This window comes from Amyelois transitella, chromosome 25 (genome assembly GCF_032362555.1).
Source record: "Amyelois transitella isolate CPQ chromosome 25, ilAmyTran1.1, whole genome shotgun sequence".
NCBI lineage: Eukaryota > Metazoa > Arthropoda > Insecta > Lepidoptera > Pyralidae > Amyelois > Amyelois transitella.
This window is the reverse complement of record NC_083528.1, coordinates 5,898,250-6,011,255: the sequence shown is the minus strand read 5'-3', so window position 1 is coordinate 6,011,255 and position 113,006 is coordinate 5,898,250. Positions and strand designations below refer to the sequence as shown.

The window sequence follows — 113,006 nt, the reverse complement described above, 5'->3', positions numbered from 1 at the left end:
GGTCATCATCTACCTACTTGTTATTTGTTGCAGGGAAGAATAAGTGGAAAAGGTCAAACAGATTCCTACTAACATAATTTCTATTTCTTAGCAAGACGCTCCTTGACAATTGTATTAGTATGGATACGCACAATTACCCGTTTTTACATGCCCGTAGGAATTACAGAAAAGCCTATTGCTCCTAATATAGGAAACAATCTTAGGGTGAGGGAAAACATCGTAAGGAAACCTGCACATTCTGGCAAATGGATGTGTAAACATGATCGATCCCACATGGGTCAGGCAGGTTTACCTGCAAAGGTTGCGGAGATTAGATAGGAGTAACTTCGTGTAAAAGCCTGATTCACTCAATCCAGGCTCCATGGTCAAAGGCATAACCCGGGCTTCTCTCCAGAGTGATAAGAATGCAACCAAGACTAAAGCCAGGAGGAACGAGGATGTAGGTACCTACTGTAGGAAAACGTCACTGTAAAAATACCTAGACACCCACTGGTGAGGTCGCTAAAAATGTATCATTCCTACTGATAAATGTTTAGTAAACACCTTAATCGGTGATGTCATTCCACCTACGACATCCTGTCATGCCGATTACTTTCAATGTTGCGTGGGTTACGTCAGAGCCAGTAAATCATATGTAGGAGGTCCAACCAGTTATACGACATGCAGGTGACCTCAAGTTTTGTCATACCAGCTGTTGTTTTTTCTGATATAATCAAGGCGATAAGAGTGATCTAGTAGATATTAATACCTACAAGTATTTACCTTTATCTGCTAATAATGTGAGGGAAAATTCGGAATTAAACATTGAATAATAATCGTTGGAATATGTTTCTCTTATAAGTTGTTGGGCAAACGGGGAGTCGCTTTGCGTAAATGGCAGGTAATGGTAGGTACGACTCCCTTTCTTATACGTTAGCATATGATGCCACTATCAAATGAATAGGTACCATTTAAAACACAAGCGTGTTAATTTTTTCCAGTCACCTGCCTGTGACCGACCCATGCAATAGCAGTTAGAGCTCTTTTTTCCTTTAGTTGCATTCTACGACTATCTAAGACAATAGTGGTTAAGACATTATATCAATATGTGACACCGTGGGTGACACTAGTCACACATACTTAGATACGTACTAAAGCGATCTTTCGAGTTTCGAAATTTACAAGTGTGGTCCTGGGATAGCACGAACAGTTGAGTACCTAGTACTCTTGAAGGTACCTTCTTGTGGCATTGGGAACACATATACTCACCTATCTATCTTTGGTGGCATGTTACGGTCCGTAAGGGCAATAACAGTTGGTTCACATAATAGCGACCAAACGCAACCCGTTCAATGATAAAATGACCTTTCGTTGAACAGCTTGTCCCGGAACAACTGCATGCACGTGTTTCCTTGACTTCTAAGATTTGAGCGAGGAAGCGTGTTGGCGCGTGCTATTTCCAGGACGGGTCGTTGACCTGCCGGCTATTTGGCCGTCATGTCACGGGTGAGCCGTCTGCGCTCAATAATTTTATAGGCACAGTTACCCCGCGATAAGTTTTACCTATTAAAATTGGTTTACTTTTACGCAAAAGGTAGTTACGATCTAGTTAAAGGACAAAGGTTTTTGGGTTTAGCTTATGAGCCTTTCAAAAGCCGAGTGGCAGTGGTTTCTGGCAGAGTACGATCACTTACCTAATCACTTTTTACGTTGTACAAACAAGGTGACTAAAGGATAAAGGCATTAACAATTAAGTGTGAGTGTAGAGTAATTGAAAATCTTTTTGTCTTTACTACACTTACTACTAGACTTTATTTGGATCGTAAAAAATGCGGTACAATGCAGGGATATATTATAGTCTTCCTTCTGGCGTTAGTTCCGGTTACATCCTCACCTCTCTGAAGAGCGCCCTTTGACTAATCATTAAGATTTTACGTAGCATTGCTATATAGCCTTGCCCTCAGAAACCCGGTTGTCAAGATAATTGGGGAATGTACAACAAAAACAACATCAATTTCAATATAATACAGTTTATTCATTCATTTAACAACTCAATTTAAAATATACTTTATACACACAAGGGTGACCAAACAAAGTCAAGCAGACTAAATATAGCGACATACTGTTTCCTTTTTTGGACCAGACGACTCACGCGCACCCACACCATATTTTTCTGAGTTTATTAGTGACAAATAATATTAATTTTAGGTTCATAACTACTATAAACCAATTTTAAGCCGCAAGATTTTAGAACAATTGGACTCACAAAAATATTATGTAGGTGCTTATGTGCTACATTTTTTGTTCAGACATACTTAGTATCTAAACTTATACTTAAAATTTCAAAAATCACACAAAATTAACAGTGTCTAAGATTTTATTTTCAAAAGACAAAATATTACAACGTAAATAAAACTCTCGTATGTGATTAATGGAAGCTTATTATAAATATTACTGTTAAAACAAACACGATCTTAGTTGCGATCATTGCTATAAAAAACTGTGATAAAATTTAAATCGTTCATATACCTCAATAATTTTCAGCTTCCTCTATACCTTTGTAACGAGCCAACTAAAAAATACTTGAGTACCTACTTACTCACCTACTTCTACCGGCTTCATTCCCATTTTGTCTGTATTCTAATTAGAAATAGTAGTCCTTCGACGTCTTTGGATTCCTGTATCCTAACTTTCCATCCTACCCTAAATCATAAACTAGCAATACTGTTCATAATATTATCTATATGTAAGTATAAAGTATTCTAGCCATACCCTACATTATATTGTCACACGATCCTTCGCACCTAAGATCGTGTTTCTTTGAAACCTAATAATAAAGCTACATAATGGCTATGCTAACAAACATTGCATAATTTAATAATGTGATTCGTAGTATTAGGAATAACTCGTTCAACTGTCACCGTATAATTATATATAACAATTCTGTGAAATATTGGAGGAAAACCATATGACACTTTGGTGTATAATAAATTATAATGACGTAAATGACCTAATGAATAAAAGCTTTTAAAAATTTGGATTCTTTGTTCTCTTATGAATAATCCATACTAATTTAGTGTTTGTTTGTCCGTATTACGAGTTAAATCGACTGAACTGATCTCCATGAAATTTTGCATACATACAGTTTGGAGTCTGGAGAAAGACATATGGTATACATATCACCCGGGCGGCGCAGCGGGCGAAAGCTAGTTCAAGTATAAATCAAGGGAGCATACAACCGATTCCAGAGATGTATAGCACTTACATTTCTATTCAAATTAATACGGCGGCAGAAGCGACGAGTCAATATTGCTTAAAATTAGCTTAAATACAGCATGGTAACAAAAGTACAGCTATTTCTTACAAACGCTACAGCGGACACGCAACAGAACGGGCCGGGAACACCCTGTACCACGTACCACACGCAATGATGACGCATTAGTGTTTTACACATACATACATATAATCACTTTAAAATCCCTTGCGGGGTAGACAAAGGCCGCTGTCTTGAAAAGACTCATAGGCCACGTTCAGCTGTTTGGCTTAATGATAGAATTGAGATTCAACTAGTGATAAATTGCTAGCCCATCGCCTAAAAAAAGAATCCTAAGTTTATAAGCCTATCAATAACGAATATGGAGTGAACCTATTTTTTTTATTTGGCGCTGGGACCACACGGCACATGACTAGTGCACGGCACGGCATAGGTGTTTTACATGGAGAATATTAGTGAAGCAATTACTGTAGGATAGAATTTTAACCAATACAGCATGACATGTCTGCTTTTAGGTTATGGGCTAGCTGTCACTATTTGAATATTAAGCCGCACAGCTGAACGTGGCCTTTTCAGTCTTTGCGAGACTGGATAAAGATGTTATTATATATGCTTATACATAAGCATAAGTTATATTACTTGTGGCGATTAACTATATATATATATGTATGTTGTACGAATGTATGTATATCAATTTTTTTAATATCTATCTATGGCTATTTTCTATCTAAATTACCTACACTATAATGATTTAGATAAATGAATTAGCATAGATGAATGAATTTCAACAACAGTCTTGAAAAGACCGATCGGCCACGTTAAGCTATGTGGCTTAATGATAGAATTGAGAATTTGTCCCGTAGGTATATATTTATTTAATTATAGATTAAATGTAAATCCTTCCCGTCTTGTAAATAATAAAAGTTAAAGTGTATGTAGGCCCAGGGATGCTAGCGATGTGTCTAAACCTTATTCACTAACGGATTTAACATTAATTAATCATTTAACAAGTAAATTAATGAGTACATTCTGACTTCAGCGGGAATACGCCATGATGAGAGAGTGAGATGGGATATCCTACTCCGTCTTATGAGTGAAGTATACGTTAATTCCATATTTGGCATCCAACTTATATCATTATTATATCCAAGTTATTGTATATGCATGGAGAGAGTTTTGAATGTGGATGAAGCGAAAGAAGTATGCACGGATCGTGGCAAGTGGATATCCTCTTTGAGAGGCGTGATGTATGTATGTATGTAAGTTATTAGAATTATTTTATCTGAGTTCACATCCAAGCTTTTAACTTATTACAAGATTATTGTAAGTAATTTACGTATTATTTCAATAAAGATGACAACTTCATTATAATTACCTAACAATGTTAAAACGAAGAGAGATAAATATTTATGTACCTTGGGATCTGATGACTGAAATGTCCAACTCATTGACGCGTTTAATGTGTGACAACTTTAGTTATTCAAACTAATTCAAGTCTAGTATTTTAATAGGCTGGTAAAAGTAACCTGATAAAAAAAATGCAATACGGACAAAAAATAGGATTATTTATTTATGTATTGAATTGAAATTGTACAAAATACAAATATGTATATACATTTGCATGCATGCATAATAGCAAAATTAGCGGACTTAACGCTAGAAGCATTATTTACCAGTCAACCATTGGGTCTGACAGGGAACTTTAGGTGGGGTCAAACTAAATAAATACATTTATACGTACTTATATCTTCTAAGCATTTAGTGTAGTAGCGAAAAAGTCGCCATTGACAATGTTTTGGTTTCCTGATGCTGCTTCCAAGAAGTAGGGGGAGCGAAGATCGACTGTCACAAAGGGAAGATCTACCTAGGTGTTATGCCCGGGGAACCGCACGACAGACGTAGTCGAGAGGATGTATTATATGCTCCGATCCGTGGAAACTTCGATAGCGCGATTTAGCATACTCGCTGTAATTGGCTGATATAACTTGTAGCGTAGAGACGTCGCAACAATTCTATTCCAATTTATATATATATCAAATATTTTTTATCAGCCTATAAAAAAACTAACTTACTAGTGATGTGAATTCATTATAATTGTTGCCATGTAGAAGTAGGTACTAAATCGATATGATTTGATGCATAACATTTATTTGTCATAATTCCGTTAACATCAATCTACATTATGTGTTTCAACAAATCACTAAAATTATATACATGTAATATATTCTATTTACAAATAAAATAATCTTAAATTAAAACAATTACGACGTCAGGGAATGATTTGTAATTTATTTTCATGGGGTCCCTTTCAGTAATACACATATAAGGCTTTTGATCGACGAAGGTAACGGGTTCGATTCCCAGTTTGGACTTGAAGTTTGATCATATTCAAGGTCTTCATTTTTTAGGTCTGTCTCAATCTGTGTAAATTATGTCTATATAATAAACATCGTATTATTGCAAAGTCCCCACTTCCCATTTTATCTTCAAATCATTTGCTATTGATTGGCTTAAAAATACCCGCTGTAGATGCTCCTGGAAATAATAAAAAGCTTCAGTAAAAGTTGGTTAAACAGGTTTTTTTTATTTAAATACAAGATTTAGAACTATCAGCGGAACTAAGTACGGATAATACGAATATATAGAGTAGTATACGGCCCCTTTCCACCATGTTCCTATCTCGGGTCTGCTGGAAGAGATTTCTTTTGAAATAAGCAAAACCTATGCAATTTTGTTTCTTGTGATTATCAGTCTAGATGTTTTCTTTGTACATAAATTAGAAAATAAATATATTATTTTAAATTTTAGATTTTATTTTTATAGCGGCCATATAAATACATAATTTAGACATTTATCTTTACATATTCCTGTCGCGGGCCTACTGGAAGAAATTTCTCTAGAAATAATTAATGCCGTTGTACTGAATTTCTCTTTAGTTTAAGTGCTTTTTTTGTATGTATATAAGTATGTAAATAAATAATACATACATACATAAAATCACGCCTCTTTTCCGGAGGGGAAGGCAGAGACTTCATTTTTCCACTTGCCACGATCTCTTCATCCACATTCCCATTCACATGCTTCCTTCGCGTCATCCCCATTCATAACTCTCTTCATGCAATAGCTCGGCGACCCTTTCCCAGCACGTCCTTAATTTGATCAAGATACGTTCGTCAAGGCGTTCCTACTCCGACCTTTCCCTCCACACTCTCCTGATATATCTGTTTAGTCAACCTGCTTTTAATAAATATTTCATAAAATTATCAGCTTTCCAGTCAACACTGTTCACGTGACACAGCCAATCAGCGGAGGCATTGACCTCTAAATAAAGTGCGGCGTACCTGCGCTAGAGCGGCGCGGCGGGCGGCGCGGCGGGCGGCGCGGCGAGCAGCGCGGCGTACTGCAGCAGCGCGGCCCGCAGCGCGCCGCCCGCGCCCGCCGCGCGCGCGCCCGCCGCCAGCGCCGCCAGCGACGGGTACACTCCTGCGCAGACAGATACACGCGGTTTTCATTAAGACCAAAAAAACATTTGTATGTTCATATGTTTGTTGACAATTGAATAAAAATAAATTTAAAAAGCGATTTAAATAAAATTGCCGCGCTGTTCCCGGCATTAATTGAAAAAATAATAGGACTACTCCATCTCTTTTCTGTGGGTAAAATACCCACGGGGGGCTTTTAATAAAGATAAAACATTTGTATGTTCCTATATATTTCTTAAAAATGAAATAAAAAAACAACTGAAGTAGTCTAAAGCCTTCCTCTATAAATGGTCTATTCATCGCAAAAATTTTTCAAATCGGACCAGTAGTTCCTGAGATTAGCGCGTTCAAACAAACAAACAAACTCTTCAGCTTTATAATATAAGTATAGATATTTAACAGTATCACGTTACCTATAAGTTTCTGCCACGCCGCTGGATCCACTTTTCCGGGGGGCGCCTTCTTCATAGACTCTGTCAGGGTCGCCAGTGCCTTGAGCACGAACGAGATCTCTGACAACTGGTGCCTATGAAAAATAACATATTTAAACATACATCAACATATTTAAACATACATACATACATATGGTCACGTTTATGTCCCTTGCGGGGTAGACAGAGCCAACAGTCTTGAAAAGACTGAAAGAAAAGCCACGTTCAGCTTTATAGCTTAATGATAGAATTGAGATTCAAATAGTGACAGGTTGCTAGCGCCATCGCCTAAAAAAAGAATCCCAAGTTTGTAAGCCTATCCCTTAGTCGCCTTTTACGACATTCATGTGAAAGAGATGGAGTGGTCCCATTTTTTTTTGTATTGGTGCCGCGAACCACACGGCACCTATTTAAAACTAAATGAAAAGATGACAGTGACAAAGACGCCCTTTGTATATTTTATATTGTTAAGTTTATGTTCTTATTTAAATTATTATTATTTCTTGTTCTTGTTTACGTATCTTGATCAAATTAAGGACGTCCTGGTAAGGGTCAGGTCAAAAGTACCCGAAACCACCGAGCTTGTATAAAGAGAGTTATGAATGTGGATGAAGCGAAGGAAGTATGCAGAGATCGTGGCAAGTGGAAAGAGGTAGTCTCTGCCTACCCCTCCGGGAAAGAGGCGTGATTTTATATATAAAATGTAATGTGATATGAAAGTCCACTTAAAAATTAAAAATTATTGTATGTTTTATTAAAGTTCTTCCATATTTATTTCCATAAACGCAATAGTTAAGGTGGCTGCCAAACGAACAAGGTTCATGATGCGAACACAAATTACTCCATTGCGACATCATGCCTAAGTAGCGTTTGTAAAAGACGTTTTGGTTTCGTCCAAATAATGTGTTATTTATATTGTTAGGCACATATGTGTGTATACACATAAATTCACGGCTATCACCCGCGGGGTAGACAGAGCTAACAGTCTTAAAGACTGAAAGGCCACGTTCACCCTTGCTTGAAATGTTTGTGGCTTGTTGATAGAATTGAGATAGTAATAGTGACGTATACGTGTGACGTATTGTATGTATATAATTTTGTGTACATAAATAAATAAATAAGGATCAGGTACCTGGGCAGAGGTTCGGCGTTGTCCTCATCCGTGGTGTACTTGGAGATGACCTCCTGGAACCGGTCCAGCAGGGCCACTATAGCCAGGGGGTCAGTGTCATCTGCAATAAGGTAAAAATATTATAATACATACATACATACATATAATCGTGCCGTGTGGTTCCCGGCACCAATAGAAAAAGAATAGGACCACTCTATCTCTCTCCCATGATGTATATATATAATCACGTCTATATCCCTTGCGGAGCAGACAGAGCCAACAGTCTGAAAAGACTGACAGGCCACGTTCAGCTATTTGGCTTGAAGATAGAATTGAGATTCAAATAGTGACAGGTTGCTAGCCCGTATCCCAAGTAAGTATATAAGCTTATCCCTTAGTCGCCTTTTAAGACATCCATTGGAAAGAGATGGAGTGGTCCTATTCCATTTTCTATTGGTATTTTATATATACATAACACTCGATATCATAAAAGTTTATCTGTAACGCTTTGACAGCTAAACCGTTTTACACGGTCAAAACATTGTGCGGAATATGTTTCAGAGGTCATCGGTCATCAAAAAAAAAACCTGGATTTACGCCTGTTTGGAAATAAGCAACCGCTTTATGTTTGCAACTAAAATTATTATGTAATCAGCGGAGGCTATATTAAAATAAAAAAGTAAAAATAAAAAAGAGAAAGCAGAATAACTTACTGTCGACGTCTCCTAACGAATCCACATCTTCCAGCATTGAGAACTGGAGAAGGGTCTCGAAGCATGTCCGAGCGAACTCTTCATTTTCACGAAGCTCTTGTTCGTTTTCTGTCAATGACAATACATATATAAATATAATTACGTCTATATCCCTTGCGGGATAGACAGAGCGAGCAGTCTTGAATAGACTGATTAGCCACGTTCAGCTGTTTGGCTTAATGATAGAATTGTGATTCAAATAGTGGCAGATTGCTAGCCCATTGCCTAAAAAGACTCTGAAGTTTATTAGCATTTCCTTCGATTCACTTATGATTGACGGCCTCTGTGGCGTAGCGGTAGTACGCGTGTCTGTGACACCGGAGGTCTCGGGTACGAGTCCCGGCTAAGGCAAATTCAAATCCCACCTCGGCCGTGTACCAATGACAATTTTAAAGTCATGTCAATTCGGGTTACCTGCAAAGGTTGCGGATTCCAGACGGGAGTCGCTTCGTGTAAAACCTGACTCACCAATTCAGGATCCATGGTCAAAGGCATACCCTGTGCTCCTCTCCAAAGAGGCGTAGATGCAACCGAGACTAAAGCCAGGGGGGAAGAAGTCAAGAAAGGGTGCGTTGTCAAAGAAAGTAACTGCTTTAGCAACCCAGTCCCCCATCACCAGAAGGTTGGTGGTTGGTATATCCATCAACAGTGCACAAGACTCACGCGCAGCATGCCTCTGCGCGTGCAGCGCGCCCGCGCGCACCAGCGCCAGCAGCGCGCGCACGCGGCGCGGCGGGGCGCGGGGCGCGCCGCGCAGCGCCTGCTGCCGCACCACCACCACCAGCTCCCTGGCGCTGCTGCTGCCGCCCACGCTGCGCACAAGCATTGTTTCAAAATACATGGACACTCAATCTTTTTTAAATATATATAAATAGGTTACAACTGGCCACCTATAAAAAATATTATAGCATAGTCACTCAACCTTTTTTAAATAAATAAATAGGTTAGAACTGGCCATCTATAAAAAATATTTATAGAAAAAAAAAGAGAATTACGCATAGGAACGTTTGCTTTACTTTTTCGCTTAGAATATTATACATACATACATAAAATCACGCCTCTTTCCCGGAGGGGTAGGCAGAGACAACCTCTTTCCACTTGCCACGATCTCTGCATACTTCCTTCGCTTCATCCACATTCATAACTCTCTTCATGCAAGCTCGGCGGTTTCGGGTACTTTTGACCTGACCCTTTACCAGGACGTCCTTAATTTGATCAAAAAATTATTATAGAATAGAAATTAGAATATTATAATACCCTTAAATCATCCGTGTTCTGTACTTTAATGTATATTCATTTCAGTGAATCCTTATAATACAAGTTCAGTGATTTATCAACCTTATGTGCAGTTTGACTTCATAATATTCTCCAAGTTCCAACCAAGTAAGGATGTGCATCAATTAAAACATAACAGTTATTAACTGTTAAAATACCTGTTTATACATACACTATCTGTCCCGGCAAACGTTGTTTTGCCATATAAATATTTCTTTTAGTAATTTCTAGTTTAAAAAAAATTCTAAGGATAGACAACCCTTATCACTAAGGGGTATGAAAAATAGATGTTGGCCGATTCTCAGACCTACTCAATATGCTCACAAAATTAATCGGTCAAGCAGAGGAGTACTTACAGGAATGAACATTGTGACACGAGAATTTTATATATCTATACTAATATTATAAAGCTGAAGAGTTTGTTTGTTTGTTTGAACGCGCTAATCTCAGGAACTACTGGTTCGAATTGAAAAATTCTTTTTGCGTTAAAGACCATTTATCGAGGAGGGCTTTATGCTATATAACATTACGCTGCAACATAACTGGAAAATGTAAAAAAAAAACGAGGATAATTATTCATCCTTGGGGGCTTCAATGATGCTCAATATAACTATTCCACGCGGACGAAGTCGCGGTCACAGCTAGTATGATATATATATACTGCAGGCGATCCTGACAAGTATTGGATCATATGTTTACACATCCAGTTGCCTGAGGGTGCAGGTTTCCTCACGATGTTTTCCCTCACCGTAAGACCATCGGTTAGTATTCAAACTATTTCGCAGTTATGTACATTGCATAATTTCGAGAGTTTTCATTGATACAATGGCAGGGGTGGGATTCGAACCTGTGCCTTTTTGCACCACACGCATTTTAACCGGGCAACATACCGACTCGACCACCGAAGCTCTCATACATACATATGATCACGTCTTTATCCCTTACGGGGTAGACAGAGCACACAGTCTTGAAAAGACTGATAGGCCACGTTCAGCTGTTTTGCTTAATGATAGAATTGAGATTCAAATAGTGACGGGTTGCTAGCCCATCGCCTAAAAGAAGAATCCCAAGTTTATAAGCATATCCCTTAGTCGCCTTTTACGACATCCATGGGAACGAGATGGAGTGGTCCTATTCTTTTTTGTAATGGTGCCGGGAACCACACGGCACTGTAATGGTGGCGGGAACCACACAATAGAATAGAATACATTAATTTTCAAAATTGGCTACTAAGTTACACTTATTGACGTCACATCACTTAAATCTAATTATAACTACTACCGCTTCCAAAGCACAGGTGTAGAAGAGGCGGCGGAACAAACCACACTGCAGCATTTTTTCACCGGACGTCAATTAACAAATTTATATCTCTTTAAAATGTAAATCGTGGACGAATGCACATTGTCTACATTAAAAAAAAAACATGAATGAATGTTAAACTAATGATTTCTTTCTATACGGGAATACTCACGGGGGTTGAAACATGAATGTTTCCAACACTGATGGAAGCGCCTCCCAAAAATCATTGTACTCCTCCGGTTGTTCCCGCGCTAAAGGCAGACCCGTGCTTAGCACCTGGTGAAAACGAGAGGGTGTTATAATACTTTTTTTACAAGTCTCTCCGTGTCAGTGTCGCCGGCTATCCACCAACACGAGATTTTAATAAATAAAAATATATAATAATGTATAATGTCCCTGTCATTGAATATAGTATATGTAAACACTGTTGGTGTACCAATTATATTAATAAATAAATAAAAATAAATTAGGTATTATCATCTTATCTCGTTTGACATAATGACAAATTAAACTTTTTACCTGACTAACATGATTATTTCAATTTCAAGACCATATAAAACAATCCAATAAAACATCCCCCCCTCCCCTCCTAACAGTAAATCAAATTATCAATTCTCAAAAAATACTAATTAAATTAACAGCTGAATTAACTTATTAACTTATTTAAATTATTAACAGCACCTTTATTATACCTTTATATGGCACCTTTATATTACACAAAACAACGTTACCTGCACGATTTAAAAATCCATATAATACAAACAGCGCCATCTATGATCAATATATAAACCTAAACAAACAGCGCCATCTGTTATCAATACATTACCTAAACAAACAGCGCCATCTGTTATCAATACATTACCTATACAAACAGCGCCATCTGTTATCAATATATTACCTAAACAAACAGCGCCATCTGTTATCAATATATATACATCACCTGCAGTAACAGAGCCGCTATCTGCGCCGCGTCATTGTTGCGAGGCTCGCTGTTGCGCCGTCTCGCCTGTTGAACACTGCACTGTTGGACCGCCCTGTGTAATGCCTGTTCAACAAAATCATACATACATACATATGGTCACGTCTATATCCCTTGCGGGGTAGACAGAGCCAACAGTCTTTTCAAGACTGAATGGCCACGTTCAGCTATTTGGCTCGATGATAGAATTGAGATTCAAATAGTGACAGGTTGCTAGCCCATCGCCTAAAAGAGGAATCCCAAGTTTATAAGCCTATCCCTTAGTCGCCTTTTACGACATCCATGGGAAAGGGATGGAGTGGTCCTTTCCTTTTTTGGAATGGTGCCGGGAACCTCGCGGCACTCAACAAAATCACACCCAACAATTTGGTAATCATTTTTTAAAGGTACTGTTGTAAGAGAAAAAGTACCAATTTATATTTAGGTATATTGTTATTATTACGCCGTATGGTTCCCGGCACCAATAGAAAAAAGAATAGGACCACTCCATCTCTTTCCCATGGATGTCGTAAAAGGCGACTAAGTGATAGGCTTATACACTTGGCATTCTTATTTTAGGCCGTCGCCTAAAATAAGAATCAGGGCTAGCAACCTGTCACGATATACGAATCTCAATTCTACCAGTAAGCCAAACAGCTGAACGTGGCCTATCAGTATTGTTCAAGACTGCTGGCTCTACCACTCAAAGGACCATATGTATGTATTGTAATTTCCTTTAGGTTTATCGCCCACCCGCACAACCACGTCAGTTCCCAACAAGTCACCTGTATGAGGCCCACCAGCGCGGCGCGGCTCGGCGCCGGCGCAGCGCGGTAGAGCGCGGCGGCGGCCGACAGTGACGTCACGCCGCCGCCCGCCTCCCACAGCGCCGCCAGCGCCGAGAACATGGCCGGCAGCAGCTCGTGCCGCACCAGCGCCTCCTGTCGACGGATACGGATATTGTATAACATTCATTATTTCATTTTTTTTTTGACGGCCTCGGTGGCTCAGCGGTAGTGTAGCTTGTCTGCGTCAACCGGAGGTCCCGGGTTCAGATCCCGACCAGGACATGATGAGAAACGAACTTTCTCTGATTGCTCTGGGTCTTGGATGTTTATCTATATAAGTATTTATTATAAAATATTGTATCGTTGAGTTAGTATCTCGTAGTCAGATTTTTCACGAAGCGACTCCCTTCTGACCTCCGCATCCTTTGCAGGGGAACCAAACCCGTATTAGATTATGATCACACATCCAGTTGCCTGAATGCGAAGGTTTCCTCACGATATTTTCTCTCACCGCAAGAGGATCAGTTTGTATACAAACTTATGTGCATAACTTTGAAAGAAGTCATCAAGTCAGTCAAAAGAACCTGTGTCTACCATTCAGACGAGACGATGCCCGGTCCACACAGAGAGGATAGACAGCGAACAGCTGCTGCCTGTCCCGCGGAAACATGACACACTCGGTTCTCTATCTATTAGCATAAAATTTTGTGTCATAATTTTACATGGCATACCTTTGTTTAGCCTTATAATTGTTACGCATAATATTATCTTTTTAGGCATATTTCTTTAAGCATACCTACTATTATCATAACCTAACCTAACCTAACCCAAGAAGTACTCGCCCTATAGCGCATTACACTACATCTGCTCCGCGCAAAAAATAAATTAGTCTAAACTATATTTATGCCTATTGAAATAGTATGCCAAAACCAATTATGCCAAAAAACTATTATGACAAAAAACTATTATGACAAAAAACTATTATGACAAAAAACTATTATGAAAAAAAGAACGATTATGCCAAAAAACTATTATGACAAAAAATAGTAAAATAGTATGCGTAACTCGTTATGCCAAACTAAAATAGGACAAAAAAAATTAGTCGAATGAATGAAAGGGATCCAGACACACTCACCTTGTGCACGGTGTCCAGGCAGTGCAGCGCGGGCAGGCTGACGGGCGCCGCCCCCAGCGAGTCCAGAGACGTCGCGGCGGGTTCTATGCGGCATATTAAGGATAGGCAGCGACCTAGCTCTTCCACGTCTTCTGGGGTGAACCTGGATTTGAAGAGACGGTTTGGTAAATATAAATTGAGTCCCTCTTATCTTTGTATGCAACATTGTTATCTAACAGAATTAACTCCCTTTTTTTCTGGCGGCAACTTTGTCCTGTTTGTAAAGACGAAAATATGGCGACACTGACACGTCTAAGGCATTCAAATCTAAAGTTTTGATTATTAAAAAGTGAGTGAGTTGGTATGTTCAAGGAGGGTAATTTCCAAGATACTGAGCCGCTTCCAAAAACATCTTTCACCATTTTTCAAATTTCTTTTACGTAAACCGTTGAATGTTGACAACGCGACAGTAGCGAGCGCACGGTGCCCAAACATTCTGAGACTTTGTGCACTATTGATGGTATTTTTATCTTTACCAATGTTGTGTAACAAAAAGATTTGACTATTATTAAGAAAAAGATAAAGAATAATTTTTTTTTTTAAATCTTTTAAACCAGTAATTATTTAGTTGTTTTTATATTTTATAATGTCAAGCGTGTTCATGATTTACTATGTCCTTTAAAAGGTACAAGACTTATCAAAAACCTGTATTTAGAAAGATAAATGAAGAATATACTCACGTCGGCCGTATGTGTTGGAATATAAGCGGGAATATTTGCACGAGCGTCGTGAGGAAATTCAAAGATGGCGCGTAAATTTCAGCCGGTTTGCCTTCTTCCGCAACTAAAAACAAAACGGTGTAAGATTTAGCATTTTAGGAAAAAAAAATATAAGTGTCTCCCGTGGCGTTGGGCCAGCTATGTCGCTCCAAGCGGCACAGGCGCCTTCTACTGGAGAACAGAACAAAGGAGAGGTTCAAGTTTCTAGAGTCCCACCGCTGCCACCAAATTTTTCAAAAGACTTTATTGCTGCCTCTGTAAAGCTGGGTTTGAGGTTCTAGTACCGGTTTGGGTACTGTCTTACCAGGTGGTGGGCCGCGGTGTGTTTGGCTCCCGGCTATTTTGGTCCAGGCGGCCCAGGCGCTGGCCCACACCTTCCTCTGGAGAACACCGTCGGCGTTGTCGCCGCGTCCCGCCGCCGTCACCACTTCTTGGAAAGACTTTAGGGCTGCCACAGATACCTGTGGAGTGATTGAGGTCTTAGTGATATATATGAAAGGAGTGCCTTTAAGAACTTAGTTAAAAAAATGGAAAATAAAAATTACTGGATAAGGGCTAAACAGGGTTTAATTTTTATAGTTTCTTTTTGTAATTTTTAATTGTTAGACATGCCACAGCTATCACATCCTTTTTTGTTGCCTATATGAGCTTCAATGAATTTGAATATACATACATATATAAATATAGTCACGTCTTTATCCTTCGCGGGGTAAACAGAGCCGAAAATCTTGAAAAGACTGATTTGTTGTTTAAAAATTATGGTAGGTAATTAAGAAACTATAAGGTGCCGTCGGCGTCTCGGACAAGTTTCCGGTAGACATTTAAAGTTGTCTATGGCGTACAAAGAACTGTTCACGAATGGAACTACTGGAAGAGATTTCAGTTGAAATAAGTAGCACATTTATACTAAAATTTCCATGTTAAATAGTCATATATATAATTTCGTGTACATAAATAAATATACTGACCTCATGACTCCGTCTCAGCGCGAAGTCGGTGATGAAGTCTAACAGCGCGGCCCACGAGCGGTTGAAGTCAGCTACCGTGGTCAGAAGCTGGTAACGCGAGTGGAACACCCTGGACACTCCTGATAAGGTCAGCACCTGGTCAAGTGTAAAAATGTATCAATTAGAATAGAATATTATAGATTTATTTTCAAAACTGGATACAAGGTATCACTTGTTGACGTCACATCACTAAAATCTAATTATAACTACCACCGCTTCCAAAACGCATGTATAGAAGAAGCGGCGGAACAAACTACACTGCAGCATTTTCATCGGACGTCAAGCTTCGTTCAGCTGTTTGCTTTAATGATAGAATTGAGATTCAAATAGTGATAGGTTGCTAGTGCATCGCATAAAAGAAGAATCACAAGTTTATTAACCTATCCCTTAGTCGCCTTTTACGACATCCATAGGAAAGAAATGGAGTGGTTCTAATATAAAGTGCCGGAAATAACACGGCACTAACATTTAATTATAAGTTTAATTTAACGTCATTATGTGGTATAAACAAAAATTCAAATTTTTATTCATTACTAGCTGTCCCGGCAAACGTTGTTTTGCCATATAAATAATTTTAAAGTAATACTTAGTTAAAAAAAATTGTTAAGGTTGGACAACCCTTATCACTAAGGGGTATGAAAAATATATGTTGGCCGATTCTCAGACCTACTCAATATGCTCACAAAATTTCATGAGAATCGGTCAAGCCGTTTCGGTGGAGTACGGGACGAACATTATGACACGAGAGTTTCATATAGAAGATTATGGGACACCTCAGTATCACTTAATAACTGTCATATCTTTTGGTTTCACAACATTGATTGACGTCAAACGAATAACTTAAAACTAAGCTGCCGCTTCCAAAGCGTCAGTGCAGGCGAAGCGGTAACAAATGGCACTGCAGCATTTCGCTTCACTACCAACTGACCTGTGTCTCCGCCCACTGCTTCTGGGCCGTGTTTCTCGTGTGGTGAATGAGGATGTGCTCCCCGGTGTCCACCTTCTCCGAGCTCGCGATGTTGGACTGCTTCTGTACCTGGACACAAAAAAAAGAATATCATCAATATCTCCTCTCATGGAACAATATAAACACCATTCCTACAGACGAATCGCAAGAAGAAAATTAAATTTTTGAATCTTAATTATATCTAATAAAAATTACAATTTCTACATAGACTACTGATTAAGATTGTTTCAATTAAAGATAATAACACAACATAACATATAATCACGCAGATTGTTGAGCAGGGTCCCGTGCGCGCCGATACAGCTGAGCAGGGTCTGCTGATGGTTACCTGGTCCAGCATAGACAGTAACACAGAGAGCAGAGCTCGCCAGGCGGGCTTGCTGAGCAGGGTCCCGTGCGCGCCGATACAGCTGAGCAGGGTCTGCTGATGGTTACCTGGTCCAGCATAGACAGTAACACAGAGAGCAGAGCTCGCCAGGCGGGCTTGCTGAGCAGGGTCCCGTGCGCGCCGATACAGCTGAGCAGGGTCTGCTGATGGTTACCTGGTCCAGCATAGACAGTAACACAGAGAGCAGAGCTCGCCAGGCGGGCTTGCTGAGCAGGGTCCCGTGCGCGCCGATACAGCTGAGCAGGGTCTGCTGATGGTTACCTGGTCCAGCATAGACAGTAACACAGAGAGCAGAGCTCGCCAGGCGGGCTTGCTGAGCAGGGTCCCGTGCGCGCCGATACAGCTGAGCAGGGTCTGCTGATGGTTACCTGGTCCAGCATAGACAGTAACACAGAGAGCAGAGCTCGCCAGGCGGGCTTGCTGAGCAGGGTCCCGTGCGCGCCGATACAGCTGAGCAGGGTCTGCTGATGGTTACCTGGTCCAGCATAGACAGTAACACAGAGAGCAGAGCTCGCCAGGCGGGCTTGCTGAGCAGGGTCCCGTGCGCGCCGATACAGCTGAGCAGGGTCTGCTGATGGTTACCTGGTCCAGCATAGACAGTAACACAGAGAGCAGAGCTCGCCAGGCGGGCTTGCTGAGCAGGGTCCCGTGCGCGCCGATACAGCTGAACAGGGTCTGCTGATGGTTACCTGGTCCAGCATAGACAGTAACACAGAGAGCAGAGCTCGCCAGGCGGGCTTGCTGAGCAGGGTCCCGTGCGCGCCGATACAGCTGAGCAGGGTCTGCTGATGGTTACCTGGTCCAGCATAGACAGTAACACAGAGAGCAGAGCTCGCCAGGCGGGCTTGCTGAGCAGGGTCCCGTGCGCGCCGATACAGCTGAGCAGGGTCTGCTGATGGTTACCTGGTCCAGCATAGACAGTAACACAGAGAGCAGAGCTCGCCAGGCGGGCTTGCTGAGCAGGGTCCCGTGCGCGCCGATACAGCTGAGCAGGGTCTGCTGATGGTTACCTGGTCCAGCATAGACAGTAACACAGAGAGCAGAGCTCGCCAGGCGGGCTTGCTGAGCAGGGTCCCGTGCGCGCCGATACAGCTGAGCAGGGTCTGCTGATGGTTACCTGGTCCAGCATAGACAGTAACACAGAGAGCAGAGCTCGCCAGGCGGGCTTGCTGAGCAGGGTCCCGTGCGCGCCGATACAGCTGAGCAGGGTCTGCTGATGGTTACCTGGTCCAGCATAGACAGTAACACAGAGAGCAGAGCTCGCCAGGCGGGCTTGCTGAGCAGGGTCTGCTGATGGTTACCTGGTCCAGCATAGACAGTAACACAGAGAGCAGAGCTCGCCAGGCGGGCTTGCTGAGCAGGGTCCCGTGCGCGCCGATACAGCTGAGCAGGGTCTGCTGATGGTTACCTGGTCCAGCATAGACAGTAACACAGAGAGCAGAGCTCGCCAGGCGGGCTTGCTGAGCAGGGTCCCGTGCGCGCCGATACAGCTGAGCAGGGTCTGCTGATGGTTACCTGGTCCAGCATAGACAGTAACACAGAGAGCAGAGCTCGCCAGGCGGGCTTGCTGAGCAGGGTCCCGTGCGCGCCGATACAGCTGAGCAGGGTCTGCTGATGGTTACCTGGTCCAGCATAGACAGTAACACAGAGAGCAGAGCTCGCCAGGCGGGCTTGCTGAGCAGGGTCCCGTGCGCGCCGATACAGCTGAGCAGGGTCTGCTGATGGTTACCTGGTCCAGCATAGACAGTAACACAGAGAGCAGAGCTCGCCAGGCGGGCTTGCTGAGCAGGGTCCCGTGCGCGCCGATACAGCTGAGCAGGGTCTGCTGATGGTTACCTGGTCCAGCATAGACAGTAACACAGAGAGCAGAGCTCGCCAGGCGGGCTTGCTGAGCAGGGTCCCGTGCGCGCCGATACAGCTGAGCAGGGTCTGCTGATGGTTACCTGGTCCAGCATAGACAGTAACACAGAGAGCAGAGCTCGCCAGGCGGGCTTGCTGAGCAGGGTCCCGTGCGCGCCGATACAGCTGAGCAGGGTCTGCTGATGGTTACCTGGTCCAGCATAGACAGTAACACAGAGAGCAGAGCTCGCCAGGCGGGCTTGCTGAGCAGGGTCCCGTGCGCGCCGATACAGCTGAACAGGGTCTGCTGATGGTTACCTGGTCCAGCATAGACAGTAACACAGAGAGCAGAGCTCGCCAGGCGGGCTTGCTGAGCAGGGTCCCGTGCGCGCCGATACAGCTGAGCAGGGTCTGCTGATGGTTACCTGGTCCAGCATAGACAGTAACACAGAGAGCAGAGCTCGCCAGGCGGGCTTGCTGAGCAGGGTCCCGTGCGCGCCGATACAGCTGAGCAGGGTCTGCTGATGGTTACCTGGTCCAGCATAGACAGTAACACAGAGAGCAGAGCTCGCCAGGCGGGCTTGCTGAGCAGGGTCCCGTGCGCGCCGATACAGCTGAGCAGGGTCTGCTGATGGTTACCTGGTCCAGCATAGACAGTAACACAGAGAGCAGAGCTCGCCAGGCGGGCTTGCTGAGCAGGGTCCCGTGCGCGCCGATACAGCTGAGCAGGGTCTGCTGATGGTTACCTGGTCCAGCATAGACAGTAACACAGAGAGCAGAGCTCGCCAGGCGGGCTTGCTGAGCAGGGTCCCGTGCGCGCCGATACAGCTGAGCAGGGTCTGCTGATGGTTACCTGGTCCAGCATAGACAGTAACACAGAGAGCAGAGCTCGCCAGGCGGGCTTGCTGAGCAGGGTCCCGTGCGCGCCGATACAGCTGAGCAGGGTCTGCTGATGGTTACCTGGTCCAGCATAGACAGTAACACAGAGAGCAGAGCTCGCCAGGCGGGCTTGCTGAGCAGGGTCCCGTGCGCGCCGATACAGCTGAGCAGGGTCTGCTGATGGTTACCTGGTCCAGCATAGACAGTAACACAGAGAGCAGAGCTCGCCAGGCGGGCTTGCTGAGCAGGGTCCCGTGCGCGCCGATACAGCTGAACAGGGTCTGCTGATGGTTACCTGGTCCAGCATAGACAGTAACACAGAGAGCAGAGCTCGCCAGGCGGGCTTGCTGAGCAGGGTCCCGTGCGCGCCGATACAGCTGAACAGGGTCTGGCTGGCGGCTCTGCGGACTGGGGCCCGGGGCTCGGTGCATAACTCGCCTGGGAACGAGATTTTCGAGTTAAAAAAAAATGTTGCAATCATTAAAAGTTTTCCACGATGAATGTCTTGAAATTTGCGTATATATAATTAAGAGTCTGGTGAAGGACATAAGGTTCTTTTCATGCCGGTAAACACAAAAGTTCTCGTGGGGTTAACGAAAAACCTGTATTCTTTTGTAGGTGACGCAAAATTGTGCGCGGGCGCAGCTGCCGATAAAAGCTAGTAGACTGTAAGACATCTTACTGAGCCGGATGTAGAGGCACATCCACAGCCTGTGGAGGGGGGCGAGGTCGGCGTGGTGGGGCAGCTCGGGGAACACGGCCGCGTCGCTCGCCAGCGCCGCCGACAACTTGTCGCGGTTGTGGTACAAGTAGTCCGAGATGTTCCACTGTAAAAAAAATAATAATACTGAAATTATAAAGAAACTATATTTGACTCGCATCATTAGCGCGAATTAAGCGCCACCTACAGAAGAATACGGATTTTGCGCAAAGTTTTTACCACGATGAAAAGTACCCTGTCTTTCTCCTGCCTCTTAATAAGTGAAGTAAATAAAGCATAAAGAGACAACAAACTTACTTTATAATATTAGTTGAATAATGAAAATTTATATTGTGATTCTTCTTTTAGACTTTGAATCTCATACATACATGTAGTCACGTTTATATCCCTTGCGGGCTAGACTGAACGTGAACGTAGAATTTCTGTCTTTTCGAGAGGCATTGAGGATAAAGACGTGATTACAGCAACGCATATATATTTAACCCATGTGAGTAAAAAAGTAATAAATTGCCTCAATAGGTAGATCTTAAAAGTAACAATGCTTCTCAATAGATGGCGCTTTTAGTTGTCAAAAAGGGAAGAAGAAATTTCAAAGAGAGTGGAGTATAATCTAAAGGCTAATTGACTGACCGAAAACGCTTTTAGCATTATGTTCGTCTGTTGTAAGTTTAAAAATCAATAGAATTCCAAATTAATGCAATAAATGTTATTCATTCAAAGTGATTTCATAGTCTTCCTCACCATAAGACCGACGGCTGTCAAGCTGATATTTAATTCCTTGGTCTGCTGAGCGAAGGCGGCGGCGGTAGTCAGTACTTTCCGAAGGCACCTCGGCCCCGCACACCCAAGTAGGTCACCGGCCACCACTTGCGCGCACTGGAACGCTGATCTTATCAGTTGTTCGCTGGAAAACATAAGAATTAGGTAAGAGGTTAAAATACGTGCCGTGTGGTTCCCGGCACCAATAGAAAATAGAAAAGACCACTCCATCCTTTTCCCATGGATGTCGTAAAAGGCGACTAAGGGTTAGGCTTATAAACTTTGGACTCTTTTAGCGATAGGCTAGCAACCTGTCTCTATTTGAGTATCAATTCTTTCATTAAGCCAAATAGCTGACCGTGGCCTATTAGTGAATTCCCCCAGGGAATAAAGAAGCCAAGCAGCGCAGTCCAGCAAGCTATGAGCGACCGATGACAGAAGACCACAAAACTTCAGGGAAATAATGTCTGGGACCAAAATACCCGTGCTGTGATGATATAGCAGAGATGATCTCCATCATGAGCGGCCAGGCTCCCAGCTGTTCTCCCAGAGAAAGTAGACTTCACTGCAGCTGAGCTATTGGTACGAAGTGACAAAAGACCAATTAAATGTAGGAAAATAGAATCTGTGACCAAGATACCTGTGCTGTGAGGATATAGCGGAGATGATCTTCATCATGAGCGGCCAGGCGGCTCCCAGCTGTTCTCCCAGGAATTTAGCAGCCAACTAGCGCAGTCCAGCAAACTATCAGCGACAGATGACAGAAGACCACAAAACTTCAGGGAAATAATGTCTGGGACCAAAATACCCGTGCTGTGAGGATATAGCGGAGATGATCTCCATCATGAGCGGCCAAGCGGCACCCAGCTGTTCCCCCAGAGAACGTAGACGTCACTGCAGCTGAACTATTGGCAAGAAGTGACAAAATACCAATTAAATGTAGGAAAATAGAGTCAGTGGCCAAGATACCTGTGCTGTGATGATATAGCGGAAATAATCTCCATCATGAGCGGCCAGGCAGCTCCCAGCTGTTCCCCCAGGGAATGTAGAAGCCGAGCAGCACAGTCCAGCTGTCGAGCTCTGACATCGGGATGTCGGACTGCGCATAGTTCTGACAGAGGCTCAAGTAGAAGGCGCTGGCGTGCCTGGTAGAAGAAAAACTATGTTAATCGATTCAGCAAAAATAGAATAGGTTTCTTAGCGTGGTAGTATCTGAAATCTTATTACAAAAATAAGGGTATGGCTTGCCAATTCCAGTTCAGACTATTTTGCGTGCTAGGATGTCTGAACACGAAATAATCGTAAATAAAATCCGCAGATTAAACCCATAATGTGTTAAGTGACATGGGAACTTTAAACTATGATAGGAAAACATACATACATACATATGGTCACGTCTATATCCCTTGCGGGGTAGACAGAGCCAACAGTCTTGAAAATATTGATAAGCCACGTTCAGCTATTTGGCTCAATGATAGAATTGAGATTCAAATAGTGACAGTTTGCTAACCCATTTCCTAAAAAAAGAATCCCAAGTTTGTAAGCCTATCCCTTAGTCGCCTTTAAGACATCCATGGGAAAGAGATGGAGTGGTCCTATTATTTTTTGTATTGGTGCCGGGAACCACACGGCACATACGGTTTCTAAAACTAAAATATATTTGTTTTATTATAATTTTAGTTACACAATTTACCTCGGTGACCAGGCTGGGGTGGTTGTGGTGGTACTGGAAGGCCGTCTGAACCAAATACGTTATGGCTTCGACGCCCCATTCCCTCATACGGATGTGTGGATGTTGGCACACCTAAAATATTACAATTAGAAGCGGTTTTTATAAGGAATTGTTCTTTTTTTTTAATTTATTGATGTTATTAAATGTCAATTTTATTAAAAGAATTCAAATTCAAGATCAAAATTTTAATTCATTATTATAGGATACTTCATATTGCTTAATTGTCAAATCTTTTAGTTTCACAACATTGGTTCACGTCAAATAAATTACTTAAAACTAAGTTTACTGCCGCTTCCAAGGCGTCAGCGCAGAAAATGCGGTAACAAACTGCACTGCAGCATTTTCTTCAACAACGTCAACTTCACAAATATCCAAACTTAGATAATAAAGAATATTGTTTTCTTTCTTATACCCAAAACAAAAAATTCTAATTTAACGTGACTGTAAAATTTAAGTCTATAGTTTGTTAAACACTGAATTGAGCAATTTCAAATAAGTTTTTATTTTTTTAAAGTATTCACACTGACCTCTAAGAGATGGTTCGTGATAGGTCTCCACATGACTTCTATCCTGTGCAAGTTAGCTAACCCAGTTTCCAGTAATTTCGCCACGGCGAAAAGAGATGGTTCCTGCAATCAAAAAAAAATTATAAAAATATTGGCAGACGCCTTTTTCTCATGTCTGTGTCAGTTTTGAAATAAACAAGAGTACCTTTTTCGAACCGCTAGAACGGACTTAATTAAATAAAGAGTTTCTATTATTATTGTCAATTATGTGCCGTGTGGTTCCCGGCACCAATACAAAAAAGAATAGGACCACTCCATCTCTTTCCCATGGATGTCGTAAAAGGCGACTAAGGGATAGGCTTACAAACTTGGGTTTTTTTTTGTAGGCGATGGGCTAGCAACCTGTCACTATTTGAACCTCAATTCTATCATTAAGCCAAATAGCTGAACGTGGCCATTCAGTCTTTTCAAGACGGTTGGCTCTGTCTACCCCGCAAGGGATATAGACGTGACCATGTGTAATATAATGTATGTTGTCAATTATAGTACGACTGGCAGATAATGCCTTTGGGCAAGTTAAGTCCAGCTGTTCATTTATTTACTAATTTATGTACACAGAAAACATCGACACTGATAAACACAAGAAACAAAATTACAAAGGTTCTTCTAATTTCAAAAGAAATCCCTTCCAGCAGACTCGAGATAAGAGACATTTTACGTGAATAAAGTTTAAATAAATAAATTAAAGGTTTAAATTAAGTAGTGTATAACTTACAAAGACCTCAAGATATAACCCTATAAGATGTCGTCACGATATGAACTCACCCTATTGGAGTAAGCCAGTTCCATTGCCTCATTGGACAGCTTGCACAGAGCATCAATCAGATGATGTAGCGCCACGTCATCCAGGTTCCTGGACGACTCGAAGACGCGGGACAGCATCGCCGAAAGAGCTGCAAAAATGAAATTAAAAATTCCATTGAGACAAACAAATTTTGCAAATATTTTTATCACTACATAGTATAAAACAAAGTCGCTATTTTAGTCTGTTTGTCTGTATTCTTAAATCTTTAAAATTACGCAACGGATTTTAATGCGGTTTCTTGTAACACGTAGTGATTCAAGAGGAAGGTTTTCATGAATAATAACATTTATAATTTTGCACCCGTGCGAAGCCGGGGCGGGTCGCTAGTGATAATTACGCCGGTAACGGTACGGCGCAGTTGTCGGATACTGGTCAGGGACCCAAAAGGGCCCGGGTTCGATCCCCGGTCAGGTGATGAGGGAAAAAATAACTTTTTCCGCTTGGTCTGGGTTTTCAATGTCTAAGTATTTATTTTAAATTTACTATCGTTGAGAAAGTAACACATAAATCACAAAAAATGAGCTAGCACTAAAGTTCGAGGCTTTTGTTCTAGCATACTAACCTTTTTTTATTATTGTAACTATTGACGTAATTTTTATCGTATTTGTAATTTATTTTAATAGACATTATTGACTTCAACATTTGCATGCCAACTATTGGTGCAACACGCTTGCTCTGTTAAACCTAGACATACTTTTGTCCTACTATGTATTTTTTACCGTGTTTGCCTGCAAATAAATTTATTCATTATTCATTAACTCAACGTGACAATGATTGTTTCTAATACAGTCTGTTATCATAATAAACCAATGAATTACATAAGTATAAAGACTGTGAGAGATTAGTGTCTCAATTAAACAGTGATTTTGCCTCAAACAATTACTAATTAAAATAACTGAAATTAATACGATAGTTGTCCTCAAATTTAATCCTTTTTAACAGATTTCAATATTTTACACTAAAGAGTTTCCTAATGTCAATCAACAATTTTTCTCAAGTAAATTCCTTTTTTTTACTTTACAAACGGACTAAAATAAACGAAAACAATACCCAGAACCTTTGTCAAAAATCGGTTGAAATAATTCTGTGACAAATTCTTCAGAGAAAAAAATTTAAAAAAAAATCAAATTTTTTTTATTCATTATTATAGGATACTATAGTACATATCACTTAATAATTGTCGAAACGTTTGGTTTCACAACATTGGTTGACGTCAAATAAATTACTTAAAACTATGTTTACTGCCGCTTCCAAAGCGTCAGTGCAGAAGAAGCGGTAACAAACTCGCGTCATTCCGCCAATGACTGTATTTCTTTTTATCTGTGGTCCAACGCCATTGGTTCAAATACATAGCAAAAACATCTAAACTCATTGACATATCCCAAGCGAAGTGCACAAGTAAAACCGTGTTATGAAAATAACACACGCGTGTACCACATGTGATATGTATGTACAGTGCAATTAAATATAAACTCTGAAATGTCGTATTTCGCTGCTAAATGTACAGTGGGCTACACAGAAAAGTATACCAGGTGCATGGTAGAAAATGCGGATATGTTAATTATCACAATAATATAATATTGTGATTTACTAACGGTGTTAAAAAAATGCGTGATAATTTATACGTCGCGATTTAGTCTTTAGTCTATTCCATCATTAAGTCATCCAGCTAGCGATACGGTGAACTGTGAAACGCCGAGTTACACTTTTAAATTCTTCCCATATATATACATCTACATATATCACATCTTTATACTACACGGGGTAGACGGTGCAAACAGTCTTGCAAAGACTGATAAGCCACGTTCAGTTATTTGGCATTAAGATAGAATTGAGATTTAAATAGTGACAGGTTTCTCGCCCATCGCCCAAAAAAAGAACCACATGTTTGTAAGCCTATGCCTTAGTCGCCTTTTACGACATCCATTAGAAACAGATGGGAGTGGTCCTATCTTGGTCCTATAGCGGTCTTTTTTTTGTATTAGTGCCGGGAACCACCTTTGAATTTGAATATATTTGGAAAATGTGGTATACTGTTCTTTGTATCATACATACATAAATAAAATCACGCCTCTTTCCCGGAGGGGTAGGCAGAGACTACCTCTTTCCACTTGCCACGATACATAACCTACGAGCTAAAACACAAAATGCGTGAACGGACGGCCAGCAAGCTCCAATACCAATGCTCTGTGGACGGACACAAGCGGAACGTGTGTCCAAATGTTTAAGTTCGTATCACTATTAAGTTGCCCGACTGCACTATAAAGTAGGTTATGTTTGAGTTGTGTACATACATATTATCACGTCTATAACCCTTGCTGGGTAGACAGAGCCAACAGTCTTGAAAAGACTGATAGGCCACGTTCAGCTATTTGGCTTAATGATAGAATTGAGATTCAAATAGTGACAGGTTGCTAACCCTTAGTCGCCTTTTACGACATCCTTAGGAAAGAGGTGGGGGGAGTGGTCCTATTCTTTTTTTTTTGTATTGGCGCCGGGATCCCTTGAAGGAACCAACCACACTAGAATTTGAATATATTTGGAAAATGTGGTAAGTATACTGTTCTTTGTAACCCAAGAGCTATATATAACACAAAATGCGTGGACAGACGGCCAGCAAGCTCCAATACCAATGCTCTGTGGACGGACATAAGCGGAACGTGTGTCCAAATGTTTCAGTTCGTATCACTATTAAGTTGCCCGACTGCACTATAAAGTAGGTTATGTTTGAGTTGTGTACGTATATACATATAAAACGTCTACATCCCTTGCGGGGTAGACAGAGCCAACATTCTTGAGAGACTGATAGGCCACGTTCAGTGTAAAAACTTACATGCCGTGAACATACTTAGCAAATGTATGAATGAGACACTAACATGACTTTGGAATTTTTAGTGTACCATTTATAACTTCATACTTTGCCCGTCTCCTACGACATCTTCCATCATCTATTTTAGTGAAAGAGATGCTTGGTAAGTATGTGAAAATTCACCCCTCACATGCATTGTCCTCCAATTTTTCCTAGAAATTGGGAATATAATATCCGTAATGGGAAACAAGATAGCAGATATACAAGGAGAGTGTGGAGGGAAAGGTCGGAGTGGGAAGACCTAGACGAACGTATCTTGATCAAATTAAGGACGTCCTGGTAAAGGGTCAGGTCAAAAGTACCCGAAACCGCCGAGCTTGTATGAAGAGAGTTATGAATGTGGACGAAGCGAAAGAAGTATGCAGAGATCGTGGCAAGTGGAAAGAGGTAGTCTCTGCCTACCCCTCCGGGAAAGAGGCGTGATTTTATGTATGTATGTATGTATGTATGTAATGGGAAACATGTTCGTGTGATATTTAATTTTTTTTTTGGCAGTCAGGTCAAACAGACAGATGGACACACGCATACTATAAAGTGCTACGTTATACCACTCATAACTCCGAGAGATTCCGCCACAGGAACTTGCTGACCTGTGGACATAGGGATGCTGTAGTCGAGGCAGCCTTGGCAATAGAATAGAATAGAATAGGAATAGAATATGAATATGAATAGAATAGAATAGAATAGAATAGAATAGAATAGAATAGAATAGAATAGAATAGAATAGAATAGAATAGAATAGAATAGAATAGAATAGAATAGAATAGAATAGAATAGAATAGAATTATATTCAAAATTGGATACAAGGTATCACTTATTGACGTCACATCACTTAAATCAAATTATAACTACGTCCTGGCAAAGGGTCCGGTCAAGAGTACCCGAAACCGCCGAGCTTGCATGAAGAGAGTTATGAATGTGGATGAAGCGAAGGTAGTATGAAGAGATCACTACCTCTGCAAGTGCCCGATCGGGGGACTTATTCCCGAACGTTGAAAGGCAATGTATTATCTACCTATATTGGGAAGTATTGTTTGTACATTTATTTTATGATATTAGAGAGCAGCCGCTTCTTCACCCGCGTGAAACGGTAAAAAATCATTTATCTACCATTCCCGTGAGAATTTTGGGAAATTCTATCTTAGACCACATAAGGAACCTACAATCTACATGTCAAATTAAAAATTTCTGGTCCCAGCGTTTTGGGCTGTGCGTTGTCCTGTGAGTCAATCACTAAGTGAAGAAAGAGTTTTATATACATAGAAAAATGATTTTAAAAAGATCCCGCTCTCTGAATCAAAATAAAAATAAATATTTATTTCATAAAAAAACATAAATAATGCTTTTAGCATTAAGTCCCGTCTATTGTACTTTACAAATTGTAAATGTTAAAAAAAAAAGAAATTTTTACATTTTTGATTTGTAGCATTCACAATTTGTAAACTACAATAGGCGGACATAATGCTAGAATTATTATCTTATAGCCCACTTTATTAGGTTAATTAAGCAGAGAACATTTGAAGTGAATTAAGACAATAAAGTTACATTTTGGACAACAAAAAAATCTTACCAGGTAAATCGGCCATGACAGCCGATGTGCTCATAACGGCGTTGGCATCAGCACTAGCACGACTCGCCTTCATACAACCGCCAGTAGACGGCTTCAAACCCAGGATCCACACCTGTAGAACAAACGGGAACACATTCCACGTCTTAATTCTTTAAGGACATATCACGACTTTATCCCTTACGTAGGTTGTGCCGTGTGGTTCCCGGCACCAATAGAAAAAAGAATAGAATAACTCCATTTTATTCCCGTGGATATCGTAAAAGGCGACTAAAGGATAGGCTTATAAACTTAGTATTCTTCTTTTAGTCGATGGGCTAGCAATCTGTCACTAAGTATATGAATTTCAAATATATCCTTAAGCCAAACTGCTGAACGTGGTCTATCAGTATTTTCAAGACAGTTGGCTCTGTCTTCCCCGCAAGGGATATAGACGTGATTGGTATGTATGTAGGTTGTGACTTCGTGTCGCTGCGGTCATTTATCTGGTTCGTTTATCTGGATGACCTAATGGTGATATCATTCCAATACGGTGACCCTTATCTTCATCTTTCCTATTTCCTGGCTGCTCATGCTAGAGAGAGATTCCGCAAGGTCATGTGGTGATATGACAGTGAAGCGTGAGCTATGTTGGACCAATGGGTAGTTCCTCATTGACTAACAACGCACAGCCCAAAGCACTGGGTAAATCGATCGTCATGTCCACGTGCGTGATGGTAGTCACAGAGATACCATGGTCAAGAGGTGCGCCAAGAGAGGATACATACATACATAAAATCACGCCTCTTTCCCGGAGGGGTAGGCGGAGACTACCACTTTCCATTTGCCACGATCTCTGCATACTTCCTTCGCTTCATCCACATTCATAACTCATGCAAGCTCTGCGTTTTCGGGTACTTTAAAGAGAGGATACCTAGAAAATTCCCACGCAACAAATCAACGAGCTTTTTCTCTTTACTGAGGAACATTCGCAGGTTTATTCTGATCACGAGATAGTTACGAGATGCTGCAGAGTGGTGAGCACGGGCAGCCACGCTTGCTGTATGGTGTCGCCGTCGCGCTGCGCCGCGCAGAGGAGAGCCTTCATCGCAGTCACGTGCCGGGAGGTCACCATCACGAACGACTGCTGCTGGCCTGGTGGGCGAGGAGATGAGGTCGTTTTAGTCCAAGCAAGAGAAAGGTTTTATGGGACAAGAAGATATCTAAGAAAGGACCCGTTTAAAAGACAAGCTAAAACTTCAAGTCCAGAATAATATGTACCTATGCAAGTGAACGCTGTGTTAAACTTTGTATTAGCTGGGTGTAGTGATGAAAGTAGCAGGTCATGGGTCAGGGGGCCCAGGTGACCTGACGTTTATAATAAGAGAGTTGAAATTTAAAAACAAATAAGAATTTAAGCTTTGTCTTACCTGGGGGCGTTGAGGAAGGCAGTCGATAACTTGGTGGTGGATCATGAAACTGTACTCCTTTAAAGCTGGAGTTGCAAAATGTACAATTTCGCAGAATGGTCTCACCGGGCGGCAGCGAGGAGGGCAGCGGCGTGCCCACCCACACGACCTGGCGTCCTATATAGAAGTAGTGAAGCTCTGTCTCACCGGGCGGCAGCGAGGAGGGCAGCGGCGTGCCCACCCACCCTATATAGAAGTAGTGGAGCTCTGTCTCACCGGGCGGCAGCGAGGAGGGCAGCGGCGTGCCCCCCACCCTATATAGAAGTAGTGGAGCTCTGTCTCACCGGGCGGCAGCGAGGAGGGCAGCGGCGTGCCCCCCACCCTATATAGAAGTAGTGGAGCTCTGTCTCACCGGGCGGCAGCGAGGAGGGCAGCGGCGTGCCCCCCACCCTATATAGAAGTAGTGGAGCTCTGTCTCACCGGGCGGCAGCGAGGAGGGCAGCGGCGTGCCCCCCACCCTATATAGAAGTAGTGGAGCTCTGTCTCACCGGGCGGCAGCGAGGAGGGCAGCGGCGTGCCCACCCAGACCACCTGGTGGCGGTAGTCGGGGTCGGGCGCGGCGGGCTCGCGGCGCCACGGGCACGGCAGCGCGCCCAGCGCGGGCACGCAGTACTGCGCGGGCAGCGCCGCGCGGCACAGCGCGCTGATGCCCGCGTCCCGCCCCACCGTGTGCCCGGTCTGACAATGTCAATAGCGTTTTTGTCAAGTACTTTTACTTGACTGTTGTATTTTATTTGTGCTGTGTGGTTTCCGCCACATAAAAATGAGTAGGACCACTCTTTCTCTTTCCCGTGGATGTCATAAAAGGCGACTCAGGGATGGGCTGATAAACTTGGGATTCTTCTTTCAGGCGATGGGCTAGCAACCTGTAACTATTACTATCTCAATTCTATCAACAAGCCAAAAACATTTTTAATACTGTTAGCTCTGTCTACCCCGCGGGGGATATAGCCGTGAATTTATGTGTATACACACATATGTGCCTAACAATATAAATAACACATTATTTGGACGAAACTAAAACGTCTTTTACAAACGCTACTTAGGCATGATGTCGCAATGGAGTAATTTGTTCGCATCATGAACCTTGTTCATTTGGCAGCCACCTTAACTATTGCGATTATGGAAATAAATATGGAAGAACTTTATAAAGATATACAATAATTTTGAATTTTTAAAGTGGACTTTCATATCACATTAGGAATGAATACAAAATAAAATTATGATGTTAAAATTTTTAAGTAAAAATCCACGTAATGTGTTTAATTATGCATACATAAATACACGCCTTTTACCCTGAGGGATAGGTAGAGACTACATCTTTCCAATAGCCACGATCTCTGCATACTTCTTTCGCTTCATCCACATTCATAACTCTCTTCACAAGCTCGGCGGTTTCGAGTACTCTGACCTTTTGCCAGAACGTCTTTAATTTGATCAAGATACGTTCGTCTAGGCCTTCCCTCTCCTTTCCCTCCACACTCTCCTTGTTATTATTCTTGTTATCTCATTTAATTATGTTTATTCTACTATTTCATTAACTAATTAATATTGTTTTAAGACCTTTTCATAATCCCTATTATAAGAAACTCATGAGGTCACGTTTCTTTGCGAAAGAGAGACCAGGACGAAATTTGTATTTTCTAATCTCACCTTCCCGCTAACCCTGGCCAAGGTCTGTATAGCTCTGAGGATGTTCTCCAGCTCTCCGATACTGGCCTCGGCCAACACTGACAGGCCCCACACCAGGCCGCACCACGAAGATTTCAACAACTAAAATAAAATAAAAGAAAACATTTTTCATATCCATACAATTATTTATTTATTCATTTGGTCTACCAGTGTACGAGTATGCTACATTGATACATGATATATACCTCCATATGTTAATTTATTTGCTCAATGTCAGAAGGTTCTACTACCTTATAAAATTTTGCAAATATCACATTTTGATAGATTCTTTACCTATACTAATATTATAAAGCTGAAGAGTTTGTTTATTTGTTTGAACGCGCTAATCTGAGGAACTACTGGTTCGAATTGAAAAATTATTTTTGCATCGAATAGACTATTTATCGAGGAAGGCTTTAGGCTTTATAACCACGCTGCAACTATAAGGAAAACAAAGAAATAATGGAAAATGTAAAAAAAAAACTGGAAGAATTATTCATCCTTGAGGGCTTCAGTGATGCCCATTATAACTATTATACGCGGACGAAGTCGCGGGCGCAGATAGTTAATAATATTCGTTATAGAAATAGCCGTGTGGTTCCCGCGGCACCATTACAAAAGAATAGGACCACTCCATCTCTTTCCCACGGATGTCGTAAGAGCCGACTAAGGGATAGACTTGGGATTCCTCTTTAATGTAAATCCCTGCCAATCTAAGGTCTGCCGCGCCGATGGATGCATGGCTAGGGGCGAGCCTAGTCTCGAGCGTGCCACTTCCGCCATGGGGTTGGGCGACCCCCAGGTAATGGCTAGCCTTACCCTGGCATGCGGGGCTCTGCTGGGGCGGACAAAATTTTTCCCTAGCGTCTCGTGGGAATCGCATTATGAACCTTAAAAAGCATATAAATGGCGGCGATGGTGTCCGCACCCCATCACGTCTCGTTCCCGGCGGGAGCGGTATGCGGTCTGCTGAAAGCCGCTTTGCGACGATGAATGTAAGAGGAGGAATGAAGGATAAGATTGAGGAAGTATGCCAGATGATGGATGAAAGACGTTTGGATGTGTTGTGCGTGAATGAAACGAAGCGGAAAGGATGCGACGCGACGCAGCACGGCCCTTACACGGCGTATTGGTCTGGAATTTCCAGTACCAGCCGAGGCTGTCAAGGGGTCGGTCTAATTCTTTCTGCACGAATGGCTGAGTGCGTGAATGAGTATGAGTGTGTCAGCCCTCGTCTTCTATGGATTAGGCTGAAAGTTGGAATCACTCGGATCTTCGTTCTAGGTGTTTATGCACCTTGGGATGTGGGTTCGAGGGGTACAACATCAGCAAAAAGCGAAAACGAGGAGTTCTGGAATAGTGTAAGAGAAGTATTGAAAGTTACCAAGCCAAATGAGAAGATTATTATGTTAGGTGATTTTAATGGATGGGTGGGTGTAAAGCGTGATGGATATGAAAAGGTGCTTGGTGCGTTTGGTGACGAAAAGGTGAATGATAATGGAAGAAGTGTATTAGAAATTTGTCTAGAGTGGGATCTTTTTGTGTCGAACTCAATGTTTCAACATAAAGAGATCCACACCTACACAAGAGTGGAAGGTATTTTAAAAAGTATGATAGACTTTGTGATTGTAGATGAAAGATTGAAGAACAAAGTGCTGGATACCCGTGCATATCGCGGTGCTGGCATTGACTCGGACCATTTACTGGTGATATCCCGGATAAGGGGTATCTTCAATCGCTGGCGGCACAGGGTAAGGGAGCAAACCAGCGCTTTGGAAAGAGTAAAAGTAGAAAATTTGCAAGATATGGATGTAGGTAAGAAGTATATTAATAGACTGAAGGATGAATTTGAAGATTTAGATGAAATGAGCGATATTGAAGATGGATGGAAGGAATTTAAAGAAAGAATTGTGAAAGTAGCTGTTGAAGTGTGTGGTGTAAGTAGAAGAAGGAAAGGAAAAAATCACAAAAATGCGTGGATGAGTAAAGATGTGCAAGAACTTGTGCGATTAAAGAAGAAAGCATGGCTGGATTTGTTAGCAGCAAAAGCTAACTTAAGAATGCAAGAGGTTATAGATGAAGATGTGAATGAAGCACGTAAGGAATATAAGAAAATGAAAGATTTGGTTAAGAAAGCTGTGATTAGAAAGAAAGAAGAGTATAAAGAGGATTTTGATAAAAGGCTATCAGAAGACTTTCAGTCAAATCTGAAAGTATTCTGGAAATCCGTAAGGTCAGCCCGAGGAAATACTATAACCAGAGAGCTGACTAGGATCAGATGCCAGGATGGTAGCGTTGTGAAAGGAGAAGAATGTGTACTAAAGATATGGAAGGACTATTTTGAAAGTTTATTTGAAAAAAAGGAAGGAAATAAGAAAGATTTCTGCTATAGCGAAGAAAAAGAGAATGAGATGGAAGGCGAAATTGAAATGTTCGAAATTGTGGAAGCACTTAAGAGTATGAAAGCGGGAAAGGCTGCTGGGTGTGATAGAGTGTCGGTCGAGATGCTTAAAGCAGGAAAAGGCGTAGTAGCTAGTCAGTTGTACTGCCTTTTCAATTTGTGTTGGAGAAGCGGCCGAGTACCAAAAGATTGGTGTAAGGCTGTTATCGTGCCACTTTACAAAGGAAAAGGGTCACAGCTGGACTGCAAAAATTATCGTGGTATAAGCCTGCTTAGCGTCGTCGGCAAATTGTATGCTAAGGTATTGATTAATAGAGTCAGGAATGAAACTGATGACAAAATATGGGATGCTCAAGCGGGATTTCGAAAGGGAATGGGATGTACTGATCAGGTCTTTTCCTTGCGGTGCATAGCCGAAAAGTTTTTGGCCAAGAGTCAAAAAGTCTATTGCACATTCGTAGATCTGGAAAAGGCCTATGACAGAGTTGAGAGGAATGAATTGTGGTCAGCACTTTCTATGCATGGGGTGAGCAGTCTCTTAATACGAGCACTGAAATCCTTATATGAGGATTCGAGTGCTTGTGTCAGGATAAACGGAGCGCACACTGAGTGGTTTAAGATTGAGAAAGGCGTTAGGCAAGGATGTGTTGCGTCACCGTGGCTGTTCAACCTATTTATGGATAGCTGTTTGACAGATTTGAAAGAGTCTAAAAGTGGATTAAGGATGAATGAGTTACTCGTCAAATGTCTGCTCTATGCCGACGATCAGGTTATACTGGCGTCATCAGCGGAGGAGTTACAGGAGATGGTAAACTGTATGCATGAAGCTTTAAAAGAGAAAGGAATGAAAGTGAACGTAAGTAAAACTAAAACACTGGTTTTTGAAATGGAGAAAGAAATGACAGCATGTAATATTTTGATTGGAGGAGAAAAAGTGGAGCAAGTGAAAGAGTTTGTATATCTAGGATCAAAGTTTACATCAGATGGCAAGTATGATAGTGATATTGAAAGGAGAGTGAACGCGGGGAACATGGTGAATGGAGCTTTGCATGCCTTTATGAGCAGTCAGAAACTATCCAAAAAGGCTCGACTGGCTGTGCACAGGGGCGTGTTGGTCCCGACATTAATGTATGGGAGTGAAAGTTGGGTATGGCAAAAGAAGCATGAAAGCAGAATAAATGCAGTGGAAATGAGAGCGTTAAGGAGTATGATGGGTGTGAAATTGAGTGACAGGATAAGGAACAGCGTGATAAGGGAATGTTGTGATGTGAAAGAAGATGTAGTTACAGGAATAGAAAAGGGTATGTTAAGATGGTTCGGTCATGTGGAGAGGATGAATGAAAGCAGGTTGACTAAGCAGATATACAAGGAGAGTGTGGAGGGAAAGGTCGGAGTGGGAAGACCTAGACGAACGTATCTTGATCAAATTAAGGACGTCCTGGTAAAGGGTCAGGTCAAAAGTACCCGAAACCGCCGAGCTTGTATGAAGAGAGTTATGAATGTGGACGAAGCGAAAGAAGTATGCAGAGATCGTGGCAAGTGGAAAGAGGTAGTCTCTGCCTACCCCTCCGGGAAAGAGGCGTGATTTTATGTATGTTATGTATGTATGTAGAAATAGCATCGTTATTCGCCGTCCTTGTCTCACTTACCTGCAAAGCTAGCTGCATCTCTTTCTCGTCGCCCAGTTTGCCCACAAGATTGGAATTCTGATCGGATTCACCATTATGTCCGTTGTTCGTTATTTCTTTACTCTCTCTTCTGGACTCAGAATCTGTTGGTAAAATTATTACTTAGAAACTGTTTGATAATAATTAAGTATCTATACAAAAAAAAATTATAACTGATACATAATTTCAATGAAAATTTTTGAATTACTTCAGCTGTGGGATATAAGAAAAGTTAGTTACTTTTATTTAATTAGGTATTAATATATTAACATGAATTGTGACAGTTGTTTTATTTCATTTGTATTACCTTTTTGATTATTAACATTTTTGTTCGAGTTAATTTCCTTATCTTCCTCGTTTTGTCCGTCTTCGTACATCTCTTGTAACCTACAACACATTTCAACATTATTCATTATGAAAGTTGAATTTTGAAGAAAGCTATTTTTTTTTATTCAGTATTGGATAAGGCGTTTGTCTTCCATCTCACCTGATGGTAAGTGACGATTATTTGATTCCAAATAACTTGGTAAAAAGAAGAAAACTGAGTACTTTTATCAAGATAAGGTCTGGGCGCAAATAACTTTTATAAAATTGCCGCGAACTTAAACCTTGCGAACACATTTATTTTTTTACAAATGGCGGAGGAATCTAACATACGTTTTAGGTTTCAATAAAATTAGACCAGCGGCTCAAAAGTTATCGCGGTACAAACATACATACATGAGTACGCGGTACAAACATACATACATGTACAAAAAATGTGTTTATTGATATTACCAACAACATGATAACTTTTGCAGTCGAAGCCATACAATTACATTTATTTCCATTTATGCCTCCAGAGGCATAATAGTATACAAAACAAAATAAAATTAATTACGTATTTCCGTTTATAAAAGAAACGAAAGTAGAAAGGGAGTGACCAGCGAGATGGCAAGTGACAGAAGTAATTGGAAAAAACCTAACATACTGTGCCGACCCCACGTTAAAAGTGGGAAAAGGTAACGACAATGATTTCGGTTTATACATACAAACATATATGTCAAAAATAATAATGCTTTGTAAGTATGCAGAGATCGTGGCAAGTGGAAAGAGGTAGTCTCTGCCTACCCCTCCGGGAAAGAGGCGTGATTTTATTTATGTATGTATGTAATAATGCTTTATTAATTTTTGACACACCAACAGTATACATACATACATATAGTACATACAAACATACATACATACATATAGTCACGTCTATACCCCTTGCGGGGTAGACAGAGCCAGCAGTCTTGAAAGGCCACGTTCAGCTGTTAGGCTTAATGATAGAATTTCGGTTTATTAAATCAGATATTAGTACCTAAAGTAGTCGTCCCCCTCCACCGTGATGGCTATAGACCGTATGATCTCCATGAGACAGGCGTACGCGACTGATATGCCGTAGCCGTCTTGTATCGTGGGCGCTTCTGAGCGGTCCAACATCTCTATGCTGTAACAATTAAAGATAATTTCTATTTTATTTCCCTCCCACCCTAAAATACAGCTGGTACATCTTATGTTTATTTTCCTCATAGAAAAATATGAGTTTAAAAGCATTTTTTAAGTAGATTGGTGTCAAAACACTTTTGTCTTTAAACACAACTTTATAGGTTAAAAAACAGCTAGATCCGATTTCAAAAAGACAAGCTTTTATTGCTACGTTAAAGGTACATCAATACAAGTTGACTGGAAGAGATTGCTTTAGCGATAAGTCCGCCTTTGTACCTCATTACCTGTGTGTGTGTGTTTTTTTTTCTGTTTTTCTTTTTCTTATGGTGCAATAAATAGTCTATCTATCTATCTATAATGGCTGATATGTAATCGAGAGTTAGAGTAAAAGATAATATTAAGTTTTAGATAAAAGATAGATGAATGAATGCATGAATGAAAGATTCATTTGAAATAACTCAACGTACACAGGCAAACGTACTCAAACATAACATAAAATAAATAAATTAGAACTCAAGACTAAGCAGAAATAATTTGTACATCTGTAGTACATCTGCCGTGTGGTTCCCGGCACTCGAGGAAAAAAGAAAATATGAGGGTTTTTCTCAGAAAACCAGTCAATAGGACAGTTATTAAGTAGATCAGTGTTTCATGACTTATGCTTACTATACAGATTTGGCAGTTCCAGGGTCGAAGGTGACGCAGAGCGGTAACCACACGCCTTTCCAGTAGAACCCTGGTTGTTGAGGGATGCCTGACGCTCCTGGAATAATGAAAATGTGCTTTATATGATTTTCCTCACCATTAGCGCATTTACATACATACATATGGTCACGTCTATATCCCTTGCGGGGTAGACGGAGCCATAGTCTTGAAAAGACTGAATGGTCACGTTCAGCTATTTGGCTTAATGATAGAATTAAGATTAAAATAGTGACAGGTTGCTAACCAATCGCCTAAAAAAGAATCCCAAGTTTGTAAGCCTATTATTTAGTCGCCTTTTACGACATCCATGGGAAAGAGATGGAGTGGTCCTATTCTTTTTTGTATTGGTGCCGGGAACCACACGGCACAATAGCGCATTTAAATTAATTTAACCCAGAAAAACAGTAATTCGAAGTTGTCCAGAACATGGCTGGTTTACATATAATAATCATTATCATCTTATATATTAAATTCTCGTGTCACAATGTTCGTTCCCGTACTCCTCCGAAACGGCTTGACCGATTCTTATGAAATTTTGTGAGCATATTAAGTAGGTAGTAGGATAATGGTTGTCCAAACTTAACATTTTTTTAAACTAAAAATTACTTAAATCAATAATTATTTATATGGTAAAACAACGTTTGCCGGGACAGCTAGTAAACATATAAAATAACGACACGAAAGCGGGATAATCCTATACGGCGGTCATGTGCCAATGAATCTTTCTGAATTATATTACATACATTAGTTTTAGCGCTAACCGATGCTATAACATTAAAGTATAACATCGTCAGGAAAGCTCCCACTCCCACATTATATCATGGTTACACATTGTGTAACCATGATATAATAATGTGGGTTAGGTTCCCCTGCAAAGGTTGCGGATGTCAGATGAGAGTCGCTTCATGTAAAAACCTGACTTACCTAATCTAGGATCATGATCACAAGCCGCACTCCCCAGGGTTCCTCACCAGAGACGTGACGATGAAACCGGGACTAACACCGTGGAGAAGAAAAAGTAGAACATCTCTAATTGCTAATCTATTCAATTCCATTTGCGTCATCACGTCACAAAAACATTAGCAACCTGGCTTGAAGATGCATCAAATAGCACACAAACCAGGAAGCTAAAGAAAAATCCATTTAACTCAAAGGAAAAACAAACCTAAAGTGAAACAAATAAAATAAATTAAAAAAAAATCTATTCAATTTAGTAAAAAAAACCATAAAGAATCCAGATGGTCATGAAGTTCATACTGACATTGAAATACCTGAATCAAAATGTATAAAATTTTAATATTAGTTGTGATAATGTTTGTGCCTTATTTAACGGCTTACGCGATGGAACTGCGTGATTTCGAAGAAGATGAGGAAAGTACGTTTGTTCATATGGCCTTTGAACTAAGCGGCGAACTGTGTGTAATTACAAATATGTCTGTTTTCTCATAAACATGAGAAACAGTCCTATTCATACTTGAACAAGTATGAATGGGTCTGTTGGAGTGGGAATGCCTAGACGAACGTCTAGTCAAGAGTACCCGAAACCGCCGAGCTTGCATGAAGAGAGTTATGAATGTGGATGAAGCGAATGAAGTATGCAGGGAAGGATGTGGTCTTTGCCTACCCCTCCGGGAAAGAGGCGTGATTTATGTATGTATGTTTTTTATGTTTATTTGACGGCCTCGGTGGCTCAGCGGTAGTGTAGCTTGTCTGCGTCAACCGGAGGTCCCGGGTTCAGATCCCGACCAGGACATGATGAGAAACGAACTTTTTCTGATTGGCCTGGGTCATGGATGTTTATCTATATAAGTATTTTATCGTTTATTGTATCGTTGGTTTAGTTAATCATTATTATTATTATCACAGTTATTGGAAAGATAACAAACCCGCTGTACGCGAAGATTAAGATCAGATGTGTTTAAAGCTACGCGTAATTCAATTTTTTTTGGCATAGCATCAATCAAGTAAAATTTAAAAAGCATATGAATCAAGTAATTTTTTTTTTTTTTATTTAATTATGAAACCCCATATAAACTAAGTTATTTTTTTATTTGTTTTTAGTTTCTAATGATTAAAACCCTGTTTTCTCGTAGTTGACAACACCGAGAAACAGATATTGGAAGCCCAGCAGATCCGTTGCACGCGAAGGTTTAGCCCGGGCGTATGTATGGAAGAGGTGAAGCCGGTATGGACATACAATTTCCAATTGCAGAATTGCACGTGAGTATTAAATAGTCATAACCATCATAATACTTGTATAATGTATATATTATATACAAGTACATACATACATATATAAAAGTCACGTCTATATTCGAGGTTATTTTCACAGCGGGGTAGACAGAGCCAACTTTCTTGAAAATTCTGTAAGGTCACGTTCTGCTGCATGGCAAAAATTGAATACTTTTTTATGTATTTAAAGTATCATTTTCATTATAATCGGCATACCCATAGAAAACAATGACGATATACGCGCTATGATGGCCCGAGTATACAGAAGTAACACTAGATTGAATTCTCAGTCAGTACTGAAGTCACATAAAGTTTTTTGCTGAAATTTGACAAAGTGTGTAAAGAAATCTATTAATATTTTTTATAAATACCCACACCGTCGAAGCTCCGGGCACAAGTTACTTAGCCCAGAGAAACATCACTTTGTTTGACAATGTCACAAGCCCGTTTGATAGTTAGATAAATATTTACATACATACATACACATAAATCACCCCTCTTTCCCGGAGGGGTAGGCAGAGACCACATCTTTCCACTAGCCACGATCCTTGCATACTTTATTCGCTTCATCTACATTCAACTCTCCTCATGCAAGCTCGCCGGTTTCGGGTACTTTCGACCTGACCTTTTGCTAGAACGCCTCCTAGATCAAGGTACGTTCGTCTAGGCCTTCCCACTCCAACAGTCCCATTCACACTTGCTTTGTATATTTGCAAAGGCAACCAGTAAAATACCTTAACAATTGTTGAACCTGTTTTGTTTACAGCGAGAGGTTAGGCTGCAGACAGCCATCCTTGACCAACCGATTCCTGAGCTACCGCCAATGCATGTTCAGCTGCCAATCCCTGGTTCAGATCTACAACCACATACTGTCACAGCAGTCTGAACTCAACGAGACGCAGTGGGTGAGCCCGCAAAGAGGTCAGTTTGTTGATGAGCAGCCGCTTGAACCAGGATGTGAATGGTCAGCTCCCGGTTCCTGGTTCATATCTACAACCACATACTGTCACAGCAGTCAGAGCTCAACGAGACGCAATGACTGAGCCCGCAAAGAGGTCAGTTTGTTGGTGAGAAACCCGGCTGTGTCTGGTCAGCTCCCGGTACCTGGTTCAGATCTACAACCACATACTGTCACAGCAGTCAGAGCTCAACGAGACGCAATGACTGAGCCCGCAAAAAGGTCAATCTGTTGGTAAGGAACCCGGCTGTGACTGGTCAGCTCCCGGTTCCTGGTTCAGATCTACAACCACATACTGTCACAGCAGTCAGAGCTCAACGAGACGCAGTGGCTGAGCCCGCAAAGAGGTCAGTTTGTTGATGAGCAGCCGCTTGAACCAGGATGTGAATGGTCAGGTGGCGGTTCTTGGTTCAGATCTACAACCACATACTCTCACAGCAGTCTGAACTCAACGAGACGCAGTGGATGAGCCCGCAAAGAAGTCAGTTTGTTGATGAGCAGCCGCTTGAACCAGGATGTGTTTGGTCAGGTGGCGGTCCCTGGTTCAGATCTACAACCACATACTGTCACAGCAGTCGGAGCTCAACGAGACGCAGTGGCTGAGCCCGCAAAGAGGTCAGTGTGTTGATGAGCAGCCGCTCAAACTAAGCTATGTATGGTCTTCGCCCGGTCCCTGGTTCAGATCTACAATGACATCCAATCACAGCAGTGGATGAGCCTACAAAGAGGCCAGTTTATTGGACTGATAGAGTAGAATATCACAATCTCTCTCTGATTGTTGGGCGTGAAATTGCGTCCCCTACCGCCAGGCTACAGGACCCAGTTCTAACTTTCCAACTTGTCTTTCTCCACATTGTCCGGTCTTCGGTATCCTAAGTTTATCCTAAGCGTTAGCTATCTTTCATAATTCTAAGTCATTTGCGACGTCTACCCATGCCTGAACTTCTTTCTTCTTGGGGGAGCGTAAGCAGCATTTTTTCTTTCTTTGCGTTTGTGGGTAACTGTGTGCTTGTATTTATTATAGTTATATTTAAAACAGAACCACTCCATATGTTTCCCATGGATGCCGCAAAAGGCGACTAAGAGATAGGCTGACAAAAATTGAGATTCTTCTTTTAGGGGATGGGCAACCTATCATCATTTGAATGTCAATTACAACATTGAGCCAAAAAGCTGAACGAGCCCTTTCGGTCTGTTTAAGACTGTTAGCTCTGTCTACTCCGATAAAGACGTGATTATACGTATGTATGAATGAAATCAATATAATATATTCCAGCCTCATTACGCAAGAGCCTGGAAACGACCATCCCTGATACAACAACGGAAGACGACACCGGTACCTACGAACCACCCGAGCCTTACGTGGCCAGCTCCATGGGCCGCGAGGACCCTGACACCTTCGAGCTGGAGGAGCTCATGCCGCCAGACCTGGACCGTCGCCCCCCAGACTTCTTCAAATACGATCCAGTGCATTACCCTCAACTGTTCTAAAGACTTCAGAAGGCCTAGACGAACGTACCTTGATCAAATTGGAGACGTTCTGGCAAAAGATCAGGTCACGAGTACCCGAAACCTATGAGCTTGCATGAGGATAATGATGAATGTGGATGAAGCGAAAGAAGTATGCACGGTTCGTGGCAAGTGAAAAGGTGTAGTCTGCCTACCCCTCCGGGAAAGAGGTGTGATTTATGTATGTATGTTTGAATATTCTGATGACCAATATGGTAGATAACTTGACAGTTTTCGACAAGACCATCGTCAGAAGCTCCCATAATTTTGCAATGAACTAAACTTTATGATCGCACCACTTTCCCAGAGACTATTTATACCTGGTCTATCAATAAAACATCTTCGATTTGATCAAGAAACTATGGATTTAAAGCCCAAAAGACAACGACCCTACAAAGACTTTGTATAAACAGACAGTTGACATCCAACTTTAAGAACTTTGATTAAGATAATCATTCATTCAAATTATCACGTTTATATCCCTGACAGAGCCAGCCGCCTTGAATGACTGATAGGCCACGTTCAGCTGTTAGGCTTAACGATAGAATTTAAATTCAAATAGTGACAGGTCGCTAGCCCATCGCTTACAAGAAGAATCCCAAGTTCATTAGCTTATCCCTTAGTCGCCTTTTACGACATCCATGGGAAAGTGATCGAATGGTCCTTGGAAAATGGTACAGGAGTTCTTTAGTGCCAAAAACCACACGGCACAATACTGAACAAAAAGCCTAGAAACTATTATCCACGTTGATAAAAGAAGACACTCTCTCTTTTACCAGCCTCCAGCATCTACATATTTACAGGTTTAACCAGCGCCATCTGTGGAACTGTAATTTAACTGACTTACCAGCTGGAGTGTTGACTTGAGATGCCACGAACAAGCTTTGTACATAAGCCCCCAATGCGTTCACTATGTCTTGAAATATGTTGGTGGCATGAGGCTTCATGTCATAACATTCGCAGAATGCCTTCAGTAAATCTGGGGGTTAAAAAAAGATTTTATTATAGGAAAATTATTAAAAATAATTGTTGTGTTCAGTAGTGTATTGTTAATTGAAATACATATCTGAAACTTATCTTTTGATTCATTTTTATATAGAGAAAAGAGGAAAGGATTCTTCTTTAGGCAATGGACTAGCAACCTATCGCTATTTGAATCTCAATTCAAACATTAAGCCAAATAGCTGAGCGTGGCCTATCAATCGTTTCAAGACTGTTGGCGCTGTCTACCCCACAAGGGATATAGACGTGACCATATGTATGTACTATATGTATGTATGTATACTGTTGGTGTGTCAAAAATAAATAAAGCATTACTTATAAGTTTTGTGCTAAAACTACTCTATACTCACTAGGTTGTATAGTCATTTTGTGTAGAACTTCGAGTGCCAGCGCACGTTGCCATAAAGGTTTGTCTGGATCCAGGAACTTTATCGTTAGCGACAGGAATATTTCGCACTCGGTCACCTGTGAACAAACAAAAAAAAATAGTTTTTATAGTCTTCATATGGGATAGGCTTTATAAGTAAAAAAAAAACCTATAGAAGTAGGTATATTCCTCATTTCCATGTCACGCTTCGGAACAAAGTGAAGGCACGACATATCTCTGTCATCACCAGAGCTCGGAATAGGTAGATTGATTTTATGTACTTGCATCATGAATTACCATAGAAAGCATAACATGGAATATGCCTCTTTTCCGGTATTCCATTTCAGTACTTACACTTACAGTAAACTACATTGTCCGCGGGTAACATAGGACTACAATTTACGTGAACGAAGTCGGGGGAAAACAACTACCACTAAAACATTCTTCATCCCACTTGTAAAAATTTCTGGAAAAAATCTTAATAATTTACAAATCCCGCAATCCCGGACGGAGGCATGTCCATATTAATATATACGTTTCAGTTCATTGACCCCAATTCAATCTACCTATTTTTTTAATTTTTTTTCTACTAAGATTTTACTGTTGGTATGAATTTTCCAAATTTAGTTTTGCTATAAATTGTGAACAAAATGTAGCGTTGATGGGTATCTAATCTACCTATTCCGATCTTCAGTCATCACAAATGGCGGGCGGGTGGTACTAACCAGTAGATGGTGGTACTGGTGCACCAGCACGCAGACGAGCCTCAGCAGCCGCATGGTGACGGGGAAGTGCGGGCGCTCCGCCGCGGCGGGGGAGCCCGGGGCTGCGCTGGCGCCCGGGATGTGGAGGGAGGTGAACGCCGCCCTGACAGTTGTTAAAAAAAACATCAAGATTCAAGTTTATTTATTTGTAAAACTTGTTACATTACATACATATAAATGGGTACATACATGTATTGCAGATGAAGAAGCATATTGTTGTGACATCTTAAATCTCTTTGAATCTTGGACGTGCATGCATACTTATAATCACGTCTATATCCCTTGCGGGGTAGACGGAGTTAACAGTCTTGAAAAGACTGATAGGACATGTTCTACACAGCAAGGGATATAGCCGTGACTGTATGAATTTATGTGTGTGGTTTATGAAAATAGAATATAATATTGAATGGTTGCTATAAATTATAAATAACCTGGGACTTAAGCAAACTTCAAACAACTATAAAATAAATTAATTTATTTTTTTATATAATATCCGTACCCCTCCGATCTGTACTCCATCTTTTCTTTTTTGTTTGTTATATCTTTATTGCATAGAAATTTAATTTCGTACTTGTCATAATTGGAGCGAGACAAAAGAAAACAGAAAATACCTGTCCCTTTCTAATTGTCCCGAATTGAACGAAAAAAGATCATTTGAAAGATATTTTCTTTTTTCATTCTATCATGTGAAATGTGTGTTAATTTTCAATATTTCTCGTCGTATCTACTAAACCAGGCTATATGATTTTTTTTCTTACGTAATAACCTGAATAGTACCTAGTAATAGTAAATTGCATGATACACGGGCGAAACCTATTAGCACATACACAATTCTCGAAGAAATAAAACACTTACCTGTATTTCACATTTGGCGAAAACAGTCTTATTATGAGAGCACAAACATGCTCCTTGAGCAGGAATTTAAATTCTGGTATCTGAAACAATAATAAAGTCATTAAATAAAATAAAAACTGCGACGTGGGAACCACACGGCACTAATAAAAAAAAAGAATAGGACCACTCCATCTCGTTCCCATGGATGTCGTAAAAGTCGACTAAGGGATAGGCTTATAAACTTGGGATTCTTCTTTTAGGCGATGGGCTAGCAACCTATAACTATGTGAACTTCAATTCTATCATGAAGCCAAACAGCTGAACGTGGCGGGCGCATCAGTCTTTTCAAGACTAAAATCAAAAACATTTCAACGATATTATTTTTTGTTATAACTACACGTTCGCGGCGAACTTAGACCTCGCGAACACTTAATTTTTTTTACAAAATCGTGAATATCTCAAAATCTATTAAACCTATTTTGATGACCCACGAATTTAACAATTTGAAAGATCCTACATACATTTCAAATTTCGTCAAAATCAGACTAACGGCTCGAAAGCTACATTACTACGGAGTAGCCGAAGTACAGTGGGCTCAGAAGGTAGCTGTGCCACCTCGCCTTGATCAGTGTACTTAATATGATCCAGGCATCTCCTGAGCCGTGTGTACTGCTTTCATACAAAAAATATGTATTTTTAAAGTTGATTTCGGCCTTTCTCTGATTCTATCATTAAGCCATATAGCTGAGCGTGACCTCTCAGTACTGTTGGCTCTGTCTACCTCACAAGGGATATAGACGTGACCATATGTATGTATATTGATTTTGGCCAAATTAATAAACAGACTACAGTTTCAAGGGTAAAATTTGCAGTATTGACCTTAAAGAACACAGGAGAGAAGTCAGTGAGAACCGTGTCCAGTAACTCCAGGCCGAAGGTCTTGGGCACGTCGGATATGCCCGCCAGCCAGTGCGCCGCGTCGCCATTAATCAGCTGGATTATATCCTGGGGAAGTAAATTATATGTTCTTAATTATGATTTCCCCGCATGTATGATGAATAGTTATTTTGGACATCATTGAAGCCCTCAAGGATGAATAATTTTCCCTGTATTTTTTCACATGATCCATTATTTCTTCGCTCCTAATAGTTGCAACGTCATGTTATATAGCCTAAAGCCTTCCTCGATAAATGGTCTATTCAACACAAAAATATTTTTTACAATTTGAACCATTAGTTCCTGTGATTAGCGTGTTCAAACAAACAAACAAACTCTTCAGCTTTATAATACCTCTTAGTATAGATATCAAAGGTAAGCTAAAGGGTTAGGTCAAAAGTACCCGAAACCGCCGAGCTTGCATGAAGAGAGTTATGAATGTGGAAGTATGCAGAGATCGTGGCAAGTGGAAAGAGGTAGTCTCTGCCTACCCCTCCGGGAAAGAGGCGTGTTTTATGTATGTAGTATAGATATCATACCTGTAAAATGAGATAAGCATCAACGGCACAGGGCTTCATATCTTTTGGCGCTTTGCTGTTCGTCTGCGGCCTCACATCAGCCGGGTTCACTTTCAATGTGCCTGGAAACATGTTTTACACAAATTAACCATATCTTTAGGATTCTACACTAAAACGGTATCATGCCATAACCGGCTTGGTTCATTTTTTAGGATTCTATACCAAAAAGTAACCGGTTACACAATCAGTCTTCTGAATGTGCAGAGATCTCCTCAAGATATTTCACATTTGTTAGCAATCACACGTTACATACTTCTTCCTCCTAACTTTTGTCATGGTTGCATCCTCACCACTCTGGAGAGGAGCCCGGGGTATGACGTTGACCATGGATCCTAGATTGGGTGAGTTAGGTTTTTATAGGAAGCGACTCCCGTCTAACCTCCAATAAATTAAAAGATGAATGATAATAAGCTGGGTTGGTACGGACATATCATGAGAAGAGACTCCACAGATGTGTTTTTTTTTTATAAATCAAATTACAAACGGCCTCTGTTAAAGCTCTCACGAACACGCCTCCGTTGACGGCACCATGCGCATGCGCATCACCAAGGTTCACGACAAAACAATGATTATAAGAGAGAACCCACCATCGGCCTCTGCCAAAGCCCTCTCGAACACAAGAGCGACCAATTGCCTGACAGTCGCGGCGGCCGCGTGGCTCGTGCTGACGTCACGCGTCTCCGTAGTAGGCACCATGCGCATGCACATCACCATTGTCTGCAAAAGCAAGTCAATATCAAGTTAGTTTTCTTAGAAGTACACATTTTCAGAATAATTTACAGAAACATCAATCATTATCAGATTCTTAACAGATTTCATTTACTCCTAGTATTTTAAGTTTGCAAACAACTTAAACAATAAGCTTTTGAAAAAAATTAGAAACGGCGAGAGATTTTCGGGTAAGTTGACGAAATAAATAAGTGTCATTCCCACAGATATAGATAACCATCTTTTCTAAGCATGTTGACTCAGACCATATTAAAGCTTGATATCCATTAAAACTTACTAATAAATCATAAACTACAGCCAATCATCTCTCAAAGGAGTAATATCTCAGGTATGTCTGACATAGAGTGTACCATCAACAGTTCTCTTTATCTCACCCTAGCGAGCGTGTCTCCATGCACCAGGTCGGAGGTAGTCATCAGCAGAGCGGCAGTCTGCAGCAGTTTCAGCTCTAGCAGCCCTGCCTGCCCCAGGTTGTAGAGGCAGTCCACTACATGCCGGGCACCCTTAGCGTCTATGCCTTGCTGGGCTATAAGCCGCTGGATGGTACCCAGGCAAAACTGAAAGTTGAAACAAATTATATTGGGTTTGGTTATTATTATATACTTTAAACACACTAGCAGCTCATTAAGCTGATGCGTGTGAGTTTTGATGCTTGGAGATTTTTAAAGTTTGTCATGTTAGATTTTTGGTTCCTAAGCAAATAAGACAAACTAAAGTATGTTGGTTAAAGAAATTTTCTGTCACAATGCAAATATATCATAAAACTACGTACATACATATAATCAGGTCTATATCCCTTGCGGGGTAGACAGAGTCATTAGTCTTGAAAATACTGTTAGGCTACATTCAGCTGTTTGGCTTACTGATAGAATTGAAATTCATATAAAGTGACAGGTTGCTAGCCTGTCATGTAAAAGAAGAAACCCAAGTTTATCAGCTTATCCCCAAGTCACCATTTATGACATCCATGGGAAAGAGATGGTCCTATAATTTTTTCTATTGATGCCGGGAACCACACAGCACTATTATAAAACTAGCTTTTGCATAGGGCTTCTCTCCTATGGTAACTTCCTAAAAAGTAGCCTATGATACTACTTAAGGTCTAATTTATCTTGGTGCCAAATTTTGTCAAAATCATTCCTATAGTACATTTAAATAAAAGTTGAGTATATTTAAATAAAAATATAAATTCTTTTCTCAAATATAAATATGAATTTTATACCAAAACAGTTTAAGTCTTACCTTTATAATTTTCAAGTCCTTAGATTCGCACCCCTGAACTAAAGGATACAGGATCTGGTTGACCACGCCGTAGAGGGATGCCTGCGGGTTGTTGGAGGCAAGAGCCAATTTCTCTATTGCTTCATCACATGCCTAGAAACAAGTATGATTAATCAGAAATAATATATAAATACAGATAGATTGCTTTAGCGATAAGTCCGCCTTTGTACCATCTATATCTGCTTTGTGTTGTTTTGTATGTTTTACTCTTATGTTGCAATAAAGAGTTTTATCCATCTATCTATAGTCTGATAAAGCAGGGGTAGTCACTTTTTACTGCCCAGATGTGTTATTTAATTTATTTTGGACACTAACATCTATGTTAGTGACATTAATAATCTTATAACTAAAAAAAACTGTTGTCCAGTTTCCAATTCTAATAAAGTTTATTGAAAAAAATAAACCATAAATACCAAAGTCCCACCCTGAGTCTGATATCTATTAAGAATTTTTATTTAATGAACTTACATTAGTTTTTATACATACTTATACCATGTTAAAATCAATTTCCAGGGAACAATACTGTCTACCAATTAACTTCTACTTAGTTCTTATTTTGAATCTTCAAGATGCGTAACACAACTTTATTTACAAGTCACGTTTTCTCGATTAGGCATTGTGTTATGTTACTTTGTGTAACTATTCTGAGTCAACAGCAAAATATTACATTTTTTTCACTAATGATAATACAGGTGACATGGTCTACTTTTGGTTGCTGGAATATCTCGCCAGAAAAAGTTTGATGATTCTTATTTTAAAAGATATTGTGTCAAAAATTATTAGTTACATTATGTATTATTTATTTATTACAAGGTGATGAATAGGAGTAGAGGTAGACTTGACAAGATATAACTATTTGCTATATTTTGTTGTCATTACATAGCTCCTATATATTGAAAAGCCGACAAGCAACACAAAATAATACTCAAAATATCATTGTAAGAATTACTTCTCTTATCTGAGGATATTTCTTCTTGGTCTCCAGGCTCAAAGTCTTGAAGTCATTTTGCAGGACTTCCATGAACTTCTTCGTGGAGTCATCGCCGGTCACCGCACTGACGAATGCCATGTTATTGCTTGCTATATGCCAATTAATTATTCATTTCATTTCTTCAATAAGAAATTACAAAATATTAAAAATATGCCATGTACACAATCGACATCACAATATTTCTGTTTAGAAATCAACTTTGACATATGGTGATGATGACATTACCACTACCACATACATCTTTTCAAGAGCGATTGATCACCGATTAAGTACTTACATAGTTTATTTTGCTGGTTGTGATCACGCAGTTGTTTGGTAAAAGTAAATTAATTAAAATGATAAACCAAGTTAGGTATTGTGATACGAAAATACTATTTTGTTAATAAATAAAAGAAATGAAGTCTTCCATTTTAAATACAAAATTCGCAAAATCCTTTACTATTTCTGAACGAATCTACACTTCATTTCACGCTATTCTCTACCTATCTTATTGACAGATGTGATAACGAAAACTTTGTTGTAGCAAAATGCGTTGCGTTAGGCAATTTACAAAGACTTGGGCAAAATACCCGTAACATCATCGCTTTTTTGTGGTATCTCTATACCAAAAGATTAACGTTACAAAATTAGAAAAAATCTTTTATTTTTTTGGGAAACGGAACGTGTTACATTTCCAAGTTGCCATATTGACCAATAGACCACCAATTGGTAGTAATTTTCATTCCTTCCATGAAGTAGTGATGACAGACATTTACTAGACTTAGATGAAGTTTCTATTATCTACATACATACTTAAAATCACGACGCTTACTCGAAGGAATAGACTACTCGTTCCCACTTGCCATGATCCCTACATTTCTCCCCGCCTTTCTTTTTCTTCATCCACATCAGGTTCCTTCTTTATGCGAGCTATTCGATTTAGAATAATCTTAACCTTGTAGCGGAAACGATGATTCGACTCGACCGCCACCAAAGGGAAGATCTTCCGCCAGGCTAGGTGTGATGCCTGGGGAACCGCGGCTCCGACGATGTTGTGTCGGAGGTTGTATATATAGCTCCAATCCGTGAAATCTTTGAAATCGCGTCTTAGATTCTTCGCTGCTATTGGTTGAGCGCGTCAATTTCTTCGCGATGACTGACAGTTGTTGTGTGATTTGATGTTGTGACGAGTGGCGTAGAGATGTCGCCACAACCTTTAGATTCCTTACTGGATCCTTCGCCAGGATATTCCCTATTTTATCAAGGTACATTCTATTTTGGCTTTTGTCTTTAAACATTTCCATTCATACTCTATTTGTGATGGAACCACCAAATCAGGAGTAGGCTACATTTATTCTGGAAATTTCGCAGCCCCGTTTTTTTTTCTTTATGATATGAATGACGTTTTATTCAAATTTATATTTGAATGAACAAAAACTACTACTTTAAACAAAGAAAGAAAAAAAGATGATTACAAACTTAACACTAATTTACAAATTGTACAGTCCCTGCAAAACATCAACTAGGAACATAATTAATTTAAAAATAAACGTAACAAAAAACACGCATAGTAAAAGCGTGACTATTAGGAACTTATAGAAGAAAGCTGATTTATCGGCGAAGGAAGATGACAGACAGCAAACGAGATGAATCATGACCTAGTTTTTACAATAGTAGATTTCATTTACCAGTATAGCAACATCGTTTACTGATTGTGCAGAAGAAAAAACAATGGTGTGATTCCAGATTTTTATTTGTAAGTATTTATAGAATCCAATATCAATTTAGCTAAAGAAACGATTGTGAGGTGATAAAACCTTTCTCCGTCTGGACGTTGCTAATACAGAGGTATAAAACGTGTAGATCACGTCACAAAACCGCTGTGCGATATTGACGACCTGTCATTTCGGATTTTTTTTATTTTATTCAACTTTGAATCAGCTATGCGCCATTTACTGCAATAGATTGATAGTTGTCTGCAGATATTAGCACATCTTTAAATAAGACACGTTTATAAGTAAGTACAATAGCTGGGCGGTTCTGTTCCGGACGTAGCGACGTCTGCGCGATATTCTGCCACCCGCTTTCGCGTTTTTCAGTATAATTTTTACGTGCCGGCACGGAGGTTTTTCGATTGTGTGCTGTATGTGAAGATGAATAATTCGGTGGTGCTTGTGTAGTGCTGTTTGGTGAACTCTTTCTCGAAGGCTGTCGAGGTGCGGTAATAAAACGTCATCGAGTGGCAGTGGTGCAGCTCGCAATACGAGAGCCGCGGTAAACAAAGCAACATGTTTCTTGCATATTTGTAAATAATTGAGCGGTGTAAATGCAATTACTTGACTGTTGTGATAAGCCAGTGTCCTAATGTGTAGGTTTTGCTCATAATTCTTTGCTAAGTTTTGACAGATCATGCCCAGTACAAGCGCTTACAATGAACATGTATTCCACAAACGGCAATATTTATTTTGTTTTCTTTAACAAAATCATATGGATGGAAAAATAAGTTTGCAGAATTATCTGTTATTTCTTATTTCAACACTATGTAGACAAGTTTTGGTCTTCACAAATAGGAAAGTAAGTCCAATTAAAACAAATCTGTTCAATATTAACTATCTGTAAGGGTAAATAATTGCACAAAATTCAATCCAATTCCAAGTTTCACCCATGTAGTTGAAACTGTGGGCAGTTATTATATTAAAAAGATTATATATTTCGTAGACTATGAACATGACAGCTGTTTAGCTATAATTCACTTGTACTCGTACATCACTTTGAGATAAATATCATTGGAAGATTACCATGCAGATAGACGGACAAATATACACTATGTGCCTATAAATAAAAACTTAAATTTCAATATTAAAAGATGTAAAATAAAAATCTGATTGAATATAAAAGTATTATATGAACACTTGGAAGTTTAAGTTTTGTCATGATAATTTATTTTATTGTGATAAAAAAAAGGTTTAAAAATATTATTCACAAGTTCATTTTGGTGCAGTGCACAGCGCTTAGCTTAGTTAAAGTTGAATAGAGTTTTAGTTATAAAAATGGTTTGGTAAAAAAAAAAAGCTTATCATGTGGTTAATACCAAAAATAGAAAGAATCAAATATTATTTTTATAATTAAGATTGTGGTTAACTTTGCGCAAGTCCCTACAATTTTGGGTCAACTTATAGATACTTATATATGTAGTATGTACACAAAAGTATATACAGGAGTATTTAACACAGAAATTGTATTACAACGGTGCTTCTTATAGATATCTTTTCCAGTAGACCCATGAGATGAATTTTGAAGCAGTATGGCATATGCATAAATATTAAGAACTTAACATTCATGCTAATATTTACACATAAATAAATAATGGTAATTTATTCTATTGGTGCTGTGTGGTTCAATGGATGTTGTAAGGCGACTAAGGAATAGGCTTTTATAGGTACTTGGGATTCTTTTTTTAGGCGATAGGCTGGCAACCTGTCACTATTTGAATTTCAATTCCATCATTAAGCCAAACAGCTGAACATGGCCTATAGTCTTTTCAAAGTTGTTGGCTCTGTCTACCCTGCAAGGGAAATAGACGTGATAATATGTATGTATGTAAATAAATATGTATATGATATCAGTTTCAGCAATGGAAAAATGAATTTCTTTTTTGTTTCAGATAACATCAAAACCAATCCTGCAATAAACTTTCCAAAATCTTCCTCAAGACTGTTTACTTTAGATTTTAATTTTGCTTAGCTTAGAAAGTTGAAAGAAAAGAAAGGGATGCCAACAAAGTGAGAGAGAATCAAAAGACAGAATAGCTATTTATTTGATTAATCAATTAATTATTATTGTAACCTGTTATAATTATTTTTGTAGTTATCTGCTGTATCTATAGTTGTAACGAATGAAATCAATACAATTAGATATTCTATTTATTCAGTTTTAACTATGATCACAATGAATATTTATGAATTGTTAATCTGACAAGCCGTTTGTCGTGAGTCAAAATGGAGAATGTTGCATCGAACGTGTCTATGAGGAACAGCAAGCAGAGAAAAGAGAATTTGATTACGAGGAAACAGGACAAGAGTCCCGAGAAGACAATAAGGGGGACTAGGGGTGCTTACAGAGGGTTACCATCGACATCTAAACGCGAGGAGGAGGAGACGGGCTCCACGGAAAGACTGGACAGACCAAAGAAATTCATTTCGCAGAAGAATTATGGATTGGGAAAGAGGCCCGACTTCTCGCTCAAGAACAGGAATGTACACCTCGCTTCTTCGCGGTATGGCCAGGTGAGTTATTCTTTATCTATACTATATAATATTATAGAATAGAATAGATTTATTTTCAAAATTGGATACAAGGTATCACTTATTGACGTCACATAACTTAAATCTAATTATAACTACTACCGCTTCCAAATCCGCTTTATAAAGCTGAAGAGTTTGTTTGTTTGTTTGAACGCGCTCATCTCAGAAACTATTGGTTCGAATTGAATTTTTTTTTGCGTTAAATAGATCAGTTATCGAGGAAGGCTTTAGACTATATAACATTGCAATTATAAGGAGCAAAGAAATAATGGAAAATGTGAAAAAAAAAACGGGGAAAATTATTCATCCTTGAGGGCTTCATTGATGCCCAAAATAACTATTCTACGCGGACGAAGTCGCGGTCACAGCTAATGTTTTATTATTTTGCAACATCTGCAATAAGGTAATAGTCCAATGGATTGTTTTACGCTACGAAGTTGTAAGCGATTTACAAATTTAAATGCGATCCACACTTAAGATAAACCTGTCGATACACGGCGACCTACCATTTCTTCGTATTTACCTCGTCTTTGTACCATTGATCAATGACAGTTTACCCAATACATATTTGTTTACACTTTATACTTACGAGAACAAAAACCTCAAATTTGTTTAATTGATGTAAACCTAAATCCGTTTCATAACAAAAGGCATTGTATGATACAATGTATAACACAGATAAGAGTAGAAATTAAATGGATATAAGAGATACGTTTAACCAGACATACATACATGTGTCGGCCGGTCAGATCGCTTACCACCAGGCTTATCGTTACGGAAGTCAATATACGCCGGTAGCGATACGCCACGAAGGGAATTCATCAGTCATGCGCGTTATAATAGATAGCAAACTTGTCTTTTTCTTATGGTGTCTTCTTCCTACGAACATACATTCATACATATAATCTCGTCTATATCCCTTGCGGGGTAGACAGAGCCAACAGTCTTGAAAAGACTGATAGGCCACGTTCAGCTTTTTGGCTTTAAGATAGAGCGTTTCTTTAAGCGTTCATTAGAGCCAGTGCAGTCTTAAAATCGCTAGCTGTAAGACGTGGTGTTGCCTCCTTTATACCCTAACGTTGACAAGGCTAGTAGGTATGTCTAAACTTCTCTTTCTTTCAATCTTGCCTTTAATTATGATACGAAGGAGACAGTACTCAGTTGAGGCTGTAGGTACCCAAATCGTTTACATACCCCGGACGGGTTGCAATGTGTCATCTTATTGTTCTAAATCTCGCCTTTCTGTCTAAATCTATCTATGATACGAAAGAGTCAGTAGGTACCCAGTTAAGGCTGTCCCCAATTCAAATTCAAATTTTTTATTCATAATTATAGGATACTTCATATAGCTTAATAATTGTCAAAACTTTTGGTTTCACAACATTGGTTGACGTCAAATAAATTATTTAAAACTAAGTTTGTTACTGCCGCTTCCAAGGCGTAAGTGCAGAAGAAGCGGTAACAAACATTCGTTAACATGAGCCGGACGGGTTGTAACGAGTAATCTCAGTTCCCCTAGAATAGGGGAGAATTGTAGAAGGCCGAACAAGATTTGTAGGGAGTTAAGAAAGTGACAAACGCGAGAGCAACGTGCTCAGAACATGATCCGGCTCGGATGGTTGGTAGGGCCATGAGTGGTAGTAGGATAGTGTACTTAGTTTCCTACTTCTGCGTAGGTATACATTTTTTTTTTAACCTGTGAAAAGACCTTCGTCTACCCGGCCGGCTACGGGAAGCCGGACGGGTTATGTGGGGCTTGAACCCACTAAAACCACACGGTGCCATCGCCTACCGCTTCGTTGCCGGGATGCGTAGGTATACAAGTGTAAACGTCATCGCGTGGGAGGACCTCGTATTACGCGGGTCACCCAGATATATGATCATTCGATGTTAACCATATTAATGAACCACTATGACTTATGACCTATTTAAGAAGTAATTAAATGGCTAGATGTGAAGATTCTAGAAGATGGTTTCAGTAATTAATAAACTCGCCTTCGCATTTATAATGTGGACCGTCATCGTATTATTATGAGCAGCTTATTCATTGCCATGAAAACTTTGTATCGTACAGCTTTATAAAGCTGAGTTGAACGACCTAGACCGAGTTTAGGTCGCTAACCTAGCTTAATCAAGCAAAATGTCGCATTGTGTTCCTGAGAACCAGATAGGGGTAAGCGTTTGTAAAATTACTGCACCAATATTTAGGAAATTGATTAAAGGGACATCGGGTACTTTTTATTTGTTGGCCGATTCTCAGACCTACTCAATATGCTTACAAAATTTTATGAGAATCGGTCAAGCCGTTTCGGAGGAGTACGAATTTGCTAAAAATAACAAGGTTGCTAGCCCATGGCCTAAAAGAATAATCCCAAGTTTATAAGCCTATCTCTTAGCCGCCTTTTACGACATCCATGGAAAAGAGATGGAGTTGTTCTATTCTTTTTTTATATTAGTGCCGGGAACCACACACACAGCACAAAAAATAAAAGAGAAATCCCAATTTAATTGTCGTTTCTTTCCTACCATACATACCATATTGATTCCATATACTAATTGATTATCTATTTTATTGCATTTCCTCGTTTTCTACATCGATAAGTATTCATGATCTCTATAAATAAGTTAATTAAGATGCGGTCTAAAACGTGATTGAATCTATATTTAGAAGGGCAGTGTCACGGTTTCAAAATCCGTATGTGTATGTTTATTTATTTAAACTTTATTGTAATAACAACGTTGATACAATGGGCGGACAGTCAAACTAAGCAGAGAAATTGGTGTTAAAGTAATCTATACTATCTATCTATCTATATCTATATATCTATTATCTATACTAATATAAAGCTGAAGAGTTTGTTTGTTTGAACGCGCTAATCTCAGGAATAACGGGTTCGAATTGAAAAAAAAATTGTGTTGAATAGACCATTTGTCGAGGAAGGCTTTAGGCTCTATAACATCACGCTGCAACTTTTAGGAGCGAAGAAATAATGGATAATGTGAAAATAAAAAACGGGGAAAATTATTCATCCCTGGGGGCTTCAATGATGCCCAAAATAAAATAACAATTCCACCCGGACGAAGTCGCGGGCACAGCTAGTATCGGATAAACTTACATATATGTATCTATATAATAAACTGCACACTAATTACATATACATTAATTATATGATTAATATACATTACATACATATAAAAATCGAAAAAATCACCAAACAAACAAACACATTTAATCAAAAATACCACCCCGGACTGCACCCGGCTCAAAAGTACCCATTAAACTTGCCGCATTCCCTCTTTGGATAGCTATGGAGAGCCTTTGCACCAGGTACCATCCCGAGCGGTAGTCATAACATATAAAAACATATAAAAATCTGTATCAGCAATTGTAACAAGTTGTAATGGGCCAGGAAAAGTTTAACCGACCGAGTCTTGAAAAGCTATATTATGAGTGATATAACCCTATCTTTGTTTGTTATTTATCAAAGGGAAAGTATATGGGGATAAACGTAATAAGTGTGAAGAGGTTGCATGATGGATGTCGGTGAAGCGAAAGAAGTATGCAAGATTCGTGGCAAATGGAAAAAAGAACTACGTACCCGTATTAATTGATTTTTACTGTGATTTTATGTACATAACTATGTTTGAATGGATGTTTATGACTTGTTACGTCAAAACTTTTCATTGAGTGTATTCACGTGTGCATTTTGTGTAACTTTCGAATCCAGGGTCCCCGTGACTGTTGTCAACCCAAAAGCTAAACCAGAGCCAAGCATAAGACAGGTTTTTTTTAAGAGTTTATGTGTTTAGTTGGCAGTAATATCTATAATTGGGTATTCAGAATGTATATGTGGGAAGAATTGCGTCGATGGGTACCTGCTATTTGATACAGATACTGCATAAGACAGGTTTGGAGCTCCTCTTGGGTCGTGGTAATGTTGCCGACTTACGTATTGAGCGTAAAAGTAAAAGACAGACAGACAGACACGAATTAGCTTAACATACAATGTGAGGATACAGTCGTATGAAGATAATAATCTGATACGTTGTCACAAAAGGCGCCCTATTTACGCACGTATTACGTAGATTAGGCCGTCGAGCGAGCGATACGACCACAGACATAGAACTAACTAGATACCGCTTGTTCACCCAAAAAGGGTTGAATGAAAAGATTCTTTTCTACCTTTCTACCTAAATTTCATGAAAATGAGCCATTAATTTTTGTGTTTATTCGTTACAAACAAAATCATTTCTCTTTATTTTTGAAAACAGATCTGGTCACCATTTTTTTTGCTGCCTAATAGCACATATACACTCGCCGGTCTAGCTAGAACTATGTCTATGGTTACTACATTAGTAGTCCTTGGATATCATTTGTATTGTCTCGGGCCTTTGTTGTATGGCTGTATATCGGCCCACTTAGGCAAATGCGAAACATAAAACAAACGGTCTAGATTTTATGTGGGGCCATGTCTGCGATTAATTATATTATAAGGTTTGTATTGTACCTACAGCGTGTAGATGTATTGGTTTATCTCAAGGGATACAGTACTTGTAACGAGTTGACAAGAAGTACTTGATTTCGTTTTTAATAACAATGATGATGTATTCATGCAGTTTGTTACCGCTTCTTCTGCACTGACGCCTTGGAAGCGGCAGTAAACATAGTTTTAATTTATTAATTTGACGTCAACCAATGTTGTGAAACCAAACGTTTTGACAATTATTAAGCGATATGAAGTATCCTATAATAACGAATAAAAAAGGTGACAAACAGTAAATAATAGTTTGTCTGTATATTTTAGTATTTTCTATTGAAATATATAGAGGGACACTCACAAGAGAATAAAAGAAAGTATTTTTTTTTGTCTGCATTATCTGTATGAGTGTATGTTTACGCCTATCTCTGAAAGTATTGAACTACAATAAGTCGGCACGTGTCCCTACAAACGTGTCTAATCTACATCGCAACTTGACTTACATAAGCAATGATTCATAGATTAACATAGCTTTGTGATTACATCCATTTAGCTACTATATCTATATGACAGACAGAATGTATAATTCGTATTATGCTATCGTCAATGATTTTGTCTCGACTTTTATCGTCCCAGGGGTCTCCCCTGATCCGAAAATGCGAAGTCAGAAGATCAAACATAATTAATTCATAACTATCTCAACATTGTTCATTCATAATAATATAATCACGACTTTATCCCTTGTGAGGTATACAGAGCCAGTAGTCCCGAAAGACTGATAGGCCACGTTCCACATTAATGATAGCATTGAGATTCAAATAGTGACAGGTTGTTAGCCCGTCGCCTAAAAGAAGAATCCTAAGTATGTGAACCCTATCCCTTAGTCGCCTTTACGACACTCATGTGAAAGAGATGGAGTGGCCCTGTTCTTTTTTCTATTTGTGCCAGGAACCACACGGCACTAGACGGATCATCATCAGATATATCGCGCGCACGTCACATATCTCTTAAACCTGTGTTTATTGACAATACGTGTTCATCAATCAACCAATAGTGCATAGTTTGTGTATATTATATACTAGCTGTGCCCGCGACTTCGTCCGCGTGGAATAGTTATTTTGGGCATCATTGAAGCCCTCAAGGATGAATAATTTTCCCCGTTTTTTTCACATTTTCCATTATTTCTTCGCTCCTAAAAGTTGCAGCGGGATGTTATATAGCCTAAAGCCTACCTCGACAAATGGTCTATTCGACGCAAAAATTTTTTTTATTCGAACTAGTAGAGTCTGAGATTATCGCAACAAACAAACTCTTCAGCTTTATAATATTAGTATACATACATAGATAGCAAACCGAATCTATATCACTACATAGTATAAAACAAAGTCGCTATTTTAAGTCTGTTTGTCTGTATGCTTAAATCTTTAAAATTACGCAACGGATTTTGATGCGGTTTTTTGTAACAGGTAGAGTGATTCAAGAGGAAGGTTTTTATGTATAATTTTTTCCGAATTTTGCACCCGTGCGAAGGCGGGGCGGGTCGCTAGTACGACAAATGGTCTATTCGACGCAAATTTTTTTTTTTTTTATTCGGACCAAGTGTTCCTAAGATTAGCGCGTTCAAACAAAACAAACAAACTCTTCAGCTTTCAAAAATTCAAAATTTTTATTCATTATTATAGGATACTATATATCGCTTAATAATTGTCGTATGGTTTAACAACATTGGTTGACGTCAAATAAGTTACTTAAAAACTAAGTTTACTGCCGCTTCCAAGGCGTCAGTGCAGAAGAAGCGGTAACAAACTGCACTGCAGCATTTTCTTCAACAACGTCAACTTCACAATATTATAATATTAGTATACATACAATAGATAGCAAACCGAATCTACCTATATATAGTGATAAAAATAGGCGTGTCCGTGCTCACGTATCGCTAGGAATGTGCGATTGTTTGGGCCCGTGCGTCTGCGCCGTGTGACGTCAAAGCCGTGCGTCGCAGTCATTGCTTATTGCTGATCTATACTATACTAAACGATGAGCGTGAGTGATGCTGGCTGGATGAAAACATACATATTATCACGTCTGTATCCCTTGCGGGGTCGATCAGAGCCAAAGGTCGAACAGTGATTTGTTTTCTTTTATAACTATGTATGTACTTACCATTTTCTTGTTAATGTGTAAATTTCTATGCAATAAAGATATTACATACATACATACATACATATGGTCACGTCTATATCCCTTGCGGTGTAGACAGAGCCAACAGTCTTGAAAAGACTGAATGGCCACGTTCAGCTATTTGGCTTAATGATAGAATTGAGGTTCAAATAGTGACAGGTTGCTAGCCCGTCGCCTAGAAAAGAATCCCAAGTTTGTAAGCCTATCCCTTAGTCGCCTTTTACGACATCCATGGGAAAGAGATGGAGTGGTCCTATTATTTTTTGTATTGGTGCCGGGAACCACACGGCATAAAGATATAACAAACGAACAAACAAACAGTCTTGGATAGGTTGAAAGGCTGCGTTCAGCTGTGTGGCTTAATGATAGAATTGAGATTCAAATAGTGACAGGTTGCTAGCCCATCGCCTAAAAGAAGATTTCAAAGTATGTTAGCCTATCCCGTAGTTCGGTTTATCTGCAAACGTTGCGGAGGTCAGATGGGAATCGCTTTGTGTAAAAACCTGACTCACCCAATCCAGGATCCATGGTCAGAGGCATACCCCGGGCTCCTCTCCGGAGAGGTGAGGATGCAACCGGGACTAAAGCCAGGAGGAAGAAGAAAGTTCAAAGACTCTCATATCCTGATCTATCTATTTTAGTTAGATGACCACATTATCATTTCGAGTCGACATTCGAGCATATTATTTCCTGTATTGTGTTTATTGCTCTCATGCGATTTGTAAAACATTTTTTTTATACACTCATCAGAATAACCAATGGAAAACATTATCCGAACCGCAGTTCCTTGTAAAAATGATTTCGCAATGTTCTCAGTAAGTTTAGCTAATTAAATAACGTTAAGATATTTATTATATCGAGACCTGTGTCTGGTCATCATTTCTGCTTGAGTGACCTCGCGTTCGCATCTTCTGATGACGGTAAATATCATCATTAATTACATTTTAAAGCTTTATACACTTATGTGACATTTTTACATATATATGTATACATACATATATATAGTCACGTCTATTTGCGGGGTAGACAGACGCGGAGGATAGGCCACGTTCCAGCTGTTTGGCTTTATGATGGAATTGAGATTCAAAGAGTGACAGGTTGCTAGCTCACCGCCTAAAAGAAGAACTTCACCAAGAACTTTTATAAGCCTACACACGACCAATGTTTATTTCTTTATGTTTGCAACTTTATTGATTTTTTTTTACACACACACATTGTCACGTCTATATCCCTTGCGGGGTAGACAGAGCCAATAATCTCGTAAAGACTGAAAGGCCACATTCAGCTTTATGCCTTCATGATGGAATTGAGATTGAATGAGTGACAGGTTGCTAGCCCATCGCCTGCAGGAGGAATACCAAGTTTTTAAGCCTATCCATCGATCGCCTTTTACGATATCCATTGGAAAGATATGGAGTGGTTCCTGGCAAAGTAGCAAACAAAGTATTTCATATGGTCAACAACAATTAACCATAAGAAGTATCAGGAACCAGATATATATGGAAAATATGGTCATGGCGTTTTCAATATGGCGTATTAGGTTTTCCTTCCGCGGCCGTCATATAGCTTGCTAGAATGCACTGATGTGTAACCTAGGTAGTATCATTGAATCCTATTTGCATACACGATTGCATTCACATACGTTAGTTGTAAGGCTGCGGTCATAGTATGTGATTTAAAAATTTGATTTTGTTAGGTCTCTGTCATAATAGCGATGTTGTTGAGGCTGCGGTCATAGTGTATCAATTAAAAAATAGATTTTGTTTGGTCTCCCCCTCATCATAGCGTTGTACCTTTTTGCATTTTCAAATCTCGGGATCCGCCGAAGACTATATTAAAAAGTAACATTTCCGGTTTTTTAATGTAGACAATGTGCATTCGTCCACAATATTGTAGATTTAAGAGATCTATTTTTGTAAATTTACGTCCGGTGAAAATGCTGCAGTGTAGTTTGTTCCGCCGCTTCTACACATGCGCTTTGGAAGCGGTAATATTTGTAATTATATTTAAGTGATGTGACGTCAATAAGTGATACCTTGTATCCAATTTTGAAAATAAATTTATACGATTCTATTCATTCATAATTTTGCCGTGTAATTCTCAAAGCGTTAATTTAGTGTAGGTAGGTGTACATTCAGCTAATGTGGCGGCTTTGCATTTGATTACAATATGCAACACGACTCCTGATTCTGACGTAATACGAACACGATCCTGCAAACAGGTGCATTGACCTTCATTGTATATGTTTGAAATTATTATTTTTTGCTCCGTATCGTTCCCGGCACTTTGGAATAGGACCACTCCATACTTTCCCCATGGATGTCGTAAAAGGCGATTAAGGGAAAGGCTAATAAACTTGGGATTCTTCAAGTAGGCGATGGGCTACCAACCTATCACTATTTGAATCTTAATTCCATCATTTAGCCATACAGCTGAAAGTGGCCTATCAGTCTTTGCGAGACTGTTGGCTCTGTCTACCCCGCAAAGGATATAGACGTGATTATATGTATGTATGTATGAACTTAGCTGAACGTGGCCTATCAGTCTTTTCAAGGCTCTATCTGTTTCATATGGGAATTTATGATTGTTTAGGATATTAATTATAAATAAAACACATTCTAGCTTCGCTTGCATGATGACGCAATGCCCAACTGATTTATTGTCTTGTATGGACGTTACACTGTTAGTCTATCTCTCTTGACAATGACATTGACACTAATATGACACATCCCCCCCTTATGTTATTTATTTTATTTATTTTTAAATTATTATATACTAATATTTATTATCTATTTTACTATATTATTTTAAATCAAAATCTTCCAAATAAACTGGTTTTCTAACAATTCTACCTGCCCTAGTGACTACATCATTACTGCCGGCTGTACCCAACTCTACACTTCTTTGAGATACCCCTGGGTCATCTACCAAACAAAACCGAATACAACCTTTTTGTCCTTTAACAATACAATTTAGTTCAACACTTCCTGATGTTTTTACCTCTTGACCATTATAAACTACCAGAACCGTTGGCTTTCCTAACATATATTCTCCCTTTGTAATTTTATTAAATAACCTAAGCGGCATAACATTACAATCTGCTCCAGAGTCCAACTTAAATTTTATATTATAGCCTTCTACACTTATAACCTCATGCCATTGTAACTTACTTAAACTACTTACTGAATATGGTCCGAATTCCTCACTACTACTGTCCTCACTATTATTTGACTCCTTCACTCCTTGTACTTTTTTATGTAACTGTTTTGTTGTGCCTGGTGGTTTTTCTTCTTTTTTATTTTTGTATCGACACATTACCGCGAAATGATTGAATGTTGAACACAAAGCACACTTCTTTCCATACGCAGGACAATTTCTATATTCATGTTGTCTTCCACATCTATTACAATGAAACATCTTCTGCCGATCCTTTTTAGCTGAACTTTCCTTCATGAAATTTATTTCCTTCGCATTATTCTCCATCTCCTTTATTTGTTTTTTGCTATTTTCTGCTGCTTGACATAAATTTATCGCCTTTTCTAATGTTAAATCTGCTTCCCATAATAATCTTTCCTTGAGACTAACGTCTTTTACTCCTATTGTTAACATATCTCTTATCAATCTCTTTTCTTCTTTAAAATCACAGATCTTAGCTGCATTCCTAAGCCTTGTAACAAAACGATCTACTTTTTCCTCTTCCTCTTGCCTTAAATTGAAAAATTTGTAACTATTGGCCACTGTGTTATTTTTGGTACCAAAGTGATTGTCCAGATTTTCCTCTAATGCCTTCCAACTCTTTATCACTCCTAATCCATTGTATACATCCAGCATCTCGTCTCCCGCGCATGATAGGAAAACTGCAATTTTCCTTTCATCCTCTTGTTTTTCCAAGCCTGTTGCTACTAAATATAGGTTGAATATCTGCTTATACTTTTTCCATGAGTCTCCATCAATTATTGAATATCCCACAGGCGGCTTTATGGATCCTACCATTATTTTTTCCATTTTGTTGTCTTCCACCATCTTTTATTTCTAAGCACCGCTTAGCAAACCTCAAACTGAAGTACATATAGATATTGTGTTACTAATCTTATTTTCTTTTTGTTTACAACACTAAGGATCTTTTTTAAACTGTTTTCACCTGACACCATGTTTCATATGGGAATTTATGATTGTTTAGGATATTAATTATAAATAAAACACATTCTAGCTTCGCTTGCATGATGACGCAATGCCCAACTGATTTATTGTCTTGTATGGCCGTTACACTGTTAGTCTATCTCTCTTGACAATGACATTGACACTAATATGACACACTATCTATCCTACGCAAGGGATATAGACGTGACTATATCGTGCGATTGATTGCCAATGCTAGAAAATTAAATATCCTACTACTATTATAAAGGCGAAAGTTTGTATGGATGTTTGTTACTCTTTCACGCAAAAACTACTGAACCGATTACCATGAAATTTGGTATGTAGGTAGCTGAAGACCCAGAATAACACATAGGCTACTTTTTATCCCAGAGTTCCCGCGGGATTGATAGGGTTTCCATGCGGACGAAGTCGCGGGCGGCCTCTAGTTCTACATATACTATCTGATAGATATCAATGTAACGGATGTAAACAGATCGTTCTCAGACCTTCCAAGGCCCCGTCAAACACCTGATGCATGCATCATTAAACTATGGCGCCTAATCTAATCTGTAATCGCTAATTAAGGTACATTTTACACGTAATTCTCCGCCTTTTTTATATCTTAGTGTCGTTTCTATGTTGTCGTGGGCGAGCGCTTCGTTTGCGTTTAAAGAATAAAAAAAAATAACATTTAAAAATTAAAAAAAATATATAATATTGATTAGTGAAAAATTTAAAAGTTTATCTCTTTATGGTACTTTTTTTTTAACGAATCTTGTGTGACATACATACCTATGTGGCTCTTATTTTGTGTGACAAAATTATTGTGATCTTAGTATATTGTGTGTGTGTGTGTGTTAGTTAAAAAGTTGTGTAATATGTGCGTTTTGTTTTATGGATTGACTGAAATCAGGTAAAATTTTAAAATTCTACTTCTATTATAAAATGCGAAAGTTTGTATCATACGGCCATGTGTCTAAAAACTTACATACAAACATACATACATAAAATCACGTTTATACTCCTTGCGGGGTAGACAGAGTCTTGAAAAGACTGATAGGTCACGTTCAGCTGTTTGGCTTAACCATAGTCTTAGAAAAACTTATTAGATAAATTTTCTCTACATTTCATTAAAAGTTACTAACTGGTGAATATTAAAATTAACTTTGGTGAATATCTCTATATCTAATTACATTTCGTTTCTCTTGTTTCAATTGAATTTATGATTAAGATTATATTTTTAAAACCTACGTTTTATTTATGTTTAGTATTGTGTAATGCAGGAAAACCGTGTAAGTACATTACACTCGTGTTTTACAACTGCATTGTATTTGTATACGAACTCATTTTATTGCCGTTTGATTCACGTGCCGCGTTTACTAGGCGGTTATTACCCGACTGTGACAGAAGGCGGGTTATGTGTTTTGCGTTTGTGGCGTATCGTGTTTTCAATACTTTGTTTATTGATTTTTAAAGTAAGGTTTGCTATTTCAAGTTAGTCTTTTTTTTATTTAGAAAAAAGTGAGATTTTATATATTTCAACGACCCGGGAATTTCGAATAGGACTAACTTCAACTGAGCAAACTTAGCCCTTAAATGCGACTAGGGGAATAGCCACTTCTAACCATGATCAAGGCTAAGTCAGACATATTCAAAATGCGCCGATTCTAAAATAAATGTGATCACATTTTTATCCTAAACAACTTTCAAGATAATGCCATTGTAATAATTGTATCTTTCGTTATGAGCGAGAATGGCGTTAATTATTTTGTTGTTAATATTAACTTGAGGAAACAACACCACTTAATAAATATTTGTTTGTTTGTTTGCCGTTAACGACTAAACAGAAACACATTAACTGGTATTATCTAGTGTTTCCAATGTTCGTTCTTTTTTATCATCTGTTACTTGGAATCATCTATTAGAGCCTCTCATTTAGGGAGGTCTGTCTTGTTTGTATTTTCTTATGGTTAAATGATAATCTTAAAATGAAAAATGATATGAAAAAATAGTTTATATTCCACAAACACCTATTACATACAGAGACTACCTCTTTCCACTTGCCACGATCTCTGCATATTTCCTTTGCTTTATCCACATTCATAACTCTCTTCATACCTATTACATGTGATATAATACAATATTTGTAAATGGATTGGAGTCTAAACAAGGTTCAACTCGTACATAAGGACTCCCAAGTCCATGATGTTTGGAGATGAGAACTAATCATTAGCTATTGTTAGCTTACTTCGAAGCAACTGCATACTGTGTAATTTGTCTCGTTAACATTTATCTCATTATTCTTCGGACGTAACGGTTGCACCCTCGACCAGGTTGTGTAAGTCGGGTCACACACGAAGAGACTCACGTCTGACCTCTGCAAAATTTTACAGGGTAACCCAAACCTTATTTTTTACGTACATATAATGAAGTCTTTGATTCCTTGCGGTGTAGACAAAGACTGAAAGGGCCACGTTTAGTTGTTTAATAATTGAATTGGGATACAAATAGTGTCAGGCGTTATGCCATATCGCCTAAAAGAAAAATCTATATTTTATTATGGTCTGGATATGTTATCCAGTTTGATTAATGTGCAGATGATTCCTCACGATGTTTAACTCACCGTTAAAGCAAAAGGGTGCAGCCAGAAACATTTAATAGGCGTAATGAGTGTATAAAAACTTATATGCACTTAGCTACGAACTTACTTGGTCAAGAGTACCTACCCGAAACCGCCGAGCTTGCATAAAGAGAGTTATGAATGTGGATGAAGCGAAGGAAGTATGCAGAGATCGTGGCAAGGGGAAAGATGTAGTCTCTGCCTACCCCTCCGGGAAAGAGGCGTGATTTTATGTATGTATGAACTTAGCTGAACGTGGCCTATCAGCCTTTTCAAGGCTCTGTCTACCCCGCAAGGGATATAGATGTGACTATATGTATGTACATGTATGTGTAAAAACTTAATATTTTCTTACATATATGTGTATATTCTATATTAGAATGTTACTTATCTATCCCAATTTGATTTTATTTTTTAACCACCCAAATTACAATCTTACTTTGGTCTCGACTGATAGGGAATGCCCTATGGCAATAAATACACCTGTTGTACATCATTGTAGATGCAATAAAGTTAAAATAAATAAAAATAGTATGTTAGCACACTCGTTTCTAGTAAACACTGGACAGTATTTGTCGACCAGTGATTGTATGTTTGTCTTTGCGCAGACAGGTCGGGTGTCAAATCAAGCACGATTATTTGTGGTTTGCGTGTTCGGCCTTCGTTATTTTGAGAATTTCTGTATAAATTTACTTAAAGCTTGGTTCTTTTTAAATGATGAAAAAATCATTTTTGTTTTCGTTATTGCGTATATTTTAATCTGCATTTTATACATACAAATTAAAAAAAAATGCAATGAATTGGAAACTGTGTTAGATCTGGGAAAATATTATATATTTTTTTTATTTATTTATTCTTTATTGTAACAATAACAATTTGTAAAGTACAATAGGCGGACTTTGCTAATAGCATTATCTAACAGTTACCAGTATATTGTGAGACTTCACTAAATAAAGATTACTTTATCTCATAATTTAAAAAGAAACTACAGGTATGTCCTTCTCCTGACTCTTAATATACATATAGGCTAAATTACAAGAAGAATGGTTTAGTAGTTAACCCGTGAAGGGATAACAAACAAAGAAATAGACATAACTTTCGCATTTAATAATTATTTGAAATAAAAAAAAAAACGCAACATTTTTCATCATCTGTCCGGTGTCGACTCCTCAGAAAATATTCTGTAACGGGTCAAAATTTAGGCGTTCAATCTAACCACGCTCCAAGTACCAGGAAGTAGTGTGATTGGCCATGTGACCTCAATGATCGGGAGACGAGTGGTGCGCGTTGGGGCCAAGTGGGTGTCATGTACCAACCTGGGTATAGGTGCAATTTTTATTTGCGAGGTTAGAACGACCGCGATTCGCGACCGTCTGGTTGTTTGGGTAACTATAATTCAAATTCAAACTTTTATTTGCATAATATGAGTACAACAAGGTCTTAAATTTATATGTATACCAGATCTTCATATTTACCCTTTCGAATGTTGCAAACATTTAGTAGACATACAAACTTATACATAAAGGTATATAGTTTTGAAAACAAAAATCTTTTGAGAATAATGTGCATTAAATGCGGTTCTGTGATTCAAATTAGGAGTCTTTTAAGATCCTAAAGTCTCACAAATTCATTTGATTGGTTAGACTTTGGAGCGCATTTAATAGTTGACGTAAAGAAAATTTCATTAGAAAGAAAGAAAAATAACAATGTTGGGTAACATGGTTGGGTAGTGAAAGAGACTTGAGAATCTCCATTTATAACTTAAATGAAACATATTAAAATATAGGGCAATAATTTTATCAAATTAACTCTTGACTGTCTTTCGCAGATGACATCCGGCCTCCACGGCCACAGTCACCAGATCTCGCAGCCGACGCACCACCTGGACTCTGGCGTCCTCCCTCCCGCCAAGGAGAAGACCGTGCATGGCAAGGAGAAGACCTTCAAGGTAGGTTGACTCGTTGGCCAGACAAGTACAAACACGTTTTGGTTTTTGCCTAACACGGTTCATTATTTGTGCTCGTTAAAGTAAGCCTTGATTGAAAATGCCGTTTGGTTCCCGGCACCAATAGAAAAATTATAGGTCCACTCCATCTTTTTCCCATTGATGTCGTAAAATGCGACTAAGGGATATAGATTGGGACAAACTTGGGATTCTTCTTTACGGCGATGGGCTAGCCTGTCATTACATTACATTACATTCATTCATGTTTTTTAATGTAGACAATGTGTATTCGTCCATGATTTAGATTTAAGAGATCTATATTTGTACATTGACGACCGATGAAAATGCTGCAGTGTAGTTTGTTCCGCCGCTTCTTCTACACATGCGCTTTGGAAGCGGTAGTAGTTATAATTAGATTTAAGTGATGTGACGTCAATAAGTGATACCTTGTATCCAATTTTGAAAATAAATCTATTCTATTCTATTCTATTTTTTGAATCTCAATTCTAACATTAAGCGCAAACAGCTGAGCAGTGGATTATCAGTCTTTTCAAGACTGTTGGCTCTGTCTATCCCGCAAGGGATATAAACGTGAATATGTATGTATGTATGATTGAAAAATTAGTGAGATAGAATGAGATACTCATCTAAAGGTTGCAATTCAAGGTGAATTGCAATCTTTAGATCAATGCGGCGCGGCGGGTTGATTACGTAATTTGTAACGATATCTTCAAATATCACACGATTTGGGAATAGCTTCTATATTTTCTTTCTGGTTTCTTTATTAATTTGCTTTGGTAAATAAGATAATCTCGAGTTGTGTGTACGTAGCACTTTAAACAATTCATTTAAGCCTTCATATGTACATGCATCCTATAATCACATCTATATCCCTTGCGGGGGAAAGTTAAGTCAAGCCAACAGTCTCGAAAAGGCCTGCACACTACTGCTGAGCCACAGAGGCCGTCAAATGTATGATCCAATATGTTTTTTACCTGTTTATTTTCTTCATATCAGAAAAGTGCATCATCTCTGATACGGTTGATAACTTAAAGTAGTCATGTTTCCATTACTTATTGAAGTCGAGTCAACACAATCAGTCATCCGTTATTTATTCTTTTAGTTTGAAATTTATCATCCACTTTATATATATTTAAGGTACTATTTATATGTGTTATTTGTTTGTTTAATATTAGATTAATTCCTGTTGGGTTTCTTAAAAAATATATATGTTCTTAAGATTCGGATACTCTTGACCTGACCATTGTCAGGACGTCACCTATTTGTCTAGGCCTTCCCGCACCACGGTTTCTACAAGAAATAAAGCGGTATTCCCCTATTTTTTTGTATTAAATATCTGTGTGGTGTTTCCAGGTGGTGGTTGGCGGTGAGGTGGGGGTGATGAAGGCCCCGGTGCTCGGCCCCCGGCCCTACAATGCATTGGCCATCATTCACACTCAGCAGAGCAACACCTTCGAGATGCTCAACTCTCTCACTACAAGCGTGGTGAGTGGACTCTTCACATGTACATACATATGGTCATGTCTATATCCCTTGCGGGGCAGACAGAGCTAACAGTCTGAAGAGACTGAATGGCCACGTTCAGCTATTTGGCTTAATGATAGAATTGAGATTTAAATAGTGACAGGTTGCTAGACCATCGCCTAAAAAAGAACTCCAAGTTTGTCAGCCTATCCCTTAGTCACCTTTTACGATATCCATGGGAAAGGGATGGAGTGGTCCTATTCTTTTATGTATTGGTGCCGGGAACCACACGGCACATTGGATTCTTACGATTGGATTCTTCACCAAATCAATTATTGTATTGTAGCGGGTGCGATGTGATTTGTGTTTTTTTTGAAGTAAAATTGTTTTTTAAATAATGTCACCAGGCTAGCCAACCGGTAGTGGGCGTGGGCGTGGGCGGTTACCGTCGCCGCAGCTCGGGCGCCGGCGCGCTGTGCGACCCCGAGCTGGACGACAGCGGCAACAAGCTGGTGGCCCGGCTCGAGGACGACGCCTTCATCTCCGAGCAGGATCTGGTGAGGAAACCTGTCACTTTAGCCGGTAATAATGGCGGCAACAACCTTCATTTCTGAACAGGATCTGGTGAGGAAACCTGTCTCTTAAGCCTGTTATAGTGGCGGCAACGACCTTCATCTCTGAACAGGATCTGGTGAGGAAACCTGACACTTTAGCCTGTTATAATGGCGGCAACGACCTTCATCTCCGAACAGGATCTGGTGAGGAAACCTGACACTTTAGCCTGTTATAATGGCGGCAACGACCTTCATCTCCGAACAGGATCTGGTGAGGAAACCTGTCACTTTAGCCTGTAATAATGGCGGCAACAACCTTCATTTCGGAGCAGGATGTGGTGAGGAAGCCTGACACTTAAGCCTGTAATAGTGGCGGCAACGACCTTCATCTCCGAACAGGATCTGGTGAGGAAACCTAACACTTTAGCCTGTAATAATGGCGGCAACGACCTTCATCTGCGAGCAGGATCTGGTGAGGAAACCTGACTCTTTAGCCTGTTATAATGGCGGCAACGACCTTCATCTCCGAGGAGGATCTGGTGAGGAAACGTGACACTTTTTATGTAGCCGCTTCTCGATAGGTATCACAACTTGTTTAACTTCTGGGGCCAGATTTGATGAGGAAATCTGTCTCTTATAATCTTTCATGATGGCCGCAACAAGCCGAATTTTCTGCGTCGCGCTCGTGAGAACGGTTGTAGCGGAATCAGAGGGCGATACGATTTCCTAAAGTACCCAAAATTAGATTTAATATGTTTATTCATCAAATGTTATCTTTCTATCCTTTTCTTTTCCTCTCAGGAGGAGAACATTGAGATCGCTCAGGCCACAGAGAAGGGGCTGCAACCGGACGCCGACCCCACGGGGGAGGTCCAGCCGCAGGAACAACAGAACGGTAATTATATTAGCTACTCTTAATTCTCCTTGCGCTTGCCCCGGTAACATTGTCCCTAAAAAGAATCCAGGGTCTACTTTTGATGACGGACAAGGACAGTCCTGTCCAGGACAGGTTGTAAGGTGACCGATTGCCGACAATTATAGAAGCCTCAGTTTCTTTTGACGACACTTATTAGGGCTGGCTCTTATTTGGAAATTTTGTTGCCTGAAAATCAGGTTTACTTAAAATTTTTACTATGGAGTATTTAAAAACAATGTTCTGCCTAATGTTGGTTCATGTTAAAAGTAAATCGGCAGAAATAGATCTAATATTAGTAACATATAAGATTACAAGACTTTTTAAAACTAAAATTAAAAGCTAGTGCCGTGTGGTTCCCGGCACCAATACAAAAAAGAATAGGACCACTCCATCTCTTTCCCATGGATGTCGTAAAAGGTGACCAAGGGATAGGCTTAAAAACTTGGGTTTCTTCTTTTAGACGATGGGCTAGCAACCTGTCACTATTTGAATCTCAATTCTATCATTAAGCCAAATAGCTGAATGTGGCCATTCAGTCTTCAAGACTGTTGGCTCTGTCTACCCCGCAAGGGATATCGACGTGACCATATGTATGTATGTATTATAAACTTGATGTGATACAAGTCGGTCAAGAAAAACTTTTAAGTATTAAAGTTATAAACTTGATGTGATTCCAGGTCTCGTGTACAGTCCCATGTACAAGTTGGACAAGCTGGAAATGCAGAAGGACAAGGAGAAAGACGACAAAGAGGACGAGGAGGAGCCCATCGGAGTGTCGCCTTGTGGGAGGTGCGTAAATACAATATCTTCTTCATGATCGATTCATGAGAAAAGCACAAAACCGTGGAGAATGGCGTGCATTACTAGATGCCTACATCCAGCAGTGGATGAATATGGGCTGAAGAAGAAGAAGAAGAAGAGATCGATACACTCTTGTCAGAGTGGTTGTAGTCGTGGGAGTGGAAGGGGCAGATGGAACATTCCTCACGATGCTTTGCCATTTTTCTCTACTCGAAGTCATCCCAGTTTCTCCATATATGTAATGAATACTCTTTCTAGAGAATTTCAATCTAATATTATGAAGGGTATTATAATATAGTGTATAATAAAGTGTCGTGTGGTTCTCGGCACCAATAGAAAAAAGAATAGGACCACTCTTCCCCATGGATATCGTAAAAGGCGACTAAGAGATAGGCTTATTAACTTGGGATTCTTCCTTCAAGGCTAGCAACCTGTCACTGTTTTAATGTGAATTCTATCATTAAGGTAAACAGCTGAATGTAGCCTATCAGTCTTTTCGAGACTGTTGGCTCTGTCTACCCAGCAAGGGATATAGATGTGACTATATGTATGTATGTATGTATTATAAAAAAAGTAACTATATCACTTTACTATTGCAGGTTCTTCAAGTACGACAAGGAGGTGGGGCGGGGCTCGTTCAAGACGGTGTACCACGGGCTGGACACGCAGACCGGCGTCGCCGTGGCCTGGTGTGAACTGCTGGTGCGACTCCCATACATTACAACGTACTATTATCGCCGTTGTCGTGTGGTTCCCGGCACCAATACAAAAAGAATAGGACCGCTCCAACTCTTTCCCATGGATGTCGTAAAAGGCGACTAAGGGATAGGCTTACAAACTTGGGACTCTTTTTTTAAGCGAAGGGCTAGCAACCTGTCACTATTTGGATCTCAATTCTATCACTAAGTCAAGTAGCTGAACGTGGCCGATCAGTCTTTTCAAGACTGTTGGCTCTGTCTACCCCACAAGGGATATAGACGTGACCATATGTATGAATGTATGTACTATTGTCATTGGGTCAGCTATCTTGAAGACGGATGGTTCTGTGAAAGGCTTTGGGGCGCTTGTGTCACGCAAGATTCCGGTTTGGAATTCCAGCCAGGGCATAAAGAGAATCTAACTTTTTTTTATTGGTTTGGGTCTTGGATGTTTATCTATATAATTTTTTTTTATTATCTCTTCATATAATAAAGTTCTCCTGTGTTCTCTGTCTGTATGTATCCGCTAATCTCGGCAAGTTGTGCGCGGTGATTCTTCTTGTAGGTGATGTGCTAGTAACCTGTCACTATTTGAATTTCAATTCCATCACTAAGCCATAAAACTGAATGTGGTCGGTCAGACTTTCGAAGCTGCTGCCTCTGTCTACCCCGCGAGGGATATAGACGTGACTTTAATATGTATTTATCCCGCATGTAGTAGAACTAATAAAATTGAGTTTTCATTCATTCATTCATTAATTTAACTCTGCCAACATTTTCAGGAGAAAAAGCTGAACAAAACCGAACGTCTCCGTTTCCGCGAGGAAGCGGACATGCTGAAGAAACTCCAGCACCCAAACATCGTGAGGTTCTACAACTACTGGGAGGGCACCGTGGCGAAGAAGAAGAACATTGTCCTCATCACCGAGCTCATGTTGTCCGGGACTCTTAAGGCGTAAGTGTAAATAAATAATCCTACTACTATTATAAAGGCGAAAGTTTGTATGGATGTATGGATTTCACGCAAAAACTACTGAACCGATTACCATGAAATTTGGTATGTAGGTAGCTGAAGACCCAGAATAACACATAGGCTACTTTTTATCCCAGAGTTCCCGCGGGATTGATAGGGTTTCCATGCGGACGAAGTCGCGGGCGGCCTCTAATTAATAATAATTATTATATATTTAAGATCTATGTAAAACATGTGTACTACAATAAAGATGATTTGATTTGATTTAAATATGATTCGGCTCGACCGCCACAAAGAGAAGATCTTCCGCCAGGCTTCGTGTGATGCCTGGGGAACCGCGCGACACACGATGTTGTGTCGGAGCTTGTATATATATATATATATAGCTCCAATCCGTGAAATCTTTGCTTGCGCGATTTAGACTCTTCGCTTTCATTGGCTGATATCGTCGCGTGATTGGCTGTTGCGACTTGTGGCGTAGAGATGTCGCCACAAATAAATACGAGACTAATTCTGCCCTGGTATAACTAAAATGCCGTTATCTGCCAAATCCTTGTTTTAAGTAAAACATCAAAAACTGCGGTAAAAATTTAAACTGATGCCATTCATCAATGAGAACGCCTATTTATGACTTAAAGGTACCAAAAAGTCGTATAAACAGATCGAAAGAGATTTTTTTTCTTATTTTACTGGTAAAAAAGGTGTAAATCCTGATGTCAGATAACGGCATTTTAGTTATACCACGGCAGAATTATTCTGAGTTAGAATATAGTAGCTGCATTTAGGTGGTTCGCTCTTGTAGGAATTTCGGGATAACAAGTGCTCGATCATTAGAAAATATATTTTAACTGGCTTTTATCATCAGCTTCGCCCGCGTGTATTTAGCGCCATCTATTAAATGCGATGAATTAAACGCCATCTAATAAAAAAAACGACAGATTTATTGCCACCCACAAGAGAATACAGGTTTTTTGCAAATCCCACGGGAACTATATTTTATACATACATACATAAAAATACTATATTTTATACCGGGATGTAAGTTACTCAAGGACCTTTTCCAGACTCTTAACGTATATATATGTGATATTTCAAGTATATTAATTCAGTAGATAACCCCTGAAGTGGTAACAAATGAACAAATAAACTTAGTTTGACATTTATAATATTATTATATAAATGTCAAACTAAGTTATTTATAATAGTATTACATTACGATGTACTGTAATAAAGCACAAATCTTTATATTCTAGTGCCGTGCCGTTTATATTCTAGTGGTTCCCGGCACCAAAACAAAAAAGAATAGAACCACTCCATTTCTTTCCCATGGATGTCGTAAAAGGCGACTAAGGGATAGGCTCACAAACTTGGGATTCTTTTTTAGGCGATAGGCTAGCAACCTGTCACTCATTTTCGAAATCTTTCGAATCTCAATTCTATCATTAAGCCAAATAGCTGAACGTGGCCATTCAGTCTTTTGCAGACTGTTGGCTTTGTCTACCCCGCAAGGGATATAGACGTGACCATATGTATGTATGTATGCTTTATATTCTATTATTGTGTATATAGTTCTGTGTTTTAACAGAATATTCAAATAATTTTGTGAATTCCAGCTACCTCCGTCGGTTCAAGCGGATAAACCCGAAGGTGCTGAAGTCCTGGTGCCGGCAGATCCTCAAGGGTCTCAACTTCCTGCATTCGAGAACGCCGCCCATCATTCACAGGTAATTCACGTGTGGTTTCCGTAACTTTAGAATGAAAACACTCCATATCTTTCCTATTGATGTCGTAAAAGGCGATTAAGGGATGAGCTTATAAACTTGGGATTCCTGATGTAGGCGATGGACTAGTAAACTGTAACTATTTGAACATACATACAGCTGTTGGCACATTTTCACTGTTGGCTCTGTATAGCCCGCAAGGGATATAGACGTGATTATATGTATGTACTTGTCCCTAGTAACAGGAGAAATTAACCAGGCTTTATAATCGCAATACAGTCGTCTCAATATGCAATTTTCCTTAAGATATTTTCATTCGCCGTTAGAGCATTGGTTAGCATTCTAACTATTATACGTATCTCAGGAAAGAGTCATTTATGCATGATATTTAAACCTTGTAGATGCCCCTCGCCGACTTTGCATTACAATTTTTGGAATAATTTACGTCTTTCTAAAACGTAATATGACAGTAACTCATGATTTGTTTATAGTTTTTTCGCGTGACTCTTGATTGATCAGATCGCATATTGTTTATGCTGCCGCTATCTTTCATGTGTACTGAAATGTTGTGACTCAATGACTGATTAAAGCTTGGGAATGTTGATTTGATTTGATGCGCAGCAGATAATTTGACGTAACGGAATAATAGTAAAAAAAGGCTATTTTTCAGTACTGTCTTGTCCCGCCTACAATTTAAGGATTTTTTTAAGGCATGAGTGACTTACTTGAGCTATGTATATCATTTTAAACCCGTCTTGCTTACTATCAGGCAAAGTGGACTCTGAACTGACTCGAAACACACTCATATTCTGAATAAAAATAGAAACTGAACATATAAGTTAAAAATGTCTGAATTATTGATATACATACATACATACATAAAATCACGCCTCTTTCCCGGAGGGGTAGGCAGAGACTACCTCTTTCCACTTGCCACGATCTCTGCATACTTCCTTCGCTTCATCCACATTCATTACTCTCTTCATGCAGGCTCGGCGGTTTCGGGTACTTTTGACCTGACCCTTTACCAGGACGTCCTTAATATCCTTAATAATTATTGTTGTCCATTCTTTATTTGGGATTCTTGTAGGCGCAATGGGCTAGCAACCTGTCACTATTTAAATTTCAATTCCATTATAAAGCCATACCGTTGAACGGGGCCTTTAACTCTTTTCGAGACTGCTGGCCCTGTCTGCGTCGTAAGAGATATATGCGTGATTATAGATAGATAAAACTCTTTATTGCACCATAAGAGTAAAACATACAAAACAACATAAAACAGATAGAGATGGTACAAAGTATATTATATGTATGTTTATATGTAGGTATAATTGTTTGATGTGCTCCAGGGACCTGAAATGTGACAACATCTTCATCACTGGCACCACGGGCAGCGTCAAAATTGGTGATCTCGGGCTGGCCACGCTCAAGAACAGGAGCTTCGCCAAGTCCGTCATTGGTGAGTTTCCATTGTTCTAATATATAAATATATGTAGAAGATATAGTGACAGGAATTGAAAAGGGATAAAGGATAAAAATTCCCTTAAGCATAAATCGAATAATAATAAGGGAAGGGCTTATAAACTTGGGATTCCTCTTGTAGGCGATGGGCTGGGTGGTTGCTACCTGTCACTATTTAATCTTATCTCAATTCTATTGTCAAACTATACAGCTGAACGTTGCTTTTCAGTTTTTGCGAGATTTGGCTCTGTCTAACCTCGCAAGGGATATTAAGGTGATTATATGTATGTATAAAAATCCTCTCTAGAGAGGTGACGATGAAACCGGGACTTACATATTATAAAGTTGAAGAGTTTGTTTGTTTGAACGCGCTAATCTCAGGAACTACTGGTTCGAATTGAAAAAATATTTTTGTGTTGAATAGCTTTAGGCTATATACCATCACGCTAGACTATAATAATGGAAAATGTGAAAAAAAAAATGGGGGAAATTCTTGATCAAAAAGGATCCTTGAGGGCTTCAATGATGCCCGAAATAACTATTCCACGCGGACAAAGTCGCGGGCACAGCTAGTACTATATAATTTTTTTATACTTGACCGAAGGTGTTTAGTCAAAAGCACAGATAGAACCAAATGCCTTTCAAACTATCGCGGGCACAGCTAGTGTATTTATAAAAATTGTATGTAGTATAACAGATTGTACCCCTCCACTCAGGCACGCCGGAGTTCATGGCGCCGGAGATGTACGAGGAGCACTACGACGAGTCGGTGGACGTGTACGCGTTCGGCATGTGCATGCTGGAGATGGCCACCGGCGAGTACCCCTACAGCGAGTGCAGCGGGCCCGCGCAGATCTACAAGAAGGTGGTCTCGGTCTGTGCATACATCTTCTATCTATACTAATCTAGATGCTGCAGTGCAGTTTGTTGCCGCTCGTTCGTCACTGAGGCTTTGCAAGCGGTACTTGGTTTTAAGTAGTTTATTTGACTTCAATCAATGTTGTGAAACCAAATGATATGACGATTATTAAGCGATGTGAAGTATCCTATGATAATGAATACAAATATTGGATTAAATTTTGACTTATATACAAAATTCTCGTGTCACAGTGTTCGTTCCTGTACTCCTCCGAAACGGCTTGACCGATTCTCATGACTAAGGGATAGGCTTATGAACTTGGGATTCTTCTTTTAGGCGATGGGCTAGCAACCTGTCCCTATTTGAATCTCAATTCTATCATCAAGCCAAACAGCTGTGCGTGGCCTATCAGTCTTTTCAAAACTGGTGTCTCCAGTCTACCCCGCAGGGGGTAAAGACTTGATTATATGTATATATGGACTTTGTAAAGAATGTTATATCAATCAATGTGTTTATTGCAGGGTGTAAAACCGCAGAGTTTGGAGAAGGTGACCATTCCGGAGGTGCGTGACATCATCGAGTCTTGTATCAGGCCGAACAAAGCGGACAGGTGAGCAACACATACATACCAGGGTTTTCAAGGGTTACCATAATATTAAAAAAAAAAAGATATTACTTTCCCATACTAGAACCAATCGTGATCAATTATTTTGCGCGAGGATTTTTTTTTTTCGCCTGTTTTTTTTAATGCACTATAACTCTTCTAGTGCTTTTTTTGGTCAATCTATATGGTAATGGAAATACTATATTTACTGTCATCAGACATTTTAAATTAAGTAAAAACAATTAATACTTGAACGAAGACTTTTATATAAAGATATAGAAACTTTACAACTGGGAGCGCACACAATTATTTTAAAGAACAGTATCCTCAGTGTTACCAGCATACAAATATAAAAAAATAACACACGCCTATTACATTGTTACCAACAAGACGAAACTTATTTTTAAATTATTTTATCTTGTAATACCTATTATTTAAATTATTTTATCTTATTATTTCTAAAATAATTTTATCAGTTTTGCATTTACCCACCCACGACCCCAATTCGTTTTGTCCCCAGGCCGCAAGTGAAAGACCTCCTAAACCACGAATTCTTCGGAGAAGACATTGGCCTTCGACTGGAGATTGTGGGTCGAGATCTCGTCACCTCTTCGGACATCACCAAGATCAAGTTCCGGCTGAAGATCATTGACCCCAAGAAACGGTAAATATATACCTATATTGATATTATATCACTACATAGTATAAAACAAAGTCGCTATTTTAGTCTGTTTGTCTGTATGCTTAAATCTTTAAAATTACGCAACGGATTTTGATGCGGTTTTTTGTAACAGGTAGAGTGATTCAAGATGAAGGTTTTTATGTATAATAACATTTATAATTTTGCACCCGTGCGAAGCCGGGGCGGGTCGCTAGTATGGTACTATATCAATAGAATAATACCCTTTATTGTACAAAATTAAAACATAAAAGCCAATAAATAAATAAATATAATATACAGGACAGATTACACAGATTGAGTTAGCCTCGAAGTAACTTCGAGACTTGTGTTACGACATCCATGGTAAAAAGATGCAATGGTCCATGTTCTTAATTGCTCGCAGAACCACACTTTACTTCGTCCCCCACTCCTCTTCAGTACTGACAAGAAAATATTGTTGCCGTGTGGTTCCCGGCACCAATACAAAAAAGAATAGGGCCACTCCATCTCTTTCCCATGGATATCGTTAAAGGCGACTAAGGGATAGGCTTACAAACTTGGGATTCTTTTTTTAGGCGATGGGCTAGCAACCTGTCACTATTTGAATCTCAATTCTATCATTAAGCCAAATAGCTGAACGTGGCCATTCGGTCTTTCCAAGACTGTTGGCTCTGTCTACCCCGCAAGGGATACAGACGTGACCATATGTATGTATGTATGTAAATATTGTTCCAGGTCTTACACCCACAAGGAGAACGAGGCTATACAGTTCGAGTTCGACATAGAGACCGACGACTGCGAGGAGGTGGCCAACGACATGGCCAAGGTGGGGCTCATCATGGAGGAGGACGCGAGGATCGTCACCAAGCTGCTGAAGTCGCAGCTCATCAGCCTCAACCGGTCAGTTTTTATATTTGTACATACATACATACATCATGCCGTGTGGCTCCCGGCACTAATACAAAAAAGAATAGGACCACTCCATCTCTTTCCCATGGATGTCGTAAAAGGCGACTGAGGGATAGGCTTACAAACTTTGAATTCTTTTTTGGGCGATGGGCTAGCAACCTGTAGTGACAGGTTGCTAGCCTATCGCCCAAAATGAATCTCAATTCTATCATTAAGCCAAATAGCTGAACTGACTCTTGGCTGTGTCTACCCCGCAAGGGATATAGACGTGACCATATGTATGTATGTATGTACGTATCACGTCTATATTCCCTGCAGGGTAGACACGAGTCAACTGTCTTGAAAAGACTGGTAGGCCATGTTCAGCTATTTGGCTTTATGATAGAATTTAGTTTCAAATAGTGACAGGTTGCTAGCCCATCGCCTAAAAGAAGGATCCCTAGTTTATTAGCCTATCTCTTAATCTCCTTTTACGACATACATGAGTAAGAAATGGAGTGGTTCTATTCTTTTTTGTATTGGTTACGGGAACCACACGACACCAATACAAAATTATGCATAGTTGACCTAAGACTCGATCTACCTTAATTTCAAATTTTCATCATAAGTGGGCTTTATGGATAATCACCAATCTGCTGAAGTCTCGGCTCATTAGCCTTAACAGGTGAGTTTTGTTACTAACATTCTTGGATCTTGGTTATCTGAATAAATGAATTATTATATTTAACAAGTTTTTCAATATAATTATATAGAAATGTGTAGCAAGAGGTCCGAGAGTGGTAACGGTAAGGATTCTAAAGTTGAAGATGCTTCTGTAGTGGGAGCGATGATTCAGGCTCGACCGCCACCAAAGGGAAGATCTTCCGCCAGGCTGGTGTGACGCCAGGGGAACCGCGCGACACACGATGTTGTATATATGCTCCAATCCGTGAAATCTTTGTTTGCGCGATTTAGATTCTTCGCTCAAAATTCAAAATTTTTATTCATTATTATAGGATACTATATATCGCTTAATAATTGTCGTTTGGTTTAACAACATTGGTTGACGTCAAATAAATTACTTAAAAACGCTGTTATTGGTTTAGCGTTTGTATATTTTAATACAAAAAAATGGGATCCGTCCTAAGTTCTTCATGTTATTTTAAAAGCTTCAGTTGCTCCTCATCAGCTTTGATGGGTGAGTTTTAGAATACTACGTATCTAGGTTACTTAACTCCTCAGGTGCCCAAGCAGAGATCAGTGGACTGGCCTGAACCGTTAAACTCTGATCAGCGCTTGCACTGCCGGCCACGTTTTTTTTTTATTTTGAGTATTAAATGCAATTACTTTAAGTTTGGAAATACTTCTATTTCGCTCGAAACATCGATTTCCTGATGCAAAGTAAGATGCGGGTGTAAATCGCGTATTCGGCAGCTCAGAGGTTAAGCCAAATGACACGGGCAAGTGTGCTCAAATTTAAGAGTGTGTATTGTAAAAGAGACTGAGATTTTTAGCTGTAGACAAAAAAATTCTACACATTCTCACAAAAATGGCTCCTCTTTTTGATAATAATAGTAGTTTGAAGTGCTTAGGTGTACTTCGCATCAGTGGAAAGATCCTAAAATCTTTCCTTTTCTTTAGGTATATGTTCATTGTAACAACTGTATGCCAAACTTAATAGTTTATCACTAACGCTGTATTTAAATTAATAGTAACGAGATAAATTACACAAATCGAACTATTCTTCAAGCAAGTGTTATGGGCTAATAACTAAAAAAAATTAATATTTTATAATAAATACTTAAATAAACTTCCAAGACACAGGCCAATCAGAAAAAGTTTTTTTTTTCATATTTTGAACATTTTGGTTCAGAGATGAGAAAATGACAACGCGAAATGGATTCTTTTAAAAAAAAAATACCTATATTGATAGAACGGTAATTTTAATCCAATAAATTTACGGATACATAGATCACAATGTATGCATCTAGTGCATGGCGCCTTAATACGGCGACCCTGACAAAGTAACGTTTCTAATTATAATGACGCGATTCTAATACGCTGGATGTATTATGCAATAAGATGCAATGACTTTAAAAAGTTCCTGCGCTTGAAATGTATTGAGCCGCTGGCGGCAGATATGGAAATAATTTATTACATGGGGTAGGCAGAGACTACATATCTTTACACTAGCCACGATCTCTGCATACACTTTCGCTTCATCTATATTTATAAATCACTCCATACGAACTCGCCGTAAATAAATAAATAATTTATAATAAATAATAAAAAAAAATTATGTGTATGTTTTTATTATTATGTATTTTGTAAATAAACCCTACAATGAGTAGGTTCTATTGTTGTACATGTATATAATATATTAAAAAATATGTAAGCAGGCAGTTTTGGAATGGGATGATGGATGAGACATGAACCCAATATTTAGCCATTATTAGACAGATATTTTATTTACAATGTTAAGCACCTACCTATACGTATAAGGTACGCCTTACTTATAAAGCTTCCATACTGTATCTTTTTTTTTTTTTTTTTTTTTAAATAAAGGGAGCAATGTCGTGTCGGCACGCGATCTTGTACACACGCCTTCCCATTTTATACAAGCCACGATATATTTATTTATTATCTTTTACATATTTATTGATTACGAGAGAAATTAAATCAATCATGGGTTCCCATGATTTGTGGGATTTGATAGAGCTTCTGAATTTTCAAGACTTGCACATGGGGAATGGAATTTAAAAAATCTTTTCGCACCTATAAATATAATATCTTTTTGTAATTTAACTTCTATTTAAAACAATATATTTTTCTGGAAAGACGTTTTTTTTTTGTAGTAATTGCTAGAGAAAGTTTGCAGAATACAATTCGTTGATTGTATTTTTGTGAATTGAGTTTGCAACAATCTATTTTAGTCTGTCTAGCCCACGCGGTGTTATCGATTCAATCACGAATGTAGATATTCTGTACGTAAAGGTCTTGACTTTGACCTTAAAGAAGACTAAAAATATGTTTTCTTTATGTTTAATGCTATTTTAAGACGATGAGACATAGTTTCACTGTTTAAGTTACAGTTGGCCGATAATCTTATATACATATAAAATTCTCGTGTCACAATGTTCTAATAATATTTTTCTGAATAAACAATACTAGACACATATTTTCTTTGAAGGCAAAATTTTCTTATATTTTTACAGAATTTTACGTCTCTAGCTCAAAAGCCTCCAAAGGGAATGATAGAGAGAGAGAGAAAGAGATGTAAATAAAATTATTCACCAAATAATATAATCGTAGTGATATTGCCGCCCTCTCGCATTGTAACGACATAATTGGAGTGCCATTTCGACGCTCGAACGGCCACAATTATTTGCAATGGCGCGGCGAGGTGCAACGTATTACTACTTACGATATTATATCCGCACTATCATCAGTTACGCGTCGCCTGTTACGAACGATGCGTTGTTTACATTTTTAATTTTTTAAACATAGAATAGTTTGTTGCCAGTGTTTGCATTCGATTGTTTACTTTTTAATTGTTAAAACATATTTTTTTACATTGCCAGTGGTGTTTGTTGTTACATACTTTCCGTGATTGTAGTGTATCGTGTTGTAAACAAGTTTTTATAAGCGAATAGTAAGTTGACATTGTTCGAATGAGGGTCTCATTAGATTGTTTACTTCTTAATTCTTGAAAGCGATTTTAAAGTTGCCTGTATTTTTTGTCGATTTATTGTTTTCTTTCCGCATTGCTTGTAAGTATTATTTTTATAAGGCACAAGTGATTGTCGTTTATCGTACTGTATATTTGTAAGAAATTTTTCTGCGTGTCGTGTTATAAGTTCAGTGTATAGAAAAAAAATTGGTATGTTTTTCATAATTTCTTATTTATATAATCTAACGATATAAAGTTGTCATTTGGTATTGTTATGGTGGCATAACAATACCTAATGACAACTCTTATACATACATACACACGTGATCTCGCTTTCCGTTGCCATGACAACGGTATCTACGGTATAACTCGCGTGCCGCAACCGGAATTGTTAAGTTTCTCGTAATCAAGGTTCTGTATTAATTAAACATCTGAGTTATTGTAACGTCAATCAGTTATGTACATAATTTTAAGTATAGCTAATAACATAGTTTCGGTAGTTAATTCACATTGTTATTTTTAAAACCACACAGTGAAGTGTACAAAATTAAGGCTATATAGGTAGTCTATTTTTAAGAAAATAAGCCGGTATATATTACAAATTTTAATAAACTTTAATGTACTTAACTTAAAGTGGCAAACTTTAAAAAAAAAAACCTTTAAATAAAAGAATGGCTTTTAAATACCACCCTCATTTTGTGTAAATATTTCAATTCGATTATTTACTTTTGCAGAAAAAAGGTTTTTATGACATAAATAGTACAACACATTTGCCTGATCTAGGCATACAAAATAATTTTATTTAATACATCATGATTGATCAGCTGATGTCACTTTTTACTTAATTATTCAACGAAATGTACACGTGTATGTGGTGTTTATAAATACTTACGTTTGAAATCAGATATAAGAAACAATTTTAAAGAGGAATGAATAAAATTTTACTTACTACATAAACGGATTTGCCATACTGCATGTAAGTTTTTTAAAGATTGCTTCTAATGATTAACTAGGTATGGCGATTATGCAAATGTTCAATGCGTATTAACTAAGAAAAGCTTTCAGTTTGATAAATAACCTTTTATAGTGCATTAACATTCTTTATTCTTTGTTAGAAATTATAAAGGTGGTAGGGGTTATACTTGAACTTTAGATTATTATCTTATAGGCGATGGGCCAGCAATGTTATCTTTGAATCTCAATCCGACATGTTTTTACTTGCACGTACTATACACATATCGCGACTTCACCTCTGTTTGTGGGTTAATTAAAAAATATACCTACTTAATACTAGCGACCCGCTTCGGTTTCGCACGTGTATCATTTAAAGATATAAAAACCTTCCTCAGAAAACACTTTTTCCAACATTTTTAAACAGGAACAAAATCCGTCTACAACTTACGGAGATTAGCGCATGCATTCAGACAAAGAAAATAGTTAGTAATAATGATGATTACTTATCGTCCTCCTGGCGTTTGACCCGATTATGTATCCTCTAGAGGTCAGATTCTGACCACTATAACGATTACGATGGTCATGTTATAACGTGCAGCGATTGACCCAGTTTGGATCATCTTTATTTAATTTATTTTATTCCAATTCTGCCCGACAAGCGTGCATGATGATGAAAAAAGTTATGATTGTGGATGAAGCGAAAGTGTGCAGGGCTCGTGGCAAGTGGAAAGATGTAGTCTCCGCCTACCCCTCTGAGAAATCCCCTTATGTGTGTATATATTCAAACTTTTTAGAAATTTGTTCTTGTGTCCTACTGCTGAGAATAAGTTTTCTCCTTTTTTATTAAAAAATATCCATTTTCACGTTCCTATGTGGTATTAAAGCAATTTACGTGAAAAGTTGTAGGTGTAAATTATCTTTGCATTTCACTTCTTAATTACTTCAATTAAATACGGCCTTTTATTAGATTTCCAGCTGAAGCTTCATTTATACATACATACATAAATCACGCCTCTTTCCCGGTAGGGTAGGCAGAGACCACATCTTTCCATTTGCCACGATCTCCGCACACTTCTTTCTCTTCATCCACATTCATAACTCTCTTCATGCAAACTCGGCGGTTTCGGGTACTCTTGACCTGACCTTTTGCTGAAACGTCATTTAGCTTCATTTATTATGTTAAATATGTATGTATTTCAGTAGTGATATCATTATTTACAGGTATTTATCTTTGGTTATAGGGAGCGCAGTGAGAAGAAAGCGCAGATGCTGTTCAATCAGGAGTTGATCAACGAGCAGAATCTGCAGAAGCAGCTGTTGCTTGAGCAGCAGTTGAGACAGGTTGGCTTTTGTTTATTAGTTTGAGTGCTAACCGATGCTGTTACGGTGAGGGAAAACATGGTGGGCAAACAGTGCACATTGTATGTGCAACTGTGATCCAAATATGGGTATTAACCGGTTGCCCACAATAACAAGATTCTTGCCACAGATGCGCCGGCGCAACGTGGCGGACTGCCCTGCGATCTAATGATGTCCTCAAAATGAGAAGAAGGGCGCACCGGAGGGGTCTAAGTTTGCTGGCACATCAGATAGATAGATAGATAGATAAACTCTTTAAAAATTAACTGTTAAAAATTACTGTTTTACACTGTGCAACTGTGATCTTGAATTTGTAATTTCATTATTCCGCCCCTTTATTGTCTTAGTACAATACATTCACGTTTGACTATTTCCACATTCCAAGAGTGATTCTCTTCATCTCATACAAACATTCTATAATTTAATGATTTTATCCAGGTGAAGATGATCCAAAACCAGCAGCAAGCGGTCCCCGTGGATCAGGTCAAAACTGGTCTTCTGAACGGTGTTGGCAGCCAACCGGCGCTCGGCACAGTGCAGTAAGTTAGATTTGTTTATTAAAATTACTTATTAACAAATGCATGAGATAAGATTTTATGTAAAAAATTGAAAATTGTCGTGTAAGTTTTTTATGTGGTCTAAGGGTGCACTAAGAGAGGATTACTTTATTGATTATTTACTTTATATATGAATTTCCCGAAATTCCCGCGGGAACTGAAATTATGGTGATTTACGCGGGTGGCGGATTGTAGTATTGAAATGATAAAACTGAATTAAAGTAAATCAACTGAACAGTGAAACTAAAAAATATACATACATAGACACCTTTAAGTCCCTTGCTAGTTGGACAGAGCCAAAAGTCTTGAGAAGACTGAAAGGCCACATTCAACTGTATGGCTAAATGATGAAATTGATATTAAGCTAAAATGTCTCCCGTTTTCCAGGTTAGAACAACAATCCCAGCTGCTCCAGGCCCAACAACAACTTTTGCAGCAGCAGCTCCAACTCAACAACGAGGAGTGCGCCATGAGCCTCGTCAACAACCTGATGCAGGCCAGGATATCTCCCGCCGACCGGCTGCTGTCCAGACAGGTCTTATTACATACATTCATATCATGTCTCTTTAAGGTAGACAGAGTCGATAATATCGATAAGACTCGAAGGGTAAGCTAGATAGTTTAAGGATGGAACTTATGGAGAAAAAGTGGCAGGTTGCAAGCTCATTGAACCAGGTATTAACGTGAACTTTAGTACTGCCTTGCGACTACCATTTAGTAATGGGTTCAAGTGTTGCAATACCGAGGCTTTTTTTAAGAGAAGGAGGATTTAAAACATAGCATACTTTGATAGCACAAATCCAAATAAAACAATGTTGTGTTGGCAGAAACATGTCTCACCAATACTTACTTTATTCCAGGTGATGATGGAACAGAATCTCCTCAACCAGCAGATGCTAGAACAGACAGTCCAGGGCCAGCTCATCGAGCAGCAAGCCCAGCAGAACCTTCTAGAAGCCAACCAGTCTCAAACGCAACTCCAGCCAACACTCTTACAGCAACAACAACTCTCCGCCGAACTCAGCAACCAGAATCAAGCTTTACAACAACAAATAATACAGCAACAACAGAACATTATAGCCCAGCAAGCCGCCGCGATACAACAGAAACAGTTCGAAGAACAATTAACGCAGGAAAACATGATTAACGCACCACAGAATCTCGCCACAGGACAAATATTAGACCCTTCGTTGCAGAATTTACAAAATATTTTAGCGCAGATAATACAAAGGCCCGATACATTGCAGTCTAGGAAAGAATCTGAGTCTGAAACGCAAGCGCAACAATTACAGAATCAACAACAAATCTTGCAGCAGACTGAGTTGGAGCAACAACAGACTCAACAAGAACAAGATATCCAGCAAATGCAGAATCTAATTGGTGCTCAAATTCAACAGCAAAACATGAACTTCCAACAGAACCAACAGTACATGCAACCGATTTTAACGGATCCGATGTTAGCGGCGAAGCAACAACAAGTTGCTCAAGCGCAGCAACAGTTGTCGCAGGCGCAGCAACAACTCAACATGCAGAAGCAAATGTTGGCACAGCATCAGATAGCTTTACAACAACAGATATTGTCGCAACAACAGATACACATGCCAGGGCAGACATTGTCGCCGCAACATTTGAGAAATTTGCAACAACAACAGTATTTGGCGCAGCAGGAATTGCATTTACAACAACAGCAGAATTTGATTGAGAGGCAGAATTTGGCGTTGTTGGCACAGAAACAGCAGTTGATGGGCCAACAACAAAGGGAAGTTGAGGAGATATTGCGTTCTCAGAGGCCAATGTACACGAGACAAGGGTCCGAGCAAAGTCAGATAAGCTCGGCTGATGTCCACGATCAGCAACAGACAATAGTTCCTGAGCAATATCAGCAAAAACCTCCATTACAGCCTCAAATGTCCATAGACCAAATTCAGTTCCAGAATCAATACGCCGAATTACAAAATCAAATGCAGAAACAGTCGGAAGATTTGAGTTTTCAACATATGCGTCATATGCAGGGTCAATCATTGCCTCACAACATGTTGGCTCAGAACTTCGGCGTGGTACAGAAGGAGATGCAGATATCTAGTCATGAAGGCACCCCGGTGCAGAATTACGCTGCGAACCCGCTCCAGATGTACCAGCCGGCACAGAGCCAGCCAATGCAGTCCATGATGCAGAACATGCAGTCTATGCAGTCTTCAGTTCCTCAAAATATACCTCATAGCATACAAGAATCAGTACAACTAAGTGCGGCGCAAACGTTGCCGAATAATTTGACGTCTGTCCCGCAAGCTATATCGGTCCCACAACCGGTTCCGTCTATCCCACAGTCGGTACAGTCTGTCCCACAACCCGTACAATCTGTCCCACAACCGGTACAATCGGTCCCACAATCAACTATTCCACAATCGATGCCACAGTCGATGCCTTCGGTTCCGCAAACTTTATCTTCTGTCCCTCAACCTATACAAACCGTCCCACAGGCTGTACAATCTGTCCCACAGCATATTCAGTCGCTCCCACAGGCCACGACGACAATACTTCAACAGTCTGTCCCACAGCCGATACAGTCGGTCGCACAGCCTAACCAAACTGTCCCACAGCCCGTATCCACTGTCCCACAAACACAGCCACAAGAGACCGCGCCACAGCAGTTGAATTTAACAGGTATGTTTCTTTAGGTAATAAGATACATACGTACAAAAAATACGATTGCATTTAGAACCTCCTCCTTTTTTGATCCGTAATGTATGAGCGATAAAAACGACGTCGCGCGTGCCACAGTTCGTTTGGTACACGCCTTCCTCTACAAAATTAACATTTACACCAACCTTTGTATATAAGGTTTTCATTTATAACATATCTTTTACAGCTGAACCTCAAGACAACGGGTACTCACACAGCAATGGTCAAAAAGAGCAGTTTTTAACTCCAATGAGCGAGTTTCCGTCCGGCGCCACACACACAGAGACCGCACGCCCGCCCGAACTCAGCTCTGTGGAGGAGAAGCAGGCCGACCATGAAGGTACAAATATATACCTACCTCCTGGCCTTTGTCTCTGTTATATTCTCACCATTCTGTGATGAGAAATCCAGATGCGCCTTTGACCTGGATTGGGTAAGACAGGTTTTTACACGAAGCTATTCCCGTCTGACTGACGTTTACAACCCATATTGGATCTTGGTTATATATATTTATTGTGTAAAGTAAAGTGTGTGTGTGTGTGATGGAAGGCAAAATTGAAATGTTCGAAATTGTGGAAGCACTTAAGAGACTCCATTCCTCTCTTTTAATACAGCTTTCTCACACCGCTTTTTCTGTTTTCTGGGACCATATTTATATAATAAATTAAATCGCCAATTTCACTTGTACTGCCTACTTAAATATAGTTGTTCTAAGATTGTCTCAAATTATTTACAGGGCTTAAACTATGACCAAACTGAAGACTTGCTAAATGTAGTTAATTAAATCACGATGTCAGCTTATTTCCCTCTCGGGATAATTATTTATCTATGTATTTTTGTATTTTAGTGTGGAATACATATATGTAGATATACTAATGTTTATTTATATACACATTTGTCTCAATATATGTATAGTATAGTTACTCCAGTAATAGTCTAAATATGTTTAGTTAAATAAATACTTCTTGTTTTCATATGAGATTGTGCATGAGATATCATGACTTATGTTAACCACAAGTGGGGGGAGGCTGGTTTTCTGAGATACAGGCATCTGCCTAGTTCAGACACCAGTCTCTCATATTCATATTCTTACCTATTGCATTTACTACTTGATATTTGAGAGAAAATAAAAATATTTGATTTGATATTTATTGTAACAATTACAATTTGTAAAGTACAATAGGCGGACTTAATGCTAATAGCATTATCTAACAGTCTACCATTGGGTTAAGTGGAGAACCTTTTTGTGAGTGATAATAATAATGTAGAGTAAATATGTATGTTTTATTTTTCTTATTTTTCCAGCCGCCACCGCGATACCATCACCAATAACGAGCGACAAGAAATCTCGAGGATCCAAAAAAAGGTCTAGAGAGAAAGACAAACTACCAAAACTGACCGTTTTGGAGGTCAACGAGGCCGCTGTGGAGTGCCAACTGGAGTCAAAGTCCAAAACTGTGACCTTCAAGTTTGACATCACCGATGTCAACCCTGAAGAGATCGCCAGCAATTTGGTAAGTTAACTTGTTATTCTTCTTCCTTCCGGCTTTTAGTCCTGGTTGCATCCTCACCTATCTGGAGAGGAACCCGGGGTATGCCTTTGCCCATGGACCCTGGATTGGGTGAGTCAGGTTTTTACACGAAGCGAATCCCGTCTGACCTCCGCAACCTTGGCAGGTAAACCGTATTGGATCCATGGTTACACATCCAGTTGCCTGAATGTGCAGGTTTCCTCACGATGTATTCCCTCGCCGTAAGAGCATCGGTTAGTGTACATAACTTTGAAAATAGTCATTGGTTCATAGCCGAGGTGGGATTTTATAACCTGTGCCTTTCTGCGCATCATGCATTTTAACAAGGCGCCTTACCGACTCGACCATCGCCTTATTGTAATATGTTATTTGCTAATTTTTGAAGACTTGGTCATCAAATATCTTGATTAAATCTAGCATTTCAGATCCCTTGTACCTTGTTATGATTGTGGATGCAGCGAAATAGGTACCATAGGACTTGCGGTAAATGGAATTTGTGTAGTCTCTGCCTACTATTTGTCAGACAAGCACAAACAGCGGCACTGCAGCATTTCCTTCAATAACGTCGACTTCATTATTATCCAAACTTAAATTTGGAATAGAAACGTGGACGAGAGCATACATTTGAGTTATTATTAAAACAAAAAATAAAAAAACGATTGTTTGAGATTTAATCTCGAATTGCCGTTAGATTCCATGTGATACATACATACATACATACATACAATCACGTCTATATCCCTTGCGGGGTAGACAGAGCTTACAGTCTTGTAAAGACTGATAGGCCACGTTCAGCTATTTGGTTTTAAGATAGGATTGAGATTCAAATAGTGACAGGTTGCTAGCCCATCGCCTAAAAGAAGAATCCCAAGTTTATAAGCCTACCCCTTAGTCGGCTTTTACGACATCCATGGGAAAGAGATGGAGTGGTCCTATTCTTTTATGTATTGGTGCCGGTATATAAGTTAAATTAAAAATGTGTCGTTTGTTTCGTTTGCAGGTATCGAACAACCTGCTCCCGGAGTGGCAGAGCGCCACGTTCATGGAGCTGATCCGGGACATCGTGTCGCAGCTGGTGGCCAACCCCGGCGCGCCGCCCGTGCTCAACCCCCACCATCACTCCCTGAGGCTCAACATTGACAAGGTACGTGGAACTCTCGACGATTGCGGAGTTCTGATTATGATCTGAATGCCATAAATATATATACGGGACAAATTACACTGATTGAGTTAGCCTCGATCAGACTTGTGTTACGAGATTTTCACTCAACGATACTATATTTTATAATAAATATTTATATAGATAAACATCCAAGACCCAGGCCTATCAGAAAAAGGTCTTCTCTTATCTTGCCCTGGCCGAAATTCGAACCCGGGACCTCCGGTGTCACAGACAAGCGTACTACCGCTGCGCCAAAGAGGCCATCAAATGCCATGGATTTTAACATAACATAATATATAATCACGACTATATCCGTTGCGGGAAGACAGAGCCAACAGTCATCAAAATACTGAATGGCCACGTTCAGCTGCTTGGCTTAATAATTTAAGATTAAAATAGTGACCTATTAACTATCAATCTGCTAGCCCATCGCCTAAAAGAGGAATCCCAAATATATACGCCTATTGTTTAGTCGCCTTTTACGACTCCATGGGAAAGAGATGGAGTGGTCCTTTGTTTTCTATTAGTGTCGGAAACCATACGGTATATTTCTTCATCATATCTTTAACAATATGTATATTGTTTCATAGGAATTGAGGACCGCCTAAAAAGGGAGACATACATAAACAACTATTTTATCGGCTCCTTGCAGACTTGGTTTTCGAAAATTTTCAACTGTCACATCAAAAGCTTTTACGCATATGTGTAACCTACTATATTCCAATATTCAGACCTTTTAAATACAACAGAATCACGTTACATTCGACGTGTTATTTCAGGAAGGTAGTCTTATCCTCTCTTCAATGGATATTGACAAAACAATTGCTTGAATTTCGCTTCATATTCCACATGTACCAATGAAAGCAGGTTGACTAAGCAGATATACAAGGAGAGTGTGGAGGGAAAGGTCTGAGTGGGAAGACCTAGACGAACGTGTCTTGATCAAATAAAGGACGTCCTGGTAAAGGTCCGGGTAAAGAGAGTTATGAATGTGGACGAAGCGAAGGAAGTATGCAGAGATCGTGGCAAGTGGAAAGATGTAGCCTCTGCCCGCCTCTCCGGGAAAGAGGCGTGATTTTATGTATGTGTGTATGTATGTATGTATGTACAAATGTATTAAGTTAAGAAACTAAATACAAAAAATAATTCCAGACTGATTACGACTCCGAAACGACCGAGCGCGAGGAGAATCTGACGGATTCGAACCAGGACAACTCCGAGTGCACCACGCCCACCGCCAGCCACGACAACATCGCGTGCGAGCTGGCGTTGGAACCGGAACCGGAACCCATCGCCGAGGCGCCCAGGACCGTAGTGGACGTGGTGGCGAGGAAGATCAGCACCGCTTCCTCGTGTGGTGAGTTGGTGTAATCTAGAGTGTTCTACCATTTAATAATCAATAGTACAGTCAACAGCATAATAACCTACCCAAATTCACTGCAAATTCGCCTCTATTAGTGAAGGGTAACTTGATGTGCGGTTGACTGTACTATGTTTGACATTAAGCAATGATAACATCGCGTGCGAACTGGCGTTGGAACCTGAACCAGAACCCAGAGAGCCGAGGTACTTAGGACTATAGTGGACGAGGTGGCGAGGAAGATCAGCACTGCTTCCTCGTGCGGTGAGTTGGTGTAATCTAGAGTGTTCTACCGCGTAATAATCAATAGTACAGTCAACAGCATAATAACCTACCAAAATTCACTGCAAAACTCGCCTCTATTAGCGCGTCATAGAGTTCCGTGATGGGTAACTTGATGTGCGGGTGACTGTACTATGTTTGACATTAAGCAATGATAACATGGCGTGCGAACTCGCGTTGGAACCCGAATCGGAACCCATTGCCGAGGTGCCCAGGTCTATAGTGGACGAGGTGGCGAGGAAGATCAGCACTGATTCCTCGTGTGGTGAGTTGTTGCAATCAAGAGTGTTCTACCACGTAATAATCAACAGTACATTCAACAGCATAATAACCTATCCAAATTCACTGCAAATTCGCTCTATTATTGAAGGGTAACTTGATGTGCAGTCACCCGTACTATGTTTGACATTAAGCAATCATAACATCGCCTGAAAGCCGGCGTTGGATCAAGGTACCGTGCGGATCTCGGCACCAATTCAAAATTCAAAATTCAAAATTTTTATTCATTAGGATATTATTATATCGCTTAATAATTGTCGTATGGTTTAACAACTTGGTTGACGTCAAATAAATTACTTAAAAACTAAGTTTACTGCCGCTTCCAAGGCGTCAGTGCAGAAGAAGCGGTAACAAACTGCACTGCAGCATTTTCATCAACAACGTCAACTTCACAATATTAAATTATACTTAGAATAGAATGTGGACGGGAGAATACATTGTTCACGGGAGATTTATATATTTATGAGATTTAATATTGAAAAAAGAAAAATATATAATATATATATATATATATATTATGGATTGCCAATTTTAAAAAGATTTATGTACAGAGTGTACTGAAATTTTGATTTAAGTTCAAATTAAACTACAATTAATTACGAGGTTCCTGTGCCAAGCTCGAGCCAGATGTTTTTATCATTAAGGTAATCATCAGTCCTATAATAAGCCTTCCCACAAAGTACTTTCTTTACATACTCTTTGAATTTTCGGTTGGGCATATCAAGAACAGACTCCGGCAACCTATTATAAAATCGTATACAGTTCCCCATAAATGATTTACTGACTTTGCTAAGCCTATGAAACGGCATGACTAATTTATGTTTATTACGTAAATTTCTATCAGTTGTGGCACTAACTTTTTGAAAAAAAGAGGTATTTATATATAAAAATACAATAAAAAAACTAAAAAAACTACAATAAAAAAAATACAATAAAAATAAGAATAGGACCACTCCATCTCGTTCCGATGGATGTTGTTAAAGGCGACTAAGGAATGGGCTTATAAACTTGGGATTCTTCTTTTAGCCGAGCAACCTGTCACTATTTGATATAGACATGATTATATGTATGGTCAAGGGATAGACTGAAATTCGTAGAAATGCTCGAATTTGACGGGTATCCACTTATTGATAAGCAGATGATAATGTCATGAAAGAAATGACCATAGCTCCATCCAACATTGGGGCAAATCACATTAATCATTATCAGCCCAAATATACAAAATGATTGTTGCAGGTTCAGCTCAGTCCGACACGTCGGGCGTCGCCCCGGAACGGTCCGGCAGCACGGAGTCCCAGAACGGGGAGAAGAAGCCGCACAAGCCCAGCAGGAAGATCTCCCGCTTTCTAGTCAGCCCCGTAGTGGACAGGGGGGAGGAGGTCAGTGTTGCCGTGTCTATCACTCTCATAAGCTAGTAGCTTTAGTAATATTTGACGGCGCACAATAGCGCAATCGTCGAATGAGAAGTCAATGAAATAACTACTTTAAGTTTAATGTTAAGGATTGTGTGCTTGTGTGTTTGTTTGTAAACTCTTTATTATCACATAAAAGAGAACAAATTACAAAAGAGTCAGTGGATTACGAAGAATAGGTACAAAGGTGGACTTATCCCAATCGAGATTTCAACCAGCCAATAAAAAATAAAAATGAAAAGAAAAATACATACATACATATAATCACGTCTATATCCTTTGCGGGGTAGACAGAGCCAACAGTCTTGAAAAGACTGAATGGCCACGCTCAGCTATTTGGCTCAATGATAGAATTGAGATTCAAATAGTGACAGGTTGCTAGCCCATCGCCTAAAAAAGAATCCCAAATTTGGAAGCCTATCCCTTAGCCGACTTTTACGACATCCATGGGAATGAGTGGTCCTATTCTTTTTTTTTATTGGTGCCCGTACACGGCACGGCAGGAAAATCCATAATAATTTCTGCCGCAAGGCCGCATATTAAATTCTATTATGTTTTCTTATTCATCGTAAGGTCCCCGAAGAGAGACCGCACGAAGTCAACGGTCTACCGGAGAAGCAGGACTCGGTTCCACAGCAGTACTCGGAGCACATAAAGGAGGAGCAGACGAACCCCGCCGCTATACCCACCAGCGTACAGTCGATAATGCCCCAGCAGGCGCAGAATGTGAACGCGAACGTGCTCAATGTCGGGCTACAGCCTAGTTTGACAACGCCGCTGCAGATTGCTACTGACACGCCCATTTTAGGTAAACAAATCTATAATAATACTAGCTGTCCCGGCAAACGTTGTTTTGCCATATAAAATTTTTTTAAGTAATTTCTAGTTAAAAAAAAATGTTAAGTGTGGACAACCCTTAACACTTAGGGGTATGAAAAATAGATGTTAGCCGATTCTCAGACCTACTGAATATGAATGCAAAATTTGGTTAAAATCGGTAAAGCCGTTTCGGAGGAGTACGGAGATAATCATTGTGACACGAGAATTATATATATATATGTATATATAAAGATTATAAAGCTGAAGAGTTTGTTTGTTTGAACGCGCTAATTTAGGAACTACTGGTTCGAATTGAAAACTTCTTTTTGTGTTGAAAAGTCCATTTGTCGAGGAAGGCTTTAGGCTGTATAACATAACGCTGCAACTATTAGGAGCGAAGAAATAATGGAAAATGTGAAAAAAATTCGGGGAAAATCATTCATCCTTGAGGGCTTCAATGATGCGCAAAATAACTATTCCACGCGGACGAAGTCGCGGGCACTGCTAGTAAATTATATTATTCGCAGTTAGCCGTGTGGTTCGTTCAGCTAAATTGGCCCACTCTACAAAACTCGCTTTCTAAAGGAGAGCTTATGGAATGAGTTTTGTCAGCTGGGGCGGCCTATTGGATTGGAGACTGTTGGCTCTATCTACCCCGCAAGGGATATAGACGTGATGTATATATATATGTATGTACTATTTGTGTCAAGAATCCAAATGTCCTTTATTTTTATTGACATTAGTGTTTCTTCCAGGCATAAGTCAAGTGTCTACTCCCATGGGCGCGGGCGGCGAGCTGGGCGCGGCGCCGGCGCAGCCCCCGGCCGGCGCGCACCACGCCGAGAACATCCAGAGGATGCTGCTCAAGCAGAATATTATGAAGTTTGTACATGCTGCTCATTGTTGTAGTGCCGTGTGGTTTCCGCCATTCTTGGATATAACTACTCGGTATCTTTACCGTGGATGACGTAAAAGGCGACTATGGGATAGGCTTGTAAACTTGGGATTCCTCTTGTAGGCGATGGGCTAGCAACCTATCACTTTATGAATCTCGATTCCATAATGCAGCCATACAAATGAACGTGGTGATTGTCTACCCCGCAAGGGATATAGACGTGACTATATGTATGTACTACAGTGTTATACAAGAATTGCATACCCTACGTTCTTTTATTTTCTTTTGTATATTAAACTTTCAAACCATAAGAACTAGTAAGAAAATATTTCAAAGCTCATATTGAGTCTTTATTTTATAAGTTTCATCGATAATCTATCTCTAAACGATAAAATATACCAAATGGCCCAGAAAAAATACTTATGCACCAAAATCAACATCGTTTGAATGGGTTACATTATATTAAGTGTCGCCCCCGATTGAAAAAAACACAAAATTTATTGACACCAAAATCAACATCCTGATCGTCATGTTTTTTACTTTCTGAAGCACATAATAAAACAATAGTTTTTATCAGATACACAAATCTATAGTGTTTACGGCCTGTTTATTGCAGTCGTCGGACCGTCATCGTTTCACCTCTGAACCAAAAAGTACCGAGTTCGATTCCCGGTGTTGAAAAAAAAAAATACTTTTCTGATTGACGCGGGTCTTTTTATCTGTTTACGTGTTTATTCGGTGTTAACTCAATCTGTGCGAGATGTTCCGTACCTATCTGTCTTATGATGAAAATGATGATCTTTCTTTTTTAGGCGATGGGCTAGCAACCTGTCACTATTTGATACTTAATTCTATCATTAAGCCAAATAGCTGAACGTGGCCATTCGGTCTTTTCAAGATTGCCGGCTCTGTCTACCCCGTAAGGGATATACACGTGACCATATGAATGAATGAATGAAAATAATGAAATGACATAAAAATTGTGTGTTCCAGTCAACAGCAGAATCTGTCAGGCCCGAACCTGCTGGGGCTGCTCAACCAGCCGCCGCTGCAGCCCGAGCTGGCGCTGCACGGCGCCATGCTCAACAACGCGCAGCCCGGTATGTCTGTCTGTTTGTCTGTCTGTATGTATGTGTGTATGTAGAGTGCTAACTAGTTTGTTGTTATGAGTGTGAAGTGATACATTTTTGATTTTTATTTTGATTTTAAATATTTTGCTTAAAAATGCTTGCTCAATTTTGTTTTGCTCGAAGTTACCTGAAAAGTTGTTTAAAATTGATAAAAGTTATTAATTAAATTCAGTCATGTCTACATCTCCACTCCAGCTTTACGTGTGTTGTTTTAGATGCATAATGTCTTTCTCAAATGTCCTTTCTTGTTACTCATTTGTTACGAAGAATTTCTCATTGAATAATATGTCTTACTTAATTCCTTTCTCTATTCTGTTTGGTTACCCTGAAACATAGAAAAAGGAGGTAAATAATGCATTGTCAACGTTAAGTATAAGCCTTTTAAAAGATTTGATTTCTTTTTAACCTCTGAGTTGCTGAACCCGCGATTTACGAGCGAGAAAAAGGTATTTCTTAACTTATACTAATGCATTTAATACTCAAAATAAAATAAAGACGCGCTTAGACAGCTGAGAAGTTAAATAAAAAAAAATGATATTCAAAAAAGGACATTAATACATTGTGATAGTGACTAAACGTGTGCGACTAACCTCCGCAGCGGCGATGCTGGGCCGGCAGTACCCTCCCATGAAGTACTACCAACCGATGAGGACCCCCGCAGAATTGATAGGTTTGTACGCTGAAAGAAACCTTTTTTTTGTTTTTATGTTTTTCATTTATCATTTATATTCATATAATCATATTTATATCCCATGCGAGGTAGACATAGACAGCAGTCTTGAAAGACTTACAGGCCACGTTAAGGTGTAAGTGCTAGAATTGAGATTGAAATTTTTGATTTTTGAAGAATGTAAATCCATTTCGTTCGTAGCATTGTAGTAAGTATCATCACACTGTTTGGCTAAAATGAATGTCGGAAAATAATTTCAGACTTTATGATTCAGAGTCCCGATTTGCGCTCAAATCAGAATGTAAAACTCACACATGTTACGTCTATATCCTTTACTACCATAACATACCAATAACACATAGGCATAACCAATAGTCACAAGACTCAAATTGGTCACATTTTGCTGGTTTTGAAGATTGTGACAGGTCGCCTTAAAATTAAATTCCAAGTTTACAAAGCTCTTCTCCTTATTGACGTTTAAAATTACTTTATTCTTGCAGGCCAACAACCAGGTCTTCAAACGTCAATGAACCAATACGCGACCCAACCTCTGGGCCAGCCGTTCGGTCTGGGTCTGGGTCTGCCGCCGCTGACGCTGCAGCACCAGAACATGATGGGGCAGAACCTCGCGCTCAACCAGAACCTCATGCAGCCTGGGCTGGCGCAGAATTTAGGTGAGTTTAGGAAACTCTAGAAGAACTAGGGTTATTTGAATGCTGGTTTCCAAAGTGGCCGAGGGGAGTCTTATGAACTAGTATAGGGACCTCATGACTGGGCTAGTCGTTGAGCTTGGGCTTTCACCAGAACGTGATGGGGCAGAACCTCGCGCTCAACCAGAACCTCATGCAGCCTGGACTGGCGCAGAATTTAGGTGAGTTTAGGAAACTCTAGAAGAACTAGGGTTATTTGAATGCTGGTTTCCAAAGTGGCCGAGGGGAGTCTTATGAACTAGTATAGGGACCTCATGACTGGGCTAGTCGTTGAGCTTGGGCTTTCACCAGAACGTGATGGGGCAGAACCTCGCGCTCAACCAGAACCTCATGCAGCCTGGACTGGCGCAGAATTTAGGTGAGTTTAGGAAACTCTAGAAGAACTAGGGTTATTTGAATGCTGGTTTCCAAAGTGGCCGAGGGGAGTCTTATGAACTAGTATAGGGACCTCATGACTGGGCTAGTCGTTGAGCTTGGGCTTTCACCAGAACGTGATGGGGCAGAACCTCGCGCTCAACCAGAACCTCATGCAGCCTGGGCTGGCGCAGAATTTAGGTGAGTTTAGGAAACTCTAGAAGAACTAGGGTTATTTGAATGCTGGTTTCCAAAGCGGCCGAGGGGAGTCTTATGAATTAGTATAGGGACCTCATGACTGGGCTAGTCGTTGAGCTAAGGCTTGCACCAGAACGTGATGGGCTAGATCCTCGCGCTCAACCAGAACCTCATGCAGCCTGGACTGGCGCAGAATTTAGGTGAGTTTAGGAAACTCTAGAAGAACTCGGGTTATTTGAAAACTGGTTCCGAAAGTGGCCGAGGGGAATTTGGGGTCCTATGAACTAGTAAAAGGACCTCATCTTTGGGCTAGTCTTTTGAGCTGGGGCTTGCATCAAAATCACCTAGGGCAAGCATTAAACCAGTATAGGGACACCATTTCTGGGTCAACCGTTGGGTCTGTCTTTTGCAGAACCCCATGTGGGATATCTGGGTAACATATTTGGCTGCACCAACTTATCCAGACTAAAGATTGAAGTTACAGCTTACATTCGTCTATATAACCACCAAATTTATCCTTTCGTTGCAGGTTTAGCTGGTCAGAATCTAGGATTAGGGAGTCAGAATCTCATTGCCGGCCAGAACTTGGGTTTGGGCGGGCAGAACCTGACGCTGGGCGGGCAGAACCTCGGGCTGATGGGGCAGAACCTCGGCCAGTTTGTGGCGCACAGAGCTGTTCATCAGGCCTTGGCCAGGAGGGCGGTTGATATGGAAATGGCCGGTGAGGGTTTATTTGATTATTTTTTTTGCAATATATGTATAAGGAAATAGCACTGAATTCTTTCAGGAAAAATGTTAAGCCTTGCAGTTTTCACATGCAATAGAATCTCTGAAGCGTTATCAATAACACAGAAATGATTACGAAATACGATAAAAGACGAATGTAAAAAATGACTTAGTTTCAATGGCTAATTAGATTATTTGCGAGTTGAATATATCACGATGAAATTGATAAGACCAAATTGCGCATCTACATTCAACAATCTCTTCATGCAAGCTCCTGTTTAGGGTAATCTTTTCTACTACTCCTAGGCCGGGACTTAAGAAAGAGATTGAAAGTAAAACAAAACATTATTCATGGTAAATTTTTCTTTTGTGATATATTTTTTTCTTTTTTGCTCTCGAACAAATATAACACTGGTCAACAAAAAGAATAAAGTTGGTTGTTTCCTATGAGATTTTTTTTGTTTCTGTTTTAAATTGACGCGTATTTATCAAATACGGCAGCCATTTTCTCTAACAGCTTTTGTTTTTGAGTTATAGCTAACTACCCTCACTTGATATTTTTATTTAGATTTTCGTTTTTTTTCGGGTACAAGAACACATTTTGTTGTCGGTTTCGATATGGCTTCCTCAAGAAGATGTTGTCTGCTTAATCCAGATTGTTTTTGCTATATTTGTGGTGAATATGTATTTAAAAAATATCGAAAACCTATATCGGACTTTGTGAAAACTGCGTATCATCAGTATTTTAAAATAAAATTGTGTAATCAGGACAAGCCATGGGTTCCTCATATTGTTTGCCAGAAGTGTGTAGTATGTCTACGGTTGTGGTCCAGTGGAAAAAGAGATGGAACAATGTTCGAAACACCAATGATTTGGCGAGAACCTCAAAACCATCATAACGACTGCTACTTTTGCGTTGTGAAAATAAACGGAATCAATCCTGGAAATCGAAGTAAGTGGCCTTATCCCAACTTAGCTTCTGCTCAACGACCTCAATTAAGATCACGAGAGGTACAACCCAGCACATCTAAATCTTCTGATGATCCAAATATTTGTGAATCCGAACGAAATGAACGAAATATATCAAGTGAAGATTCTGATCCAGACTACAAATTCAACCTTTCAGAATCTCAACCATTCAATCAGAAAGAATTAAATGACCTATTTCCTGAAAATTTGGGTGATTTTAGTGAGGAGCAGGGTGAAAGATTTCACCAAGATCTTCGGACAATGGAAGGGCGATATCAGGGAAGATGGGACTCACATATGATGGCGGACTACTGCTGGAGTTTGAAACGAGATCTACCTAACGTCGTTCATGCAAGAAAATCATATAAAAGATCATTTGATAGTGTTTAATAGATATTTTGTTGAAATATGTATTAGATAGTTTTTTGTCTTTATTTGGTCGAAATTATGAAACTGTATATTTCAAAAAGTAAAGCTGTTGGCAATCTCACAGTATTTTTTTCATAGTCAGGACCATAGAAATAACCAATAAGAGAGAAAAAAATGAAGGAAACCAGAATCGTGTTGACCAGTGTAATTGTTGTCGTCATCAGGCATGGCGAGCGTGAACTCGACGGGGTCGTCGCAGCCCAGCACGCCCAACAAGCCGCCGTGCTACGAGTACATGCTGTCTCTGCAGCACAAGCTCGCCAACATCTCCAACAGCGTACGTTATTATTATAACAATAACGTTATGTTTATTACGATAACCTTATATTATACATACATACACATACATACATGCATATAGTCACGTCTATATCCCTTACGGGGTAGACAGAGCCAACAGTCCCGAAAAGACTGAATGACTATGTTCAGCTGCTTGGCTTGATGATGGAATTGAGATCCAAATAGTAACAGGTTGCTAGCCCATCGCCTATAAAAGGATCGCAATTTTATAAGTCTATCCCTAAGTCGCTTTTTACGACATCCATGGGAAAAAGATGGATATATTATTATTTTTTTATTTATATATTTATGTACGTACATCAAGGTGCAGTGTGGTTCCCGTCACCAATACAAAAAAGAATAGGACCACTCCATCTTTTCCTCATGGATGTCGTAAAGGCGATTAAGGGATACACTAATGAACTTGGGATTCTTTTGAATCTCTCAATTCTTTTATTAAGCCACAAAGCAAACGCGCCCAATTAGTCTTTTTTAGACTGTTGGTTCTGTCAGCCGCGCAGGGGATATAGACGTGACTATATGTATGTATGTATGTACATCAAGGAGAAAGTAAAAATAGGACTAACTAAAGGAAAAGAAGAAATTCAGTATAAGGGCTAAATTCAGCGCTACTTATTTCTAGAGAAATTTCTTTCAGTAGGCCCGCGGCAGTAAAATGTAATAATGGGCATTGGCTTGTGTACATAATTAATAAGATATAAACTTTTTATTCAATATTGGATAAGACATATGTATTCCATCTCACCTGATGGTAAGTGAAGATGAAGACGAAGATGTTACATGCCTTTGGAAAAAAATACCCTTTTATTCTACTTTTGAATGTAGGCCGACAGTACTTGTCTGGGAAGTATCCCTGGAATGACGCTTTTTTTGCTTTGCCGCCGCACCCAAATTTTCATTTCATTAATAAGGAATTTAAAAAAAAAAGTGGTTCTCAGTTTGACCTGTATGTATGTTTGTATGCATGTCATGAGTCTCTTTTTATTATGCACTAGCTGTGACCCGGGATTTCGTTAGCCATAAACGACAGCAAATTCTACAAATCACATTTTTTGGCATTTTTTTTGTTCATTTCGCAAACTGGTTGATACAATGATATCATGACAAGCATTATACATATGCTCCTATTGGTCATGTCTAGATCTCCCATATCGAGTTACAATTTTGTTATATCCTACAAATATTATAAATGCGAAAGTTTGTGAGTATGTCAGTATGGATGTTTGTCACTCTTTCACGCAAAAACTACTGAACCGATTACGATGAAATTTGGTATGAACGTAGCTGAAGACCCAGAAAGGCTACTTTTTATCCCGGAGTTCCCGCGGGATTGATTGGGTTCCCATGCGGACGAAGTCGCCGGCGGCCTCTAGTGTTCATATATGGATTTATTTATCTATCTGAACTGAGAAGTACAAAACAGGAGGGTGCTATATTGAGTGTTCGCCTTCCCCGGCAGGGCCCGGTGTCCCCCGCGTCCCCGCTCGACTACAGCCCCGCGCTGTCGCCCACGCACCGCGTGCACCAGGTACACACGCACGCTTTATATATATATATATACACACACATACACTCACACACATACAACCGCACACACTTCTTCTAAAGTAAATTCCGGCTATATCCAACCAACCTTTCTGGGAGGAGCCTGGGATGCGCTTTTTGACCACAATCCCGAATTGGATGAGTCAGGTTTTAACGACGGAACGACTGCCTTCCGACGTCCGTAACATATACACTGAAACCTGAAGAACTGGTGTTGGATCATGGTAATAGCAGCACTAGATAAATGTGCCTATTTCCTTAGTCGATTTTTACGACATTCATCAAAGAGATGGATGGAGTGATCCTGTTCACCTCACCACACGTCACCATGTCATAAAATATTTTTTTTATCGTATAGCGTCAATTATTTGCGTATACATGACTGCTAACCCCGTATATTGCATTAGCTGTTGTGTGTGAGCTTCGCTTACATTATAAACTGTTAACCCTTCATGATTTTGATTCAATAATGGAACACCCTTGCCATTGTATATTATGACATGTAAATTCAAAATAAGAGCTACCGCTCATTCTCTTTAATAATCAGCTGTATCAATCGACGAAGGGATATGCTTATAATAAACTTGAGATTCTTCTTTTAGGCGACGGGCTAGCAACCTGTCATTTTATATGAATCTCAATTCTATCAGTAAGCCAAACAGCTGAATGTGGTTGGCTCTGTCTACCCCGCAAGGGTAGATAGACGTGATTACATGTATGTATATATGTATCATTTATACTATATTTGTTTATTTGTTTACTATATATAAACTTACATACTGCACACTCTACTTTCACATATAATACCAAAAAAAAAAAACTAAATATTTATTTTTCTAAATAACGATTGATTGTTTAGACGGAGAGCCTGGCGGGGGGCCTGGAGTTGGAGGCCGGGACCCCCGCCGCCCGGCACGCGGCGCAGCTGGCGGACCTGGACCACGAGCTCAGCAAGATCAGCCTCCACTACAAGCAGCAGCACAAGGTACTGCCACACCGGATAGATAGATAAATAGATAAAACTCTTTATTGCACCATAATAGTCAAAACATACAAAACAGCACAAGGCAGACAGAGATGGTACAAAGGCGGACTTATCACTAATGCAATCTACATATAACTAACACATAATATAATTACATACATATAATCACGTCTATAACCCCCTTGCGGGTTAGAAAGAGCCAACAGTCTTAAAAAAATGTAATAGGCCACGTTCAGCTGTTAGGCTTAAATGATAGAATTGGCATTCAAATATTGACAGGTTGCTTGCCCATGGCCTAAAAGAGGAATCACAATTATATGAGCCTGTGCCTTAGTCGCGTTTTACGACATTCATGGGAAAGAGATGGAGTGATCCTATACTTTTCTCCGTTGGTGCCGGGAGCCACGCGGCACAGAAAAGACATTATGTTGATTGAATAAATAAATATATATATATATTTGTATTGTTACAGGACGTGTTCATAGAACACGGACAAGAGGAGCATGAGATGTTAGCGGCTAATATCGAAGACGGCGCTGCCAATACTTACGACGGTATGTTGTGTACATACATACATTCATACCATCCTTTTTTCAGAAACTTAGCTCTTCGCAGGACTTCAATGTCATTTATAGATTAAACACATTATTGTTAACTAGGTAATAAGAACATTTTTGTGAAGAGCAAATAAACCGTTATTTATTATTATATTATCCCGCCTGTCTCCCACTGGGGTAGGCGGACACTATGGATTTTCACTTGCTACGTTTTTTACATACATACATACATCTGGTCACGTCTATATCCCTTGCGGGGTAGACAGAGCCAACAGTCCTGAAAAGACTGAATGGCCACGTTCAGCTATTTGGCTTAATGATAGAGTTGAGATTCTTACATATGAGATTTTTACATACCTTTCCCGCTTTTACCATTACTCTTCTTACTGTACCTTTCTCCTGGCTTTAGTCTCGGTTGCATTCTCACCACTCTGGAGAGGAGTCCCGGCCATGCCTTTGACCATGGATCCTGGATTGGGTGAGTCAGGTTTTTGCATGAAGCGACTCCCGTCTGACCTCCGCAACCTTTGCAGGTTAACCTAACCCTGTTTTATTTATTTTAATGTTGTATGCTTAAGAATGCAATCGGGACTAAAGGTCCTTGAATAGAAATCCAGGAGGAAAAAGATAAAAATAAATAAAACAAATCTACTGGGTAACTGAAAAATACAAAACGGCAGTTGCTAGAGCATCTTTTTAACCGTACCATTTGAACCTGACTCTTTAGTTCCTTGCAAACGGTAACTTGATGTTTGTGTCGCGCAGAGGCGGGCGCCGGGCCGTGGGAGTGGCGCGGCGCGGGCTTCCGCGTGTGCCGCGCGCAGCCCTGCCGCCCCTACCAGCTGTGCCGCCTGCTGCCCGGTGAGGGGGGGGGGACATACACACACACATACGTACATGGACCTACATATACGTACATACATATACATACATACATGCATGCATGCATACATACATACCTACACATAAATGCATGCATGCATGCATACATACATACATACATACATACATATCGTCACGTCTATTTCCCTTGCGGGGTAGACAGAGCCAACAATCTTGAAAAGACTGAATGGCCACGTTCAGCTATTTGGCTAAATGATAGAATTGAGATTCAAATAGTGACATACATACATACCTTCACACATACATACATACATACCTACATGCATGCCAAAAATTCTTATACAATTAAAAAGCTGCAATATTCAAAAGTGCTATAGGTATCATATATTTGTTTTGAAATATATTAGATTTCAGATAAATCAATCAGTATTTATAAACTAATCCGGCAAAGGAAGCGCTACCAAAATCTTTTTTTGGTATACGCTGGTTGTTATGTTCATACAAAACATTACAAAAAAAAAAACTAGTTTTTAATAGGTCTACAAAAAAGTACGCGACATAATATATCTGACTTCTATAATAAAGTAACCATTCCTCCAAGAATAAGACTGTTGTTTAGGTAGTATTCGCGTTGAACAACAATGTCCGTGAGCGAAACCGTGGACAACAGCTAGGTAAAACATAAATTAATTTACAAAACTCCACTTACGCAATCAGATGTTAGATATAAGAATCGATATAAATATTGTTTAATCCCTTACGATACTGATGCGAGACTGAGTCAAGTCTTGATAGACTGAAAGGACACTTTCTGCTGAATGGTTAGTGATAGAATTGAGATTAAAATAGTGCCAGGTCGCTAGCTCATCGCCTATAAAAGGAATCCCACGTGTATAAACTAGTCCCTTAGTCGCCTTTTACGACATCCATGGTATACATATGCTGTGTCCGGAAACCACAGGGCAAAATTATTAGTTTTTTTTTTTAAATAATCTCCAGGCAAAGACAAGCTAGACGCGTCCGTAACTGGCCGGACATTGGACGACACGTCCCTGGACAACCACTCGTCGTGGTCGGAGCCCGGCGCGGAGGAAGTCGCGGACACGTTCGTGATCACAGCCGCGCGCGCCGCCACCTACACCGTCAGCGACGTGCTGCACGACCGACACGCCACCATCATAGAGCCGGGCAGGCAGGTACGTGTGCTGGAGTGTGTATATAGACACGCGGCCGTGATCACCGCCCCCTACACCGTCAGCGACGTGCTGCACGACCGACACGCCACCATCATAGAGCCGGGCAGGCAGGTACGTGTGCTGGAGTGTGTATATAGACACGCGGCCGTGATCACCGCCCCCTACACCGTCTGCGACTCAGTTAACCGTTCAGCCACTGACGCATTGGTACGTTAACCGTTCAGCCACTGACTCATTGGTACGTTAACCGTTCAGCCACTGACGCATTGGTACGTTAACCGTTCAGCCACTGACTCATTGGTACGTTAACCGTTCAGCCACTGACGCATTGGTACGTTAACCGTTCAGCCACTGACTCATTGGTACGTTAACCTTTCAGCCACTTACGCATTGGTACGTTAACCGTTCAGCCACTGACGCATTGGTACGCTAACCGTTCAGCCACTGACGCATTGGTACGTTAACCGTTCAGTCACTGACGCATTGGTACGTTAACCGTTCAGCCACTGACTCATTGGTACGTTAACCGTTCAGCCACTGACGCATTGGTACGCTAACCGTTCAGCCACTGACTCATTGGTACGTTAACCTTTCAGCCACTTACGCATTGGTACGTTAACCGTTCAGCCACTGACGCATTGGTACGCTAACCGTTCAGCCACTGACGCATTGGTACGTTAACCGTTCAGCCACTGACTCATTGGAACGTTAACCGTCCAACCACTGACTCATTGGAACGTTAACCGTTCAGCCACTTACGCATTGGTACGTTAACCGTTCAGCCACTGACTCATTGGTACGTTAACCGTTCAGCCACTGACGCATTGGTACGTTAACCGTTCAGCCACTGACGCATTGGTACGTTAACCGGTCAGCCACTGACTCATTGGAACGTTAACCGTTCAACCACTGACGCATTGGTACGTTAACTGTTCAGTCACTGACGCAATTTTAAAGTACTCCAACATCAGATAAATCTGAGTTTTGTAAAAGAACTTTAACATCATCATAAATGAGTGTTTCGTTTTGTATTGCAGAGTTCCCCCAGCAAGCCGCCCCCGCCAGCGGGCGAGGCCTGCGGCAGCTACCTGGTGCTGTCGGCGGGGCTCAGCTGCACCGTGGTGGACTCCTCGCTGTCACTGCTCCAGGACCCCCAGTTCGCGCCCTTCACGGACACACACTGCTGCTCGCCGGAAACTTGTAGCGAGGTCACATTTTATAGTGAACATATAGATAGATAATCACGTCTTTATCCCTTGGGAGGCAGAGACAACAGTCTTGTAAAGCCTGATGTAAGGCCACGTTCAGCTGTTTGGCTTTAAGTTAGAATTGTGATTCAAATAGTGACAGGTTGCTAGCCCATCGCCTAAAAGAAGAATCCCAAGTTTATATTCCTACCCCTTAGTCGCTTTTTACGACATCCATGGGAGAGAGATGGAGTGGTCCTATTCTTTTTCTATTGGTGCCGGGAACCACACGGCAGATACTAGTTGTGGTCCGCGATTTCGTTCGCTGTGAATGTTCACCGACAATCATTCATCTAGTTAACTCCTAAGCCGTCACCCTTTTACACAATTATGATGTTCTTCCTCAGGGCCAACTTGTATCTGTGTTCCAAATTTCATTAAAATTAGTTCAGGAGTTTATGCGTCTAAGCGTAAGAAACATGCAGGCAGATTCACTTTCGCATTTGTAATATTAGTAGGGATGTAGGTATTAGGGAATATAATATACTTTAAACCTCTATAAACTTGAATACGCTATTAAAAGTTTTCAGAAAATAGTAGCTTTAACGTTAAGAGTAGGAAACCTATACACATCTACACATTTATTATATTTGGAAGATTGCCAGGTTGATTCACGTCTTACAAGGTACAAGTCTGTAATAACGCGAAGTTTTGGGTGGGTTTTGGTGATAGAATTGAGAGTCTGAGAATAGAGAGAGTATAGGTAGAAGATTTAATTGTAAGTTGTGTTGACATCGCATTTCCTATGTACCCAGGGTGCGGAGCGGGTCCCGCTGTCAGCCGAGTGGTCGCGCTGGGCGGCGGCGGCGGGCGCGGCGGGGGGAGCGGGGGGCGCGGGGGCGGTGGGGGGAGTGGCGGGGGCGGGGGCGGCGCGCGCGCAGCTGCGGGCTGACCGGCTGCTGGCCGACGCTGTGGTGGAGGACACGCTCACTGACAGAGGTAGACATTAGCTATTTTCAGATATCTTTTCTAAAATTACAATAAATTGGTCAAAATGTCTCCCCGAATTATACCCATCTCATAGATCCCGTATAGCAAAGAATATCCTTTGAACCAGATAACACTCTGCAGCAATAATGTCCAAAAATACAAATGTCTTTCTTGTGAAAGTTTTTATATTGCAATCAATATTGCTCCCGAACGAATACAACGTGAAAAGCTATATATCAAGATTGTATTGTGGAAATTCCGTATTGACATTTGTTTCACTTTTAAGATTCTGAACCCGCATTTATTTCAAATTCCTATTCCTACTGGGAAGTTTTGCATAAGGATAAATCTTTATCTTGAACGTATTGAGTTAACCTCGAAGTAAATTCTATATATTTATTTAAGATCAACAAAAGACGTAATATTTCATTGTTTTTGTTTCAGCGCTGTGCCGGCAGGTGGTGCTGTTATCACTGAGCACTCAGTTATGACATGTGTAGCGATTCACACTGTACCTTATATTTATTGTATGTAACATATACTATATCATAACTCGTAAATAAAATATTCATATGTGATATCTAGAACTGGGACGTTTAATTTTTATAGTCTTAACCTTATTTTTGAATATTTAGTAGGTTAATGGGACAATGAAAAGACCCGACTTAAATATGGACATAATATATAAATTGCGTATAAGAGCTTAGTACCTGGGTGACCGAGCGGTGCTCAGTGGACGTCAGAAAAATCATAAGAAAAAAGCAAAAACAAAAAATAAAAGTATCGATTGCTGGGGATCGAACCTTACCCAGATTCGATCCCAACGTGAAAACCGATCGCTCTGACCACCGGACTAATAGTTCCACGCCGGCGGCACCGAAATTATGGGCAAAAAGGTGGGTTTTAGCTAGATCGAGATTGCATGTATATTTCAACGAATTCGTTAGAGAATTGGACCACTCGAATCTCTTTCCTTTTGTCGTAAAAAGTGAGCAAGAAATAAGCTCATTCATCTGGTACCGTAACCTTGCCGAAGAACCTTACCCGTAATTAAAAGATACACACCGTTTTTCATTTTAAATATTTAACAATGCCTGAATAT

General features: G+C 39.8%; 2 protein-coding genes across 7 annotated transcripts; one reads left to right on the top strand and one right to left on the bottom strand.

Annotated features, from left to right (window-relative positions):
* Positions 1 to 1,993: 1,993 nt before the first annotated feature.
* Positions 1,994 to 51,069, bottom strand: LOC106139655 (protein MON2 homolog). The gene is made up of 40 exons (XM_060951497.1): positions 50,843 to 51,069; positions 49,855 to 49,986; positions 48,987 to 49,169; positions 48,471 to 48,600; positions 47,845 to 47,945; positions 47,249 to 47,374; positions 46,391 to 46,470; positions 45,497 to 45,638; positions 44,755 to 44,869; positions 44,250 to 44,381; positions 38,665 to 38,761; positions 37,871 to 37,999; positions 36,836 to 36,915; positions 36,511 to 36,632; positions 32,443 to 32,562; positions 31,278 to 31,467; positions 30,342 to 30,475; positions 29,345 to 29,456; positions 28,323 to 28,364; positions 24,866 to 24,993; positions 24,062 to 24,163; positions 23,496 to 23,606; positions 22,772 to 22,947; positions 21,785 to 21,947; positions 21,005 to 21,149; positions 20,618 to 20,760; positions 17,178 to 17,285; positions 16,211 to 16,345; positions 15,547 to 15,703; positions 15,204 to 15,306; positions 14,485 to 14,626; positions 13,347 to 13,502; positions 12,544 to 12,648; positions 11,776 to 11,879; positions 9,693 to 9,841; positions 8,991 to 9,098; positions 8,299 to 8,398; positions 7,149 to 7,261; positions 6,595 to 6,736; positions 1,994 to 5,788 (listed from the first exon to the last, which is right to left on the bottom strand). The coding sequence occupies exons 1-39, from the start codon at positions 50,960 to 50,962 to the stop codon at positions 6,600 to 6,602; spliced, it is 4,872 nt and encodes a 1,623-aa protein (XP_060807480.1). The 5' UTR covers positions 50,963 to 51,069; the 3' UTR covers positions 1,994 to 5,788; positions 6,595 to 6,599.
* A 1,473-nt stretch (positions 51,070 to 52,542) lies between these two features.
* On the top strand, positions 52,543 to 112,491 carry LOC106139647 (serine/threonine-protein kinase Wnk). 6 transcript variants are annotated; one of them, XM_060951584.1, is made up of 39 exons: positions 52,543 to 52,619; positions 54,528 to 55,149; positions 70,415 to 70,534; positions 71,906 to 72,037; positions 72,424 to 72,573; positions 73,372 to 73,465; positions 74,164 to 74,275; positions 74,887 to 74,989; positions 75,768 to 75,940; positions 77,572 to 77,682; positions 79,029 to 79,138; positions 79,857 to 80,014; positions 80,521 to 80,609; positions 81,124 to 81,267; positions 82,000 to 82,164; positions 88,018 to 88,117; positions 88,574 to 88,674; positions 89,080 to 89,227; positions 89,553 to 91,356; positions 91,562 to 91,714; positions 92,680 to 92,888; positions 93,907 to 94,050; positions 95,221 to 95,425; positions 97,226 to 97,368; positions 97,975 to 98,209; positions 98,976 to 99,102; positions 100,109 to 100,215; positions 100,844 to 100,915; positions 101,416 to 101,589; positions 102,707 to 102,898; positions 104,466 to 104,578; positions 106,061 to 106,129; positions 107,006 to 107,131; positions 107,604 to 107,685; positions 108,454 to 108,549; positions 109,531 to 109,727; positions 110,765 to 110,935; positions 111,730 to 111,913; positions 112,349 to 112,491. In XM_060951584.1, exons 2-39 carry the CDS (start codon positions 54,862 to 54,864, stop codon positions 112,393 to 112,395), a joined length of 6,948 nt encoding a protein of 2,315 aa, XP_060807567.1. In that variant the 5' UTR covers positions 52,543 to 52,619; positions 54,528 to 54,861; the 3' UTR covers positions 112,396 to 112,491. The 6 variants fall into 6 exon arrangements, with proteins under 6 accessions (XP_060807567.1, XP_060807569.1, XP_060807568.1 ...); XM_060951583.1 differs by lacking the exon at positions 52,543 to 52,619 and adding an exon at positions 52,678 to 53,137; XM_060951586.1 differs by lacking the exons at positions 52,543 to 52,619; positions 100,844 to 100,915 and adding an exon at positions 52,677 to 53,137.
* Positions 112,492 to 113,006: the final 515 nt, after the last annotated feature.

What these genes read in the sequence shown, in the direction of transcription:
- LOC106139647 (XM_060951584.1), top strand. Translation starts at nt 54,862, where the DNA reads ATGGAGAATGTTGCATCGAACGTGTCTATGAGGAACAGCAAGCAGAGA. An exon ending in CCGGCGCTCGGCACAGTGCA is followed by an intron (nt 88,675 to 89,079) that starts GTAAGTTAGATT and finishes CCCGTTTTCCAG; the next exon opens with GTTAGAACAACAATCCCAGC. An exon ending in CCACGCACCGCGTGCACCAG is followed by an intron (nt 106,130 to 107,005) that starts GTACACACGCAC and finishes TTGATTGTTTAG; the next exon opens with ACGGAGAGCCTGGCGGGGGG.
- LOC106139655 (XM_060951497.1), bottom strand. Translation starts at nt 50,962, where the DNA reads ATGGCATTCGTCAGTGCGGTGACCGGCGATGACTCCACGAAGAAGTTC. An exon ending in GGAACTGCCAAATCTGTATA is followed by an intron (nt 38,000 to 38,664) that starts GTAAGCATAAGT and finishes TAATTGTTACAG; the next exon opens with CATAGAGATGTTGGACCGCT. An exon ending in AGCAGTGGGCGGAGACACAG is followed by an intron (nt 16,346 to 17,177) that starts GTCAGTTGGTAG and finishes ACACTTGACCAG; the next exon opens with GTGCTGACCTTATCAGGAGT.